The sequence below is a fragment of the Macaca mulatta genome, chromosome 9 (assembly GCF_049350105.2).
Source record: "Macaca mulatta isolate MMU2019108-1 chromosome 9, T2T-MMU8v2.0, whole genome shotgun sequence".
NCBI lineage: Eukaryota > Metazoa > Chordata > Mammalia > Primates > Cercopithecidae > Macaca > Macaca mulatta.
In genome coordinates, this window is record NC_133414.1 from 145,532,162 (window position 1) to 145,651,258 (window position 119,097).

General features: G+C 47.4%; 2 protein-coding genes across 14 annotated transcripts; both read left to right on the forward strand.

The window, feature by feature from the left end:
* Positions 1-20,286: 20,286 nt before the first annotated feature.
* Positions 20,287-35,410, forward strand: SCART1 (scavenger receptor family member expressed on T cells 1). Of its 2 annotated transcripts, XM_077947907.1 has the most exons (14): positions 20,287-20,457; positions 22,641-22,958; positions 23,637-23,933; positions 24,731-25,039; positions 25,402-25,707; positions 25,849-26,166; positions 26,240-26,554; positions 31,749-32,066; positions 32,242-32,310; positions 32,387-32,701; positions 32,961-32,999; positions 33,879-34,016; positions 34,547-34,741; positions 35,214-35,410. In XM_077947907.1, exons 1-14 carry the CDS (start codon positions 20,391-20,393, stop codon positions 35,288-35,290), a joined length of 3,081 nt encoding a protein of 1,026 aa, XP_077804033.1. In that variant the 5' UTR covers positions 20,287-20,390; the 3' UTR covers positions 35,291-35,410. The 2 variants fall into 2 exon arrangements, with proteins under 2 accessions (XP_077804033.1, XP_077804034.1); XM_077947908.1 differs by lacking the exon at positions 20,287-20,457 and having other exon boundaries at positions 23,443-23,933.
* A 2,385-nt stretch (positions 35,411-37,795) lies between these two features.
* LOC100427702 (scavenger receptor cysteine-rich domain-containing protein SCART1-like) lies at positions 37,796-95,112 on the forward strand. Of its 12 annotated transcripts, XR_013398466.1 has the most exons (15): positions 37,796-38,360; positions 38,855-39,178; positions 40,336-40,647; positions 41,300-41,614; positions 50,282-50,587; positions 50,729-51,046; positions 51,120-51,434; positions 51,512-51,826; positions 52,318-52,386; positions 52,503-52,817; positions 53,502-53,648; positions 54,769-54,924; positions 91,297-91,393; positions 93,580-93,687; positions 95,045-95,112. XR_013398466.1 is itself a non-coding variant. In XM_077947912.1 (14 exons), the coding sequence occupies exons 1-14, from the start codon at positions 38,300-38,302 to the stop codon at positions 55,530-55,532; spliced, it is 2,946 nt and encodes a 981-aa protein (XP_077804038.1). In that variant the 5' UTR covers positions 37,796-38,299; the 3' UTR covers positions 55,533-57,303. The 12 variants fall into 12 exon arrangements, 5 of the variants coding, with proteins under 5 accessions (XP_077804038.1, XP_077804037.1, XP_077804035.1 ...); XR_013398464.1 differs by lacking the exons at positions 91,297-91,393; positions 93,580-93,687; positions 95,045-95,112 and adding exons at positions 55,411-55,591; positions 56,876-57,013; XR_013398467.1 differs by lacking the exons at positions 91,297-91,393; positions 93,580-93,687; positions 95,045-95,112 and adding exons at positions 54,164-54,215; positions 55,411-56,414.
* The last annotated feature ends 23,985 nt before the right edge of the window (positions 95,113-119,097 follow it).

The following is a 119,097-nucleotide window of genomic DNA, read 5'->3' on the forward strand; positions in this document are numbered from 1 at the left end:
CTTGTTTTTTTTGAGACGGAGTCTCGCTCTGTCGCCCGGGCTGGAGTGCAGTGGCCGGATCTCAGCTCACTGCAAGCTCCGCCTCCTGGGTTTACATCATTCTCCTGCCTCAGCCTCCCGAGTAGCTGGGACTATAGGCGCCCACCACCTCACCTGGCTAGTTTTTTGTATTTTTTTTAGTAGAGACGGGGTTTCACCGTGTTAGCCAGGATGGTCTCGATCTCTTGACCTTGTGATCCGCCCATCTCGGCCTCCCAAAGTGCTGGGATTACAGGCTTGAGCCACCACGCCCGGCCTGGTCATTAGTTTTTCAAATGCCTTTGCTCTCTCTTCTTTGTTGATTCAGTTACATGTATATTAATCTGCTTGGTGTTGTCCAACAGTTGTCACTGATACTGTTTCACTTAAAACATTATTCTCTCCTCTCTCTGTTTTGTTTTTTGGTAGTTTCTATTGCTGTGCCTTTATGTTTCCTTCTGCGATCTCTAATCAGATGGTTTGTTGTTGTTGTTGCTGTTGTTTTCTTGAGATGGAGTCTTGCCCTGTCTTCCAGGCTGGAGTGCAGTGGTGCAGTCTCGGCTCACTGCCACCTCTGCCTCCCAGGTTCAAGCAATTCTCCTGCCTCAGCCTCCCAAGTAGCTGGGATTACAGGTGCCTGCCACCACAGCCAGCTCATTTTTGTATTTTTAGTAGAGATGGAGTTTCACCATGTTGGCCAGGCTGGTCTCGACCTCCTAATCTTAGGTGATCTGCCCACCTTGGCCTCCGAACGTGCTGGGATTACAGGCATGAGCCACTACACCTGGCCCCAATTTCATTGATAGTTTCCAAGAACCAGCTTTTGTTTTCATTGATTTTCTCTATTGCTATTTTTGTTTTCTATTTTATTGATTTCTGCACTGATCTTTAATATTTATTTTAATCATTTTCTGCTTAATTTGTTATTATATTTCTAGTTTCTTAGGGTGGAAACTGAGGTAACTGGTTTAAGACCTTTCTTCTTATACGTGTTTGGTGCTATACATTTTCCTCTAAGTACTACATTAGTAAACTCCAGTAATTCTTTTGATATATTGTGTTTATTTTCATTTCAAAACATTTACTAACTTCTCTTTTGATTTCTTCTTTGACTAATGGGTTATTTAGAACTGTATTTTTCCCAAATATCAAAATATTTCCCATATATCTTTTTCTTCTGTTGATTTCTATTTTTATTAATGTGGGTGGCAAGCCACCCAGGCGCCGAGGCAAGAGACTGAGGGCACAAGCTGTTCCAGTATAATAAAGAAAATACATAAAATAAGAATAGTTGTACTAGAAATAGATTATAGGTATAATGACATATGAATATTATTAATCATTAGTTTGTAGCAATTACTCTTTATTCCAGTATTATAATAATCCTTGCTCTACAATTATAACCTTGGAAAAACCTGGCCATACAGAGACGGAGCTGAAGGGGCACGTTGAGAAGTGACCAGAAGACAAGAGTGTGACCCCTCTGTTATGCCCGGGCAGGGCCACTAGAGGGCTCCTTGGTCTAGCGGTAACGCCAGCACCTGGGAAGGCACCCGTTACTTAGCTGACCTTGGTCTAGCCGTAGCGTCAGTGCCTGGGAAGGCACCTGTTACTTAGCTGACCGGGAAAGGGAGTCTCCCTTTCCCCGGGGAAGTTAGAGAAGACTCTGCTCCACCACCTCTTGTGGAAGGCTTGACTCAGGCCCGCCCACAGCCATCCAGAGGCCTGAACGTCTCCCTGTGATGCTGTGCTTCAGCAGTCACACTCCTGTTTGACTTTTCATGTTCTGCCCTGTACACCTGGCTCTGCCTTCTAGATATCATAGCAGAATTAGTGAAAGTACTAAAAGTCTTTGAAATGCATAGAAGAAATAATGGCATAAGCTGTCCTCTCTCTCTCTCCCTGCTTCAGCTGCCAAACAGGGAAGGGCCCACTGTCTGGTGGACACGTGACTCACGTGACCTTATCAACAATTGGAGATGACGCACAGTCCTTACCCTGCCCCCTTTGCCTTGTATCCAGTAAATAACAGCGCAGCCTGGCATTCGGGGCCACTACTGGTCTCCGCGTCTTGGTGGTAGTGGTCCCCTGGGCTCGGCTGCTTTTCCTTCTATCTCTTTGTCTTGTGTCTTTATTTCTATGATCTCTCGTCTCTGCACACGAGGAGAAAAGCCCACAGACCCTGTAGGGCTGGTCCCTACAAATTAGTATGTATTACTTTCAATTCTTTTAAGTTTGAGACAATTTCTTGGCCTAGAATATGGGTTTATTGGGTAAATGTTCTGTGTGTGCTTGAAAAGAATGCGCACCCTGCTGTTTTTGGATGGAGTGTTCTGTAAACATCAGTTAGGCCAAGGTGGCCGCGCCGTTCACGCCTTCCATACCCTTCCGACTTGTTGCTTGTCCTGCCTCCTTGGATCTTGTAAGTGCAGCGGTTTTGAGTCTGTCTGTGGTGTCCGATGCCTGCGCTTCCCTGTCTCTAGGCCTGATTATGTTCCGCTGTGTGCTGAGCACTGTGATTAGAGACTGATTAGAGCTTGCTTTGATGCAGCCTTCCTTGAGTATCTTTGCTTGTTTTTACTTCTTCCAGACACATGGTGGGGGTGGTTGTCCAGAACCATGTGGCTCAATTCAGTCTACACTTGATGTTCCAACTGAAGGTTCAGGGTTGTCATGGTCACAGGGGCTGGGGCTTGTCGGGTTCATCCTCGTTCCTCGGGGGCATAGATGTGGGTTTCCAGGGCCACTGTGTTGGGAGGACCTGGGCTGGAGGGGCTGGCACGGGGCCCGAGTGCTGGGCTTGCCTCATTGGTGCCCGTGGGTTCCTGCCTGCAGCCCGGCAGCTCCTCGCTCACGTCTACCCCTGGCTGCTTTTGAGAAGATTAGGCTCATCCTGTTGTCCTCCTGGAAAGGGAGGCTCTGAATTACTAAGTTGTTTTCTCTGGACGTGTGGAACTCTCTCCTGCTTAGATATTGGATCTACTGGGCTAATTGTAAAACATACTTAGTCTCCATTTTCCATACCACATTTTGTTTAACTTGTTGAGTGATTTCTTCCAGTCCTTCTTGAGTTTATTTCTGGCATCCTGTTTCCAATGTGTGAGTTATCTGTCTTTTCTTTCTCTGACTGTCTTTCTTTTCTTTTCTTGTAGTGTTCTATCGTTTCAAGGGTGCAAACTGCATGTTCTGCTGTCCGTGAGGATATTCACGGATTTCACTGCCCTCTGTCTCCGTGTCCTGCAGCCTCTTCTCAGTCTCTCAGCCTCTGTCTGTCTCCCCTGTTAGGGGCTCTCGTCTGATGTCCGGTGACCCTTGGCTCTCAGCCCACACTGGAGAGATCCAAAATGCTGACCAGGCCCCGGCAGAGTCATCTCGCTGGGGAAGCCCCGCCCTCGCCTGCCAACATCACGCAGATTCCTTAGAGGAATGTCGTCTGGGGTCCTGCCTGGAGGAGACGGTGGCTGTTGTCCACCATCTAGGGACCTGGTGGGGCTGGGGTCTCTCTGTTCAGTGCAGGGGCCTTCAGGCAATTCCCTGATATCTGTCCGTCTGCTCTCAGAGGTCTGGGTGTGTCCAAGCCCAGGACCACCACAGCTTCCCCTGAGCTCTCAGAGGTCTGGGTGAGTCCAAATCCAGGACCCCCTGGCTTCCCCTGAGCTCTCAGAGGTCTGGGTGAGTCCAAATCCAGGACCCCCTGGCTTCCCCTGAGCTCTCAGAGGTCTGGGTGAGTCCAAATCCAGGACCCCCTGGCTTCCCCGAGCTCTCAGAGGTCAGGGTGTGTCCAAGCCCAGGACCCCTTGGCTTCCCCTGAGCTCTCAGAGGTCAGGGTGTGTCCAAGCCCAGGACCCCCTGGCTTCCCCTGAGCTCTCAGAGGTCTGGGTGTGTCCAAGTCTGGGACCCCCAAAGCCGCCCCTGGTTCACAGAGGAGGTCTGGGTGTGTCCAAGTCCAGGCCCCCCTGGCTTTCCCTGGTTCACTGTCTTCAGAGTTCTACTGGGGTCATGGCTGGCTTTGCCACCTTCTGAAAATCCCTACCTTCACCCCACCGGCATCTTGCTTTCAGAGCACCTGGCTGTTTCCTCCCTCTGCTCCTGCTCTGTGTCTCCTGTAGACAAAGGCATCCCAGACACCCCCAGGCCATGCACCACCCCGGGGCAGCCGGGCCACCCTGGGCTTGGACGGCCCTGGCATCTGTCCCTGTACCCGTGTGTCTGTGTGTCTATGCCTGTGAGCCCTGCGTGCAGGGGCCCCATGGCCTGCAGGCTTTCAGTCAGCACGAGGCCCCTCCAGACGTCCGGGCCAATACCTGAGTGTGGAACGGCGCCTCAGCCTCAGCCTCTGTGTGTTTCTACTTCGGTCCCGAGAGTGAAGCTCAGGACTCCCGAGCGTCCACTGCACAGGATGAACGTCCTCGGTTTTTACCACCTTGCCAGCAGGACCGACAGTCATTACTGAAGCAGTTGTTGCAGATCCACGTGGTTCTGACCTACACGCAGGCTGCGTCTGCGGCTCCCAGCTGTGGGTCCCTGTGACACTTGAAGGTCACCATAGACACACGGCATCACACAGCTCCGCCAGCCCGGAGCCACTGCCTTCAACGGGGAACTGGAGGCTCCTGCACCTGGTCTGCCGCCCTCCCTGTCCTCACAGCCTCTTAGGAGGAGCAGAGGACAGATTCCTCCGGGAGGCCAAGGCTGTCGCTCCCGTCGGCCCTGCAAGCTGAGCTGTGTTCAGCATGGCAGCCTCGTCCCGTCTCCGAGCCTGGCTGTCCACAGAGGCCCGCCCTGCAGTGGGATTGAAGGATATTTGCCTGGAGAGTGGCTCAGCCTCTCCAGGGGCTCCTTGTGCTACGGTCTGGGGGCCGGTTAGGGAGGGATGCAGGGAGGGGCCTAAGGGTGGGGCACCAGGTGTGAATCCCTGTGGGGACCCCCAGTGCCTGGGACGGGGTTCGTGAGTGCCTGGGTCAGCGTCCATCAGGGTCTAGGTCAGCGTCCATCGGGGCCCGGGTCAGCATCCGTCGGGGCCTGGGTCAGGGTTCATCGGGGTCTGGGTCAGCGTCTGTCGGGGCCTGGGTCAGGGTTCATCGGGGTCTGGGTCAGCGTCTGTCGGGGCCTGGGTCAGCGGTCTGGGTCAGCATCTGTCGAGGTCTGGGTCGGGGTCTATAGGTGTCTGGGTCAGTGTCTTTTGGGGTCTGGGTCAGTGTCTGTTGGGGTCTGGGTCAGCATCCATTGGGGTCTTAGGTCTGGGTCCTTTGGGGTCTTGGTTGGCATCCATCGAGGTCTAGGTCAGCGTCCATCGAGGTCTGGGTCGGGGTTTATAGGTGTCTGGGTCAGCGTCTGTCGGGGCTTGGGTCAGTGTCTATCGGGATCTGGGTCAGCGTCCATCACGGTCTGGGTCAGGGCCCATCGGGGTCTAGGTCAGAGTCCATCGGGGTCCAGGTTGGGGTCCATCGGGGCCTGGGTCAGCATCCGTCAGTGTCTGGGTCAGCATTTGCCAGGGTCTGGGTCAGCGTCCATCGGGGTCTGGGTCAGGGCCCATCGGCGTCTGGGTCAGCGTCCATCGAGGTCTGGGTCGGGGTCTATAGGTGTCTGCGTCAGCGTCTGTCGGGGTCTGGGTCAGGGTCTGTTGGGGCTGTGAGCTCAGGTTCCAGCCTCCCTTACCCACTGGCTCCCAACAGAGCCGGGGACCAGCCGTCCATGGAGACTGGGTCATGGGTGGGCAGTGGGTGACCCAGCAGCTTGGTTTTTGTTTGGTAACATTCTTGGCCACCTGAGTCCTATATCCTGTTTTCCTGTTTCTCCTCTCTCCCCACCCCGTTTTAAAGTAAATCTGTTTGTGTGTAGTGTGGTTGGGCTTTTCCTGCTTATCTGCACCGTATGTGCCTCTGGTAAGCCCTCCATGCATCCTCCACTTAACCTCAAGGTGAAGCTCAGCCAGTTTGATAAACAAGCTGCGTAATTTTGTGAACGCATTTGGGCCAGGAATGGCTGACGACGAAGCGCCACAGAGCTGAGCTTGCGGCATGGCGGGTGGTGTGTGTGGAGGGCTCCTCCAGCCCTGGGCCATGGCAGCCTCTGAGGCTGGCCAGCTAGTAGATGCTATGAGGGGAAGCAGCTCTGCCCACCCTGCCACTCCCCAAGGAGGTCCCTGGACCAAGAACCCTGCAGGATGGACTTGGGAGGGCAGCCCCCAGCCTCGGCCCCCACCCTCACCCTGCACTGCTCGTCCACTGCGTCTCCTGCCTCTGCGCCTGGGCTGCCCAGACCCTCTGTGCCTTTCCCTCCCCAGCCGGCTCAGTGCCTATGTGAGGCCAGCAGAAATGTGCACTTTTGTCCTGAAAAGACTATGGGAGGCAGCAGAGCTCTTCAGAGTGTGGGCTCTGGGACAGGGGCTGGAATTCAAATTCCAGACCCACCCTTGCTTTGTGACCTTGGACCTGTGGATTGGGAGGGGTCAGGAGTCTCTGCGGTGCAGCCCCTGTGCTGGTCCCCCATGGACGAGCTCGCTCTGGGGCTTCGGGTGTCCGTCGGGGGTGGCGTGAAGCTGTGCACCAGGAGGTTTTGGGTCAGGTCTTAGCGAGGTCAGACCCAGTGTGGCCAAAGCCCTCACCTTTGCACAGCCGCCATCCTTGATGCTGCCATCTCCCTGGTGATCTAGGCCTCTCACTGCCCACGGCTCCTGTGACTTGTGACCACCAGCTTCCTCTAAAAGCTGCCATTCAGCAGCCGTGGGGCTTGAGGTGCACATCTGTCTCTTCTGGTCTCAGGTTCCCTCTCGAAAGATGCAGCCAGCGTTGCCTTATCTGATAGAATCTGAGGCGGAATCTGCAGCGGAGACCTTGAGTTCTCGTCATTTAGGTATGTGGAGCACCCTGTGCTCTGCTGCCGAGTGTGGAGCCGGAGAGCTTCATGCCCTATACACAGAGGTGCCCACGGACAGCCTGGCATGCAGGCCCTGCAGAGATGCTCTCACACAGCCCATATGCACCCCACACCTGCCGTAAGTGCAGAATCGCATCCCCTACCCCACACTTGGCTTCACTCACAGGGCACCCAGGTACCTGCATCAGAACTATACCCATCCCCACCCGGACACATGTGTCCCCAGCACAGGCCCCCAGGCAGACAGAGGCTCCCAGCAGGCAGACAAAAACACGCACACAGCAGATCCAGACCCGGCACACAGACATCCATGCAGACATGCTGCCCCTGCCCAGGAGACAGGCAGGCATCACTCACCCCAGCCTCTGGGGCACCGTGCTTCCCACAGAAACAAGTGGATAAACAAGGCCATGAAACAGGGACAAATGTGAAACCACAGACATGCTGCCCCTCCTCATGGCCGCCTGCTTCAGGGAAGCTTGTTGACCAGCCCACCCCAGACAGCTCGCTGCCCGATGTAGTTACAGGCACAGGCATGTGCAGATGTGCTGTGGTGCAACTGCCAGGGCCGAGCAGGCCTCCTCCCTGTTCTTCAGAGGGTAGGAGTCAGGGTGTGGGGGAAGCCTACCTGCCTGGGCAGGTCCACGCAGGTCCTGTACCCTTGATGCAGGGAATGTGGCCATGTACTGGGCAGCCTGGGAGCTGAGGCCCGTCTGGACAAAGCCAGAGTCAACTGTCCTCCACCCTCACTGACACTTATCTCAGAAGAACTCACAGAAGAGAGAAGCTGTTCAGATGGGGCTTCTCTCAGAGGGCTGGGGATGGGCGAGGGAGCAGAGGCTCTTCCCACCTGTCCTGGGGGTGGTGCACACAGGTCCCTCTCACCTGCCCAAGGGACCTGCCTCCCCTGTGACCAGGCCCATCAGCCAGAGTGGCTGGAATCAGAACTGGAGGCCGAAGGGAAACCTGCCCACGGGCCCCGCCCCAGCTGCCTCTGTGGGACAGGGCAGGTGTGATCTGGCCTGAGCAGGATGTGGGGCACTGACGGACATACCTGCACACCCCAGCAGCAGCCAGAGGAACAGAGGGGGACCAGGAAGAACCCACCTGGGGATCCTTGCATGCCTCCCAACCCCTACATCCCAGAGCAGAGGGCGCGGGTCCCCCAGGGCCTCCCACAGGAGGGCTCCGCCTGCCCACTCAGAGCAGAGGGTGCCAGTCCCCCAGGGCCTCCCACAGGTGGACTCCGCCTGCCTGCTCAGAGCATTCGGGGCTAAGATTGGAGTTTGACTCATTGTCTGTCCCTCACCTCCTGATCTCTGGCCAGGCCAGTGTGAGGGGCACAGGGTTAATTGAGGAAACCTTTTCATGGGCTGTTAAGGCAAAGGCACCTGAACCCTCTGCCCTCGTCACCTAGACCCGTGAGGACCATGGCCCTGGGACAGAGCCCTCTCCCTGGACACCAAGGTCCTCTGACTGCTCCCCGCCTGGTTGGCTGAGCCTGGCTGATGCTCCACAGAGATGCAGTCCAGGCTGGACAGCTCAAGCTGGCAGAGGGCAGTGGGAGGTGAGGAGAAGGTGCCCAGGACCCACTGTGAGGGGTCTTTGGTCCCCGCCTTCTGTGTGTGCTTGGAGAAGGGACTTTGTTGGCCCTGGGGACAGCAGATCAGTCCATACAGCCTGGCCTGGGGTCCTGATCCACGCAGGCCACAGACCTCCAGGGCTGCTGGAGGCAGATGTATTGGTCTGTGTTCTCGTGCCCCAAAGCCACATTCATAAATGTCACATCTATTCACATTCAGCCATGTCTGCGGGTCCTTCCTGGGTCTCTGCACTGGCTCCCGACCCAGCAGTGGACGGATGAGTTTTTGCCTGGGGGATCAGGTGTTGGAGGGGGACAGACAACAGCTAATGGCGGTCAACTCTGCCACACGTGGGGGTGGAGCGTGGCATGGAGAGGCAGGCACGAAAAGGAGTGGGATCAGGGCCACTGCTTGGACAGAAGACCGAAGGCCAGGTTCCACCCTGGAGGGGTCAGAGAAAAGAGTGCTGGGAAAGGGGACGGTTCCTGCAGAGGCGAAGGTGGGCATGGGCCCTGTGTGGTGGGGGACCCAGCAGTGGGCAGGAAGGGCTGAGCTCAGCGGTGGGGGGCAGCACACAGGCCTGTGGTGGGTCCTTGACTGTCACCGACTGAGCGGCTGCGGGGTGGTGAGCAGAGTGGGGACTGATATGACTTTGTTTTCATGGATCCCCCTCGACCTGTGGACGCTGGAGGAGCATGCGTGGGGCAGGGCCCAGTTGGGGGCAGCCCTTGCAGCTGAAATAATGCAGACCCTGCCGGGGTGCAGTCCGATGGATTTGCTGATGGATCGGATGTGGGTGTGGAACAGAGAAAAGCGGAAGGCTCTGGGGTCAGCGTGGTTTTGGGGGCTGGGGGAAGTCGGAAGTAAGGTTTTGGGGTGCAAGTTCGGAGATGGAGGAACAGTTGGGCAGAGGCGTGGACACAGGCGTGTGAAGCAGGGGCCAGGGCTGGAGGTGGGCATTGGGTGCGTCGGGACCGAGCCGGGGCTCCAAAGGCCGGCGCTGTGGGCTGGGGGAGAGCGGAGGCTGGGTGTCCATCGGTGAAGGTGCCATTCTCATCTCCTCTAGTTTTGTGCCGGGGGCAGCCCGGGAGCTTCACTGGGTCTGTGTCCGCCGCGCAGCCCCGCTCCGCCCTGCTCTGCCCTGCGGTGCCCACCAGGAGGCTTTGCCGGGGCGGCCAGGACCCCTGAGGGCACGAACACCGCAGACTCGCGGCTCTGGCCCTGCCCAGTCCCGCCAGGCCTGCCCTGGCGCGGCCGCTTCTCCCGGGGCAGCTTTCGGGGCGACCACCCACCCACAGGCAGAGCCCCCCGCCTGGAGGCCCCGGGCTGAGGCCTGTGCACGCGCCGGAGGCTCTTCCTGGACGCAGCGCCACAGCGTGGCGGCGCCGCCCACCAGCCCTGCAGCCCCACCGCGCCCCCTGCCTCGGGCGGGTGCGGACTCCGGGTCCCGCCCGTTTCTCGGGGTCTCTCCCAGGGCTCCGTGTCCGCCTCACTGAGAGCCCAAGACAGGGGCGCCACCGCCTCAGCGACCCCCACCCCCTCCCCGCCCCGGGGACCCCGCCCCGCGCAGCGCCCGCATCCCCCCCCCCCCCCCCCGGGCAGCCTCCTGGCTGTGTCCGTGCGCGTTTGGGGTCCCATCCACGCGGTCCCCTCCCTCCCACGCCGGGCTGGCAGGGAGGAGCCCACGCCCACCGCGGCCCCCGGACGCCCCCACTCCTCAGCACCGCCCAGGGAGAACCCGCGGCCGCCTGGCTGGGAAACCCACGGCCTTCTCCGCCCTGCGCTGTGGGCTGGGTTTCCAGGGAAATCTTAAGTCAGTTCGTCAAGTCCTGTCTCCCTCCCAGAGTTTACTTTGGGGGAAATTTCACATCTTTGCAACAGGAAAGCTTCCAACCCAGAAACGTGGTGCGTTTCCGCGTTTGCTTAGATCTTCCTGTGACGCCTCTCAGCTTTCTGCATTAACGCCTTCCACGTCTTTCACTAGATTAATTCCTAGATCATTGGTAGTTTTGTTGCCTTTATACGTGGTAGCTATTTTTAAAAAGTCATTTTCTGTTCATTGCTTATATGTAGAAAAACAAGTGACTTTTGTCTATGTTCAGTGAACTCGCTACTTTCCCGTGTGGCTAAGTGATCTGCGGTTCCCGTGGGTCTTGGCATTCCCAGCGGCGTGTCTGTGAGTCCTGCTGGTCTTCACTTTCATTCTCCAAGCATCGTGCCTTTTCCTTTTCATCTTTCTGCACTGGGTTTGGCCCCCAGGGCAAAGTGGGCCGCGGGTGGGGCGGTGAGAGCTGGGACGGGGACGCTGCTGTGAGCTGCGTTTCTATGCTCTTGTTATCAGATTAAGGAAGTTCCCTCCTATTTCTAGTTTGCAAACACTTTATTATCAGAAATGGATCCTGAATTGTATATTAAAAATTTTACGTCTCTTCAGATGACAATATGATTGTTCTCCCTTAGCGTTTCAGTGTGGCAAATTACAGTGACTGATTTTCTAGTGTTAACTTTTTTTCTAAATGCAACTTTGCAGTCCTGGAAAAAACCAGCTTTGGCGTCAGTGGTGTGCTTTGCACGCATTGCTGATTCTGTGGGTCCTGTGTCTGGATTCAAGACAGGCAAACATTGAGAGAATTCATCATCACTAGCTCAGCCCTACAAGAAATGCTTAAGGGAGTCCTACATCTAGAAGTGAAAGGATGTTAACCACCATGATAAAAACTCACAAAAAAATAAAAATCACTAGGAAATCAGATACACAAATGAGAACAAGAAAGAAATAAAATCTTATCATTATAAAAACCCACCAAACTGCAAAGATAGACAATAAGAGAGGAAGAAAGGAAAAAAGGATATACAAAATGACGAGAAAACAATTAACAAAATCACTTGAGTAAGTTTACACCTATCGTTAACAACTTTGAATGTAAACAGTTTAAATTCCCCAATTAAAAGATCTGGAATTGCTGAATGGATTAAGAAAACAAGACTCACCTATATGCTGACTATAAGAAACTCTCAGCACCTGTGAAGACACATGTGGATGAAAATTAAAGGGATGAAAAAATATATTACATTCAAATGAAAAACAAAAATGAACAGGAGAAGCTATATTTATGACAGATAAATCAGACTTTAAGACTAAAAAAATAGGCCGGGCGCGGTGGCTCAAGCCTGTAATCCCAGCACTTTGGGAGGCCGAGACGGGCGGATCACGAGGTGAGGAGATCGAGACCATCCTGACTAACGCGGTGAAACCCTGTCTCTACTAAAAAAACACAAAAAACTAGCCGGGCGAGGTGGCGGGCGCCTGTAGTCCCAGCTACTCAGGAGGCTGAGACAGGAGAAAGGCATAAACCCGGGAGGCGGAGCTTGCAGTGAGCTGAGATCCGGCCACTGCACTCCAGCCTGGGCAATAGAGAGAGACTCAGTCTCAAAAAAAAAAAAAAAAAAAAAAAAAAAAAAAAAAAAAAAGACTAAAAAAATAAAAAGAGACAAGGTGATTAAATAATGGCAAAGGGCTCAACTCAGGAAGAGGATATAGCAGTTGTAAATATAGATGATCCCAACACCAGAGAACCCAGATATATAAAGCTAATATTGTTTGAGCTAACAGGAGAGATAGATCCCAATATAATAATTGTTGGGACTTCAGGACCCCACTTTCAGCATTGGACAGATAATGTAGACAGAAATTCAATAAATAAACATTGGATTTAAATTGTACTATAGACCAAATGGACCTAACAAACATTTACAGAACATTTTATCCAGCAGCTGCAGAACACACATTGTTCTCATCAGCACATAAAACATTCTCTAGGATAGGTCATATGTTGTGTCACAAAACAAGTCTCAACAGATTTTAAAAAATAAAAATCACATCAAGTATCTTCTCAGACCACAGTGAAATAAACCAGAAATCAACACCAAGAATAACTTTGGAAGCTATATGAACACCTAGAAGTTAAACAACTTGCTCCTGAATGACCGTGGAGTCAATGAAGAAATTAAGGAGAAAATAAAAAATTTCTTGAAACAGGCCAGGCGCGGTGGCTCAAGCCTGTAATCCCAGCACTTTGGGAGGCCGAGACGGGCGGATCACGAGGTCAGGAATCGAGACCATCCTGGCTAACCCGGTGAAACCCCATCTCTACTAAAAAAAAAAAATACAAAAAACTAGCCGGGCATGGTGGCGGGCGCCTGTAGTCCCAGCTACTCGGGAGGCTGAGCCAGGAGAATGGCGTAAACCTGGGAGGTGGAGCTTGCAGTGAGCTGAGATCCGGCCACTGCACTCCAGCCTGGGTGACAGAGCGAGACTCTGTCTCAAAAAAAAAAAAAAAAAAAATTTCTTGAAACAAATAAAAAAAGAAACACAACATACCAAAACCTATGGAATACAGCAAAAGCTGTACTCAGAAGGAAGTTTATGGCAACATGCAGGGTCCAGCCCCACAGGGTCGGTGGGTTGTTCTCCCCGTGTGCAGAGATGAGAGGTTGTAGAAATAAAGACAGAAGACAAAGAGATAAAAGAAAGGACAGCTGGGCCCAGGGGACCACTACCACCAAGATGCAGAGACTGGTAGTGGCCCTGAATGCCAGGCTGCATTGGTATTTATTGGATATAAGACAAAGGGGCAGGGTAAGGAGTATGAGCCATCTCCAATGATAGTAAGGTCATGTGGGTCATGTGTCCACTGGACAGGAGCCCTTCCCTGCCTGGCAGCTGAGGCAGAGAGAAAGAGCAGAGAGAGACAGCTTACGCCATTATTTCTGCATATCAGTGACTTTTAGTACTTTCACTAATTTGCTACTGTTATCTAAAAGGCAGAGCCAGGTGTACAGGATGGAACATGAAGGTGGACTAGGAGTGTGACCACTGAAGCACAGCATCACAGGGAGACGGTTAGGCCTCCGGATAACTGTGGGCAGGCCTGACTGATGTCAGGCCTTCCACAAGTGGTGGAGGAGTAGAGTCTTCTCTAAACTCCCCTGGGGAAAGGGAGACTCCCTTTCCCGGTCTGCTAAGTAGCAGGTGTTTTTCCTTGACACTGACGCTATCTCTAGACCACGGTCCGCTTGGCAACGGGCATCTTCCCAGATGCTAGCATTACCGCTAGATCCAGGAGCCCTCTGGTGGCCCTGCCCCGGCATAACAGAAGGCTCACACTTATCTTTTGGTTACTTCTCACTATGTCCCCTCAGCTCCTGTCTCTGTATGACCTGGTTTTTCCTAGGTTATGATTGTAGAGCAAGGATTATTTTAATATTGGAGTAAAGAGCAATTGCTACAAACTAATGATTAATGATATTCATATATAATCATATCTATTGTCTATATCTAGTATAACTATTCTTATTTTATATATTTTATTATACTGGAACAGCTCGTGCCCTTGATCTCTTGCCTCGGCACCTGGGTGGCTTGCCGCCCACAGCAACAAATATCTACAACAAAAAAGATAAGTATTTCAAATAAATAATCTAACATTGAACTTCGAGGGACATAGGAAAGCAAGAGCAAAACAAACCCAAGATTAGTAGCAGGAAAGAAATAATAAAGATGACAGCAGAACTAAATGAAATAGAGACTAAAAAAGAATACAAAAGATCAACAAAACAAAGTCAGGCTTTTGAAAAGATTATCAAAATTAACACATCATTAGCTAGACTAAGAAAAATAAAGATAACTCCAAATAAAATTAGAAACAAAAAAGGAGACATTATAACTCATACCACAGAAATACAAAAAAACATAAGAGATCATTAAGAACAGCTATATGCCAACAAGTTTGAAAATCTAGAGAAAATGGATAAACTCCTGGACACATATAACTTACCAAGACTGAACCAAGAAGAAATACAAAACATGAACAGACCATCAATGAGTAATGAGATTGCATCAGTAATAAAAAGTCCCCCAACAAAGAAAAGACCAGGACTGCATGGCTTCACAGCTGAATTCTACCAATCTTTAAAAAGAAAAAATAGTAACTCTTCTCAAAATATTCCAGAAACTTGAAGGTGGGGGATGGAGGAGGGAATTTGTCCAGACTCATTCTATGAGGCCAGAATTGCCCTGACACCAAAACTAGGCAAGGACACAACCAAAAGAGAAAACTATAGGACAATATCCCTAGTGAAAATAGATGTAAAAATTCTCAACAAAATACTAACAAACCAAATCCAACAGCATATCAAAAAGATTATACAGCATGATTGAGTGGGATTTGTTTCAGGAATGCAAGGATGGTTCAATATATGAAAATCAATAAATGTGGTATATCACAACAGCAGAATGGACAAAAGTCATATGATCATCTTAAGAGATGCAGAAAAAGCATTTAATCAAATCAACAATCCCTTCATGATAAAAATTCTTAACAAATTAGGTATAGAAGGAATGTATCTCAATACAAAAAAAGGCCATATATGACAAACCCACAGCCAAAATCATACTGATTGGGGGAAAAGTAGAAAGCTTTTTCTTTAAGAACTGGAACAAGACAAGAATGTCTACTTTCAACACTCTTATTCAACCTAGTACTGAAGGTTCCAGCCAGAACAATTAGAGAAAAGAAATAAAAGGCATCCAAATTGGAAATGAGGAAGTTGAGTTGTCCCTGTTTACAGATGACATGATTTTATATATAGAAAAATCTTAAGACTCCACCCAAAACTTTTCATACTGATAAATACATTCAGTAAATTTGCAGCATACAAAATCAACACACACAAATCAATACCATTTCTATGCAACAGTAACACACTACCTAAAAAAGAAATTAAGAAAGCATTCCCATTCACAATAGCTACAAACCCCCACCGCCAGGAATACATTTAACCAAGGAGGTTGAAGATCTCTACAATGAAAACTACAAAACCCTGATGTAAGAAATTGAACATGACACAAAAAAAAGAAAAAACATCCTATGTTCATGAATTGGAAGAATTAATATTGTCCAAATAACCATATTATCCACACAATCTGCAGATTCAATGCAATTCCTATCAAAATATAAATTACATTCTTCACTGAAATAGAAAAAAGACTCTTAAAATTCCTATGAAACCACAAAGACCCTGAATAGCTAAACAATCCTGACCAAAAAGGGCAAAGTTGGAGGAATCACACTACCTGACTTCAAAACATACTACAAAGCTATAGTAACCAAAACAGCATGGTACTGGTATGAAAACAGACACACAGGGCAATTGAACAAAATGCAGAACCCATAAACAAATCCACATAATTACAGCCCTAACTGACTTTTGACAAAGGTGCCAAGAACACATTTGCGGAAAGTATACCTTCTACAATAAATGGTGCTGGGAAAACTGGATATTCATATGCAGAAAATAAAACTAGGCCTCTATCTTTCACCATGTAAAAATCAGCTCATGATGGATTAAAGACTTAAATGTAAGATCCAAACTATAATACTACCAGAAGAAAATATAGGGGAAATGAGTCAGGACATTGGTCTGGGCAAAGATTTTATGAACAAAACTTCAGAAGCACTGGTAATGAAAGCAAAAATGTACAAATGGGCATATACCAATCTAAAATCCCTCTGCACAGCACAGGAAACAAATGACAAGGTGACAACCAACAGAATGGGAGAAAATATTTGCAAATTATACATCTGACCAGGAGTGAATAATTAGATTATATAAGGAATTCAAACAACTCAAGAGCAAAAAAAAATTAAGTTGATTAAAAAATGGGTGAAAGTTTCTGAATAGGCATTTCTCAATAGAAAACATATAAAGAGCCAAAACATATGGAAAAAACCTCAACATCACTAATTACCAGAGAAATGCAAATTGAAACCACAATAAGATATAATCTCAACCAAGTTTGAAGGGCTTTTATCTAAAAGACAAACAGTTAACAAATGCTGGTGAGAATGCAGAGAAATGGTAAAACTTACACACTGTTGGTGGGAATGTAAATCAGTACAGCCATTATGGAAAACAGTATGGGGTTTCCTCAAAAAAATAAACATAGAATGACCATATAATCCAGCAATCCCACTACTGGGTATTTATTCAAAGGAAGGGAAATCAGTGTATTGAAGAGATGTCTGTACCCCCGTGTTCAGTGCAGCACTATTCACAAAAGACAAGACATGGAATCAGCCTAAGTGTTCATTAATAGGTAACTATATAAAGGAAATGTAATATACATACACAATGGAATACTATTAAGCCATAAAAAAGAATGAAATAGGCCCGGCATGGTGGCTAATACCTGTAATCCCAGCACTTTGGGAGGCCAAGACGGGTGGATTGCTTGAGTCCTGGAATTTGAGACCAGCCTGGGCAACATGGTGAAACCCCATCTCTGCAAAAAATGCAAACAAATTAGCTGGGTGTGGTGGCATGCACCTGTGGTCCCAGCTACTAGGGAGGCTGAGATGGGAGGATTGCTTGAGTCCAGGAGGCAGAGGTTGCAGTGAGCCAAGATCATGCCACTGTACTCCAACCTGGGCCACACAATAAGACCCTGGGAGTGTCTCAAGAAAAAAAATAAAATAAAGAAACCTGTAATGTCAGCACTTTGGGAGGCCAAGGCAGGTGGATCACCTGAGGTCTCTGGTCTGAGGTCAGGAGTTCAAGAATAGCCTGGCCAACATGGCAAAACCCCGTCTCTACTAAAAATACAAAAATTAGCTGGGTGTAGTGCCATGTGCCTGTAATCTCAGCTACTCGGGAGGCTAAGGCAGAAGAATCGCTTAAACCTGGGAGGTGGAAGTTGCAGTGAGTCGAGACTGTGCCATTGCACTCTAGCCTGGGCAACAAAAGTGAAACTCCATCTCAAAAACAAAAACAAAAACAAAAACAAAAAAAACTTGCCATTTGTAGCAGTGTGTGCATGTAGGACATTATATTAAGTGCAATAAATCAGGTAGAAAAAGTTCAATACTGCAATACTGCTAGTTGTTACTCATATGTCAGCACTAAGAAATTGACTTCATATTAGAAGAGTAAAATTAGAGTTACTGGAGACTGGGAAGGGTTAGGGGAGAAGCAGATAGGGAGAAGTTGTTTAATAAATACAAAGTTGCAGAGGAATAAGTTCCAGTGTTCTGTAGCTCTGTGGGGTGACTGTAATTCACAGTAACTTGTGTATTTTCAAACAGCTAGAAGATAGGATTTTGAATGTTCCCAACAGATGAATGATAAATGTTTGATGGGCTTGGTAATTACCCTGATTTGATCATTATGCATTGCATACATGTATCAAAATATCACTCTGTATCCCATAAATATGTAAAATTCTTACATGTCAATTAAAATTAAGGCACTTCCTACTTGCTTCCATTTCAGATGAGAAATTAGCTGTAATTCACATGACTATTTTTTATAGTCAATGCATCCTTTCTGTCTGGCTGTTTTTAGGATTTTTTTTTCCTTTAGTTTCCAAAAATTTAATTATGTGTCTTGGTGTGAATGTCTTTGAATTCATCTTATTTGGGATTTCTCAGCTTCTTGAATCTGTAGTTTTGTGCCTTTAACCACATTTGGAGAGTTTTCAGTAATTGTTACTTTAAATACATTTTCAGCCCCACACTCTCTTAACTTTCCCGGATTTCCCATGATACAAAGATTAAGTCTTGTTATTACTGTCCCACAGATCCCTGAGGCTCTATAAATTTTTCTATTTTCTCTCTGTTGTTTGCATTGAGTAAATTCTATTGATGTATCTTCAAGTTCACTGGTGCCATCCTCTGTCATTTCCATTCTACAAGTCCGTTCATTGAGTTTTTAACATTTCGGTTATTATATTTTCAGTTCTATAATATTCATTTATTTTAAAAACAACTTGATTGAGGTTCATATATCATTAAAGTGTGTGGTGCAGAGGATTTTAGTATATTCAGGATTATGCAACCATCACCACTAGCTAATTTCAGAACATTTTTATCACCTTATGAAGACATCCTGTAGCTGGCTGCAGTGGCTCACACCTGTAATCTCTACACTTTGGGAGGCCAAGGTGGGAGGGTCATATGAGGCCAGGAGTTTGAGACCGGCCTGGGTACATAGCAAGACTTTCCAGCTCTACAAAAATTTTTAAAAATCAGCCAGACATGGTGGCATGCACCTATAGTCCCAGCTACTCAGGAGGCTAACGTAGGAAGATCACTTGAGGCCAGGAAGTTGAGGCTGCAGTGAGCTATGATCATGCCACTGCACTCCAGCCTGGACAAGAAAGTGAGACTCTGTCTCCCAATAAAAAATTACATAAATAAATAAAAATAAAAAATAAAAACACTATACTATTTTCAGTCCTTTTCTCTTTCCTCCTCCTTTAGCCCCTGGAAACCACTAATCTAATTTGCATGTCTATTGATTTGCCTATTCTGGAAACCTCATATGAATGGAATTGTACCCAGTATGTGGTCTTTTAAGTGTGGCTTCTCTCACTGAGCATGTTTTCAAGGTTGATGCACATCTAGTCGGTGTGGGTGCCTCGTTCCCTTTCTACAGCTCAGTGACGTTCTGTAATATGGACATACTGCATTTTCTTTATCCATTTATCAGTTGATGCACACGTGAGCTGTTTTCATCTTTATTATGAATAATGCTGTGTGAACATTCATGTAGAGATTTTTGTTTGCACATAAGTTTACATTCCTCTTAGATATGTACCCTGCAGTGGAACTGCCCTTCCTGGGCTCAAGTGGTATCTTCCTGGAATATCTCTATTTAACATGTGGACAAACTGCCAAATTTTCTCAAAGCAGTTGCACCATTTTGCAGTCTACCAGTAAAATCTGAGAGTTCCCATTTCTGCACATCCTTACCACTGTTTCATTTTTTTTTAAGACAGATTCTTACTCTGTCACCCAGGCTAGAGTGCAGTGGTGCAATCTCAGCTCACTGTAACCTCCGCCTCCTGGGTTCAGGCGATTCTCCTGTCTCAGCCTCCCAAGTAGCTGGGACTACAGGTGCACGTCACCATGCCCGGCTAATTTTTGTATTTTTAGTAGTGACAGGGTTTCACTATGTTGGCCAGGGTGGTCTCGAACTCCTGACCTCAGGTGATCCACCTGCCTCAGCCTCCCAAAATGCTGGGATTACAGGTGTGAGCCACCGCGCCTAGACTGTTTCATTTTTATAACTTCTATTTCTTTGCTGAGATTTCTATTTTTCCATTTGTTTCAAGGGGATTTGCATTTTTTTATGGAAACAGTTTTTATGATGCCTGTTTTAAAATCCTTGCCAGATAATTCTGACACCCGAGTCTTCCTGGTGCTGGCCTCAGTTGATTGTCTCTTATTGAAATGGTCGTGTCCCTGGGTCTTCATATCATGAGTGATTCTTAGCTGTATCTTCTCTCAAGAGTTTTGGTTCCAACGACAGTTCAGTTCTCAGAGTTCTTGCATAGTTCTTCCGTGTCATTCTTCTGGTGCTGCTGGGACTCCCACTCAAACCCTCACCCTACCCCTACCCCTAATTCTACTAGTGCCATCTGGCAGCACGGAGGGCGCCTCCCTGGCTGTCTGGCGTCACTGCCTTCTGTGGTGGTGGCATGGCTGAAGCCGACGGGCCCAGGTGGAGGGCGGAGATGCAGGGCTTCACTGATGCTGTGCTGTGGGCAGGTTGGACCACCTGCCTGGTGGTTGCATCTAGTCCCATCAGCAGCTATCAGTGTGGGAGGAAACCCACAGCCTGCACCCTCCTCTTATCTGGTGATGCTCAGGCCAGCAAGGCATTGGCTGCTCTGCTCACGGCTGAGAGGCAGAGCTGCTGATTCGCTCTGGAAAGGCTGTGGCTGTCCCCATTGGCCCCAGGACGTCCTTGGCAGCTCCCACCTCTGTGTATGTGACTCTGGGCTGTGACCTCCACTGTTGCCCCAGCTAAGCAGTGAGGACTTGCCAAAGCCCAGAGGGCTGTGGGACCATGAACGCAGCTCTCTGGATCCTGGGACTCGGGCCCCTTCTTCTCAAACTCTGGGCAGTCCCCACTGGTAAGTTTCTCCTTCCTTCATCCATGGAACTTTCTGGAGGCAGCAGCTCTGTCGATGCCCAGGCCCCGGGGCATGAGGGTCCCTGCAGTGACCTGCTGTCTGTCTGGGTCTCACTCAGCCCAGAGTGCGTCGGACATGCTGGGGCAGGAGGGAGGTGGCTCCACATGGCTGGATCCCTGTGACCTCAGGGCCCCCAGCCCCTAACCCCACTGCTCAGAACCCAGGGCACAGGGCTGGGTCAGGCCCTGGACAAAATGAGGGACACGGCCCAGTGTCTGGTCCCAATGACCCCGATCAGCAGAGTCCTGAGGGGTCCTGTGGGGGCTGCTCCATCCATGTCCCCTGGAGCAGGGCTGAGGTCCTGGGAAGGAGGTGGGAGGGTTGGCTGCATCTGGCAGTGAGGTTGAGCATGGGGTCCCACAGAGATGCTGCGGCCAGGTGGGGACACTGTGGTGTGGGGCCATGTGGAAGGGCTGCTGGGTCAGAGCAGGCAGCTGTAGAGAGGGAGGTCCGGCCAGAAGGAAGAGCAGGAGAGGCTGGAGGTGAGGGAGCCCTGGGGACCTGCGTACATGGGCACGGAGCCATGACATGAGTGTGGGGCTGGGCGGGAGGCACGGGAGGGTGCCCTCGAGGCTGAGGAACACTTCACTGGCAGGGCTGGTCCAGGTGCCCAGCAGGGCGGTGACCTGGTGCCGGATGGAGCCGCACCCCCAGTGGTGGGGTGGGAGTCTGTGAGCAGCTGCAGAGAGGGCAGAGGGGGTTGGGATTTGAAGGAAAGGCAGCAGTGTGGCCACAGATGGATGGATACCTGGGGTTGAAGGGATTTGCTTTTGTGTTAAGGATTGCAAGCACAAGGGCCGGAATTCTCTACTACAACAAGAAATAAGCTTTAGAAAATACAGTATAAAAAGCCATTCGTAGCGGGCATAGTGGCTCATGCCTGTAATCCCAGCACTTTGGGAGGCCAAGGCAGGCAGTTTACCTGAGGTCAGGAGTTCGAGATCAGCCTGGCCAACATGGTGAAACCCCATCTCTGCTAAAAATACAAATATTAGCCAGTCGTGGTGGCGTGCGCCTGTAATCCCTGCTACATGGGAGGCTGAGGCAGGAGAATTGCTTAAACCCTGGAGGTGGAGGTTACGGTGAACTGAGATCGTGCCATTGCACCCCAGCCTGGGTGACAGAGCGAGATTCTGTCTCTAAGTAAATCAATCAGTCAATCGCAGACACCAGCACACATCCATGTCCTGAGGAGAACCAGGTGGGAGGGTGATGAGGAGGCTGGGGGGTGTGGAGGGATGGAGGAAGACTGACAGGGAGGGGATTCGAGGCTCCCCACGAGGTGGGAGGGAAAGGTCTTCATCTTGGACCAGGCAGGGTCGCCCCTCTGCTCCTGACTGCCATCTGGGAGGCTCTCTTCTGGGTGTGGAAAGTCCTCCAGGGGCCCTGGAGGCTGCTCTGGGACCACAGCGCCACCCACATGGAGTTCCTCCTAGTGGTGCTTCCTCTCGGGGTGGCTGTGTTGATGTGGGGGTGCAGAGGCCTGGAGAGGGTGGTTGGGGTGCCTCCGTGGGGGGTGGGAGAGAAGGTGCTGGGGCATCTGAGATGCTCGGAAACCATGGAGACTGAGATCCTGGCTGGAAGGCTGGTGTGGGTGGGGTAGTGGGGCTGGGTTTGGTGTAGTGGCAGGGCAGGCAGGGGGTGTTTTCCTGGACGCTCAGGGTTGCAGAGGACAGGAGCGAGGGGTGAGCAGAGCACTCCAAGGGGTGTGGACAGTCACGTGGGCGGGGCAGGGGTGACAGTGGTGGGCTGGAGACCACAGGGCCTCCAGTGGAAGCGGCGGAATGATGCTTGGGAGGCAGAGAGTGGGTGGGAGGACCCGCCCAGCTGCAGACCCAGGAGGACAGGGGACTTCCTTGCCTGGGGGTGGGGTCCTCCATGATGTTGGGGCTTCAGAGGGCCGGGGAGGGGAGCAGCCCCGGGGGAGACACATGGGGTGAGGGTTTCTGTGTGAGCCGCGCCCATCACCTCTCTGGGACTGCTTCATGGGATGAGAGGAACCCGACTTGCCGCTGAGGCCTCGCAGGCCGTTCCCTGCTGCCGCCAGAGCTGCCATTGCTGCCAGCTTCCTCCTGAGCCTCTGGTTGGTTCTGGCCCCTCTAACTGGACCTGTCTGTCTGAAGGTGGACCAGGCGCTCTGAGGCTGGCGTACAGACACAGCACGTGCGACGGAGTGGTGCTGGTCCGACACCACGGGACGTGGGGATACGTGTGCAACCAGGAGTGGACGCTGGCAGAGGCCTCTGTGGTGTGCAGGCAGCTGGGCTGCGGTCCTGCCGTGGGCGCCCCCAAGTATGTCCCGCTGCCTGGAGAGATGGCCCAGCCCTGGCTCCACAACGTGTCCTGCCGGGGCAACGAGTCCTCCCTCTGGGAGTGCAGCCTTGGCTCATGGAGCCAGAGCCCGTGCCCCCACACGTGGGTGGTGGTCGCGCTGTGCTCCAGTAAGTAGGGAGGAGTGAAGGGGGCGGGCTGGGGAGGAGGAGTGGGAGGACAGGGAGGGTCTCCGAGGTGGGCGGGGAGGCCGTGGGTCTGGAGCTCTCTCTGGGAGGGGCTCCTCGCTGGGCACCGGAACCATCCTGACTGTAAGATTCAGCTGTGGAAAAACCACTGCCAGGGACAGTCAGAGAGTGCACGAAGGAAGCAGAGTGAGGCCCAGGCATGGGGAGGTAGCAGCCGAGAGGGGGCGGGGTCTGTGGACGCCTGAGGCCCACACAGGTAGCTGATGGTAGTTTCTTACACAAATGACAGAAAGGTACACGCTTTGCCTTTGAGATCTGGCCTGAGGGTCCTCAGCTGTCCCTCAGACTTTGTGTGGCTGTAAGGACCCCTCATAGCGTCCTGCCTCTGAAGCGGAACCACCTGGCCAGGACCTCCTATCATCTGGGGGCCCAGTGTGAAGGGACCCTGTGGGGACCCTTGTTTCAGGAGACCGGCAGCAGAGCATGAAGCTGGGCACAGGGGGCCTCTCTGAGCCCCGGGCCCTGTGTGACTGCCCGGTCACCTGCCCCTGAAGCTGGCCCTCCGCAGCGCAGCACCGTCCTCCCTGAAAAAGGAGCTGCCAAGTGACCATGTGGGCAGCTGGGTCCATACCTCACAGAAGACGGGCCTGTGCTCCACAGACGGCACATTCCGGGAGCTCCGGCTGGTGCAGGGCCGCAGTCCCTGCGCGGGGCTCCCCGAGATCAGAAACGTGAACGGGGTGGACCGCCTCTGTGGCCTGCACATGGAGGAGGCGATGGTGTTCTGCCGGGAGCTGGGGTGCGGCCCTGTGCTCCAGGCCCCCCGCCGGGACGTGGGCGTCGTCAGGAAGTACCTTGCCTGCAGGGGCACCGAGCCCACCATCCGCAGCTGCAGACTGGACAACAACTTTCGTGGCAGCTGCGACCTGCGGCTGGATGCAGAGGTGGTCTGCTCAGGTGAGGCTGCCACGCGATGTTCCCAGTGACCCTTGGGATGATGCTGGGCCTGGACCTGGGGAGAGCAGGGAGAAGGGGTGGGCGTCCCCACGGATGGGGCTCCTGTCCCACATGAGACATTGGGCGCAGACGTGGTGCATGTGCAGCCGGAGGGAACGGGACTCAGCTCTCACACTGGTTCTCAGCTGAGCGGAGCTGAGTTTCTGGTGGCCCCACAGAGGTGTCCTGGCTCAGAACCCACCGGCCATCTAGGGGTCCTGGCTGCTGGTGTAAGTCGGAGCTGCCTCAGCTGTGATCTCTGCATGTCTAAGGGTTGGGGTTGGGGAGAGGTCACGTCCTCCCAGCCCTGCCTCAAGTGTGTGTGAGCTGCACTGGCCTCACAGCTCCTGGCCTTGTATGAGGAGCAGCTGAAATGAGGTGGATAGTCTGCTTGCTGCAGTACCCCAGAGAGGGTGGTGCTCAGTGGACCAAGGGGTGCCCTGACGCCTCCCAATCGCCTCTGGGATTGCAGAGAGTGTTGCTGTCATGGCCCCGGACAGGCAGAGGCTGTGAAATACGTGGGCACCTGCAGCAGGTGACCCTGACCCTGACCTTGGCGATGCGGCCAAAGACGCCTGCTCTTCTCTGGGTGCAGGGGGGAAGGGCCTCTGGCTGCAGGTTCCTGCCTGTGCTTGGCAGACCCTCTGCCTAGATACAGATGATGGCTCCTGGCTGAAGCCTTCTGCAGTCTAAGGCTCAGGGCCAGGCAGTTGACCTGAGAACACCTGTCTCGTGCCTGAGAGGACGTCTGCCCCCAGGACACACCGAGGCCCGGCTGGTGGGCGGCGAGCACCCCTGCGCCGGGCGCCTGGAGGTGAGGCGGGGCCTGACCTGGGGCACCATGTGTGACACAGACCTGGACCTGGCCACGGCCCATGTGGTGTGCCGGGAGCTGCAGTGCGGGGTGGCGGCGTCCACACCCAAGGGTTCCCGCTTCGGCCGGGGCTCGGGGCCGGTGTGGACGGAGACCTTCCGCTGTGCAGGCGACGAGTCGCTGCTGTTCCACTGCCCGCGGGGAAATGGGAGCCAGTGTGGGCCCGGCCGTGACGCGGGGCTCAGGTGCTCAGGTGAGGTCCTGTGTGTGGGCTCTGAAGGCTCATCCCTGCCTTGTTCTCTGCCAAATCCCTTCATGCCCTAAAGGTGCCTCTGGCCGGTAGGTGTGTGTGCTTTGGATGTTTGCTTCAGTTGGTTGAAAGAAGCAGGGAAGAGACTGGGTGTAGAGTGATGTGCCCCAAGGCTGCAGCTAAGATCAGATTCTTCTGGAGAGCTGTGTGAGCTGCATGCTGAGGCAGAGGAGGGCAGAGGAGCTGGTGAGAGCAGAGCTGGGCTCTGTGCCCACCCCTCTGGGTGTGAAGGAAGGAAATGACCACAGCCAGCCATGTGCTGGGTCTGCCATGTGCGAGCCACGCTGACTCTTCCTCTCCCCCAGAGTTCAGGCTGGTCAATGGCAGCAGCAGCTGTGAGGGCCGTGTGGAGCTCCAGGTGCAGGGGTCCTGGGCGCCCCTCTGTGCCACCCACTGGGACATAGCAGATGCCACCGTCCTCTGCCACCAGCTCAATTGTGGCAGTGCGGTGGCCACACCTCGAGGAGGCCATTTTGGGGACGGGGACGCTGCCATCTGGCCTGACGCGTTTCACTGTGGGGGGACAGAACCCTACTTGTGGAATTGCCCAGTAAGCACCCTGGGCGTCCCGGCCTGTGCCCCGGGAAACTCAGCCTCCGCGGTCTGCTCAGGTGGGTGCAGCCAGGACGGTGGAGGAGGAGGGTGGGTGAGAGGCATGGACAGAGGGGGCGGAGAGGGAGGGGCCCTGCTGTGGGGTGGTTCCGGGTCCCTCCCGCTGACACCCTGGGTCCCCTGTGCGTCCCCATCCCCAGGTCTGCCCCACGCCGTGCGGCTGAGGGAAGGACAGAGCCGCTGTGATGGCCGCGTGGAGGTCTCCCTGGAGGGCGTGTGGGGCCGCGTCCTGGACGATGCCTGGGACCTGCGCGGCGCGGACGTGGTGTGCCGGCAGCTCGGGTGCGGAGCGGCCGAACAAGCCTATGACGCACCTGCCCCCAGCCGCGGGTCCGTCCAGGTGTCTCTGAGCCGCGCGCGCTGTCTGGGCACCGAGACCCGCCTGACTCAGTGCAACGTGTCCGCGACCCTGCAGGAGCCCGCGGGAACCTCGCGGGACGCCGGCGTGGTGTGCTCTGGTGAGGGCAGAACCGCATCCCCGATGGCCCGTCGCCGCGGGGTCCTGGGCGCCCTGACTCTGTCTCTCCACAGGGAGCCTCGGGGTGCGGCTGGCCGCGGGGCCGGGGCGCTGTGCGGGGCGCGTGGAGGTGCTGCACGGGGGCGCGTGGGGCACCGTGTGTGACGACGCCTGGGACCTGCAGGACGCGCACGTGGTCTGCAGGCAGCTGGGCTGTGGCCGGGCCCTGAGCGCCCTGGGGGCCGCACACTTCGGAGCCGGGGCAGGGCGCATCTGGCTGGATGAGCTGGGCTGCCAGGGCCACGAATCTGCGCTGTGGCAGTGCCCGTCGGCGGGCTGGGGCCAGCACGACTGCAGCCACAAGGAGGACGCTGGCGTCCTCTGCTCAGGTGAGTGGCGGTTGGGTATCAAATGATCATGCTGTTTTATTACGTACAATCATGCCTACTTGCTTTCCAGAATTACATTAAAGTATCAGGAGCTGTTGTCTTCCTTCACAATGTATTGGGTGAGGTTCCTCTTGGTGTAGTAAATGGCACCGGACAAAGCGCTTTGGTTTCCTGCACCTGGAGCTTCCTGGAGCAGCCCCGCCTGGGCTCATTTTCCACCATCACCAGCTCAAGTGAGCTTGAAGTTTCCATCCGGAATTCACGTATATATACATTTATTTTGAGATGGTCTCACTGTGTTGCCCAGGCTGGAGTGCAGCGGCCCAATCACATGTCACTGCAGTCTTGACCTCCTGTAGTCCAGGGATCCCTCAGCCTCAGCCTCCCAAGCTGCTGGGACTACAGAAGTGAGCGCTGCCACTGGCTTCAGAGTCTTAATTTTGATCCATATTTTGGGGGACTGGAGAACTTTTTGCAAACTGTTTTTTTTTTTTTTTTTTTTTTTTTTTAATACAAAGTCTTGCTCAGGCTAGAGTGTAATGATGCAATCTTGACTCACTGCAACCTCTGCTTCCCGGGCTCAAACGATCCTCCTGCCTCAGCTTCCAAAGTAGCTGGGACTACAGGCATGTGCCACCATGTCTGACTAATGTTTATTTTTGTAGAGATGGAGTTTCACCGTGTTGCCCAGGCTGGTCTCAAACTCCTAGACTCAAGCAGTCTGTAGGGTCCAGCCCCACAGGGTCAGTGGGTTTTTCTCCCTGTGTGCAGAGATAAGAGATTGTAGAAATAAAGACACAAGACAAAGAGATAAAAGAAAGGACAGCTGGGCCCAGGGAACCACAACCACCAAGACTCGGAGACCAGTAGTGGCCCCGAATGCCTGGCTGCGCTGTTATTTTTTGGATACAAGGCAAAAGAGGGCAGGGTAAAGAGTGTGAGCCATCTCCAATGATTGATAAGGTTATGTGAGTCACATGTCCACCGGACGGGGGCCCTTTCCTTTTAGGTAGCTGAGGCAGAGAGAGAGAGGACAGCTTACGTCCTTATTTCTTCTATGCTCTTTTCAGAAATATCAAAGACTTTAATACTTTCACTAATTTTACTACTGCTATCTAAAAGGCAGAGCCAGGTGCACAGGATGGAACATGAAGGTGGACTAGGAGTGTGACCACTGAAGCACAGCATCACAGGGAGACGGTTAGGCCTCCGGATAACTGCGGGCAGGCCTGACTGATGTCAGACCCTCCACAAGTGGTGGAGGAGTAGAGTCTTCTCTGAACTGCCCCGGGGACAGGGAGACTCCCTTTCCCGGTCTGCTAAGTAGCGGGTGTTTTTCCTTGGCACCGACGTACCGCTAGACCCCAGTCCGCTTGGCAACGGGCGTCTTCCCAGATGCTGGCGTTACCACGAGACCAAGGAGCCCTCTGTTGGCCCTGCCCAGGCATCACAGAAGGCTCACACTTGTCTTCTGGTCACTTCTCACTATGTCCCCTCAGCTCCCATCTCTGTATGGCCTGGTTTTTCCTAGGTTATGATTGTAGAGCGAGGATTATTATAATATTGGAGTAAAGAGTAATTGCTACCAACTAATGATTAATGATATTCATACATAATCATATCTATGATCTAGATCTAGTATAACGCTTGTTATTTTATATATTTTATTACACTGGAACAGCTCGTGCCCTCGGTCTGTTGCCTTGTTGCCTCAGTGGCTTGCCGCCCACAGCAGTCCACCTGCTTCAGCCTCCCAAAGTGTTGGGATTACAGGTGTGAGCCACCGTACCTGGCCATTTTGCAGACTATTTTTGAGGTGGTGGATGAGATTTTTTATTGTTATTATTATTCACGCATACCCGAGATCCTTTGTGTTCTCATCTTGTCCAGGTGTGGTCATTCTTGGGTGATGGAACTTTGTCATTTGGGGGGATGGGTTCTCCAGAGAAGCCTGTGAGCGAGCAGGTCATGGGCTCCCCACCTGACCTGCGGTCTTTCCAGGCAATCCCGGGGGGAGAAGCTGGATGCCGGCAGAGTCTCCGGCAGCTCATCCAAGTGTGGGCTCTTCTCATTGATTTTGGTTTATATTGTACTTTAGAAACGTTTTCTTCAGTGGATCTTGGATTATTACATTTATTTCAATTATTGCGTTCTTCGTATGCAATGCTGGAGTCTCGTGAGTTTGGGTCTTCTCTATGTTTCTGAAATTAATTTTGGCGTGGCTCCTTCCCCAGGCATTCTTGGGGCATTTCTCCAGGTGGCACATCACAATCTGCGTTTCTGTCGGTTCTGCTCTTCGGTCCTTTGGTGTATTATTTCGCCCTCCTCACCTCGTCTGTCACCTCATTTTTGTGTCTTTATTCTCAGCAGCTTGTTTTCTCCTAATGACATTATGCTCCACTCTCATAAGAGGTCCATCTTTTTCTGGCATCTCAGTGAGAATGGCAGGTCATTTTCTAGAACATTCTGCTGGTTTCTGTGGAAAGCGGCTGATGTTAGCCCTTCCTCCGCATCTTCCATGTGGTCGTTGGTCTCTGGTTTGCAGCATTTTCCTCTGGTGGCTACTTTATCTGTTTGTCTGTGAAGCTTCATCCTGGGGACCCCACCTGAGCCGGCATGTGCAGGCATCTGGCCGTCAGACCGTCTGCTGGAGCCAGCACGTTGGACATGGCCAGTTCAATTCCCGGGGCTGCCTCTTTTCCACCTGGGTCTCAGCTATGCCTCGGTCACTTCTGGCCCCTCCAGGCTCTTCAGGGTCCCTGCCTGACAGGACTGCATCCTCAGGGTGGGGTGGGGCGCTCATGGCTCCTGCTGTCCCACTGGTGGGCAGGTGGACAGGCAGGCCACGGAGCCCTGCTCAGCTCTGGGCTGCCCACATGGCCTGTGTCTCCTGCCTGTGCTGCTGCTTTGCCCAAAGTCCTGTCCATATGTCCAGGGTGCAAACTTTAATTGTTTTGGGAAAGCAGATGGGACTTTTCATATCTGAGGGACAGGAGCCATTTTAAAGAATTAGAACACTAATTTCTAGACATAGGTAGAGGATATCTCTTGATAGACTTTACAAAAATACTATATTGCTAATATTTTTGAGAGAATGAAATATAAAGTTTTACATGGTGTTAAAATTTGAGCCCAAAACATTTGAAAGAAAAAACCATCTGTAATCGCAACAGCCGGAGATAAAGCCACCATGAATATGTAACGTACGTGAAATTGATGCTGAGTAACCAGCCCCACCACAGGCAGCAGGGATGTGTGTGGCTCCAACTTCTGTGGTCACTGCCTTTGGCTGTGCTCAGCCTGGTGGTTCTCTGTCCCAGCCGGGCTCCCTCAGTGCCTTCGGTCACTTGATGGTTAGGTGGAGCCCTGCTTCTGGGCCCTGGCTGAAGGCAGGAGTGGTGGAGGCTCTGTTTCTGTCATGATCCAGCCTTGGTTCTAAAAATGATAGCAGTGTCAGCCTAGGAACAGGCACAGAGTCTCAGACCTTATTCCTTGGCCCAAGTCCCGAGGCAGCCAGGACTCAAGGACTGGGGCACGGACTCAGTGAGAGGGTGTGGATCAGGCAGGGGATACTTGTGGACACTTTTGTATTCTATTACCATGAATTTCTTTCCAGTACTTTTTCTAAGCTTATTTTAATTAGATATGATCCTTTCAGTTGCAATTTATACCCAATGTTCTCCAATTATCCTGGTACAGGTATTTTTAAAATGTTATTACAGTGCTTCATGGCATAGCTTTAAAGAATTGTCTAACATGCCATTAGGTGACCATATTAGTCTGTTGGACTCTACACTGCTCCAAGGGTAACACTGAACATATTTGGGCACTGATCAGTCAGGACCGAAGCTATCTCTGAACATGGGGCTGAGGTACACACACACACACACACACACACACACACACACACACACACACACACAGAGTTAAATAATTACTACAGTCAAGCCAATGAGCATTCCACCATCTCGCAAAGTTACGCTTGGTTTTGTGGTAAGAGCACCTAAAATCTACTTTCCTAGCAAATTTCCAGTGTACAATCCAATATTATTAACTACATTCCTCCTGCTGTATGTTGGGTTTCTAGATTTATTCATCCTGCACAGTTGTGTACCCTTTGACCTACTTCTCCCCATTCCCCCACCAGCTGCCCCGATAACCACATTCTATTGTTTTTATGCAGTTGACTTTTTTTTTTTTTTTTTGCTCCCATATGTAAGTGGGATCATGCAGAATTTGTCTTTCCATTCCTGGTTTATTTCATTTAACATAACGTCCTCCAGGTTCATCCATGTTGTCACGGATCACAGAATTTCCTTCTTATTTGAAGCTGAACAGTATTCCATAGCATCCATGTACCACATTTCTGTTTTACTTTTTTAAATCGACAATCTTCGTACATCTGTATGGGGTACATAGTGGTGTTTCAATCCGTATAATGTGTAGTGGTAAGATCAGGGTAATTAGCAAACAGTCATCTCAGACATGTTTCATTTCTTTGTGTTGGGAACATTCAATATCCTCCTCCCAGCGATTTGAAACCAAATAATAGACTGTTAATTACGGTCACCTACAGTGCTATAGAATGCTAGATTTATTCCTCTTATCCAGCTGTGATTTTGTATCTCCACAGATCTCCTCCTATCCCTCCCTCCCCCACCTCCCAACCTCTAGTGTCCTCTATTCTGCTTTTTACTTCTAGGAGATCAACTTTTTTAAAGCTTCCATTTATGAGTGAGAACATGGGGTGTTTAACTTCTGTTCCTAGCTTGTTTCACTTAACACAGTGTCCTCCAGTTCAATCCGCATTGCTGCAAATGATGGGATTTTATTGTTTTTTGTTTTGTTTTGTTTTGTTTTTAAATGGCTGAGTAACTGCCGTATTTTCTGTGTCCGTGTATCTGTTGTTGGACATTTACACGGATTCCACATCTTGGCTATTGTCAGTAGTGCTGCAGTGAACCTGGGCGTGCAGATGTCGCTGCTGTGCTGATTTCATTTCCTCTGGGTCTATACCCAGCAGTGGGATTGCTGGATTGTGTTGTAGCTCTGCTTTAAATTTTTCAGAGAAGCTCCACACTCTTTCTATAACTGATCTCAGCGCTGGGACCCCCTGAGTCTAGCCCCCTCCTTCTGAGACTGCCCGTGGTGTCCAGGCAGGGCACTCCTTGGCCTGACTGTGCTTGCCTTGCAGAGTCGGTGGCTCTGAGGCTGCGAGGCGGGACCTGCTGCTGTGCTGGGTGGCTGGACGTGTTCTACAATGGGACCTGGGGCGCCGTGTGCAGCAATGCCCTGAAGGACCTCTCCTTGTCCATCATCTGCAAGCAGCTAGGGTGTGGGGAGTGGGGCTGGCTGGAGAACAGGCCCTTCCCCTCTGCCGGCACCGGGACCGCCTGGGTGGACAACATCGAGTGCCGTCCGCTGCGCAACTCCACCCTGTGGCAATGCCCCTCCCATCCGTGGCACCCGCATTCCTGTGACCTTCGGGAGCAGGTCTGGATTACCTGTGCAGGTGGGCATTAGAGGTCTCCGGGGGTGCCCGGGAAGAGAGTCATCTGTCCTGACAGGTCACTAGCAGGGGATGCCATCGAATCAGAGCTTGGGCCTGGGGGTCACTGGGATCCACAGCCTTCCTTCTGAAGCTTCTCCGGGCACTGATGCTCTCAGAGCTGCTGTTTAACCTGCAGGATTGTCAGAGGACAGGCCACAGGCTGCTGGGGAGCCCCTCAACTGCTCCTCCTCGCTCGGCTGCCCAGGTACCCCTCTGTCCTTGTCCCTGTCCTCCTTCCCATCCCGGTCCAGCCCCCGCAGTGACGGCAGCCCCCATTCCAGAGGAGGGCGCGCTGCGCGTGCGCGGGGGCGAGGATCGCTGCTCCGGGCGCGTGGAGCTCTGGCACGCGGGCTCCTGGGGCACCGTGTGTGACGACGGCTGGGACCTGGCGGACGCGGAGGTCGTGTGCCGCCAGCTGGGCTGTGGTGAGGCCGTCGCCGCCCTGGGGTCCGCCGCCTTTGGCCCTGGCTCCGGACCCGTGTGGCTGGACGAGGTGGGGTGCCGGGGCAGCGAGGCGTCCCTGCGGGGCTGCCCTGCGGAGCGGTGGGGACGCGGAGACTGCGCGCACAAGGAGGACGCGGGCGTGCGCTGCTTGGGTGAGTGGGGCCGGGGGAGGGCTGGGAAGAGGGGCGCTGGTTGAGTCCTGTGGTGGTCTCCGGCCCCTTTCCCCTCAAGCGGATCCCCAGCACCCAGCCCTGAGGCTGCCCAAGGCGTGGTCCCTTGTGGGTGCTCCTGGCCGGGCTGCCGGGGACCAGTCCTGTCCGCTCAGGCTGCGTGGGCTGGGTGAGGGTCTGTGCGGCTCAGGGCTGTAGCGGCCTCCCCATCCCGGTCCTCACCTGCCACCGTTTACTGCAGGTTCCCCGGAGACCACTGTGCTGCCCCTGCCGCCGCTGGGTAGGTGGCTCTTTCTCATGCTCACCCCCCTCCTGTATGTCAGACCCCGCAGGGACCTGCACTGGGGCTCAGGGCTGACCATCACGACCAGGACACCCCCGCTCTCTCCCTGTGCCCACCTGAGTGAATATATGGGGATCCCCCCTCTCCCTGTGCCCACCTGAGTGAATATATGGGGATCCCCCTCCCTCCCTGTGCCCACCTGAGTGAATATATGGGGATCCCCCCCTCTCCCTGTGCCCACCTGAGTGAATATATGGGGATCTGGGGATGTGGAGGACAGAGACCCCAGGCCTCACACAGCCACTTCTCTGGGGTCTTTGCCTTTGTGGCTGCGGGGGGCTTGGCCCTCGAAAGCTGTGGCCCCTTGGACCCTAGGTCTGTGTTCAAGGCAGAGCTGAGGGCAGTGGGCAGTCAGGATGCTAAGCGCATTCCACAGGCCTCACCGCCTCCCAGATCATCCTCTGATGCTCCTATCTGGGCCCACATACCTGCATTTTCCCACCTGTGCCTTCCGCCTCAGCCCTGCACTCATGCCTCCCCACCTGTGCCCTCCCAACTGTAACCGCTCTCTGGGCCTACACAGCTGGATTTGTCCACCTGTGCCCTCCCACGTGGGCCTTCCTCCCTGGTACCCACTATCTGGGCCTACAGGCCTCCTGGATTCTCCCACCTGGGCCCTCCACCTGGGCCTCTCGTGTGGTGGCCTCGACCTCCACAGTGTCTCTCCATGGGAGGAGCGCCGTTCAGGCAGCACAAAGGCCCACCTCTCCTGGGGTGGCCCCATCCCTGTGAGGCTGAGGTCCCCCAGGGCCAGGGTCACAATGGCCCAGGCAGCCCAGGTGCACAGCAGGCCCCGCCTCTCACTGTGCCCCACAGCCCCTCCCTTGGCCCCTCCACCTGCCCACAAGGCCTGGGCCCTGCCTGAGATCACCTGCCTGGTCCTTGGCTCCCTCCTGGGCATCATCTCCCTGTTCCTGGGCACGCAGTGGTGCCGCCGCAGAGCAGCCTGCAGGGGTAGGTGGGCGTGCCCAGGTGTGGTGAGCAGGGGCCTGGGGTGGGGAGGCTGGGGGGCATGCTCTGTGGGCCCTGTCATTGCAGACCCTTTCTGTCCTGGTCACTGCCCTACATGCTAAGTGGCCTTCCCCATGGTGACTGCTCAGTGACTCTCTGTCTGGGCCTCAGGGACCCTGAGTCTGAGTCTTGCTTTGCCCCCGCGATGTGCTGGATCAAGGAAATCCACACTCCCAGGGCTGCCTGGAGTGAGAACGGGCTTCAGGATTCTGCTGACCCTTAAGACTTATGTCCAATGGGGGCTTTCCTGGGTGTGTTCAGAGGCGGAGGCCACCGGTCCCACCCTAGGACCGCATTCCTGGGGGCCCTGAGTAGAAAGTGGCCTCTGGCTGGGGGTCTTTGCCGTCTGTGGGGGCTGCTGACAGAGGAGCCAGGGGTGCTCCTGGTGTGCATGAGAGACCGCAGGGGCCAGGCAGGGTGGGCTTGGACTGCAGGAGCATTTCTTCTAGAACATTCTGGTGGGGCCTTTGCAGGTTGGGACATGTCAGGCCATCTGTCCTCAGAGGGTGTCTATGAGGACATCGGAGCCTTCCCCATGGAGGAGAAAGACGAGGGACCTGCAGGATCCGGGGACCTGGGCCTGGAGGAGGACTATGACGATGTGGGAGAGCCTGAGGATGGCGCTGGGGAGGAGGCGGAGGAGGCCAGGGTGCTGCTGAGCCCCGCAGGTGTGCACCTCTGTGTCCTGGCATCCATGGTGCTCTTGCTGCCGTACTGCTCCTATGCAGAGGGCTCTGCTCTGGCCAGCGCCTACATTTAAAGAACCTGAGAGCTGCTTCTCACGTGTCCGTGACTTTCTCTCCTGTCTCGGGCCTGGGGCATTAGGACTTCTGGCTGTCCTTTTGAAGCTGCATCTCCCAGGGGTAGATGTGGACTTAGGGAGGTCATAGGTCTATATTTGGGTTGCTTTTGCAGCTGAGCAGTGTCCTTCCAGCACCTTGTCCCGGTCGGCTGCAGGAGGGGCGCTGGGCAGCCCAGGTCACTGTGAGAAGCCATATCACTGTCTCCCGACCCACTGTGTCCCATCCTTGTCCCTTTGAGGCTTTGCTTCCCAGCAAGAAACCGGGAGATGGGAACTCCTGGGCTTTGAGAAATCGCTCAGCACCCCAATGGACCCTGTGTCTGTCTCCCTAAACACAGGTGGGGCTCCTTTCAGCCTGGGCCCCGAAGCTGAGGCTGGGATGGAAGACCATGGTGGCCTCTGCCCCAGGACGTGATGACCTGGAGCTGACAGTGGGGATGTCAGTGTGTGGAGAGAGTGGGATACACCAGGGAAGGCTGGGGTCTTCCTTGTCCTCACTCTCAAAACAGATGTTATTAAACTCTCTTTGAATTCACTCATCCGTCATTAATTCGATCCAGAAATGTTCAACAGACACCATGATGGTCCAGGTTCTGTTCTGGGCCCCGCTGTCTGGTCCTTTGTCTTCTTGTCTGAGGGCGACTGTGTGTGTCTCCAGTCCACATTGTTTTCACTGTTTTACTGAGTCGGGATGTGGGCTACTCCTGTAACTCAGGCAGGAGGGTCAGGGGTCTCCCAGTCAGGCAACCTCTTGGATCGTTTCTTGTCTCTGCTGCCACCTGACTTCCAAGGTTAGGGGCCCAACCTTCAGTGTGGCTCCCTGATGAACCACCCCTGGGTTCCTGCCTTTCATCTGCACACACAGTGCTGAGGGGGATGGCGAGGGCTCCGCTGGGCGCTTGGGGTCAGAATCTCCATTTCTTACAGCTGCATTGCTCTGATGGGCCCCGAAGCTTTCCCTGACCAACCTCATTGCTGACCACACCCTCCCAGGACCTAACCCACCAACAATCCCACCCACCCAGGATTCCACCACGCAGGACCCCGTCAGGCATGTTTAGATCTTTTCTGACTTCTTCATCTCAGGTTTCAGCATACTGGGAACACCCAGGTCTAAACATCCAGTGAGTCGTCACCTGTAGGGTCTTTCGGCCTCTGTCTGGCCTCTGTTTGCCCTGGCGTGTGGGCAGCGTGCTGTTGGCCTCGCTGACACTGGCTCCGTAAGCAGTGAGGACCCCAGCTGCACCCTTGGGGTCTCTCTGCACGCTGCCTGCCATCCCCCAAACCCCTTCTCTGTTCCAACTTCCTGGGATTGTGAGGGGGGCCCCTGCTTGGGTCCAAGGACCACCTTGGGCGGAGAAGATAAACCAGAAGCCCCTTCCTCAGACAGGAAGCCCAATGAGGGTGCTGAGGGGACGTCCAGAGAGCGTGGGCAGGGCCTCCGGGCAGAAGTGTGGTGCTGAGGACGTGTGGCCAGCTTCTTGGGGTGCAGCTGGAGCAGCTCCTGATGGAGCTGGGGGCAGAGGCTTACCTACCGTCTGAGCACACCTTACCCTCCGAGAACCGGCAGGGCCTGCTCTCAGGCAACAACCCCTAATCGAGGGTTGGCCAACCTGGCTTGACTCTGTGCGAGGCGTGTCCTTAGGGCAAGGTGGGGGGTAGGGGATGTGGGTGGTCCCTGGGGAGGGTGAGGGTAGGGAGGCATGAGGTGTGTGGAGGGGCCGTGGGGGAGAGAGCAGCGAGGTGGCAGGAAATGGGATGAGGTGTGAGCATGAGACACGGACCTGGAGGACACTTGGGGAGCAGAGTGAAGCTGTCAGTGCCACGGGGAGGACCCTGGTGTTGCTGCCCACTCCAGCCTTGCCGTGTGTGCCGGCCTCGCTCCTCCCAGACTTGCCATGTGTGCCTGCCTCGCCCCTCCCGTTTCTTCCCCCCGGTCTCCCAGCAGCAGTGTTTTATGAGTTTTTTTTTTTTTTTTAACAGCGATTGGCACAGACACGGGGACCTAGAGCTACAGACCCTCCCCCAAGGCCTCCCCAGGGCTTTCACCTTCCTGACTCCATGTGCAGGGCACTAAAGAGGCCCTTTGCAAGTCAGAGTTCGGGGAAGCACCTGAGGCAGCGGCAGGTCCCAGGCACGGGGCTCCAGCACACACAGCCTGGCGGACGGGCCTGTGACCTTCTCTGGAAATCTGGTTCCCTCTCACTCTCCTGGTCTCCACATAGAGGTCTAGAAACCGGAGTCACCCTGTTCTGAACTGGTTCTCTGGCAAATCTACTGGAAATTGACCTTTATTGATATTATGCTGCTTATAAAATAATACCATGCTTAATTATTGTACATGTAAAAACAGGCCAGACGGGGTGTGCTGATGCCTGTAATCTCAGCACTTTAAGAGGCCAGGGCGGCCAGGCGCGGTGGCTCACGCCTGTAATCCCAGCTCTTTGGGAGGCCGAGACAGGCGGATCACAAGGTCAGGAGATCGAGACCATCCTGGCTAACACGGTGAAACCCCGTCTCTACTAAAAAATACAAAAAACTAGCTGGGCGAGGTGGCGGGTGCCTGTAGTCCCAGCTACTCGGGAGGCTGAGGCAGGAGAATGGCGTGAGCCCGGGAGGCGGAGCTTGCAGTGAGCTGAGGTCCGGCCACTGTACTCCAGCCTGGGCCACAGAGCGAGACTCCGTCTCAAAAAAAAAAAAAAAAAAAAAAGGCCAGGGCAGGCGGGTCACTTGAGTCCAAAAGTTCGAGACCAGCCTGGGCAGCATGGTGAAACCCTGTCTCTAAAAGCACGTAGCTGGCGTATTGACTTGCCCAAATGCGAGTGTTTATCCAGCCCTGCATACACGCTGCCCCTTTCTGGCCTTGCCTCAGACGCCGCATCATTGATTTAATCCTCTGTTGGATTTGGCGGCTTCCCAAGGACACAGCCTCACAGGGAGGCCGTGCATCCCTTACGAATTCGGGTCGCAGGCACGCACGTTTTTCAGAATTTTGCTCCCATTGCTAGGTCTGTGTGTTCACAGCACATGAGCTTAGCACGACCCTAGGTCTTCAGCCGCACCTTTTGTGAGAGGCAGAGAAGGTCCATCCCTCCGCTGCCAGGCCCTGGTGTCAGCACCCGTGGCCACCAGGGCCTTGCTGAGAATGGGCCCTCACTGGTCCATCTCACACCTGGGGCTGCATTGGGCACCAGCTGCAGGAAGCCCAGCCTGGCCTCACCACACGCTGCTGGCACCGTTTGGGCTGAGGCACGGGTGACAGATGACAGCTCTGATATGGGGGGAGGAGGCGAGGGCGTGCACGGGCTTCCTTCTCAGAAAGGTGTCACACTGAGTCGGCGTCCACCTTCCGTCCGGGGGCGGAACACACGTCCCTGCCACGAGAGCATCAGCCTGGGGCACGGCAGCAGCAGAGTGGCCAGGCATGGCATTGTTCCCTCTGGGACTGTGGCCCCTGCTCCTGGCCTGCGGGACCCGCCCTCCCGGTGAGTGTGTGCCCCTGCCTGCAGGGCGCTGGGGGTCAGAGCCCCGGTGTGCAGGACATTCCATGGGGGCGGGGGCCATGACACCACAGTGGTCCCGTCTGCTCCTTGCTGTGAATCCTGGGAGCCTCAGCTGGCGACCACAGAGGGCTGGGGTGTCCGCTGCAGGGCTCATGAGTGGGCAGAGTGATCACAGTCTTGTTTTCTGGGCCTTCCAAATGCATGTGAAAGGCTGGGACCTTCACTTCATTGAATTTCCTCAGAAAATGGTCCTTAGGCTGTTTTTGTTAACATTTTGTTCATTTTTGTTGATATTTAAGTTTGTTCATGTTATTGGTGACATCCAAATAATGCGTGAGAAAACTTGGGAAAATCAAGAGTAAGGTGCAAACTGGGCTGGAAGGTGACAGTTAGATTTCTAACTTCGGAAGTTCTGGGCATAAAGTACTCAAGGGTACCTTTGCCATGACGCCTTTCCTATGTTCTTGTCCCCGAAGCTCCCGCTGCAGAGTCCCTGGCCCTGGTGAGGGGTGGAAACCGCTGCGAGGGCCTCCTGCAGGTGCAGTCCCTGGGGCAGCAGGGCCTGGTGTGTGGGGACCACTGGGGCCTGCGGGAGGCGTCTGTGATTTGCAGGCAGCTGGGCTGCGGTCGCGCCCTCTATGTCCCCACGTATGTGGTGTGGCCGCAGGAGGCTCAGCAGTCCTTGCTGCAGGGCGTGCAGTGCCAGGGTGTGGAGGCCTCACTCTGGGACTGCTCCCTGGGGAAGTGGGGGTCACTGAACGGCTGTGAGTGTGAGTGCATCGGTGCAGTCCACTGCTCAGGTAGGACGGGTGCCCCGGGAGCCACTTCTGCCAGTCTGTGGCCCTGTCCCCACCCACGACCTTCACTTTGGGGAGGAGGGGTGTTGCCTGAGTCTCCCCGGGTGGAAGACAAGACCCTTCTTCCTGGGGTGACTGTGACTCCAGTGCTGTGACCTTCAGACCCTCATGGCACTGTATGACTCCATGTGTGTCCCCTCCAAAGGCCCAGACGGCACAGCACAATTGAGGAACATATTACACACCGAGGCCATCCCTGGCCGGGACCCCAGCCCGAGTTCAGTCCTTTTGGGTTCAATTGACTCATGGCAACCATCAAACATTGGGGGCCAGTGGTGACCACGGGACCTTGTGGGGTGAAGGGTCCCTCTCTTCCTCCCCTGAGTGGCTGGCACGAGTGAAGGCACCGGCCTAGGGGCTCAGGCAGGTGCAGAGGCTGGTGCTGAGTGAGGTGCTCCCTCCTGGCCCTCATCTCGGCTTTCTGCTCCTGTGCTCTCCCTTGTCAGGGCCCACTCAGGAGGCTCTGAGCTCCTGGATCTGCCCCAGATTTCAGCAGCCCTGTCCTGCTCAGGCTCTGGCGGGGACCCTGCCCTTTCCCCTCTGCTGGATTGTTGGTGGGAAGCAGAGGCTCAAAGTGGCATGTGTGAGGAGAGAGAAATGAGGGGCATTGACACAGGCAAGGAGAGGCCACTGGCACCAGAGGGCCTTGGCCTGCAAACTCCAAGGCATGAGCTCCAGAACCAGAGACAGCTGGCCCTGTGTGGAGAGCACTGTGGGGGTATGACCAGGCCTGGGATACTGGCCTGCAGGGCCTCTCAGAGAGGAGCAGATGGGCCGATCTCCTATGTGCTGTCCTCCCCACTTGATGGGCCCTCACTGTGGGCAAGGCCCCAGAAGCCAGAGGGCATGGAGCTTGTCCTGCCATCTGTGCAGGTGGCCTCTTGGGCACAGGGTGGTGGGGAGAGGGGACCTAAAGTGGGCAGGTATAGTCTCTGGCTGCCCCCTCTGGGGTCCTGGGCCCGAAAGAAAGGCCTCTGCTGCAGACCCCCACACACCTCATCCTTCAACAAAGGCCACTGCCTCAGTCCACACGTTAGGGGTGGGAGGACCAAGCCCCAGCAGAACTGAAGTGGAACCAGAGTGGGCACCTGTGTGTGCAGGAGGAAAGCTGGCCTCCCTGGGGCTGCGTGGTGGAGGCAGCCCCTGTGCGGGGACCCCTGTGATCCGGATAACGGAAGGCCCTGTGATAAGCTGTGGCTTGCACCAGAAGGAGGCCAGCGTCTTCTGTGGAAGGCTGGGGTGCGGCCCAGCCCTCCAGGCATCCAGGCCCCACCTCACAGGGCACCCAGGCTGGCTGGGCTCGAAAGTCATTTCCTGCCAGGGAACAGAGTCCAGCATCTTCAACTGCAGGTTCAACCTGAACTTCCTAGACCACTGTGACCTCCCAACAGACTCTGAGGTGGTGTGTGCAGGTACGGACGCCCTTTCCTGAGAATCTCTGAGACGGGAGGTGTCCACTCAGAGCAGTGTGCGGGGACTGAGGGGATGGCCCTGGCCTACAGGGTGTGGGGGTCTTGTCTCCTGGGGCTTCAGCACCTGCCCAGCGAGGCCCCTATGCTGCTGCCCTCCTGTACCCCTGTCCGGGGGAGGGAGAGGGGCTGGTGGCCCAGGGGTCACCTGGGGAGATGGCTGACACGGATGGCAGCTCCTCCCTCGGGGCTCTGGCCAGGGTGTGGCTGGGCACTGGGCTTAAAACTGACCAGGTGGTTACAGTGGCCTGCCAGGGTCCAGGTCCCAGCCTGGGAGTGGGCTCCATGACACAGATGTGGGGGCCCCAGGCCCCGGGATGGACATCCTTGTTTTGGGGTGGGGACTGTTGCTGTCCGAATTCTGCTGGACCCAGGACCCCAGGGAGATGGGAGGGTGGCAGAGGCCTCCGCCTGCCCACCCCAGGACCTCTCCTGCCGCTTCAGAGCCCCAGGGGCCGGACCAGCCCCGGTGGTCCTGAGTCCTCCTGCATCGGTCCTTTCCGTGGGACCCGAGGGCAGCGGTCAGGTCGCTTCATCCCAGAGGCCTACACCGAGCCGGTCCTGCCCTGTGCTCCAGCCCTGCGTCTGCCCCCAGGACACACCGAGGCCCGGCTGGTGGGCGGCGAGCACCCCTGCGCCGGGCGCCTGGAGGTGAGGCGGGGCCTGACCTGGGGCACCGTCTGCCACGCGGACCTGGACCTGGCCACGGCCCACGTAGTGTGCCGGGAGCTGCAGTGCGGGGCGGCGGCGTCCACGCCCGAGGGCGCCCGCTTCGGCCGGGGCTCGGGGCCGGTGTGGACGGAGGCCTTCCGCTGTGCGGGCAACGAGTCGCTGCTGTTCCACTGCCCGCGGGCGCGCGGGAGCCAGTGTGGGCCCGGCCGTGACGCGGGGCTCAGGTGCACGGGAGAAAGTAAGTCACCCGGGTCCGGGCAGGGAGGCTGGGTCGGGGCAGGGAGGCCGAGGCTGTGGGGCGGGGGCGGCGCTCAGTGCCCTGTGGGGCGCGGGCACGGCCACTCCCTGGACACCGAACCCGGCGCTCGCGCCCTGGGCCTGGGGCTGCTGGGACCCCAGCTTCCTTCCTCCCTCCCTCCCTCCTTCCCTCCTTCCTTCCTTCCTTCCTCCTTCCTCCCTCCCTCCTCCCTCCCTCCTTCCTTCCTCCTTCCTTCCTCCTTCCTTTCTCCCTCCCTCCTTTCCTCCCTTCCTCTCTCCCTCCCTTCCTTCCTTCCTCCCTCCCTCCTTCCTTCCTCCCTCCCTCCCTTCCTTCCTTCCTCCCTCCCTCCCTCCTTCCTTCCTCCCTCCCTCCCTCCTTCCTTCCTCCTTCCTTTCTCCCTCCTCCCTCCCTCCTTCCTTCCTCCTTCCTTTCTCCCTCCCTTCTTTCCTCCCTTCCTCTCTCCCTCCCTTCCTTACTTCCTCCCTCCCTCCCTCCTTCCTTCTTCCCTCCCTCCCTCCCTCTCTCCCTCCCTCCCTCCTTCCTCCCTCCCTCCCTCCTTCCTTCCTCCTTCCTTTCTCCTTCCTTCCTCCCTCCCTCCCTCCTTTCCTCCCTTCCTCTCTCCCTCCCTTCCTTACTTCCTCCCTCCCTCCTTCCTTCCTCCCTCCCTCCCTCCATTCCCTCCCTCCCTTCCTCCCTCTCTCCTTCCTTCCTCCCTCCCTCTCTTCCTTCCTCCCTCCATTCCCTCCCTCCCTTCCTCCCTCCCTCCTTCCTTCCTCCCTCCCTCTCTTCCTTCCTCCCTCCCTCTCCTCCTTCCTCCCTCCATTCCCTTCCTCCCTCCCTCCCTCCCTCCTTCCTTCCTCCCTCCCTCTCTTCCTTCCTCCCTCCATTCCCTTCCTCCCTCCCTCCCTCCTTCCTTCCTTCCTCCCTCCCTCCCTTCCTTCCTCCCTCCCTCCCTTCCTCCCTCCCTCCCTTCCTCCCTCCATTCCCTCCCTCCCTTCCTTCCTCCCTCCCTCCCTTCCTCCCTCCATTCCCTCCCTCCCTTCCTTCCTCCCTCTCTCCCTCCATTCCCTCCCTCCCTCCCTTCCTCCCTCCCTCCTTCCTTCCTCCCTCTCTTCATTCCTCGCTCCCTCCCTCCCTCCCTTCCTCTCGCAGGTGTTTGTTGACTTTGAGTTGCTCATCTTTGGAGGAATGTTTATTCAGGACCCTTCTCCATGCGGACCCTACATCCCTTTCAATATATCATTGGCAAATATTTCCCCCCGTTCTGTGGGGTGTTTTTCACTTCCGATAATGCCCCTTCAGGCACGAGCTTCTAGTTTTGAGGAAGTCCTGTTTACCTATTTATTCCCCTTTTGTTTCTTGAACTTTTAGTGTCATATCTAAGAATCCAGTCTCTAATCCAAGGTCATGAAGACTACTCCTGTGGTTTTTTCTCAGTTGTATAGTTTCAGCTGTTATTTGGTCTTTGATTGACTTTGACTTACATTTTGTATATGGTATAAGGAAAGGGTTCCATTCATTCCTTTGTGTGTGGCGCCCAGTTGTCCATTTGTTGAAGACATTCTTTCCTTATGTTTTGAACGTATGTATTTATTATTCTAAAATGACACATAATAATTGTACAGTGTGATGTCTCAGTACATATATACTTTTGTAATGATTAGGTGATCTTTCCTATTGAATTTTCTTCACACCATGTGAAAATCCTTTGCCCCACATGGATACACTTATTTTGGGACATTCAATCTGTTCTGTTGACTTATATGTGTATTTTCATGCCAGTGGCATGCTGTGTTGATTACCATAGCTCTGTAGTAGTTTTGAAATAGGGAAATGAGTCCTGTAAGTTTTTCTTTTTCAGTATTGTTTTGGTTATTTAAGGTCCCTTGAAATTGCATCTGAATTTTAGAATCAGTTCTATCTCTGAACAAAAAATAGTTGTTGGGATTTTGATAGGGATTTCATAGAATCTGTGGATTGGTTTGGGAGTATTGCCGTCTTAACAATATTAAATCTTTCCATCTATGAACATAGAATGTCTTTGCATTTGTTTAGGTTTTCACTGATTGTTTTCAAAAATGTTTTGTATTTTTCAGTGTATAAGTCTGTCTTGGGCCTCCTTGGTAAACATTATTATTATTATTTCATTCTTTTTTAAATTGACACATTTTGGATACATACTAATTGTACACATTTATGGGGTATAGTGCAGGGTTCCAGTGCATGTATATATTGTGTAATAATCAAATCAGGGCATTCAGCATATCCATCACCTCAACATGATTGTATCTTTGTGGTGAGGACATTCAAAATTCTCTCTTCTAGCTATTTTGAAATATATAGTACAATACTGTTAATTGTATCCAACCGCCTGTGCTGTAGAACACCGAAACTTCTCTCTCTGTCTCTACCGTTTTACCAGTTGACCAGTCACCCCCATATCTCCTCCTCACTACACTCCCTAACTCTGGTAGCCCCATTCTACTGTCTACTTCTATGAGATCAACTTTTCAAGATTCCATGTGCAAGTGGGATCCTCTGGTGTTTGTCTTTCTCTGACTTATTTCACCTAACATAATGTCTGCCAGGCCATCCACATTGCTGCAAATGACAGGATTCCATTCTGTTTTTAAGACTGAATAAGATTTCATTTTGTGTAATATATAGACCACATTTTCTCTATTTACCCATTGATGAACACAGGTTCAAGTCCATAGTTTGGCTATTGTGATTAGTGTTGCCATAAACATGGGGGTACAGATATCTCTTCAACTTACTGATTTTCTCTCATGTTGTCAATTGTTTCCTTTGCTGTATGGAAGGTTGTTAGTTTTCTGTAAACCCATTTGTCTATTTTTGCTTTTGTTGCCTGTGCTTTTCAGGTATTATCTGAAAAATCCTTGCTAGACCAATGTCCTGAGCACTTCCCCTGTTCTCTTCTAGTTGTCTCTATCGTTGTGGGTCTTTCATTTAGGTCTGTAATAAACCTTGAATTGATTTTTGTATATAGTGAGAGGCAGGGGTCTAGTTTCATTCTGCATGTGGATATCCAGTGTTCTCAGCACCATTTGTTGATGAGACTGTCCTTTTCCCAATGTGTATTCTTGGCACCTTTGTTAAAAATCAGGTGACTGTAAGTACATGGATTTATTTATCTTCTCTCTCTGTTTCACTGGCCTATGTGTCTATTTTCATATCAAGTACCATGCTGTTTTGGTTACTATAGTTTTGTAGTATACTTTGAAATCCAGTAATGTGATGCCTTCAGCTTTGATCTTTGCTCAGGATTGCTTTGAGTATTCTTGGGGTCTTCTTTTATTATTATTCATAGTTAGAATATAGAAATGCAACTATTTTTTTATGCCCTCTTTTTTCCTGAAATTTCTTATGGCTTTAAATAGTTTTTTGGTGGATTCTGTAGGATTTTCTATATGTAAGATCATGTACCTGTGAATACAGATAGTTTTTCCTCTTCCTTTCCAATACAGATGCTTTTTATTTCTTTTTTCTTGCCTAATTTCTCTGGCTAGAACTTGCAGTAGAATGTTGAGTAGAAATGGTGAAAAAGTGTATATTTGTCTTGTTCCTTATCTCAAGGGATAAGCTTTCAGTTTTTCTTCATTGAGTGTGATGCTAGTTGTGGGTTTTTAATAAATGTTCTTCACCACATTGAGGAAGTTCCCTTCTATTCTGGTTTGTTGAATGCTTTATCATGACAGTCTGTTGGATTTTGTCAAATGCTTGTTCTGCATCAATTGAAATTATCATGTTTTATTTTGTTTTATTTTTTTTCCTTCATTCTAGTGAAGTGAAGATACCTGGTGCTTGGCTTTTCTTTGTTCAGAGGTTTTTGTTTACTGATTTATTTCCTTTACTTTTTATAGCTCTGTTCAGATTTTCTGTTCATTATTGGGTCAGTTTTGATAATTTGTGTATTTCTAGAAATCTGTTCATTTCATCTAAATTATCTAACTGGGGGGTGAATACTATGAAATTAGTCAAGGTGTTCATTTACACTTCTCTTTTATTTGTATAGATTTCATACCAAGTACCCCCCACATTCATTTCTGATTTTGGTAATTTGAATGTTCTCTCTTTTTTTTTTTTTTTTTTTTTTTGAGATGGAGTCTCACTCTGTCACCCAGGCTGGAGTGCAGTGGCGCGATCTCAGCTCACTGCAAGCTCTGCCTCCCGGGTTCACACCATTCTCCTGCCTCAGCCTCCCGAGTCATTGGGAGTATAGGCACCCGCCACCACGCCTGGCTAATTTTTTTTTTTTTTTTTTTTGTATTTGTAGTAGAGATGGGGTTTCACCATGTTAGCCAGGTTGGTCTCAATCTCCTGACCTCGTGATCCACCCGCCTTGACCTCCCACAGTGCTGGGATTCCAGGCATGAGCCACCACGCCCAGCTGGGTGTTCTCTTTTTTTATTGGTCAGTCTAGCTAAATGTTGTCACTTTTGTTGATCTCTTCACAGACTTAGCTTTTATTTTTGTTATTATCTCTATTGTTTTTCATTCTATATTTCATTTAGTATCTCCTTCCTTCTGCTAGCTTCAGGTTTAGTTTATTCTTCCTTTTCTAGTTTTTTAAGGTGTAAATGCCATTATTAATTTGAGATATTTATTTGCTCCTAATATAGATGTTCGTTACTATAAATTTTTCTCTAAGCATTGCTTTCATTTCAATCCATAAATTTTGTTATGTTGTGTTTTCACTTTCATTCATCCAAAAGTATTTTCTAATTTTCCTTGTGATTTCTTCCTTGACTTATTGGTTGCTTATGGGTGTGTTCTATTTGATAATTTCCCAGTTTCCCCTTTTAAATTTATTTCTAACTTCATTCCTTTATGGTCAGAGAAGATGCTTTTTATGATTTCAGTTCTTTAAAATTTATTCGGACTTGATTTATGCCTCAACATAGTGTCTACCCTGATGAACATTTCATGGACACGAGAGAAAAATGTGTATTTTGCTGAGTTGAGCACAGTGTTTCGCATATGTCTGTGAGGTCTAGTTGGTTTATAGTGTTCTTCCAGTGATTTCTTTCCTTATTAGCTATATGCATAGATGGTCTATCCATTATTAAAAGTGAGATGTTTTTGGTTCTAGTTATTATTTACAGTCATCTATTTCTGCCTTCAATTTGGTCAATTTTTTTCTTTATTACTTTTGGCTCTGTTATTAGCTGCACGTATGCTTATATTTGTTGTATATTCTTTTGATGGACTGACCCTTTAATAAATATATAATCCTTTTCTTATCTCTCCTCACAATTTTTAACTTAAAGTCTGTCTTAGTCCATCTAGGCTGCTATAGAAAACACTGTAGACTGGGTAATTTGTAAATGACAGAAATGTATGTCTCAGAGTTCTGGAGGCTGAGAAATCCAGGGTCAGGGAACCAGCAGATTCAGTGTCTGGAGGGACCTGTTCCTCACAGACGGGGCCTTCTTTGTGTCCTCACGTAACAGAGGAGCAAAAGAGGAAAAGGGATGAAGTTGCTCCCTTGAGCCCTTTATGAGGGCTAATGTCCTTCATGAGGATGGAGCCCTCATGGCTTAACCACCTCCAAAAAGCTTCACCTCTTAATACTGTTGCTTTTCGGATTCTATCTCAGCATGAATTTTGGAGGAACATGAACATTCAAACTGTGACTAGGTCTATTTTGTCTGATATTTGTATAGCTACTTCAACTCTCTTTTGGTGACTATGTGTATCTTTTCCAAACTTTCACTTTTAACCTAATGGTCTTTTGATCTGAAGTGAATTTATGAAGAGAGCACATTTTAAAACAAGTTTTTAAAAAAATCCATTTTGTCCCTTCCTGCCTTTTATTTAGATGGTTTAATCCCTTTACATTTAAAGTAATTACCAATAAGGAGTATTCACTTCTGCTATTTTTCTATTTGTTTCCTACATGTCTTATTTTTTTTGTTCCTCAATTCCTCCATTACTGCCTTCTTTTGCATTTAATTGACATTTACAGTGTACCATTTTCACTCCCTTCCCATTCTGTTTTTTTATTTTTTGGTATATTTCTTAGTTTTCTATCTAGTGGTTCCCCTGGAGATCATAAGAAATATTTTAAATTTACAAACCTCTGGTTTGCACTAAAACCAACTTAGTTTCAATAGTATACAAAATCTCTGCTCTTATATTGTTATTGTCACTAATTCATCTTTACACATTGTCCATTAACATAAATGTATAATTTTGTTTCATGCCTATTTTTTTAAAGCATGTATGAACAAACAAAGGTATAACAAACCCCAAATACAATACTGTTGGCCTTTATATTTTCCTATGTAATTATCCTTATCAGTGTTATTAGATTAATCATTAGGCTTTGATTTACTGTTTAGTGCCTTTATTTCAGCCTGAATTAAACCCTTTAGCATTTCTTGTAGGACAAGTCTACTAGCAATGAGTTTCCTCAGCTTTTGTTTAAAGTTCTTCATTTTTAAGGATAGTTTTGCTAGATACAGAATTTTGGAGTGACCAGGTTTTCCTCTCAGCACTTTAAATATACTACTCCACTGCTTTCTGGCTTCCGTGGTTCCTGCTGAGAAATCAACTGTTGGTCTTATGGAGGATCCCTTGTACATGACGAGTCGCTTCTCTCTTGCTACTTTCAAGATTCTCTTTACATTTGTCTTTTGAGAGTTTGATTTTAACGTGTCTCAGTGCAGATATTTTTAAGTATAACCTACTTGAAGTTCGTTGAGCTTCTTGGATGCAGACTTATATCTTTCATCAAACTTGGAATTTTTTTACCATTATTTCTTCAAATATTTTTTCTTTCACTTTCTCCTCTCTCTCTTAAAATTTTTTTTTTTTTTTGTTATTCTGTGGAAGAGCCAGTGTTCTCTCTTTCTGTGACTCTGATTATGCATCTCTTAGTATCCTTAATGGTGTCCCACAGGTCTTTTGGGATCTATTGATTTTTTAAATTCTTTTTTCTTTCTGCTCCTCAGACTAGATAATCTGAATTGACTTATATTCAAGTTCATAGATTCTATCTTTTGCTCACTCAAGGGATCTGCTGTTGAACCTTTTAGTGAATTTTTCATTTGTTATTGAACTTTTTTAAGCTACAGAAAAATCTACTCAATTCCTTTTTATAATTTATATATTTTTATCAATATTCCTTATTTGGTAAGATATCATTATCCTGGTTTCCTATAGCTTTTTGAGCATATCTAAGACAGTGTATTTAAAGTATTTGTCTAGTGAGTCTGATAACTTAGCATCCTCAAGGACAATTTCTATTTCCCTTTTCCCCCTATAAATGTGTTATAATTTATGGTTACTTTGCATGTCTCATCTTTTTTGTTGGAAACTGGACATTTTGAATTATTATACTGTGGCAACTCTAGAAATCACATTTTTCTCTATCACCAGGGTTGGTTGTTGCTGATTTTTTTTTTTTTTCTTTGAGATGGAGTCTCGCTGTTTCATCTAGGCTGGAGTGTAGTAGTGTGATCTTGGCTCACTGCAACCTCCACCCCCTGTGTTCAAGCAGTTCTGCCTCTGCCTCCCGAGTAGCTGGAATTACAGGCATCCACCACTAATTTTTGTATTAGTAATTAGTAATAATTTTGTGCCTGGCTAATTTTTGTATTTTTAGTAGAGACAGGGTTTCACCATCTTGGCCAGGCTGGTATTGAACTCCTGACCTCATGATCCACCCGTCTTGGCCTCCCAAAGGGCTGGGATGACAGGCATGAGCTACCGTGCCTGGCCCTGTTTAATGACTTTTCTAAACTCCTTTTGTAAAGACTCTTTGTTGCATGTGACCACTAGGGTCTCTTTTCTGTTGGTTAGTGGGGTTAGTGATTAGACATGTTTCCTTAAATGCCCATAGTAAAAAACAGACAAACAAGCACTCCCGACTCTTCCAGTCTTTGCATGTTAGCTCTTTGTTGGGGCACACCTTCAATACTAAGGCATTATTCTTCACTCGTTCCTTATGCAGAATCAAATTTGCCACTTCTTTCTTCCTTAAGTGGTTTCAAGTTGTTCCCAGATACTAGAATTTCAAAAAAGTTGGTTATGAGTTTTACCACCTAGTCATTACATTAGAGGGAGATGGAGCTTTGGGGTTCCTTACTCTGCCACGTATACTGTTGTTGCTACTTACCCTCAGGCATTTCCTCTGAAGTGCAGGGTGTGGGGTATGTTTGACTAGGCTCACACCAAGAACCAGGTGCAGCAGCATGTGTGGGGCCTGGGGACTGGGGCCAGGGGTGCTGCCCCGTTTCCCAGAGCTTTGGCTGGCAATGAGAAGCAGGATCTGAGAGGGTGTGTGGAGCTCTGTCTTGGTGCTCACTGCCTGCTTATTGGAGACAACATTCAGCAGCTTCACCTTTATTAGCGTTCCCCTGTGTTGGGTGCATTCCAGAGCACTGACAAAGTGTATTTCCATAGTTTTCCCAACTTAATCACTGCCTAAGTGAAGGGATGATGCCCTTCACTTTTTGATTTCCCAGGCAATTGTGGTGACGTCACTCGCCAAAGCTGTTTTCATGCCCTCAGTCTGGTCCCCCAAGTACTGGACTGTGTAACCAGGCTCAGGCTCACATGAAGGAAAGTGCAGACAGTGTCTGCCATGTGCGAGCCACGCTGACTCTTCCTCTCCCCCAGAGTTCAGGCTGGTCAATGGCAGCAGCAGCTGTGAGGGCCGCGTGGAGCTCCAGGTGCAGGGGTCCTGGGCGCCCCTCTGTGCCACCCACTGGGACATAGCAGATGCCACCGTCCTCTGCCATCAGCTCAATTGTGGCAGTGCGGTGGCCACACCTCGAGGAGGCCATTTTGGGGACGGGGACGCTGCCATCTGGCCTGACGCGTTTCACTGTGGGGGGACAGAACCCTACTTGTGGAATTGCCCAGTAAGCACCCTGGGCGTCCCGGCCTGTGCCCCGGGAAACTCAGCCTCCGCGGTCTGCTCAGGTGGGTGCAGCCAGGACGGTGGAGGAGGAGGGTGGGTGAGAGGCATGGACAGAGGGGGCGGAGAGGGAGGGGCCCTGCTGTGGGGTGGTTCCGGGTCCCTCCCGCTGACACCCTGGGTCCCCTGTGCGTCCCCATCCCCAGGTCTGCCCCACGCCGTGCGGCTGAGGGAAGGACAGAGCCGCTGTGATGGCCGCGTGGAGGTCTCCCTGGAGGGCGTGTGGGGCCGCGTCCTGGACGATGCCTGGGACCTGCGCGGCGCGGACGTGGTGTGCCGGCAGCTCGGGTGCGGAGCGGCCGAACAAGCCTATGACGCACCTGCCCCCAGCCGCGGGTCCGTCCAGGTGTCGCTGAGCCGTGCGCGCTGTCTGGGCACCGAGACCCGCCTGACTCAGTGCAACGTGTCCGCGACCCTGCAGGAGCCCGCGGGAACCTCGCGGGACGCCGGCGTGGTGTGCTCTGGTGAGGGCAGAACCGCATCCCCCATGGCCCGTCGCCGCGGGGTCCTGGGCGCCCTGACTCTGTCTCTCCACAGGGAGCCTCGGGGTGCGGCTGGCCGCGGGGCCGGGGCGCTGTGCGGGGCGCGTGGAGGTGCTGCACGGGGGTGCGTGGGGCACCGTGTGTGACGACGCCTGGGACCTGCAGGACGCGCACGTGGTCTGCAGGCAGCTGGGCTGTGGCCGCGCCCTGAGCGCCCTGGGGGCCGCACACTTCGGAGCCGGGGCAGGGCGCATCTGGCTGGATGAGCTGGGCTGCCAGGGCCACGAGTCTGCGCTGTGGCAGTGCCCGTCGGCGGGCTGGGGCCAGCACGACTGCAGCCACAAGGAGGACGCCAGTGTCTTCTGCTCAGGTCCTGCAGCGCTTCCACCTTGTCGCCCCCACCCGCACTCCGAGCTGGGCCTTGTTGACTGGCCTCTCTCTCTGCAGAGTTCACGGATCTGAGGCTTCAGGACCACAGGCAGCCATGCGCAGGGCGGCTGGAAATTTTCTACAATGGGACCTGGGGTGGCGTCTGCCGGACCCTGAGTGCGGCCTCCCTTGAGGTCCTGTGTAGGCAGCTGGGCTGTGGGTCCCACGGGCAGCTGCAGGCCAGGAGAGGAAGCTGGTCTGCTCCTGAGTTTCTCTGGGTGGGTTCCATCCAGTGCAGGGACAGGCATGACCGGTCCCTGTGGCAGTGCCCATCAGCCCCCTGGGACCAGCATTCATGCTCCAGTGGAGAGGAAGCGTGGGTCCTGTGCACAGGTGAGTGGGTGGGCCTGTGTGGGGGGGGAGTGGTGGTGGAGAGGGGCCTCTGAGGGGCCCCACACTGTGTCTGCCTGGGCCCTTTCCTGGGAGATGAAATGTCAGTTTCCCTTTTCCTTATTCTGGATGAGTCTGCCCTGTGCTGGTCCAGTCAAAGGTGGGGGTCCCTGCGCTGAGGCTCTGGGCTGGGTGGGGAACATCTGGAGTCTTCCCAGACCCGGTGATCTCCTCAGTGAGGGAAGCAGGACCCCTGCACTTCCCGGTATGGTCTGAGGACGTCCCACAGGGAGACGTCCCCCTTGGAAAAGACTCCAGCACAGTTTGTGGAATCTGTAATCCCATGTGGAGATCTCTTGCTTAAACAGAGGGTTCTCTCTTTAGCAGAAATTGGTGTGTTGGGGAGACAGAGGGAAAAAGGAAACGAAAAATATTTTACATAATTTAGCTGCTGAGCTTGCAAATACAGAAACGGGTCCCCATTTCCTGTGCAGAAAAGGCAGGAGAAGTTCCTGAGGACCCTGGGGAGCCCCTCAACTGCTCCTCCTCGCTCGGCTGCCCAGGTACCCCCCTGTCCTTGTCCCTCCTCGCTCGGCTGCCCAGGTACCCCTCTGTCCTTGTCCCTGTCCTCCTTCCCATCCCGGTCCAGCCCCCGCAGTGACCGCAGCCCCCGTTCCAGAGGAGGGCGCGCTGCGCGTGCGCGGGGGCGAGGACCGCTGCTCCGGGCGCGTGGAGCTCTGGCACGCGGGCTCCTGGGGCACCGTGTGTGACGACGGCTGGGACCTGGCGGACGCGGAGGTCGTCTGCCGCCAGCTGGGCTGTGGTGGGGCCGTCGCCGCCCTGGGGGCCGCCGCCTTTGGCCCTGGCTCCGGACCCGTGTGGCTGGACGAGGTGGGGTGCCGGGGCAGCGAGGCGTCCCTGCGGGGCTGCCCTGCGGAGCGGTGGGGACGCGGAGACTGCGCGCACAAGGAGGACGCGGGCGTGCGCTGCTTGGGTGAGTGGGGGGCGTTGGGAAACGGGTCATGAGGCCGGCAGAGGCCGCTGGGATGGGGTCGGTCTTGAGTGTTGCTTCCGTCGCTTCGGTGGGCAGGAGAGCACGCCCAGGCTTTAGCGGGCTGGTTTCCACCCTGGGATTTTTCTGGGATAAGCTGATTTGCTGTGGAGGCCTGTTTGGGACATGCACCCCCTGGGGTTTCCCCCAATCTTTTTTGGGAAGTCCCTTTTGTTTATTCCAATCCTTGTCCATTTCGGGTATGTGTCACCTGGGTGTTGGCAGGTTCAGTTGTTCCCAAAGCCTGCACCTCATTCTCTTTGCAGCAAACAAACAGTTAACCACAGCGATGACCTTAGCACAAATAGCAGCAGTGGGTAACTTTCCCTGAGCCGCCCCCATTCTCTGTGCTCTGGTCACCTCTTGTGACTTGCCCTGGCATCTGCTTGGGGGCCATGTTTTACCAAGGAAGGGGGCTGTCCCTGGAAAGCAGACCCCCCCAGTGGACACTAGTCATTCTGGGGTGCTCTGCGCAGCTGAAAGCAGCAGATGCCCCCCCAGCACTTCCAACTCGCAGGTCCCCCATGAGGGAGGGGTGTGGCTGGGCCCTTGGAGCCACCCTGTCCTGCGGAGGGTGTGCAGGTCCCCGCTGGCCACTCTGCTGGCTCAAGACCTCTCCTTCCTCAGAGCCTGGCCCAGGCTCCCCACTGCCTGCAGCGCCCTTCCGGACACTCTGGGTGGTCAGTGTCATCCTGGGAGCCCTTCTTGGTCTTCTCCTTCTGGGCCTCATGGCCTTTCTGATTCTGCCTCGAGTCACACAAGCCATGCAGAGGGGTAAGCGTGACCCCACCCTGATCCCATCAGCTGGTGTGTGTGTGGGAGCAGGAGCAGCTCACAGCTCCAACCTGGCGTTGGGGTCCGGGCAGGTGGGATGCTCCATAGGTCAGGCCTGTGCAGAGCTACCCCCACAGTCCAGGGAAGCTGAAGAAAGAGAGACAAATCCAGTTTCTTAGGAAGAAACGCTTAAAAGGGACTTATGAGGACAAGCGATGTCCGTGCCTTGGACGGCCTTTAGCTGAGACGGTGGATGCCCATATGATCATCCCTCACAACTAGAAGTTTTATACCCCAGGGGAAGGGGACGTGCAGGACAATTGCTTAAGGGCAGGATTTACGGTAAATGCATGCTCTTATGCAAGGAACAGTAGATAAAATAGAAATCTTAGAGGCCTTCCCGGAACTCGAGTTGGTCAGAAGTCAACATGGTGGGTCCGCATCTAAGGCAGTTGTTTCAGCCTGCAGGCTGGTCTCACTTAGGGCTTTTTTTTCTTTTTTTGTTTTTGAGACAGAGTCTCGCTCTGCCGCCCAGGCTGGAGTGCAGTGGCCGGATCTCCGCTCACTGTAAGCTCCGCCTCCCAGGTTCACGCCATTCTCCGGCCTCAGCCTCCCGAGTAGCTGGGACTACAGGCGCCCGCCACCGCGCCCGGCTAGTTTTTTGTATTTTTTAGTAGAAACGGGGTTTCACCGTGTTGGCCAGGATGGTCTCGATCTCCTGACCTCGTGATCCGCCCGTCTCGGCCTCCCAAAGTGCTAGGATTACAGGCTTGAGCCACCGTGCCTGGCCACTTAGGGCTCATTTTATTGGCCAGAGAGAGTGGCAGACATCTGCCTCAGCCTCCAGCCCTCAAGACTGAGCTGAACCCTAGAAGGTTCCCCCAGGCAGCACACTGGGGCTCACCGGGAAGCATCATGTGGTTGACTGACAAGGGACAGTGGCCAGGGATGGGAGGGCACTGGGGGTCTGGCTGTGTTCCTGTGGCCCCCCCATCCTAGCCAACAGCGTCCTGCCTTTCTGCTGCCTGGGTGGGGTTCCCGCCTGGAGTCGCTGCCCTCCCTTGCCTGTGGCCACGTCCACACTGAGGGCCTGCGTGTGACCATGTTCACCTTGCTTCAGGTCTGGGAAGATCTGAGGCATCTCCTGAAGAAGCGATCTATGATGTCATTGGGGAAATGCCGCTAGCAGGACTGTACGAGGAAATCATGGAGGCCGAGGCCATGCCCCAGGATGAGGAGGACGCAGGTGTGGTGAAGGGGGACACAGAAACAGCAGGTGGGTTTGTGCTCCAGCTCAGGGGTGAGCTCTGGGGCGGGCTATGGATGCTGACCGCAGGATGCAGTGGAAAGGGACTCTGACCACAGGAGCCTGGCTTCAGAAGGGCTGTCCACAGGGTTCATGGATGCGAGGGGACCCGTGGGCAGGGGAGAGCAGGGCCACACTAATGAGGGCAGAGTCAGTGGCTGGAGTCCCCATCGGAGAGGCCTGCCCTGGGGTGGGAGAAGAGGGCTGTTGGGTGCGCCGGGAGCCGTGGGTCTGGCAGGGGCCTATGCTGCAGCTTGCTCAGCCTGTTTCCTCACCTGTGGGAACTGCGCTGCTGTTGCAGGTGCTTGAGGTGCTTCAGTGTCAAGATGCCTTGAACGTTGCCAGGTGCTTTCCGGTTGACATGTTTGTGCGTCCCTATCTTATGGGCTTGCCAAATGTGCTTTGGGGACAACTTGTACATGTGCCGATTTGGTCATGCGGTGTCTCCTGCGCCAGTTTCAGGGGAGGCGTCTAACCTCCTGGAGGGACAGTCTACACGTGTGGAGGGAGGAACCAACAGACCCGTTTCTCAGGGATATGACGAGGCTGCATTTCCGCTGGAGGGGATGACATTGTAAAGCACCCTGAGGAGGAGATCCACCAGCTGGCTGTCGAAATCACAGCTCTTCATTCTCTTGTACAGTTGTAGTGGATTTCGTGAGAACGTCTTGGATGCCTTTCTCTTGCAATGTCCTCCACATCCGTATAAAATCCAGTCTTTCCAGGCCCTGCCTGGCTCTAACCCCCATCCCCTTCGAGGGCCATCTGCTGTGGACGGTTGTGCTGGGTAACCTTCAGATTTCTCACACATTACAGCAAATGCAAATATGTATAGAAATCAGTGGTTACGTTTGTGGTTTAGAGACACGTGGTGCCGTCTTCATCTTCTGCACCCAGCAGTGCGTTGCAGAGCTCCTCACGCCAGAACATTCCTCTTTTTTTCTTAAAATCTCTTCTTAATTGAATCCAAAGTATCTTTTAGATGTCTACTTGTGTAATCATGTCATCCGTGAATATTCAGATTTATCTTCTCCTTCCAATCCATGTACCTTTAATCTCTTTTTCTGTGCTTTGTTTTGTGGACTGGGACCCTTCAGTCCAGTGTTGAATAGAGGTGGCCAATGGGGGTCTTATCTCATTCATGGACTCAGAGCAAACGTGTTCCACATTTAATTTCACTATTAAATATAATATTTGATGTTCGGTTTTGTAGATGCTATTTATCAGATCAAGGAAAGCCCAGTCTATCCCTAATTTGTTAAGGGTTTTGCTTTTTATCATAAATAAGTGTTGACTTTTATGAAATTCTTTTTGGTATCTATTAAGATGATAGATGATTTGATTTTCATATGTTACATTAACCATGGGTTAAACAAACTTACCTTTATCATGATATATTATTTTTGTATTTCACAGGAATTAGTTTGGTAATACATTGGGTCAATGTTTAAAAAAGAAAATGATGTGTGATTTTTTTCTTTTGTTGTAGTATTTCTGTTTAATTTTTGCTACGAGGATTATTCAGGTACCGTAAGAGTTAGGAGTATATTCTCTTTAAAAAAATATTTGCTAATTTAGGCTCCCACCAACAATGTAAAAGTGTTCCTATTTATCCACATCCTCTCCAGCATCTGTTGTTTGCTGACTTTTTAATAATCACCATTCTAACCGGCACGAGATAATATCTCATTGTGGTTTTGATTTGCATTTCTCTAATGACCAGTGATGATGAACTTTTTTTTCATATGTTTGTTGGCTGCATAAACATCTTCTTTTGAGAAGTGTCTGTTCATATCCTTCACCCACTTTTTGATGGGGTTGTTTGCTTTTATCTTGTAAATTTGTTTAAGTTTCTTGTAGATTCTGGACATTAGCCCTTTGTCAGATGGATAGATTGCAAAAATTTTCTCCCATTCTGTAGGTTGCCTGTTCATTCTGATGACCCATCAATGATAGACAGGATAAAGAAAATGTGGCACATATACACCATGGAATACTATGCAGCCATAAAAAAGTATGAGTTCATGTCCTTTGCAGGGACATGGATGAAGCTGGAAACCATCATTCTCAGCAAACTAACACAGGAACAGAAAACCAAACACTGCATGTTCTCACTCATAAGTGGGAACTGAACAATGAGAACACATGGACACAGGGAGGGGAATATCACACACTGGGGCCTGTCAGGGGGTGGGGGGCTAGGGGAGGGATAGCATTAGGAGAAATACTTAATGGGTTGATGGGTGCAGCAAACCACCATGGCACCTCTAGACCTGTGTAACAAACCTGCACATTCTGCACATGTATCCCAGAACTTAAAGTATAATAAAAAAAATTTGCAAGAGTTTATTTATGTAGCATTGGTTTTATTTCTTCTTAAACATTTGGAAGAATTCACCAGTAAAGCTCTCTATCTAGGCTTGGAGTTTCCTTTTTAGGAAGGTTTTTTTTCCCCAGATTTAATTTTTAAAAATAAATAATTGAAGTATTCAGATTCTGTATTTCCTATTAGATCTGCTTTGTTCAGTTCTTTTTAAAATGAATTGGTACATTTAATCTAAATTTTCAAGTTTGTCGGTATAAATTTGTTAGTAGTGTCTTTCTACTAGCCTTACATGTCTACAAAATCTGTAGTCATATGCATTTTTCAATCCTGATAGTGGCAATTTGTCTCTTCTCTCCCCCCACCCCCTTGTTTTTTTGAGACCAGGGTCTCACCGTGTTGCCCAGACCAGACTCAAACTCCTGGGCTCTAGCGATCCTCCCTCACAGCCCCCCGCACAGCTGGGACTCTGGGCGCTCTGCTGTTCTTGACCGGTGCTGCTGGTGGCTTATTCATCTCATTAGTCTTTTCAAGGCATGTGGAGCTTGTGCCTTTGGTTGTCTTGATTTTTCTTAGTGAACATCTGCCTTCTAATTCATTTCTTTCTGGTCTCATCTTTGTGATTTACTTCTGCTTATTCTAGCTTTTTTATATGGACATTCAGATTGTTTATGTTCAGCATTTTTTCTTTTTTAATGCATATATTTTAGGTTATAACTTTCCCTTTAGCATGGCTTTAGCTGCATTCCAAGAGTTTTGATATGTTGTGATTTTGTTTTAATAGGTTTATTGGGGTATAATTAGCATACAATAAACTTCACATATTTAAAGAATATATTGCAATAAGTTTTGACATGTGCATACACCCCTGAAAGGATCTCAGCGTCTATGAGAATGGACGCATCCATCACCCCCAACGTTTTTCATCTATGTTTGAATGTCTGCCCTGTCCCTTCCTGTGCCCTGTTCGTACTATTTGAATTTTGTGTAAATGGATTATATAGCACGTACTCTGTTTTGGGGGATGAGAGTCTAGCTTTTTTCGCTCAGCACAATTACTTGCGATTCATCCATGTGGTGAGAAACCATAGTTCATTTCTTCCTCTTGGTAAATAGCGCTCCATTGTGCTGTTCACCTGTTCACTTGTTGATGGACATTTGCATTGCTTAAAGTATCGGGCCATTGCAAAAAAATCTGCCACAAATATTCATGTACGAGTCATTACAGGGACATGTGCTTTCATTTCTCTCGGCTGCCTAGGAATGGAACGACTGTGCGGTAGGTGCAAGTTTAACATTCCACCCTTTCTGGAGTGGCTGCATCATGTCAGATCCCCTGGTAATCTCTGAGTGTTCTGCTTCCTCCACAAGGTTCCAGCACTCGGTTGATAATGTTTGACATTCTAGCAGATATACGGTGCTGTGTCCTCGTGGTTTTAATTTGCATTTACCTAAGGACTAACGATGCTGAACACCTTCTCACGTGCTTACTTGCCATCTGTTGAAGTGTCTGTTCACAATGTTTGCTCAGGCTCTCTTGGGTTGTTTGAGTTTTGAGTGTTCTCATGAGGTCCTCTGGGGTGGTCCTTTCCCAGCTGTGGCCCTGGTACTGAGGGGTCCTCCCCACAACAGGAACACAGGAAGCGAGTGTTCAATCAAGTCCTGCAGGGTGGCCTCAGCCAGGCCCGGATGTGGGCATGGGAGCCAGGCCACACTAAGCACCCAGAGCCCCTCTGTACCCCGTTCCTGATGGCACCAGCCCCCAGGTTGAAACAATGGGCAGAGCTTGTCTGTTTGGTCGTTTGCTGCCTTAACAGCCCACTGAGCACGGCTCAGTGCCAGCTCCCTGACAGTCTGTAAACAAGGTGGGAAAGGCAGGGCTCAGGGAGCTCCTCACGGAGGTCGAAGACAATTAATGAACACACCAGAAAAGGGACAGACAATGATGCAAATAGTACATGCTGTACGGAGATTTACAGTGGGGAGATGAGGAGAGAGCCCCGGCGACCACTTTCAGTTGGGCCCTGTCTCAGTCCTCTTGTGACCTTTAGACCAAGGCTTTATCGATGAGGTGGGACCAGACATGCAGAGCCTGGAGCCGGAAGGAGCTGGGTGCCCACAGAGGCAGGAGGATGGTACGAGGCAGGCCAGAGAGCGCAGCAGGCCCCGAGGACACACACGACCTGCCCCCTCTCACCTTCCCTACAAGGTGTGGGGTCTCCGCGGACTAAGACAATATCCTTGCCTCTCCAAGGGTTAACATTCTTTTTAAATATCCATAGGATATTTGAAAAACCTGATCATGCTTCAATTATCATGTTTAACTGAAAAAGAATGAGATGACACGTGCAGCACGCATGTCACGTTCAGCTCACACAGACCGGTCAGCGTGGGCCCCGGCGTTTGTTGATGGATGTGCACTGGGTCACAGGAAAGTCTCAGCCAGGTTTCAAAAGTAGACCCAATCTACTTATGCCCTTTGACTGCAAGTCCACACAGTTAGAATTGACAACACAAGGATGACTTCTACAATGAACAGTCTTGATACTTAAAAACATTCATTCAAGTAATTTGGGTCAAAGAGAAAGTCAATATTGATATTACAGACCATGTAGAAATCCACAGTCACAAGGTCACTGCCCTCAGTTTCTGGGGTCTGCGTAGTTGGAAGCATTTCACTGTCTCCTCTGTGTGACGTTTATCCTGGTGTCCGGCCTGAGGGTGAGTTTCTGCCTGAGTGCCTTGCAGGGGGCTCGGCTGAGGAGGCCAGGAAGCGGATCCTGGGCTGAGGGCAGCTGGAGGCTGGGTCTCCCTGCCAGGCCACAGGCCAGCGAGTGGTGCAGATTTGTGGCCACCCCTCCTCAAAAGCGAGAAACTAATTATAGTCGCAAAATACGCAGGAATAGCTGATCGTGCTAAACTGGATGAGAGCCTGTGTTCAGGGCTGCAACTTTATATTGCACACATTCATTACTGTGACTTCTGTTAATATTTTCAGTATTTTTTAAAAAATGAATTAAAGGGCCGGGCGCGGTGGCTCAAGCCTGTAATCCCAGCACTTTGGGAGGCCGAGATGGGCGAATCACGAGGTCAGGAGATCGAGACCATCCTGGCTAACACGGTGAAACCCCGTCTCTACTAAAAAATACAAAAACTAGCCGGGCGAGGTGGCGGGCGCCTGTAGTCCCAGCTACTCGGGAGGCTGAGGCAGGAGAATGGCGTAAACCCGGGAGGCGGAGCTTGCAGTGAGCTGAGATCCGGCCACTGCACTCCAGCCTGGACGACAGAGCCAGACTCCGTCTCAAAAAAAAAAAAAAAAAAAAAAAAAGAATTAAAATGTATTACTATTTTGAGCTCATGACCAGAAACACAAGAGTCCCAGCAGGAGGCAGGTGGCAGGCCCAGAGAGGGGTTGAAGAGAGTTTGGTGAAGGGCCTGTCAGGAGGGTGGGGCAGGGTGTAAGGAGACTACCCTGGCATCCCCTGAAGTGTGGAGTGAGGACTGCAGCCAGGGTGGTGGGAGGCCGACTGGCCTCCGAGGAGAAAACTAGCACTGCCCAGAAAGGGGCCCAGCAGGAAGGGAGCCCGTGGCCACTGCCTTGTTTTTTGGCCTCCTGGCAGTGCTGGGCGAAGGGCAGAGCCAGTGTCCGAGGGCAAGACAGATGTGTCCCAGGGCAGGACCCCGAGCTCCTCAAACCCGGGGAGGACGGGGGATACAGGAGAGGTCCGTGAAGGCGCCTGAGTGACTGATTCCCGCCTACCGGAGCTATGGAGTGAGCCTACTGGATGTGTCTGGATTTATGATGGTGTCAAATGTGTTGAAACTATTACCGCATTTTGATTTGTACAAGAAAGAATTCCAGCCACAACCGTCCACTTTTATCTCATTTCATTCTCTAGTTCTGAATTCCGTTTTTCTCTGGCGATCATGACTAAATGGAATCCCAGGGATTTTTAACATAGCGACTGTTAGATGGGAAATGTTTTACAGGGAACATATCGGTCCCCAAGGACTGAAACTTGGCTCAGTCACGTGAACACAATTAACACCCAGAGCCCCACCCCGGGCAGCCCCAGGACCCCAGCTGGGGTGGACCCGCCTCTTACCTCACAGGTAGAAGAAAGCATAAAGCCTGATTATTTATTCAACTGAGTAAAAAAAGTTCAGCCTTTTTCTGGCTGTGGCTCTAGGGCCCCCAGCCCCTCCTGGCCCCGAAGGAGAAGGGCGGGTGGGATGACAGCAGCTGCTCACCTCAGCGGGGAAGGGCCCTGCCTTAAGAAGTGGGCTCTGGGGCCTTCCCTTCATGCCTGTTAGTGGTGGGACCTTGGACATCTTTCCTGACCTCCCTCTGCCTCAGTTTGCACACCTATAAATGGGGTTATTAGTAGGATGAAGGTTGCTGTTGGGTTTAAAGGGATTCGAAGAACGTTCTGCACATTGTGAGCTCCATAGGAGTGGGCTCACCTCCTTCTCCTTACTGTCATCACCGTTGTTCATAGATGATTATTTTATTCTCCTTACTGTCATCACCGTTGTTCATAGATGATTATTTTATTCTCCTTACTGTCATCACTGTTGTTCATAGATGATTATTTTATTCTCCTTACTGACATCACTGTTGTTCATAGATTATTATTTTATTCTCCTTACTGTCATTACTGTTAATAGATTATTTTATATTATTTTATTTTCCTTACTGTCATCACTGTTGTTCATAGATTATTTTATATTATTTTATTCTCCCTACTGTCATTACTGTTGTTCATAGATTATTATTTTATATTATTTTATTCTCCTTACTGTCATCACTGTTGTTCATAGATTATTATTTTATATTATTTTATTCTCCTTACTGTCATCACTGTTGTTCATAGATTATTATTTTATATTATTTTATTCTCCTTACTGTCATCACTGTTGTTCATAGATTATTATTTTATTCTTCTTACTGGCATTACTGTTGTTCATAGATGATGATGATGATTTTTTTTATTATTATACTTTAAGTTCTAGGGTACATGTGCACAACATGCGGATTTGTTACATAGGTATACATGTGCCATGTTGGTGTGCTGCACCCATTAACTCATCATTTATATTAGGTATATCTCCTAATGCTATCCCTCCCCCCTCCCGTTCCCCACAATAGGCCCCAGTGTGTGATGTTCCCCTTCCTGTGTCCAGGTGATCTCATTGTTCAGTTCCCACCTATGAGTGAGAACATGCAGTATTTGTTTTTCTGTTCTTGCTGAGAATGATGGTTTCCAGCTGCATCCATGTCCCTACAAAGGACATGAACTCATCCCTTTTTATGGCTGCATAGTACTCCATGGTGTATATTTGCCACATTTTCTTAATCCAGTCTGTCACTGATGGACATTTGGGTTGATTCCAAGTCTTTGCTATTGTGAATAGTGCCACAATAAACATACATGTGCATGTGTCTTTATAGCAGCATGATTTATAATACTTTGGATATATACCCAGTAATGGGATGGCTGGGTCAAATGGTATTTCTAGTTCTAGATCCTTGAGGAATTGCCACGCTATTTTCCACAATGGTTGAACTAGTTTACAGTCCCACCAACAGTGTAAAAGTATTCGTATTTCTCCACATCCTCTCCAGCACCTGTTGTTTCCTGACTTTTTAATGATTGCCATTCTAACTGGTGTGAGATGGTATCTCATTGTGGTTTTGATTTGCATTTCTCTGATGGCCAGTGATGATGAGCATATTTTCATGTGTCTGTTGGCTGTATAAATGCCTTCTTTTGAGAAGTATCTGTTCATATCCTTTGCCCACTTTTTGATGGGGTTGTTTGTTTTTTTCTTGTAAATTTGTTTGAGTTCTTTGTAGGTTCTGGATATTAGCCCTTTGTCAGATAAGTAGATTGCAAAATTTTTCTCCCGTTCTGTAGGTTGCCTGTTCACTCTGATGGTAGTTTCTTTCACTGTGCAGAAGCTCTTTAGTTTAATTAGATCCCATTTGTCAATTTTGGCTTTTGTTGCCGTTGCTTTTGGTGTTTTAGACATGAAGTCCTTGCCCATGCCTATGTCCTGAATGGTATTCCCTAGGTTTTCTTCTAGGGTTTTTATGGTTTTAGGTCTAACATTTAAGTCTCTAATCCGTCTCGGATTAATTTTTGTATAAGGAGTAAGGAAAGGATCCAGTTTCAGCTTTCTACTTATGGCTAGCCAATTTTCCCAGCACCATTTATTAAATAGGGAATCCTTTCCCCATTTCTTGTTTTTGTCAGTTTTGTCAGAGATCAGATGGCTGTAGGTGTGTGGTATTATTTCTGAGGGCTCTGTTCTGTTCCATTGGTCTATATCTCTGTTTTGGTACCAGTACCATGCTGTTTTGGTTACTGTAGCCTTGTAGTATAGTTTGAAGTCAGGTAGCATGATGCCTCCAGCTTTATTCTTTCGGCTTAGGATTGTCTTGGCAATGCAGGGTCTTTTTTGGTTCCATATGAACTTTAAAGCAATTTTTTCCAATTCTGTGAAGGAAGTCATTGGTAGCTTAATGGGGATGGCATTGAATCTATAAATTACCTTGGGCAGTATGGCCATTTTCATGATATTGATTATTCCTATCCATGAGCATGGTATGTTCTTCCATGTTTGTGTCCTCTTTTATTTCACTGAGCAGTGGTTTGTAGTTCTCCTTGAAGAGGTCCTTCACATCCCTTGTACGTTGGATTCCTAGGTATTTTATTGTCTTTGAAGCAATTGTGAATGGGAGTTCATTCATGATTTGGCTCTGTTTGTCTGTTACTGGTGTATAAGAATGATTGTAATTTTTGCACATTGATTTTGTATCCTGAGACTTTGCTGAAGTTGCTTATCAGTTTAAGGAGATGTTGGGCTGAGACAATGGGGTTTTCTAAATATATAATCATGTCATCTGCAAACAGGGACAATTTGACTTCTTCTTTTCCTAACTGAATATGCTTTATTTCTTTCTCTTGCCTGATTGCCTTAGCCAGAACTTCCAACACTATGTTGAACAGAAGTGGTGAGAGAGGGTATCCCTGTCTTGTGCCAGTTTTCAAAGGGAATGCTTCCAGTTTTTGCCCATTCAGTATGATATTGGCTGTGGGTTTGTCATAAATAGCTCTTATTATTTTGAGATACGTTCCATCAATACCGAATTTATTGAGAGTTTTTAGCTTGAAGGGCTGTTGAATTTTTTCAAAGGCCTTTTCTGCATCTATTGAGATAATCATGTGGTTTTTGTCTTTGGTTCTGTTTATATGCTGGATTACGTTTATTGATTTGCATATGTTGAACCAGCCTTGAATCCCAGGGATGAAGCCCACTTGATCATGGTGGGTAAGCTTTTTGATGTGCTGCTGGATTCGGTTTGCCAGTATTTTATTGAGGATTTTTGCATCGATGTTCATCAGGGATATTGGTCTAAAATTCTCTTTTTTTGTTGTATTTCTGCCAGGCTTTGGTATCAGGATGATGTTGGCCTCATAAAATGAGTCAGGGAGGATTCCCTCTTTTTCTACTGATTGGAATAGTTTCAGAAGGAATGATACCAGCTCCTCCTTGTACCTCTGGTAGAATTTGGCTTTGAATCCGTCTGGTCCTGGACTTTTTTTGGTTGGTAGGATATTAATTATTGCCTCAATTTCAGAGCCTGCTATTGGTCTATTCAGGGATTCAACTTCTTCCTGGTTTAGTCTTGGGAGAGTGTATGTGTCCAGGAATTTATCCATTTCTTCTAGGTTTTCTAGTTTATTTGCACAGAGGTGTTTATAGTATTTGCTGATGGTAGTTTGTATTTCTGTGGGGTCGGTGGTGATATCCCCTTTATCATTTTTTATTGCATCTATTTGATTCTTCTCTCTTTTCTTCTTTATTAGTCTTGCTAGCAGTCTGTCAATTTTGTTGATCTTTTCAAAAAACCAGCTCCTGGATTCATTGATTTTTTGAAGAGTTTTTTTGTGTCTCTATCTCCTTCAGTTCTGCTCTGATCTTAGTTATTTATTGCCTTCTGCTAGCTTTTGAATGTGTTTGCTCTAGCTGCTCTAGTTCTTTTAACTGTGATGTTAGGGTGTCAATTTTAGATCTTTCATGCTTTCTCTTGTGGGCATTTAGTGCTATAAATTTCCCTCTGCACACTGCTTTTAATGTGTCCCAGAGATTCTGGTATGTTGTATCTTTGTTCTCATTGGTTTCAAAGAACATCTTTATTTCTGCCTTCATTTTGCTATGTACCCAGTAGTCATTCAGGAGCAGGTTGTTCAGTTTCCATGTAGTTGAGTGATTTTGATTGAGTTTCTCAGTCCTGAGTTCTAGTTTGATTGCACTGTGGTCTAAGAGACAGTTTGTTATAATTTCTGTACTTTTATATTTGCTGAGGAGTGCCTTACTTCCAACCATGTGGTCAATTTTGGAATAAGTGTGATGTGGTGCTGAGAAGAATGTATATTCTGTTGATTTGGGGCGGAGAGTTCTGTAGATGTCTATTAGGTACGCTTGGTGCAGAGTTGAGTTCAGTTCCTGGATATCCTTGTTAACTTTCTGTCTCGTTTATCTGTCTAATGTTGACAGTGGGGTGTTAAAGTCTCCCATTATTATTGTATGGGAGTCTAAGTCTCTTTGTAAGTCTCTAAGGACTTGCTTTATGAATCTGGGTGCTCCTGTATTGGGTGCATATATATTTAGGATAGTTAGCTCTTCTTGTTGAATTGTTCCCTTTACCAGTATGTAATGGCCTAGTCTCTTTTGATCTTTGTTGGTTTAAAGTCTGTTTTATCAGAGACGAGGATTGCAACCCCTGCCTTTTTTTGTTTTCCATTTGCTTGGTAGATCTTCCTCCATCCCTTTATTTTGAGCCAGTATGTGTCTCTGCATGTGAGATGGGTCTCCTGAATACAGCAAACTGATGGGTCTTGACTCTTTATCCAATTTGCCAGTCTGGAGGTCTTTTAATTGGACCATTTAGTCCATTTACATTTAAGGTTAATATTGTTATATGTGAACTTGATCCTGTCATTATGACATTAGTTGGCTATTTTGCTCGCTAGTTGATGCAGTTTCTTCCTAGCATGGATGGTCTTTACATTTTGGCATGTTTTTGCCATGGCTGGTACCAGTTGTTCCTTTCCGTGTTTAGTGCTTCCTTCAGGATGTCTTGTAGGGCAGGCCTGCTGGTGACAAAATCTCACAGCATTTGTTTGTCTGTAAAGGATTTTATTTCTCCTTTACTTGTGAAAGTTAGTTTGGCTGGATATGAAATTCTGGGTTGAAAATTCTTTCCTTTAAGAATGTTGAATATTGGCCTCCACTCTCTTCTGGCTTGTAGAGTTTCTGCCGAGAGATCTGCTGTTAGTCTGATGGGCTTCCCTTTGTGGGTAACCCGACCTTTCTCTCTGGCTGCCCTTAACATTTTTTCCTTCATTTCAACTTTGGTGAATCTGACAATTATGTGTCTTGGAGTTGCGCTTCTCGAGGAGTATCTTTGTGGCATTCTCTGTGTTTCCTGAATTTGAATGTTGGCCTGCCTTGCTAGGTTGGGGAAGTTCCCCTGGATAATATCCTGCAGAGTGTTTTCCAACTTGGTTCCATTCTCCCTGTCACTTTCAGGCACACCAATCAGACGTAGATTTGGTCTTTTCACATAATTCCATATTTCTTGGAGGCTTCGTTCACTTCTTTTTGCTCTTTTTTCTCTAAACTTCACTTCTTGCTTCATTTCATTCATTTGATCTTCAATCACTGATACTCTTTCTTCCAGTTGATCGAGTCGGTTACTGAAGCTTGTGCATTTGTCACGTAGTTCTCGTGTTGTGGTTTTCATCTCTATCAGTTCATTTATGGACTTTTCTGCATTGATTATTCTAGTTATCCATTCTTCCATTCTTTTTTCAAGGTTTTTAGTTTCTTTGTGTTGGGTACGTAGTTCCTCCTCTAGCTCTGAGAAGTTTGATGGACTGAAGCCTTCTTCTCCCAACTCGTCAAAGTCATTCTCCGTCCAGCTTTGTTCCTTTGCCAGTGATGAGCTGCATTCCTTTGGAGGGGGAGATGTGCTCTGATTTTTTGAATTTCCAGCTTTTCTGCACTGCTTTTTCCCCATCTTTGTGGTTTTATCTGCCTTTGGTCTTTGATGATGGTGATGTACTGATGGGGTTTTGGTGTGGGTGTCCTTTCTGTTTGTTATTTTTCCTTCTAATAGTCAGGACCCTCAGCTGCATGTCTGTTGGAGTTTGCTTGAGGTTCACTCCAGACCCTGGTTGCCTGGGTATCAACCATGGAGGCTGCAGAAGATAGAATATTGCTTAACAGCAAGTGTTGCTGTCTGATTCTTTCTCTGGAACCTTCATCTCAGAGGTGTACCCAGCTGTGTGAGGTGTGTGGTGTCAGTCTGCACCTGAGTTGCAAATGCAGAAATCTCCTGTCTTCTGTGTTGCTCACACTGGAAGCTGGAGGCTGGCGCTGTTCCTATTCGGCCATCTTGGGTGCCCGCTTGTAGGGCACAGGCACCCTGCTCCAAAGCCTGGGGCTTTGCGGCCCACCCAGGATAGTTTTGGGAGCTTCTGGGATGGGAGAGGCCTTTTAGGAAGGCTCCCAGCATTCCATGTGGTCTTGCTGCTTCTTTCCTCTGCCAGCCTCAAAGTCTCCCTGAGTCCCTGTGGCCTGCATAGGTCACACTGCCTATAGATGATTATTTTATTACTCGCTGATGATCCTGAGTGAGGTCTGTAGCTGCACTGAGGTGCCTCTGGAGGGTTTCCCCCTGGGCACTGTGCATGGGCCCTGGGCAGATGTGGGACCCCAGGCCCTCAAGGACGAGGAGCACCAGCACTGTTTCTAACATCAGTCTAGCACTTGTCCAGTATACAATGAGGGTGACCTGAAATAAAAATTCACTGAATTTTGTTTTTTGGTAACAGCTTTTTTGAGAATTAATTAATATACCATACAATTCATCCATTTAAAGTATAAAATTTGATAGTTTTTAGTATATTCACAGACTGTCGCAACCATAACTACCATGAATTTTAGATCATTTTTATCAATATAAAGGAGCTTGTACCCATTAGCCATCACCGATCCAACTCTCCATCCTCTCTAGCCCAAAGCAACCACTGATCCACCTTTTGTCTCTATACACTTGTCTATTCCTGAACATTCCATATAAATGGAATCATATAATATTTAGTATTTTGTAACTGCTTTTTTCACTTAGCATATTATTTTCAAGGTTCATTCATGTTGTAGCATGTATCTGAGCTTCATTCTTTTTTTTTTGAGATGGAGTCTCACTCTGTCGCCCAGGCTGGAGTGCAGTGGCCAGATCTCAGCTCACTGCAAGCTCAGCCTCCCAGGTTTATGCCATTCTCCTGCCTCAGCCTCCCAGGTAGCTGGAACTACAGGCACCCACCACCTCACCTGGCTAGTTTTTTGTATTTTTTAGTAGACAGGGTTTCACCATGTTAGCCAGGATGGTCTCGATCTCCTGACCTCGTGATCCACCCGTCTTGGCCTCCCAAAGTGCTGGGATTACAGGCTTGAGCCACTGCGCCTGGCAGCTTCATTCTTTTTTATGATGAAATGATGTTTCATTGTGTGGCTAAGCTACATTTTGTCTGTTTATTAGTTTATGGCAATTCAGGTTGTTTCCAGATTTTGGTTATTATGAATAATGGTTCTATGAATGTTCATGCACAATTTGCTGTGTACAAATGTTTTCATTTCTCTTGGGTATGTGCCTAGAAGTGGAATTGTTAGATCAAATGGTATCTCTATGTTTGACATGTTGGGGAGCTGCCAACCTCTTTTCCAAAGTGGTTTCACCATTTTACCCTCCCATCAGCAGAGTCTGATTTCTCTCCATCCTCATCAAAACTTGTTGTTGCCTATTGTTTTTTATTATATCTGTGCTAGTGGGTGTGAAGTGGTAGCTCATGTGGTTTCGGTATGAATTTCCCTGATGACTAATTATGTTGAGTATCTTTTCAGGTTCTTAGTGGCTATTCATAGGTCTTATTTGGAGAAACTTCTATTCAGGTTCTTTTCCCATTTTTAATTGGGTTATCTATATTTTAAGAGTTAAAAAAATTCTAGATGCAAGTCTCAATCAGATTGCAATTTGCAGATATTTTCTCCCATTCTGTAAGTTGTCTTTTCAATGTCTTGGTAGTGTCCTTTGACACATAAGGTTTTCAATTTTGAAATTCAATTTATCTATTTTTCTTTGCTTGCTTATACTTTTGGTGCCATATCTGAGATAACAGCACCAGACCCAAGGTGATGATGATTCACGTCCATGTTTTTACTAAGTGTTTACAATTTTAGCTTTTATAGCTGGGTCTGTGACCATTTAAAATGAATTCTTGTATATGGTGTGAGATAGGGGTCCAACTTCATTCTTTTGCATGTGGCTATGCAGTTGTCCTAGCACCAGTTGTTGAGAAGATTATTCCTCTCATTGAATGGTCTTGGCACCCTTCAATTGCCAAAAATCAATTTGCCATAATTATATGGATTTATTGTTGTACTTTCAATTCTATTTTACTGATCTATATGTCTAGCTTATGCCAATGTCACACAGTTTTTGTTTTCATAGCTTTGTAGTAAGTTTTGAAATTTTGAAGTGTGAGCCCTTCCACTTTGTTCTATTTTAAAGACTGTTTTTGTGTATTCCTGGTCTCTTGAGTTTCCATATACATTTTATAGTCAGTTTGTCAATTTCAACAAAGCCAGCAGGGTTTCAGATAGGGAGTGTGATCAATTTTTTTTTTTTTTTTTTAATGGAGTCTTGCTCTGTCATCCAGGCTGAAGTGCAATGGCGCGATCTCAGCTTGCTGCAACCTTCGCCTCCTGGGTTCAAGCGACTCTCCCTGCTTAGCCTCTTGACTAGCTGGGACTACAGGTGCACACCACCATGCCCGGCTAGTTTTAGTAGATGGGGTTTCACCATGTTGGCCAGGCTGGTCTCGAACTCCTGACCTCAGGTGATCCACCCACCTCGGCCTTCCAAAGTGCTGAGATTTCAGGCATGAGCCACAGCACCCGGCCAGAGTGTGATCAATCTTTAGATCAACTTAGAGAGTGTTGCCACATTAACAATATTAAATCTTCATTTTTGTTGTTGTTGTTGTTGATTTTGAGGCAGAAGTCTTGCTCTGTTGCCCAGGCTGGAGTGCAGTGGTGCAATCTCGGCTCACTGCAACCTCTGCTTCCTGGGTTCAAGCAATTCTCCTGCCTCAGCCTCCCATATAGTTGGGATTACAGGCATGTGTCACCCAGCCAGGCTAATTTTTGTATTTTTAGTAGAGATAGGATTTCACCATGTTGGTCAGGCTTGTCTCGAACTCCTGACCTCAAGTGATCCACCTGCCTCAGCCTCCCAAAGTGTTGGGGTTACCGGCATGAACTGCCATGCCCGGCCAACAATATTAAATCTTCTAATCCATGTTCATGGAAAGATATCTTAGGTCTTCTTTAATTTTTCAATGATATTTTGTAGTTTTTAGTATACATAGCTTATACCTCCTTGGTTACATTTATTCCTAAGTATTCTTAGTCTTTTTCATGCTATTATAAAGGAAATTTTTTTACACTTTATTTTTGGGTTGTTTGTTGTAAGTGTATAAAAACTCAATTAATATAATAAGTCCTTACTTAATGTTGTCAGTAGGTTCTTGGAAACTGACTCTAAGTGAAATGACATATAACAAAATTTCTCATTAATGATGTAATGAAATGATGTTGAATGAAATGGTATTTGAGAACCTGCTGTACATCATTTATCTTAAAGTTGAGCTTCCAATAACCTATTGCTGATGTTAAGTGAGCACTTACTGTATACATATATTGATCTTATATCTTGCAAACTTGCTATAAGGTTTTAATAGTTTTTTAGTGGTTTCCTTATGATTTCCTACATACAAGAATCTTTCATGTGAGACTAGAGATAATTTTACCCCTTTATTTCCATTCTGGATGTCTTCTATTTCATTTTAATACTGATCAAAACTTCCTCAACCTGATCATGGGTATCTATGAAAAATTCACAACTAACATCATACCTAATGTTGAAAGACTGAATTCTTCCCCCAAGATTAGGAACAAGGGAAGGATTTTCATTCTTGCCATTTCTGTTTCATGTTGTACAGTTTTGGAAATTAACACACTTCTAAATAAACAATGAATTTAAAATAAATTAAAAGGAAAATGAGAAAATATCTTGCGAATAATGAAAATGAAGGTGAAACCTACCAAAATGTAGAAGCTGCAGCTAAGCAATGTTCAGAGGGAAATTTGTATCTGTGAATATAAATATTGGGGAAAAAGAAATAAGTTAAAAAATCTGACTTTCCACCTTAAGACATTGAAAAACGAAGAGCAAACTAACCCTAAAGCAAATAAAAAGGAGGAAATAATTAAAGTTATAGCAGTAGAGAACAGAAAAACAATAGAGAAAATCAGTAAAATCAAAACTTGGTCTTTAAAAATATCAGCAAAACTGATAAACCTTTAGCTATATTGACAGAGAGAAGACTCAAATTACTAAAATCAGAAATGAAAGAGGGAGCATAACTACCAACTTTATAGACATAGAAAGGATTATAAAGGAATACTATGAGCATTTGTATGTCAATAAATCAGAGAACTTAGATGAAGTGGACAAATTTCTAGAAAGACACAAACTCCAAGATCGACTTCAGAAGAAAAAGAAACAAGTATATACAACAAGTGAAAAGATTGAATTAGTGAGTTCTCCTGAAACCTGTTCAGTTAAAAGTGTGGCATCTCCCTTCTGAGATCTGGTTGATGGAAAGTGTGGCATCTCCCTCCTGAGATCTGGTCGATGGAAAGTGTGGTGTCTCGCTCCTGAGATCTGGTCAGTTGAAAGTGTAGCGTCTGCTTCCTAAGATCTGGTTAGTTCAAAGTGTGGCATCTCCCTTCTGAGATGTGGTCATTGGCTGTGGCTTCTCCCTCCTGAGATCTGGTTGGTTGAGTGTGGTGTCTCCCTCCTGACATGTGGTTGTTTGAATGTGGCGTCTTCCTCCTGATATCTGGTCGGTTGAAAGTGTGGCGTCTCCCTCCTTAGATCTGGTCGGTTGAAAGTGTGGTGTCTCACTCCTGAGATCTGGTCATTGAGTTTGGTGTCTCCCTCCTGAGATCTGGTCAGTTGAAAGTGTGGCATCTCCCTCCTGAGATCTGGTCGTTGAGGATGGTGTCTTCCTCCTGAGATCTGGTCATTGAATGTGGCTTCTCCCTCCTGAGATCTGGTCAGTGGGAAGTGTGGCGTCTTCCTCCTGAGATCTTGTTGGTTGAAAGTGTGACATCTCCCTCCTGAGATGTGGTTGGTTGAGTGTGTTGTCTCCCTCCTGAGATGTGGTCATTGAGTGTGGCATCTCCCTCTTTAGATCTGGTCAGTTGAAAGTGTGGTGTCTCCCTCCTGAGATCTGGTCGATGGAAAGTGTGGCATCTCCCTCCTGAGATATGGTCAGTTGAGTGTGTCATCTCCCTCCTGAGATGTGGTCATTGAGTGTGGCGTCTCCCTCCTGAGATCTGGTCAATTGAAAGTGTGGCATCTCCCTCCTGAGATCTGGTTGATGGAAAGTGTGGTGTCTCCCTCCTGAGATCTGGTTGGTTGAGTGTGGCGTCTCTCTCCTGAGATGTGGTTGTTGAGTGTGGTGTCTCCCTCCTGAGATGTGGTTGGTTGAAAGTGTGGTGTCTCCCTCCTGAGATCTGGTCATTGAGTGTGGCATCTCCCTCCTGAGATCTGGTCAGTTGAAAGTGTGATGTCTCCCTCCTGAGATCTGGTCATTGAGTGTGGCATCTCCCTCCTGAGATCTGGTCAGTTGAAAGTGTGATGTCTCCCTCCTGAGATCTGGTCATTGAGTGTGGCATCTCCCTCCTGAGATCTGGTCATTGAGTGTGGCATCTCCCTCCTGAGATCTGGTCAGTTGAAAGTGTGATGTCTCCCTCCTGAGATCTGGTCATTGAGTGTGGTGTCTCCCTTCTGAGATCTGGTAATTGAATGTGGAGTCTCCCTCCTGAGATGTGGTCAGTTGAAAGTGTGGCGTCTCCCTCCTGAGATGTAAGTTGTTGAGTGTGGCATCTCCCTCCTGAGATCTGGTTGTTGAGTGTGGCGTCTCCCTCCTGAGATGTAAGTTATTGAGTGTGGCGTCTCCCTCCTGAGATCTGGTCGTTGAGTGTGGCGTCTCCCTCCTGAGATCTGGTCAGTTGAAAGTGTGGTGTCTCCCTCCTGAGATCTGGTCATTGAGTGTGGCATCTCCCTCCTGAGATCTGGTCGTTGGGTGTGGTGTCTCCCTCCTGAGATATGGTTGGTTGAAAGTGTGGCGTCTCCCTCCTGAGATGTAAGTTGTCGAGTGCGGCGTCTCCCTCCTGAGATCTGGTTGTTGAGTGTGGTGTCTCCCTCCTGAGATGTAAGTTGTTGAGTGTGGTGTCTCTCTCCTGAGATGTGGTTGTTGAGTGTGGCGTCTCCCTCCTGAGATGTGGTTGGTATCTCCCTCCTGAGATCTGGTCATTGAGTGTGGCATCTCCCTCCTGAGATCTGGTCATTGAGTATGGCGTCTCCCTCCTGATATCTGGTCAGTTGAAAGTGTGGTGTCTCCCTCCTGAGATCTGGTCATTGAGTGTGGCATCTCCCTCCTGAGATCTGGTCGTTGGGTGTGGTGTCTCCCTCCTGAGATCTGGTCGTTGAGTGTGGCATCTTTCCCTCTTTCTTGTTCCTGTTTTGCCATGTGAAGCACCTGCTCCCCCTTGACCTTCCACCATGACCGGAAGCTTCCTGAGGCCTCCCCAGAAGCAGACGCCACTGTCCTTTCTGTGCAGCCTGCAGAACCATGAGCCAATGAAACCTCTTTTCTTATAAATTACAGAGTCTCGGGCATTTTTTTATAGCAGTGTAAGAACAGATGAGTACAGAGACTGCTCCCAAGGGAACATCCTGCGCTTAATTGTTGGTGGGTGTCTCACTGACCCCAGAGTTGAAGAAGCCTCTTTGCTTAGCTTGTTTCCCATAGGCTGAGCACAGGGTCCCCCAGGGAGTGCCCGGTTGAAAGTGGTCAGGTGACTCAGACCTGCTGAGCCTTGCTGGAGTTGGCCCTGCTGCCTGAGGATCCCAAAACGTTGGAAGATGAGGGACTCTCACCGGGCTGCGAGGGTCCCTGTAGCCCTGGGACAGTTCCAGGTGTGTAGCAGGTGCTCCCCACATCTTACCACTGAGCTTGGATTTTGAGGTTTAAATGCTACAAATATGGTTGCTTATTGTGGGCCATGAAATAACCTTAAATCAGTGTTGCAGTGACCTTTGATACTGAATGTTTTTATAAATCAACATTATTTTTAAAGAAATATGGTGTGTTTGATTAGGAACATCTGGCATAGCTGAAGGTTATATCACATTTGAATAAATTAGAGGAAGTGTTCAAATCTTGGGTTGCTGAAATGCTATTACATACACTGTCATGGAAAATAGATAATCATTGGCCAGAGATTAAAAATATGTGCTGACCGATTGAGATGAAGGACGTTAGGAGGTTTGGAAAATTAAAGGGGCCAGTCGTCTTCCTTTTGTGAAATTAAGAACCACTTTAAATCAGCCATGGCCACGTCTCTGGTTCTTTTGCAATGGCTGTTTTCTGCATGTCTTATTTTCTGCACTTGGTCACTAAGATAAATTGCCAGGTTTCTCCTGAGCACGATTATCATCTCAGTTCTACCTATGGGCACTTTCTGTGACCACCTACACATGCTTTACCAATCAGCTGTGGGCCTTTGGCCCAAACAAGGAAGTCAGTCAATCCCCCGTGGGTTCACCATGCCTCATCGACATGGCCAGGCCTGCTGGGTACAGAGTAGGGTCTGGGTTCCAGCCTACCAGAAGACTCTTAGTCTCCTCAGACCCTTTGGATGCTCCATCGTTGAAGGCAGGACTGTCTCCCTGGACACTGCAGGCTACCTCAGTGTCTGGATGGGCACATAAGAAATGTGATGAAAATACTGACCTTCTCAAGTTCACATCAACAGCAAGACATGCTGACAGCGTGCACCCCGGTGTGGTGTGATGAGAATGTCACGTGCCTCTGTGTCCTTCCTCTCCAAAACCCATAACTTTAATCACGAGTAAAAAAAATAATCAGGCAAATCCCAGTCAAGGGAATACCTGGCAAATACAAAATACCTGGCCAATATTCTCCAAAACTACCAAGTTCATCAAAAGCAAGGAAAGTCTGAGAAAATGTCGCAGTCCAGAGAAGCCTAAGGAAACTCCTGACTGTGATGTGGACAGAAGGCGGTTAGGTGAACACGGAGGAAATGGGAAACAGCCATGGATTGCAGTGGATAGTACAGGATCGATACTGGCACATTAATGTAACATATGCTAATGGAATATGTCAGTAACGGGGGAAACTGGGTGGGGCCAAATTTAAAACTATCCTAAAAGATTAAGTCTATTTAAATAAAATTCCATCCTCCGGCAGGGAGGGTTGCACACGGTCCTTGTGTGCGCAGGGCAGAGGTGCTGGGGAGAAGCCACCAGCTCTGGCTTTGTTCTCCTCAGGTCCATCATCTAGAAGCCCCGCAGGTGCCCTGGCCTGTGTCTGCTCAAGCCTGGGGGCGGTTCCCACGGGGACCCCTTTCTACCTCCACGTGGGGTAAGTGCTCCCTGAGAGCTGCTCCTGGGGGCACATGGGCCTCTAGCAACCTCAGCGTCCACCCCCAGGGGACAGACTTCACTCAAAGTTCAGCATCAAGCACAGGAAACACTGACTGGGAGGAGACAGGCGTTAGCCTTGAGGCACCTTCGTGTCCATGGAGATGTGGACGCTCCGTTTAGACAGGAGCTGGCCCAGCCACACTCCTCACTCAGTGAGTGGCTGTGACCCTCCATGCCTGCCTTCCGCATGGATGACCCACCTAATTTTCCTTTCAACGTTTTTGAAAAGTCAGGTCTGATTGTACCCTGCCCTGACCTACTTTAACGTGGAAAAAAGGTGACTGAAATTGCTTTGCTGTTGTGTTGAGGGTTTCTGTTTGAAACTGTGTCTGGGAACCTCTGTGGGCTGCTCTGTGCCTTATCTGTGCCCTCAATCAGGTGAGCAAGAAGCTGGAGCCCTGTGGTTTGGCCTCTAAGGCAGATCAGGATCTGTAAGAGGGGCCTGGAAGCTTCCTGTGAATCTGGTGCAAGGCTCCGGGGAAGAGTCAGCCCTGCCCTCGGCTCCGCAGGCAAATGGGCTCCTGTGAAGGAGGGTGGATTTTGGGCCTCAGACTGGGCAGCCAGGGGGTCTTTGGGACTGCCTGGGCTGAGGGCTGTCTGGACTGAGGGCTGCCTGGACTGAGGGCTGCCTGGGCTGGGGGCTGCCTGGACTGAGGGCTGCCTGGGCTGGGGGCTGCCTGGGCTGGGGGCTGCCTGGGCTGGGGGCTGCCTGGGCTGGGGGCTGCCTGGACTGAGGGCTGCCTGGGCTGAGGGCTGCCTGGGCTGGGGGCTGCCTGGGCTGGGGGCTGCCTGGGCTGGGGGCTGGCCTGGGCTGAGGGTTGCCTGGGCTGGGGGCTGCCTGGGCTGGGGGCTGGCCTGGGCTGAGGGTTGCCTGGGCTGGGGGCTCCCTGGCTGAGGGCTGGCCTGGGCTGAGGGCTCCCTGGGCTGGGGGCTGCCTGGGCTGGGGGCTGGCCTGGGCTGAGGGTTGCCTGGGCTGGGGGCTCCCTGGCTGAGGGCTGGCCTGGGCTGAGGGCTGCCTGGGCTGGGGGCTCCCTGGCTGAGGGCTGCCTGGGCTGAGGGCTGCCTGGGCTGGGGGCTGCCTGGACTGAGGGCTGCCTGGACTGAGGGCTGCCTGGGCTGGGGGCTGTCTGGACTGAGGGCTGCCTGGGCTGGGGGCTGCCTGGGCTGGGGGCTGGCCTGGGCTGAGGGTTGCCTGGGCTGGGGGCTGCCTGGGCTGGGGGCTGGCCTGGGCTGAGGGTTGCCTGGGCTGGGGGCTCCCTGGCTGAGGGCTGGCCTGGGCTGAGGGCTGCCTGGGCTGGGGGCTCCCTGGCTGAGGGCTGCCTGGGCTGAGGGCTGCCTGGGCTGGGGGCTGGCCTGGGCTGGGGGCTCCCTGGCTGAGGGCTGCCTGGGCTGAGGGCTGCCTGGGCTGGGGGCTGGCCTGGGCTGAGGGCTGCCTGGGCTGGGGGCTGCCTGGGCTGGGGGCTGGCCTGGGCTGAGGGTTGCCTGGGCTGGGGGCTCCCTGGCTGAGGGCTGGCCTGGACTGAGGGCTGCCTGGGCTGGGGGCTCCCTGGCTGAGGGCTGCCTGGGCTGAGGGCTGCCTGGGCTGGGGGCTGCCTGGACTGAGGGCTGGCCTGGGCTGAGGGCTGCCTGGGCTGGGGGCTCCCTGGCTGAGGGCTGGCCTGGGCTGAGGGCTGCCTGGACTGAGGGCTGCCTGGGCTGAGGGCTGCCTGGGCTGGGGGCTGCCTGGGCTGGGGGCTGCCTGGGCTGGGGGCTGCCTGGACTGGGGGCTGCCTGGGCTGGGGGCTCCCTGGCTGGGGGCTGTCTGGGCTGAGGGGCTGGCCTGGGCTAGGGGCTGGCCTGGGCTGAGGGTGGCCTGGGCTGAGGGGCTGCCTGGGCTGGGGGCTCCCTGGCTAGGGGCTGCCTGGCCTGGGGCCTGGCCTGGGCTGAGGGTTGCCTGGGCTGAGGGGCTGCCCTGGGCTGGGGGCTGGCCTGGGCTGAGGGCTGGCCTGGGCTGGGAAGGAAGTGGGCTTGGCCTTGTTTCCTCTGATGTTGACTAAGTCGCGTCTCCTTGCCCTGGGCTGGGCCTGTCCTGCCCGAGGAGGCTAGGTGGTCAGAGATGGGTGGTGGGAGAGGTATGTGAGGTTGGTTGGGTGGAGACACTGGATTGGGGGCTGGGCCGAGGCTGGGTCTGTGCCTTTCTTTGATGGATCTAGTCTCGGACACAGCCTGACACCCCCTGAGGGAAAAAACCTCCCACCCAGACCAGGAACAGGGATGGCCAGTCTGTGCCCGCGTCTGCATGGAGTCTGCCCTCCCGAGGGAGCGGTCTGGGGTGGCCGAGGTAGGGCCGCAGTCGTGGTTTCCACTAAAGAAATGTGGCGAGGTCAACCCACAGCCAAAATCTGACAGCTGAGGTCACCTGGCCAAAAGAGCTGGAGTCTGGCCTGGCGGTAGTTGGAGCCACTCACTGCCCTGATGTCCCCACATCCCTCCCTTTGGAGATGCCCCTCCCCAGCCTCTGCAGGTGCTGTCCTGAGGCTAATTCTCTGTAGGGTCCAGCCCTACGAAGCTCAGCAGGTGTTCTCCACATGTGTGAAGACAGAGATCGTAAGAAATAAAGACTTAAGACAAAGAGATAAAGAGAAAACAGCTGGGCCCGGGGGACCACTACCACCAAGACGTGGACACCGGTAGTGGCCCTGAGCGGCTGGGCACGCTGATATTTACTGCATACAAGACAAGGGGGCAGGGTAAGGAGGGTGGATCTTCTAAGTGATTGACAAGGTGAAGCAAGTCACGTGATCATGGGACACAGGGCCCTTCCCTCTTAGGTAGCCTAAGCAGAGAGAGAGGGCAGCATACGTCAGCGTTTTCTTCTCTGCACTTATAAGAAAGATCAAAGACTTTCAGACTTTCACTGTTTCTTCTACCGCTGTCTTCTACAAACTTTAAGAGGAACCAGGAGTACAGGAGGAGCATGAAGGTGGACAAGGAGCGTGACCGTTGAAGCACAACACCACAGGGAGGGGTTTAGGCCTCCGGATGACTGCGGGCAGGCCTGGATAATATCCAGCCTCCCACAAGAAGCTGGTGGAGCAGAGTGTTCCCTGACTCCTCCAAGGAAAGGAGACTCCCTTTCGCGGTCTGCTAAGTAACGGGTGCCTTCCCAGACACTGGCGTTACCGCTTGACCAAGGAGCCCTCAAGCGGCCCTTATGCGGGCGTGACAGAGGGCTCACCTCTTGTCTTCTTCGTCACTTCTCACAATGTCCCTTCAGCACCTGACCCTATGCCCGCCAGTTATTCCTTGGTTATATTAGTAATGCAACGAAGAGTAATATTAAAAGCCAATGATTAATAATGTTTATAATAATGATTGATAATTGTCCATGATCATGTCTATATCTAATTTGTGTTATGACTATTCTTATTCTAACTATTGTCTTTATTACACTGAAACAGTTTGTGCCTTCAGTCTCTTGCCTTGGCACCTAGGTACTGCTCTGCCCACAATTCTCCGTAAAGCCTGGCCCACTCCTGCTGGGTGGTTTTTCTTCTCTGGGACCCACAGTCCTGCGCCCAGGTCACTGACTTGGTCTCCGCCTGCCTCGGGGGCCAGGCACACTTGCACACCACAAGCTTCTGTGTGTTGGGATAACGGAGGAAATGTTTAAAGTCAAAGCAATGAGAGGCTCTTGCTGCACTTTTGTTATTTACTGTGATGCGGGCCCCACTGCAGGCAGGCAGGGAGCACTGTCCTTGGGGGTGAGCGAGGCTGGGCTTGCTGACTCCCCGCAGAGTGGAGGGTTAATGCTGACTTCTCCCTGGGCGCAGGGAGCCATGTTAACATCTGAATTATGTGCTTTCTGCAGCAAAGTTGCCAACAGCAAACTTTCCCAGAGTCTCAGCGGGACAGCGAGCAGGGGGACAGGTCGCCTAGCCACCCAGTTCCTGTGCTGGTGGCACTAGCTGTGCCCAGTGACCTGTAAGGGCCTCGCACTCCTAATGGCAGCAAACAGCCACACAGCTGTCCAGAAGTTTGTCCTGCGGGGTTGCTCTGAAGACCGTCGGCTCCAGGGCTGCTTCTTTGCTTTTTTCCTCCTCTTTTACCCGAATGCACTTGCAGGAAACATCCTCATGGTCGTGGCCGTCAGCCTGAATCCAGGCCTCCACACTCCAGTGCACTTCCTTCTCCCCCACCTGGCCCTTTTAGACATCGTCTGCACATCCATTGTCCTCCCCAAATTGCCGGAGGGGCTGGTGGCCACAGCCAGCTCTTCCTGACGTGATTTCTGGGGGCCGAGCTGTTGCTGCTCACCGCCATGGCCTACGACGGCTACGTGGCCGTCTGCTTAGGCACGCTGGTGAGTGGTCAGTGTGGTCAGCACGTCAGTGCACACGGGCCTGAGGTCAGCTTCTGTGGCTCTGGTCAGAACCAGAACTTTTTGTGTGAGGTCCCCACCCTGCTACTGCTGTCCTGCAGTCCAATAGCCCCGAACAACATCATGATCACGGTCATAGACGTTTATTTTGGCGTGGTCAACTTCCTGCTAACCATGGTGTCTCACCCGCTGCATCATCGCCAGCCCCTGCAGCATCCTGCGCATCCGCACTGCGGAGGGCAAAGCCGCAGGCCTTCTCCACGTGCTCCTCCCGCCTGCTGCTGGTCCGCATGTACTACTCCACCGTCGCCCACACCTGGTCCGCGTGTACTACTCCGCCGCCGCCCACACCTGGTCTGCGTGTACTACTCCACCGTCGCCTACACCTGGTCTGCGTGTACTACTCCACCGTCGTCTACACCTACATCCTCCTGGGCTCCAGCTCCTCCATGGACAACAACACATGGTGGCTGTGCTGTACACAGTGGCCAGCCCCACCCTGAACCCCTCACCTACTCCCTGCAGAACAAGGACGAAACGGTGGCGCTGAGGAGAGTGTGTTCTTGCATCGGGTAAAAGGAAAGGAAGTGGCCAGTGTGAAATGTTCCAGGTGTTAACAAACTAATTTCAACATATGACTTTGAGAATCTCATGCAAGCAGCAAGGAACAAGAAGGTAATTAACGCATAGATTTAGAAATAATGTGCTCCCCCACGTGACTGCCATCATTCAATGTGGAACTTCCAACATCTCAAGGCCCTATGGGTAGGTGCAGTCAGGGCTACAGGGCAGCAGGGAGCTAAGGGAGAGCCAGCGGCTAGCTGAGCAGGAACCCAAAAAGGCCACTTGCCACCCTCCGACACCCCATGCACCTGCTTGACTCCCTTTCACTGGCAACTGGGCCCTGGGAGCAATGCAGGAGCATTTATCTGGGGGGTGCCACTGGCCATGTCTTCTTTTAGTCATGGGTTCTCGTTCGGGGATGAGTCAAGAGCCAGATATGCCCACTGTGCGTACTGCCTGGTCTGTGTTGATGGGGTGGGGTGGGGGTTTCTTCATATCCTGCTTTGGAGAAAATCACCCAAACCCCGACTCTCCAAACCAACTCCTCTTGGTGTGAAGTCGAGGAATACACGGGAAATGCTCTCCTCCCGTGTGAAGTTTTGTGGTCCTGGCACCACGAAGCGTGAGAGATGGGGTTATCCAGCCTTTCTTTCTAATGACCTGCAGGAAATACATGGGCCTTTATTGATTTAGTTCCTTTCAGAGAAGGGCATTCTTATTCTTTAATTTATGCATCAATCACCTACATTCTGTCATTAACTTGTTATCTTTAATTGGTTATCCTATGTCCATCACCAATCTGTCTTATTTTATGCATTTCAAAGCCAGTTGCAAACATCAGTTCACTTCTTAAATACTTCTGTGTGCATATCATTAAACATTTGTTTATCGTTATTTTTCCTTTTAAGGTAACATTTTCAAACAATAAAATGCGTACATAAGGGTGTACATTTGCTGAGTAATGTAATTATCAAATCAGGTGCCTGTGTGTGATGATGAAGTCAGTTACCTATGTGTGATGATCAGACCAGGCACCCGTGTGTGACGATCAGATCAGGTACCGTGTGTGATGATCAAATCAGGTACCGTGTGTGATGATCAGATCCTTCTCTCTAATTGTATGTTTTTACCCCTTAACAACCTCTCTTCATCTGCTTCCCCCACACCCTTCCTAGCCTCTGGTAACTGTCATTTTACTTCTATCTCCATGAGATCAACTTTTTAAGCTCCCACATGTGAGTGAGAACAGGCCATATTTGTCTTTCTATGGCTGGCTTATTTCACTTGTCATAATGGCCTCCAGTTCCATCCATGTTGCTGCACATGATAAGATTTCATTCTTTTTATGGTGGAATAGCATTCCATTGTGTATATATACCACATTTTCTTTATCCCTTCATTCGTTGATGGACACTCAGGTTGATTCCATATCTTGGCTATTGTGAATAGTGCTGCAATAAACATGGGGTGCAGGTATCCCTTTGATACACTGATTTCTTTTCCTTTGGATACATACGCAGTGGGATTGCTGGATCATATGGTAGTTCTATTTTTAGTTTTTGAGAAACCTCCATACTGTTTGCCATGATGGCTGTACTAATTTACATATCCACTAACAGTGCACGAGAGTTCCCTTTTATCTGCACTCTTGCTGCCATTTGTTATTTTTTGTCTTTTTGATAATAACCATCCTAACTAGGGTGAGATGATATCTCATTGTGGTTTTGGTTTGTGTCTCCTTGATGATTCGAGATGTTGAGCATTTTTTCACATACCTGTTGTCTATTCGCATGTCTTCTTTTGAGAAATGTGTATTCAGATGATTTACCTATTTTTAAATCTTTTTTTACTGTCGAGATGTTGCAGCTTATTTTATATCCTAGATTTTAATCACTTCTTGGATGATTGGTTTGCAGATATTTTCTCCCATTCTATAGGTTGTCTTACCACTCTTTTGATTGTTTTCTTCACCATGTAAAAATCTTTTAGTTTGATATAACACTGTTCGTTATTTTTTGCCTTTGTTGCTTGTGATTTCAAGGTCTTATTCATAAAATCTTTTTTTTCAGACCAATGTTCTGAAGCATTTACCCTATGTTTTCTTCTAGCAGTTTTATAGTTTTGGGTTTTACATTTAGATCTTTGTTTCATTTTGAGTTGATTTTTGTATAGAGTAGAAAGGGGTCTAGTTTCATTCTTCTGCATGTGAATATCTACTTTTCCCAGTACCATTTATTAAAGAAACTGTCCTTTCCTCAGTGAATATTCTTGGCACTTTTGTCAAAAATCAGTTGGCTGTAGATATATGGATTAGTTTCTGGGTTCTCCATTCTGTTCCATTGGTCTATGTGTCTGTTTTTATGCCAGTACCGTGCCGTAGATGTTTTGGTTACTGCAACTTTGTAGTATAATTTGAGGTCTGCTAATGTGATGATAGTTCCAGCTTTGTTCCTTTTGCTCAGGATTACTTTGGCTATTTGGGTTTTTTTGTGATTCCATACAAATTTTATGATTTTTTTTTCTATTTCTGTAGGAGTGTCGTTGGTATTTTGATAGAGATAGCACTGAATCTGTAGATTGCCTTGGGTAGTATTGTCATTCTCCTATCCATGAGCATGAGATATCTATCTGTATCCTCTTCAGTTTTTTTTTAATCAATATTTTGTAGTTTTCCTTGTAGAGATCTTTTACTTCCTTGGCTAAGTTTGTTCCTAGGCACTTTTTTTTTTTTTTTTTTTGGATCTATTGTAAATGGGATTGCCTTTCTTTTTCAGCTAGTTCATTGTTCATGTGCCTTAATCCATGTGTGTTCCTATAAAGGAATACCTGAGGCTGGATAATTTATGAGGAAATTAAGTTTATTTGGCTCACAGTTCTGCAGGCTGTAACAGAAGCATGGCACCAGCATATGCTTCTGGTGAGGGCCTCAAACCTTCCACTCATGGAAGAAGGCAAGAGGAAGCTGCCTTACATAGTGAGGTGAAGGGAGAGAGAAAGATGGAAGGAAGGTGCCAGGCTTTTAAAATACAATCAGTTCTGGTTCATTACCATGAAGATGGCACCAAGACATTCATTAGAGATCTGCTTCCGTGCTCCAAATACCTGCCATTAGGCCCCACCTCCAACATTGGGGAACAAATTTCAACATGAGATTTGGAGGGGACAAATATCTAAACTGTGTCATCATATATAGTAATGCTACTGATTTTTGTATATTAGAATACTGCAGCTGTACTAAATTATCAGTTCTAAGAGTTAGAGCTTTCTTTTCCTCTAAGCACTGAAACAAGGATGCCCTCCCCCCTGCTGCTTTTCTTCATTCAGTAAGATGTTAACTGTGGGTTTGTCATATATGATATTTATTATGTTGAGTTACTTTGATTATATATTTAATTTATTAAAAGTTTTTGTCATGGAGATGTTGAATTTTATCAAAACATTTTTCTGCATGTATTGAGATGATCACTTTTTTCCCTTCATTCTACTGATGTATGTATGATGTTTGTTGATTCGTGTAGGTTGAACTATCCTTGCATTCCTGGGATAAAAGCCCACTTGATCACGGTTATTATTTTTTGATGTGTTGTTTAACTTAGTTTACTAGTATTTTGTGGAGGATTTTTGCATCTGTGTACTCAAGAGATAATGGACTGTAGTTTTCTTTTTGCTGCTGTTGTGTCCTTGTCTGGTTTTGGTATCAAAGTTATTCTGGTCTTGAAGAATGAGTTAGAAAGAATTTCCTCTGCTTTAATATTTTGGAATAGTTTAAGAGGAAGCAGTATTAATTCTTCTTTAAAAGTTCTGTAGGATTCAGCAGTGAAGTCATCCAGACCTGGACTTTTCTTTGTTGAAAGACTTGTTATTACTGATTCAATCTTGTTACTTGTCTTGGTCTGTTCAGGTTTTCTATTTCTTCTTGGTTCAATCTTGTTAAGTTGTATATGTCCAGAAATTTATCAGTTTCTACAGTTGTTCATGGCAGTCTCTAATGATCCTTGGTAGTTCTGTGATATCCATTGTGATTTCTCTTTTTCCATTGCTGATGTTATTTATTTGAGCCTTCTCTTTTTTTAAAGTTAGTCTAGTTAATGGTTTATCAACGTTTTCTTTTCAAAAAACCAACTTTTCATTTTTTGTTATTTTATATTGTGTTTTTATTTAAGTTTGTTTACTTCTGCTCTGATCTTTACTATTTCTTTTCTTCTACTAATTTGGGGTTTGGTTTGTTCTTGCTTTCTAGTTCCTTGAGGTGCATCCTTAAGTCCTTTGTTTTCTTTCTAGGTTTTTTTTTTTTTTTTTTTTGATGTAGGCATTTATTGCTGTAAACTTCCCTCTTAATACTGCTTTTCCATTGTGTTTCTATTTTCACTTGTTTCAACAAGTATTAATATTTCATTCTTAATTTCTTCCTTCACCCATTGTTTGTTCAGGATTATGCTGCTTAATTTCCATAGATTTTTATAGTTTTGAATGTTTTTCTTGCTATTGATATCATTTTATTCCACTGTGATCAGATAAGATATTTGATATAATTTTCATTTAAAACATTTGTTGAGACCTGCTTTGTATCCTAGCATATGACCAATCCTGGAGAATGCTCCATGTACTGAAGAAAATAATGTGTATTATGTAGCTGTTTCATGAACTGTTCTGTAAATGTTTATTAGATCCATTTGTTCTATGGTGCAATTTAGAACCAATGTTTCTTTGTTGATTTTCTGTCTAGATGATCTGTCCAGTGCAGAGAGTAGGGTGTTGAAGTCCCCAACTATTATTGTAGTAGGGTCTACCTCTCCCTTTAGATCTAATGACATTAGCTCTATATGTCTGGGCGCTCTAGTGTTGGATGCATATATATTTAAAATTGTTATGTTCTCTTGATGAGCTGATCCATTTATTATTATATAATGTTCTTCTTTGCCTCTTTTTATAGTTTTTAGCTTGAAATCTGTACTTTCTGATATAAATACAGGTACTTCTGCTTCTTTTTTGTTTTGTTTTTTGTTTCTTTGTTTTGACGGAGTCTCACTCTGTTGCCCAGGCTGGAGTGCAGTGGTGCTATCTCGGCTCACTACAACCTCTGTCTCCCAGGTTCAAATGATTCGTCTGCCTCAGCCTCCTGAGTAGCTGGGATTACAGGTGTGTGCCACCATGCCCAGCTAATTTTTTTTTTTTTTTTTGTATTTTTAGTAGAGATGGGGTTTCACCCTATTGGCGAGGCTGGTCTCGAACTCCTGACCTTATGATCCACCTGCCTCAGCCTCCCAGAGTGCTGGGATTATGGATGTAAGCCACTGTGTCTGGTGCTTTTGGTTTTCATTTGCATGAAATATCTTTTTCCATTCCTTCCTTCACTTTCAGTCTTTGTGTGTCTTTATAGGTAAGGCAGCATATAGTTGGGTCTTGTTTTTTTTTGTTTTGTTTTTTTGTTTTTTTTAATCCTTCAGCCAGTCTCTAGCTTTTAAATGGGCAGTTTAATCTATTTACATTCAAAGTTATGACTGATAGGTGGCAACTTACTCCTGTTATTTTATTGATTGTTTTCTGGTTGCTTTGTATATTCTTTGGTCCTTCCTTCATCTGTTATTATTTATTTTTGCAGTTGGGTGGTTTTCTGTAGTGATAACGCTTGATTCCTTTGTCTTTCTCCTTTGTTATATCAGTTAGTTTTATAGTTTTGCATGTTTTCATGAAGGGTTGTTGTCTTTTCACTTCCAAATGTAAGGCTCCCTTGAGCATTTCCTGTAAGACTGATCTAGTGGTGATGAATTCCCTCAGTTTTTCCTTCTCAAGAAAAATTATTTCTCTTCCATTCTTGAAGGATAGATTTGCTGGGTATAATATTCTTGGTTGACAGGTTTTTTAAAAATTTCTTTCAGTACTTTGACTATATCATCTCATTCTATTCTGACATGTAAGGTTTCTGCTGAGAAATCTGCTGTTAATCAAATTAGGATTCCCTTATATCTGAATTGATGCTTTTCTCTTGCTACTTAAAAAATTATTTATGTTTGACTTTTGACAGTTTGACTATAACGTGCCTTGGAGAGGACCTGTTTGGGTTGAATCTATTTGGGGTTCTTTGAGCTTCCTGGGCATGGACATTCATCCCTCTCACAAGACTTGGGATTTTTCTGCTGTTATTTCATTAAATGTGTTTTCCATTTCCCTTCTTTTCTCCTCCTTGGATGCCCATAATATTTGTTTGCTTAATGGTGTCCCATAAATTCTGCAAGCTTTCTTTATTCTTTTAAATTATTTTTTGTCTGCCTGTATTATTTCAAAAGACCTATCTTCAAGTCCAGAAATTCTTTCTTCTCCTTTGTTTAATCTGTTGTTGAAGTGCTTGATTGTATATTTTAATTTCATTCATTGAATTCATCAGCTGTAGGATTTCCATTTGGTTCTTTTTAATGATATATACCATTTTGTTAAATTTCTTATTCAAATCATAAATTATTTTCTAATTTCATTGAATGTTGTATCTGTATTCTCTTGTAACTCACTGAGTTTCCTTAAGATTATTATTTTGAATTCTTTTTCTGGCATTTTATATATTTCCTTATGATTTGGATCTTTTTTTTTTTTGAGACAGAGTCTCACTCTGTCGCCCAGGCTGGAGTGCAGTGGCTGGATCTCAGCTCACTGCAAGCTCTGCCTCTCGGGTTCACGCCATTCTCCTGCCTCAGCCTCCCGAGTAGCTGGGACTACAGGTGCCCGCCACCACACCCAGCTAATTTTTTGTATTTTTTAGTAGAGATGGGGTTTCACCGTGTTAGCCAGGATGGTCTCGATCTCCTGACCTTGTGATCCGCCCATCTCGGCCTCCCAAAGTGCTGGGATTACAGGCTTGAGCCACCGTGCCCGGCCGATTGGGATCTGTTATAGGATAATTATTATTTTTCTTTGGAGGTGACATGTTTCCTTTCTTTTTCATGGTTAATGTGTTAAGGTATCTCTATGTTGATTTCTATACATCTGGTGGGAAGAAACATCACCTCTTTTGCTTGTATGGAGTAAGTTTTGAAGGGAAAGACTCATTCATAAGACTGGGCCTCGGCCGGGCGCGGTGGCTCAAGCCTGTAATCCCAGCACTTTGGGAGGCCGAGGCGGGTGGATCACAAGGTCAGGAGATCGAGACCACAGTGAAACCCCGTCTCTACTAAAAATACAAAAAATTAGCCGGGCGCGGTGGCGGGTGCCTGTAGTCCCAGCTACTCAGGAGGCTGAGGCAGGAGAATGGCGGGAACCCGGGAGGCGGAGCTTTCAGTGAGCCGAGATCGCGCCACTGCACTCCAGCCTGGGCAACAGCGTGAGACTCCGTCTCAAAAAAAAAAAAAAAAAAAAAAAAAAAAAAAAAAAAAAAAAAAAAAAGACTGCGCCTTAAGGCGTCAGTTCAGTGGGGTGTGTTGCCCTGGGTTCTCGATGGATGCAGTAATGTAGTCTCTGTGTAGTTTCTTTGGCTGTAATCTACATTGGTGGTGTTTCAAGTTTCTCAGTGGCCTAGTCTGAGAGTGTCTTTGGCACTGGTGGTACAGCTTTGCCTTTCCTTTTTAAAGAGCTTGTGCACTTAGGTCAGGCTTACAAGGCTGTTTCTCAGGATGGGATGTGTGTGCATATACACAATGGGCTGGTCAACTTGAGGTCTGACTCCCTGGGGTTGAGGCCACTGGGCTGTTACTCTGGCCAGGAACATAAGCATAGATACTTGGTCAGCTTGTGGGCATGCTCACCATGGGTGGCTGACAGGGCTGTTTCTCAGGTCTGGTATGCAGGCACAGGGCTGCTTGGCTGGCCTGGGGGTGTGTCTGCTGCAGGCCATGGGACTATTTCTCAGGCCCAGGACACAGCTGCATGACTGATCAGCTGGCCCGAGTATGTGTCTGCTGGGGGTGGGCCACCAGTCTGTTTCTTGGATCTGGGATGTGGGTGTGCATCTGCTCAGCTGGACTGGGGATTAGTCCACCAGGGGTGGTCAGCTGAGCTGTTTCTCAGTCCCAGGGCACACAACTGCTTGGTTATTCTGGGGGTGTTTTGCAATTGCAGCCCCTAGAGCTGTTTCTCAGCCACTGATTGTGGACATAGGGCCATTGTACAAGGCAGGGCTTTGTCTGCAGGGGATAGGGCACCTCAAAACTGTTACTCAGGCCCTGAATACAGGTACATAGCCACTCCACTGGCCTGGAAGTGTGTCAGCTACTCAGAGTCTCGAGGGACTCTCCCACTTGGAGGAGGGCATGCAGCAGTTTGGCTGGCTCAAGGGCAATTTTGCCCTGGGTGGGACTGCCAGACATTTCCCCTGTGTGGAAGTGAGGGGGGTAGGAGTTGATTTTTCTGCTGTCTGGAGTCACAGCCAATCCTGGGCCCAGGTTTCATGCTGCCAGTGTTGCGGTGTTCAGCCACCAGGGTGGGCTTGGTGGAATAAAGACAGAGCTCCAGTGCTGGAGAGGTGCAGTGGATACTGGCCTCCAGAATAGGGTGCACTCCAGACATGGCTCTGGTCTCAAGCTGGTGCCCTGCTGCAGCAGACTGGCTCACAGAGGATAGTTGGGGAATGGGGAGTGCACACTTTATGCTCCTAATCTAGGGCAATGGAGCTGTGGGAACGCCCTGCAGCTCTCCAAACTGGGTGACTGTGGGATTCTCCTGTTGTAAGGACTTTAGGTGTTTGCAGTGGCAATCAGGGATAGTGGGGATCTTTTGTTTACCTGCAATAAGTAACTCCTGACCTTAGGCAGTTCTGATTTGGATGAGGGACAAGGGGTTGCAGAGGCCAAGTGCTTCCACACTGCCCTCCTGGACTTCTAATCACCACTGGTGCATTTCCACTCCTCTTCTGCATACCAGCACTCTTCCTTCAACACTCCAGTTAACTCTAAGCTGTTTATTTATTGCTTTGGTTCCTTCTTGTCTGAGGTGGGGGGTGGGGAGATGAATACCAGACATCTCTAGTCAGCTATCTTGTTCCCAAGCTTAGAGGCTCTCTAATGCTAGGTCACCTAGGCCTCCTTTATGACTCTAGGTGGTACCTTAAAAACAAGCTCCCCTTGGCTCTAGTAAAGCGTTAGAGCACTGCTGTTCTCGAGTTGGAGGTGGGGAAGTCCCAAAGGGATATCCCAGTCGTGTGGGAAGGCTGGCTAGGGGTTTGTACCCAGGGGACCTGTGGAATGAACCTCCTACAGCGTGGTGCTGCTGAACATCCACTCTGATTGGCATCTCCTGTGGCTGAGTTTCTGAGCAGAGTTTCCAGGTCTGGAGAAGGTAGTCCCTCCTCCCCATTTTGTCTCTGCTTGTCTTCAGGATACTTCTTGATGGGCTAAGGTAGGGACAGTTCTCCTGCCAGGGAACCCAAGATGGTGGGGAAGCTGTTTGTCTCCTCCATTTTGCTTTTCTCAGCGTAGAAACAATGAATTGGGGAAATTTTTCAATATATGTGGTGCCAGGCAGAATGGGGGAGGGGGTATTGCAAATGTGGATGTCTAATTCTCTTACCAACTACTCAGAGTGCTCTCACTTCTCTGTGGGCCTGGAAGTGGTCTCATCTTTATTTTGAGTTGGGATATTTCTGGTGATAATTTTGGTTTTCTGTGGGAGAGAGTGAAACCAGCTTGCTTCTATTCTACATTGCCTTTTGAAACTGGGGGAAAAAACTCCCCTTTTTAAACAGCTCTTGTGTTTAGGTCAGGCTTACCAGGAAAATCTCACTATCTTAAGGTTAACTATGCCACGTAATGTAACATAATCACATGTATGTTAAAAATGCTACTTGAATTAATAAGTGAGTTTATCAAGGGCACATAAAGTAAAACATACAAAAATAAATTGTGTTTTCATGTACTAATAACAAGGATTGGAAATTGTAATCAAATAACACCATTGGCAATTGCATCAAAAGCATGAAATACTAAAGGATAAAGTTAGCAAAATGTATTTAAGACTTAAGTACTAAGATCACAGCTTTGTTGATAAAACTCAAGGAAGATAAAATAAGTGGAGATACAGACTATGATTGCAGAGTCAATATTGATAATATTTCAGTTCTTCTAAAATTGAACTAGTAGCTAGAAACTGACATTTGATTTTAAATTTTATATGGTTATGCAAATGTCAGGAAGTATTTTACACAATTTTGAAGAACAATAAAGAACAGAATTAGGGAAATAAAATCACTTGATTTGAACATTTACTTTAAAGCTATTTTGGTAAAGACAGTCCGCTATTGATGTAAGCATAAATATGGGATAAATATTCAGAAATGAATAAACCTACACCTAAATGGTAAATTGATATTTAATGAAGGATCAATACAATTTAATCAGGGAAGAGATAGACTTTTTTTTTGTTGTTTTGTTTTTAATGGAGTCTTGCTCTGTCACCTAGGCTGAAGTACAGTGGTGTGATCTCGGCTCACTGCAACCTCTGCCTCCCAGTTTCAACAATTCTCATGCCTCAGCCTCCAGAGTAGCTGGGATTACAGGTATGTATCATCATGCCTAGCTAATTTTTGTATTTTTAGTAGAGACAGGGTTTCACCATGTTGGCCAGGCTGGTCTTCGGCTCCTGATCTCATGTGATCTGCCCACCTCAGCCTCCCAAAGTGTGGGTTTACAGGCATGAGCCACCATGCCCAGCCAAAAGACAAATTTTTCAAAAATGGTTGAAACAACGGGTTATTTACATGTAGAAAATAAATAACTGGTTATATATATAGAAAAGAATGAACCATAATCCCTACCTCAAACCATATATAAATATCAATCAGATCATATACCAAAACAGTAAAGCTAAACTAAAAGCTACTAGCAAAAAAATGCAACTTTTGGGTATACCAATTTTTGTAGGTAGTACACACACAAAAACACAAACCACCAAAGAACATAATTTACAAAGTAGGCTTGGCTTTATAAAAATTAGAAACATCTGGTTTTTGAAAGACATAAATAGGAAAGTGAAAAGGCAAACCACAAACTGGGAGAAAATATTCATAACATATATATTAGACAAAAGTTGTATTTCCGTATTATATAAATAATTCTAAAAATTCAATAAAAGGGAGACAATCAACCCAATTGTTTTTTAAGATGGTCAGTTGATACAAACAGACCCTACACAAAAGAAATTATATGCATAGCCAATCAGCATGTGGAAAGATGTTCAACTTCATTAGTCATCAAGGAAATAGAAATTATAAGCAAAATGGGATACCATTAGAGATTCATTAGAAAAATTAACATTAAAGAAACTGACAATTTCAAGTGTTGGAAACAATGTAGAACAACTGGAACAACCATAAATTTATGGTGGAAATATAAGATGGCAAACTACTTTGGGGAAAAAAATGACTGTTCTTTAGAAAGTTGAATATGTACTCATAGGGATTTATGTAAGAGCTTGAAAAACATATATCAACACAAAGGCCTATGTATTTATGCTTATCCCAACTTTATCCAAATTAATCCATGCACCAACATGGATGAATCTGAAAAGTGTTTAGATTAGCAAAAGAAGACAGATACAAAATAAGTTCATACTGTATAATTTCATTTATATAAAACTGCACAATAAGAGAACTAATGTAGAGTGAGAGAAAGAATAGTGATTGCTTGGGGCTGAGATGAAGGATTTGTATCAAAAGGGCAGAGAAGAGCTCGTTAGGGTAATTGAAATGTTCTGTATCATGACGTGGAGGTGTTTACATGGATGTATAAATTTTTGAGAACTTTTCAAATTATACAGAAATGTGTACATTTTATTATATGGAAATTATACCTCATTAAAATTGATAGAAAACAGGAATCCAGAAATCTATTTTGACATCTGGTGGACATCACTCCAATCATGATTCCATGTCTCTCTGCTTATACAGAAAGAAAGCTAAATTGTGTATAGCTAGAGAACTGCTTAGATTAGGTTGAAAGATAAAATTTTATGAAACTATCATATATGCTTTAAAAGCAAGTTTTAGCTATATTTACTAATAAAAAGAAAGGAAACTGATGAAGCTAAAGAACTTTGAGAAAACATTTCTCATAATGATTAGTTTCCAATAAACTACATTACTACATAGCTTCACTCTGTGAGGGTGCAAAACACCCTGACAAACCTTACTTCAGTTTTTCCTTCTCAGAGACTAGTCTGTTATTCTTAAATCGGGGGCTTATCGGGGTCTCTGTGTTTCTTCCCAGGGAAAGAGTGGGCATCTAGAATGTGGGAGGTAATATAAAATACTTCCAAATCTCCAGGGCATATTTATTTCTTCAGACATCATGCTTACTGCCCCCCTTTTTTTTAGAAAGAGAGAAAGAGCGAATAGAAGAGAAGGAGAGTAAATTCTTGTTTCCAAGTTAGGTAAGAGAGTTATGATTAAATGCCACCTTGGCCCACAAGTCTTTCCTAAGAAAAACAATGAAAGGATTTCTGGATGATTCTATTATGACACCACAACTTGCAGCAGAGGCAGATGTAATGAGGTAACACTTGACATTGTTTTCAGGACATTTGGTAGGTTCAATGGGAAACAAAACTCTTAAAACCCATATCTGCTGGCTGGTGCTTAAAGTTTCTATCTCAATTGTCTTAGTCCATTTAGTGTTGGTATAAAGGAATAGCTGGGGCTGGGTAATTTGTAAAGAAAAGAGGTTTATTTGGCTCATGGTTCTGCAGGCTGCACAGGAATGATGGTGCCAGCATTTGCATCCGATGATGGCACAGGGTGCTTTCATACATGGTGGAGGGTGAAGTGGAGCTGGCATGCAGGGATCATATGGCAAGGTAAGAGGGGAAGGGAATGAGTGAGTGAGCAAGAGAGAGAGAGGGGAAGTGTATTAGTCCATTTTTACGCTGCTGATAAAGACATACCTGAGACTGGGCAATTTACAAAAGAAAGATGTCCAACTGGACTTACAGTTCCACGTGGCTGGGGGAGGTCTCACAATCATGGTGGAGGGTGAAAGGCACTTCTTACCTGGCAGTGACAAGAGAGAATGGGGAGGAAGCAAAAGCAGAAATCCCTGATAAACCCATCAGATCTCGTGAGACTTATTCACTACCACGAGAATAGCACAGGAAAGACCAGCCCCCATGATTCAATTACCTCCCACTGGGTCCCTCCCACAACACATGGGAATTCTGGGAGATACAATTCAAGTTGAGATTTGGGTGGGGGCACAGCCAAACTGTATCATTCTACTCCTGGCCCCTCCCAAATCTCGTGTTCTCACATTTCAAAATCAATCATGCCTTCCCAACAGTCCCCCAAAGCCTTAACTCATTTCAGCATTAACTCAAAAGTCCATAGTCCAATGTCTCATCTGAGACGAGACAAGTCCCTTCTGCCTATGGCCCTGTAAAATCAAAAGCAAGTTAGTTGCTTCCTAGATACAATGTGGGTACAGGCATTGGGTAAACACAGCCATTCCAAATGGGAGAAATTGGCCAAAAACAAAGGGGCTACAGGCCCCATGCAAGTCCAAAATCCAGCAGGGCAGTCAAATCTCAAAGGTTCCAAACTTATTTCCTTTGACTCCACGTCTCGCATCTGGGTCACACTGATGCAAGAAGTGGGTTCCCATGGTCTTGGGCAGCTCTGCCCCTTGGCTTTGCAGGGTACAACCTCCCTCCTGGCTGTTTTTATGGGCTGGTATTGAGTGTTGGTAGTTTTTCCAGGCACACAGTGCAAGCTGTCAGTGGATCTACCATTCTGGGGTCTGGAGGATAGTGGTTCTCTTTTCACTGCTCCAATAGGTGGTGCCCCAGTAGGAATTCTGTGTGGGGGCTCTGACCACACATTTCCCTTCTGCACCGCCCTAGCAGATGTTCTCCATGAGGGCCTCGCCCTTGCAGCAAACTTTTGCCTGGGTACCCAGGCATTTCCATACATCTTCTGAAATCTAGGTGGAGGTGCCCAAACCTCAATTCTTGAATTCTGTGTGCCTACAGGCTCAACACCATGTGGAAGCTGCCAAGGCTTAGGGCTTGCACCATCTGAAGCCACAGCTGGAGCTTCATGCTTGGTCCCTTTTAGTCATGGCTAGGGGCAGCTGGGACACAGGACAAGTCCCTTGGCTGCACACAGCCTGGGGACCCTGGGCCTAGCCCAGGAAACCATGTTTTCCTTGTACACCTCCAGGCCTGTGATGAGAAGGGCTGCCATGAAGACCTCTGACATGCTGTGGAGACATTTTCCCCATTGTCTTGTGAGTTAACATTCGGCTCCTCATTACTTATGCAAATTTCTGCAACTGGCTTAAATTTCTCCTCAGAAAATGGGATTTTCTTTTCTATTGCATTGTCAGGCTGCAAAGTTTCCAAACTTCTATGCTCTGCTTTCCTTATAAAATGGGATGCCTTTAACAGCACCCAAATCACCTCTTGAATGTTTACTGCTTAGAAATTTCTTCCACCTGATACCCTAAATCATCTCTCTCTGGTTCAAAGTTCCACATATCTCTAGGGTAGGGGCAAAATGCTGCCAGTCTCTTTGCTAAAACATAACAAGAGTCACCTTAGCTCCACTTCCCAACAAGTTCCTCACATCTATTTGAGACCACCTCAGCCTGGACTTTATTGTCCATATTGCTATTGCATTTTGGGCAAAGCCATTCAACAAGTCTCTAGGAAGTTCCAAACTTTTCCACATTTTCTTGTCTTCTTCTGAGCCCTCCAAACTGTTCCAACATTGGCCTGTTACCCAATTCCAAAGTCACTTCCACATTTTTGGGTATCTTTTCAGCAACACAACACCCCACTCCTGGTACCAAAATCTGTATTAGTCAGGGTTCTCTAGAGGGACAGAACTAATAGGATAAATTTCATACACACACACACACACACACACACACACACACACATATATATGTAAAGGGGAGTTTATTAAATATTAACTTACATGATCACATGGTCCCACAATAGGCTGTCTGCAAGCTGAGGAGCAAGGAGAGCCAGTCCAAGTACCAAAACTGAGTTTTGGTCTGATGTTTGAGGGCAGGAAGCATCCAGCATGGGAGAAAGATGTAGGCTGGAAGGTTAAGCTAGTCTCGCCTTTTCATGTTTTTCTGCCTGCTTTATATTTGCTGGAAGCTCATTAGATGGTGCCCACCTGATTAAGGGTGGGTCTGCCTTCCCCAGCCCACTGACTCAAACGTGAATCTCATTTGGCAACACCCTCACAGGCACACCTAGGATTTAATACTTTTTACAGTCCTTATTTCTGCAGCTGGTCACGTGGTCATAGCTGGTATCGATGACTACCTTCTTCTACTGCCCATTCTGTATTCCCTTTGCCTTCAGCAAGCACCTCAGCAGGTCGAGGTTTTCTTTTTTCCAGGTGGAGTGACTCAAACCTTCATTCCTGAAGGGTCTGGACCATTTGTAGCCCTGCCTGGCTTGGGCTGTTGAAGTTTCTCATTGACCTTAATCACAGGGCATGGTAATACTAAGTGACGCCCTAATGGATCTCCTGTGTTCCATGCATACTGTTCCTTACCTCTGTTATGGAGTAGTAGACTGATTTCATCTTGATAGTCTGGGTCAATCAACCCAGCCAACACTGTAACTCCCTTCTTAGCCGGTTTACTTAAAGATAGGAGGAGCCCAAAGTATCCAGCTGACAATCTTAACTTTCAGTTTAATGGAATCGTTGTTGTGTCTCCTGGTGGCAGCATTACTCCCTCTGGAACTAAGACCTCTAGGCCAGCAGAACATAATGTCGTGGGAATAGCAAGCAAACATTTTGCTAGTGGATCACTAGGGGTGATGGTGAGTGGCACCACTTCTGCTTCCATCCCTTGATTCCTGGACCCATGAAACCTGGCTATGGGAGAAACGGTACCATATATCAGATGCTGATTCAGTGCATACACAACCTTCTAGAGTACTTTTCCCCAACCCTGCAAAGTATTGTCACATAATTGATATGGTAATTGTGACTTTGAAAGGCCATTCCACCGTTCTGTCAATCCAGCTGCTTCAGGATGATGGGCAATGTGGTAAGACCAGTGAATTCCATGAGTATGAGCCCACTGCTGCAGTTCTTTAGCCATAAAGTGAGTACCTTGGTCAGAGGCAATGCTGTGTGGGATACCATGATGGTGGATAAGGCATTCTGTGAGTCCACAGATGGTAGTCTTGGTAGAAGTATTGCATGCAGGATGGGCAAACCCGTATCCAGAGTAAGTATCTATTCCACTGAGGACAAATCTCTGCCGTTTCCATGATGGAAGAGGTTCAATATAATCAACCTGCCACCAGGTAGCTGGCTGATCACCCCGGGAAATGGTGCCATATTGAGGGTCAGTGTTGGTGTCTGCTGCTGGTAAATTGGGCACTCAGAAGTGGCCATAACCAGATCAGCCTTGATGAGTAGAAGTCCATGTTGCTGAGCCCATTCATAACCTGCATCCCTGCCACCATGGCCACTTTGTTCATGGGCCTATTGGACAATGACAGAGGTGCTTGGGAAAGAGGCTGAATGGTGTCCACAGAAGGGGTCATCCTATCCACTTGATAGTTTAAATGCTCCTCTGCTGAGGTCACCCATTGGTGAGCACTCACATGGGATACAAATATCTTCATAGTTTTTGACCACTCAGAGTGTTCCATCCACATACCTCTTCCCCAGATTTCTTTGTTGCCAATTTCCAATCATTTTTCTTTCAAGGTCCTGACCATCCAACCAAACCACTGACTACAGCCCATGAATCACTATATAATTGCATATCTGGCCATTTCTCCTTCTATGCAAAGTGCACAACCACGTGCACTACTCTTAGTTCTGCCCACTGGAAAGATTTTCCTTTCCTACTGTCCTTCAGGGATGTCCTAGAAAGGGACTGTAGCTGTCCACTTTTGGGTGGTGCCTGCATATCGTGCAGAGCCATCCGTGAACCAGGCCCTAGTCTTCTCTTCCTCTGTCAACTGATTATAGGGAACTTCCCACGAAGCCATCGGTGCAGGCTGGGGGAGAGAAGGCAGGGTGGCAGGAGAGGAGTCATGTGCATTTGAGTCACTTCCTCATGTAACTTACTTGTGCCTTTAGGACCTGCTGGAGCCTGATCATGTATATACCACTTCCATTTGATGATGGAATGCTGCCGTGCATGACCCGCTTTATGGCTAGATGGGTCAGAAAGCACCCGGTTCATGATAGGCAGTTCAGGTTGCATGACTTGGTGACCTATAGTCAAACATTCAGTTTCCACCAAAGCCCAGTAACAGGCCAAGAGCTGTCTCTCAAAAGGAGAGTAGTTATCTGCAGAAGATGGCAGGGCCTCGCTTCAAAATCCTAGAGGTCTCCACTGTGATTCACCTATGGCGGCCTGCCAAAGGCTCCAAACAGCGTGCCTAGCTGCCACTGACACCTGAAACACGATTGGATCCACTGGGTCATATGGCCCAAGTGGCAGAGCAACTTGCACAGCAACCTGGACCTGTTGCAGAGCCTTCTCTTGTTCTGGACCCCACTCAAAACTGATAGCTTTTCAGGTCACTCAATAAATGGGCTGGAGTAACACTCAAATGAGGAATGTGTTGCCTCTGAAATCCAAATAGGCCCACTAGACATTGTGCCTCTTTCTTGGTTGTAGGAGGAGCCAAATGCAGCAACTTATCCTTCAACTTAGGAGGAATATCTCTACACACCCCATACCACTGGACCCCTAGAAATTTTACTGAGGTAGAAGGTCCCTGAATTTTAGGCAGATTTACTTCCCATCCTCTGGCACACAAATGTCTCACCAATAAGTCCAGTGTTTTTGCTACTTCTTGCTCACTGGATCCAATCAGCATAATGTCATCAATGTAATAGACCAGTGTGATATCTTGTGGAAGCAAAAAGTGATCAAAGTCTCTCCAAATAAGATTATGACACAAAGCCAGAGAATTCATATACCCCTGAGGTACAACAGTAAAGGTATATTGCTGGCCTTGCCAGCTGAAGGCAAATTGCTTCTGGAGGGCCTTATGGATAGGAATGGAGAAAAAGGCATTTGCCAAGTCTATGGTTGAATACAAAGTCCCAGGAGATTGTTAATTTGCCCAAATTATAAAACCACATCTGGTGCAGCAGCTCTGGAGTCATCACTTGGTTAAGCTTATGACAATCCACTGTCATTCTCCAAGATCTGTCTGTCTTCTGCACAGGCCAAATGGGAGAGTTGAATGGGAATGTGGTGGGAATCACCACCCCTGAGTCTTTCAAGTCCTTGATTGTGGCACTAATCTCTGCATTTCCTCCAGTGGCAAAATATTGTTTTGGTTTACTAGTTTTCTAGGTAGAGGCAGCTCTAATGGCTTCCATTTGGCCTTTCTCACCATAATAGCCCTCACCCTACCAGTCAGGGAGCCAATGTGAAGGTTCTGCCAGCTGCTAAGTATGTCTATGCCAATTATGCTTTCTGGCAGTAGGGAACAGACCACAGGACGAGTCCGGAGACCCACTGGACCCACTGTAATTCAGACCTGAGCTAAAACTCCATTAATTACTTGACTTCCATAAGCCCCTACTTTAACTGGAGGACCACAATGACGTTTTGGGTCCACTGGAATTAATGTCAGCTCAGAGCCAGTGTCCAGTAGTCCCTGAAATGTCTGACCATTTCCCTTTCTCCAGTGCACAGTTATCTTGGTGAAAGGTCAGAGGCCTCCTTGGGGAAGAGTAGGAGAACGATTCACTGCACAAATTGATGGTAATGTAGTTGGGTCATACCTCAAGGGAACTTGGCTTCCCCTTCATTCAAGTTGTTTTGGATCTGTAAACAGGCTCAAGTCTGGAAATTGAGGGGCCATGATTCCCTGTTTTTATAATTCAAATTAGTCTTTTATCCATTTGACCTAGAAGTTTTCCGCTTGTATAAATTAAGTAGGAATGCAGTAGGCTTTCTATCAATTTCATTTCTAGGAACACCATGATTAATTAGCCAATGCCAGAGCTCTACATGAATCAGACTATTCTGATTGTCGCTTTGCCTCTGCTGTCCATTATGATAGCTATGCCCACCATGCTCCTGACAGCTGAGTGCCACCACTTGGCCCCTGCCACCTCGGGATCCAATTATTACCATTGTCTTTAAATTTTGTAGTTGAGTGACTGTGGCTCCCACCATAAGATTTGACATACAGAGAAAAGCAATTGCAGGGGACTTCAAAGATGCAGGTGCTGCCCTCACAAATCTATTTTTGTGGTCAAGAGAATATCTTCTGGACCCTCCCAGCTGGGATGAGTAGGTCTAAGGTGACTAATCCACCCCACCATGCCAATCTCCCTAAGCCTTTGGATCCCTTCCTCTACATTAAACCAAGGGAGATCAGGCATTTCCACTTCACTCACAATGAGCCATCTTTTAATCTGTATTTTAGCTAACCGATCAAATAAACTATTAGAACCATTTTTAACTCCCCAAGCTGCAACATTAAAAGCAGAGTTCCTACTTAGTGGGCCCAAATCAATAAATTCAGCCTGATCCAACTCTATATTCCTTCCCCATTATCCTATACCCTTAATATCCATTTCTATGCCTGTTCTCCAGATTGCTGTTTATATAAATTAGAGAACTCAAGCAGATCTTTTTGGGTGTAGTGCACCTCGTCATGGGTCACACTCTCAATCTCACCTCTAGGGGCCCACCGGGTCTTTAGTCTAGTCACAGGTCTAGAAGCAAACAGCGGTGTTGGAGGGTAGCTCCTGAGGACAATCAACATTATCTTGCCTGGCAACTGCCTCAGGGGAGGCCATCACTGTTGTCTCAGGCAGCGCAGGGTTTATTGCTTCAGACAAAGGTGGAAAGGCTGATGGCAGCATGGGTTGGGGAGGGGATGTTGCCACTATGGGGGATGGGGAAGCAGTTTCTTCTGGCCAAAAAAGTTCTTCAGCGTTTACGAACTCAAGTGTCCCCAGCTTCATCAGGGTTCTCCAACATGTCCCCATTCCAAGTTTCAGGGTCCCATTTTTTTTTTTTCCAATCAATGCACTCATTTTAACAGTAGACACCTGGAGAGGCTGTGCATGCATCTTTCACTGCAGGTTAGCCACGAGAATGATAAAAGCTTGTGTCCGTTTTTCCACAATTTCAGCTCTTTCTCTGAAAGAGATGAGACTCTCAGGGCAATCTTAGCAGATTTGAGGCTCAGTATCTTCTTCTGAAGCCAGGAGATGGAATACCTGTGTTCATCATTTGCTTTCGTCACCTTGTCCACTGAACTTAGCAACAACCAACCAGTTTCATTATGTTCCTTGGTTCTCCACATATGGTCACACATATTATGTATAGTGTCACTAAACTCCTTGCCCCTCACAAGCTGTGAATCAGGAGTGTCAGATGCATTTATTTTGTATAACTTTCTAAACAGTTTATGCCAAGGACTATCATTGTTCATACTATTAGAAGTAGAGTTCTTAGCATTTTTGCATCTAATCATATTAAGCAGCCAACTCCAGAAACCCGAAAACCAATGAAAAAACTCCATCCTTAATATTCTGTTCCTCTAGAACCACTCCTGGTACCAAAATCTGTATTACTCAGGGCTCTCTAGAGGGTCAGAACTTATATATAGAGAGTGTATATATATTTATATATTTAAATATATAGTATATATACACAGTATATACTATATATAGTATATATACACAGTATATACATATGTAATATATACTATATAGTATATACACTTATATACACACTATATATACTATATATACACTATACTATATATACACAATATATACTATATATGGTATATATATTTATATATATTTATATATATATTTATATTCATATATACCATATATGGTATAAATATATATAAATATATATAACTATATATGCACCATATATAGTATATATAAATATATATGAACTATATATATAAAGGAGAGTTTATTAGGATTAACTTACATGATCACAAAGTCCCACAATAGGCTATCTGCAGGCTGAGGAGCAAGCAGCACCAGTCTGAGTCCCAAAACTGAAGAACTTGGAGTCTGATGTTCCAGGGCAGGAAGCATCCAGCATGGGAGGAAGATGTAGACTGGAAGCTAGGCCAGTCTCACCTCTTCACGGTTTTCTGCCTGCTTTATATTTTCTGGAAGCTGATTAGATGGTACCTACCAGATTAAGGGTGGCTCTGCCTTCCCAGCCCACTGACTCAAATGTGAATCTCCTTTGGCAACACCCTCACAGACACAACCAGGATTAATGCTTTGAACCCTTCAATCCAATCAAGTTGACACTCAGTATTAACCATCATGGGAAGGCTCTTTTCAACAGCCATCTCTTGGGTGACCTAATAAAGTGAGAAGTCACAACACCAGGGCATTAATCTATTCATGAGTGTTCTGCCTCCATGACCCAAACGCCTCCCATGACGCTCCACTTCCAACATAGGGGATCACAGTTCAACATGAGGTCTGGAAGGTCTAATATCTAAACTATAGCATAAATATATCTCAAAAGAAATAAAATATGGCCATTCACTTAGGCAAGGAGCTCCCTGAATGTTGCTGTGTCCTAGAACATACACTGAAGTTTATCAAAACATTGAAGAGTAGTTGTTTCTAAACAAATTTTAATTTTAGACAATATGAATGCCCTCCTTGCCATGAAAAATGAGGAGATCGCTGCCTATGTTATCTTGTCAGAATTCATATCATTTACATTCTATGCCATAATTGTTTACTCTTATATATTATAAATATAGTGGCTACTAGTATTTATAAAACCTCTGATCATAGCTTCTTTATTTCTAAATTTTATTTTGATTCACTTCTTGTTGTTCTGGGCTTTATGGTCAAGTAATTTGTTTTAGAAAACTTTACTGGGTGGTGACATCAGCAACATAGTGGCATAGGAGACTTCCAACTCTCCCTCCACCCAGAGACAACTCGAATAAACACCTACACACGGATCCATTTTCTCTGAGGGAAAGTCAGAAAAAGTTGAGAGTTTCTTACACAGCAGACAACTGAGAAAATATTCACATCAAGCAGGTAGGAAAAGCTGAGGCACATGTAGGCACAAATATCACTCTGGGTACTGCACCATAAATCAGGAAAATCTCCCAACATATAACTTCTCCCTGAGGAGAGAAGGGTATGGACCACGTGTATATGACCCTAGCTCCAAGGTTCCCGCGGTTTGACTTTTAATTCAGCTAGCTCTGGTAGTGGAAGGGACTAGGCATACACAAGTCCCCCTAGACCACAGAACAAAGTAGCAAAACCCTAAAAGGAGTTTGCCAGTATACTCCTCCACCTTCTGCTAACGGCTGAGCTTCTAACTAGCCTCAATTAGGGAGTTAACCGGGCTGAGAAACTGCAATAATCCTCTGTTATTGACGGTTTTACTTTCCAAAGTTTCAGTTAACTATGGCCAACTGCAGTCTGAAAATATTAAATGGAAAATTCCAGAAATAGTTTGTAAGCTTTAAATAACTTATCACCATATGTTGTTATAATTGTTCTATTTTATAATGAATTATGTTTTCTTCATTATTGTGCCTAATTTATAAATTAAACTTCATCATAGGTCTGTATAGGAAACAAAGCATAGTATATACGGGGTTTGGTGCTATACACAGCTGCAGGAATCTGCAGAATGTCTTGGATTGTATCATCCACGGATAAGGGGGACTAGTGTATAGCCCGACGGGAGGCGGAGCAGTAGCTCAGCACATCTTAAGCCTTCTCCTCTCCTGTGGTTTGCCTGTGATATATCCAGATCTACCAATTCTTTCTGGAAGAAGTTTGTCTGCACACTGACTGCACCAATTTTACAGCTCCCACCCAAAAGACTGCATCCTAAACTTCGTAACTCTGAGAATGAAAGCAACTTGGCATTTGCTAGTCTCCCTAGATCACGGTACAAAGAGGTAGTTTTAAATGGGCATGCAAGGTTGGGCGTGGTGGCTCATGCCTGTAATCCCAACACTTTGGGAGGCCAAGGCAGGTGGATCACCTGAGGTCAGGAATTCGAGACCAGTTTTGCCAACATGGTGAAACTCTGTCTCTACTAAATATACAAAAATTAGCTGTGTGCGATGGCGGGCACCTGTAATCCCAGCTACTTGGGAGGCTGAGGCAGGAGAATCAGTTGAACCCGGGAGGTGGAGGTTGCAGTGAGCTGAGATCGCACCACTACACTGCAGCCTAGGTGGCACAGCAAGATTCCATCAGAAAAAAACAAAAAACAAAACAAAACAAAACAAAACAAAAAACAAAAAACAAAACAAACAAGAAAAAGAAAAAGAAAAAAAATGGGCATGCAAGCACTTATAGGAGCTACACCCTCAAGGACCAATGCAGAGAAGAGGTTAAAATACACGGCTTCCAGTTTCTCCCTGGAAGGGATTAGTCTGCAGAATTTTCCAGTTACTGCTTAAGGATCAGGCTCCTATCTAGCCTGCATCTGGGAGCCAACAGGGCAGACAAACAAATAGACCTCCAGGATTCTGAATGAGACTTCAGGCACTTCCCAAGCCTTTCCCTCCACTTCACCCCAGTGATAAAACTAGCTCTGTAGATTCCTTTTAGAAGCAGTTTGTGCACCAAGTACCACAACTTCTACAGCTCCCACCCAGAGGAGTGCCTCCTTAACCACCTAACTTTGGGAATTGGTGGGTCTCTGCATTTCTGAGTCTCCCTGGACCACAGAAAATAAAGAAGTGGACATTCAGCAATCCAACTTCTAGTGACTATCAGAGGGTGCTGTCTGAATGAAAATGCAGACACTTGTCACAGATCCTTCTTCTGACATAGTGCATAGAGAGTGGGAGATAAACTCTTGCTCTCAGCTTTACCCTGAGCAAAGAAGAAACTGGAACATATATTTAACACTCCAATCTTTCCAACTGCATCTAGTTTCTATCTTACCTATCTCAAGGCACTGATGGGACTTGGCACATTGTAATATCCTGCAGTGGTCAGTGGTCGGGGGGCACTAAAATCAGAGACAGTAGTTTGGATAAACAAGGATTTAAGAGGCACCTCAGAATATCTGGACTGATTGGTGAGGCCCTTCTCCTACATTGACAGACCTGGGAGTCTCACAGTCTGACAGAACTGGGAGAGGCTGTTGTCTTATCTAACGCACGGACACGAATACAGAGAATCAAAGGAGATGGAAAAACAGGGAAATGGGTTCCAAATAAAAGATCAAGATAAATCTGCAGAAACCAACCCTAGTGAAGTGGAGATGTGTGATCTACCCAATGAGGAATTCAAAATAATGGTCATAAAGATGTTCACGAAGGTCAGAAGAAAAATGCATAAACAAATAATTTCAACAAAGAGATAGAAAGTATTTCAAAAGCACCCAATAGAAATTATAAAACTGAAGAATATAATAACTGAACTGAAAAATTCAACAGAGGTGTTCAACAGAGACCAGATTAAGTGAAAGAGAGGACCAGTGAGATTAAAGACATGTCATTGGAAATAATCCAATCCTAGAAGCAAAAAGAAATGAAAAAGATACCTTACAGGACTTCATCAAGCTGAACAATATATTCATTATTGGTGGACCAGGAGGAAGACAGGGAGAAAGGGGCCCAAAACATATTCAAAGAAATCATGGGGAAAAAACCTCCCAAGCCTAGGGAAATAAATTGAAATCAAGATTCAGGAAGCTCAGATGATGCCAAATAGGAAAAATCCAGAGACACACATTGAGACACATTATAATCAAATTGTTAAAAATTTAGACAAAGAGAGAATTTTGAAAGCAACAAGGGACAGCAACTAGTTACACAAAAGGGATGACCACTGTGTAAGATATCCATGGATTTCCTTTTTCCAGAAACCTTATAGCCCAGAAAGGAACTGGATAATATATTCAAAATCCTAAAAGAAAAAAAAAAATACTGCCCAAGAATATCATACCCAGCAATACTATCTTTCAAAACTGAAGGCAAGAATAAGACTTTCTCAGACAAACAAAAGTTGAGGAAGGATATCACCATTAGATGTGCCTTACAAGAAATTCTAGGAGTTTGTCAAGCTGGAGAAAAAGGATACTAATTGATAAGATAAAAATACAAAAATAAAAAACTTACTGGTAAAAGTAAGTACATTGTCAAATTCAAAATACTAATCAGGCAATGGTACTGTGTAATACAATTCTATCTCTAGTATGAAGGCTAAAAGGTAAAACTATTAAAAACAACTATAACTACAATAATTTGTTGAGGGATACAAATGATGAAATGATACAAATTGTGACATCAAAAGCATAAAATATGAGGTGGGGGAGTAGAAATATAGAGTTTATTTATGCAATCAAAATTAAGCTTTTATCAGCTGAAAAATAGCTGGTTTTAAACATAAGATGTTTTCTGCAAGCCTCAAGTAACCACAAAGCAAAAATCTATAGTAGATACACAAAAGATAAGAAGAAAATAGTCAAAGCATATCAGTATAGAAAAGCGTCAAACCATCTAAGATCAAGAACAAGACGAGGATGCCCACTCTCACCACTCCTATTCAACATAGTACTACTGTAAGTCTTGGCGAGAGTAATTAGGCAAGAGCAAGAAGTAAAAGGCATCCAGATTGGAAAAGAGGAAATAAAATTGTCCCTGTTTGCAGATGACATGATATTACATACAGAAAACCATAAAGACTACATCAAAAAACTGCTAGAACTGATAAATAATTGCATTGAGGGAATTGTTTTTTACCTGATTATGGTGGGAGTTACACAAAATATAATATATACTATAATATACTATAATATATATTATGATAAATATATAATACATATAAAAGCATCATATTTCATAGATCTATATACCAAAGGAAAATAAATCTATTTTACACATGATGATTTTGAAAAATAAAAGAACAGAAAGTAGTATGGAGACTTCTGTTTAATGATGGTAGATGCGTGTCATTTTTACTATACTCTCCTCTTTTGAAACTAGCCAAGAATAGCAATGGAACAAAATAGAAAAAATTCCAAAGTTAGTGCCCCAGGGAAATTGTCATGAGCACCATCACATCCTGAATTTTAGCTTTGAACAACTTGTCCGCAACAAACGAAGAGAATGCAGAGACCCCAGATATGCCTTTTGAGGCCTTTGGTAGGTCACAGATTTCTCCAAATTCATGTCAGATCCAACAGTGCATGATTAAAACAGTGAGCAACCAATGCAAGGAGGTGTCTGAGAAGGTGCTCCTGCCACGGGTATGAGGACACATGTGTCAGCTCCTCAACTGTTCCAAAAAGCGTGACAGATGTGAAGCAGAGCCACACAAGACCTGCAGGAAGGCAGGACCACTCCACCCAGCCCGCCTGCAACAGGCCACTCATCCCAGCCCAGCCTGGATTAGGAGAGGGTCCTGGAGTTTCCTTGCACAGAAACAACTGATACCATGTTTATGAATTAGAGCAGTCAATGTTGCAATATATCCGTTCTCCACAAATCGATCTATAGATTCAGTGCGATTCCGGTCATGTCAGCAGTTTTTGGTAGAAACAGATAAGACGACTGTAAAATGTAGGTAGAAATGCAAGGGGCCAAGAATATCCCCTCGGAGAGGAACAAAGTTGGAAGAGTTACACTATCAGATATCAAGGGTAATTTTTAAATTGTTCTAAATAAGACAGTGTGGGATTGGTGCGAGGAAGGACAAACAAACCAGCGGAGCCACACAAAGTCCAGATTCACACATGCACAGAACCTTGGCTTAGGACTTGTGCTTACCTTCTGTTACAGCAATTTCACTTTCAGATATATAAACAACGGAAGTAAGCAACACATGTGCATTAAAAGGCAGGCACTGAAATGTTCATGACAGCATTATTTGCATAGCAGAAAAGTAGAAAAAACAGTATCGTTTGGGGTATGATTGATGCATCATGCTATACTCACGAAGTGGAATAATATATAGCAGTGAAAAAGAATGAACTGCTTCTACAAGTAACAACATGAGTGAGTCATGCAAACATGAAGTCAAGTAAAAGAATTAAGACACAAAGAATGCACACTGTGTGATTCAGCAAATGGTACATAAAGTCTAAAAGCAGCCAGGACTATTCTGTGGTATTAAAAGTTAGGATAAACTCCCCTAGGACTAAGGGAGGAGTTGGTGACAGAAGGTGATGTTTTTCTGAGGGTGGGTGTTGTTTTATTTCTACTCTGAAAGCCCTTCAGCATGGCCACACTCATGTTGTGATAACCCATCAGGCTATTCACTTAGCATGCTTTTCCTTATGCATTTGATAGTATTCAGATTACAACAGCTGCAATATTTATAGTTAAATGCACTAAACAGGACACAGAGAGGTAGCAGGCAATTATAAAGGGCATAATTTATGAAGAAGATGTAACGGCCACACAGCCACAAATCTGTGTTTACCAAACAACTAAATATTTGAACTGAGATCTACTAGAAATAAAAAAAGAATTAGACTATAGTTCTATGACAGTGGCAACCTTCAAAACACAATTTCAGAATTGGAGAAATTTAGTATAAAAAGCAAATACGGAAAAAACTGAATAATGTAATCATTAAACTTACTTTTTAAACAGAAGATAACGTTTTGTTTGTGTGTTCATGTCCCAATTACAAAAATCAATTTTGTACTTGGGAACAAAGTAAACCTTATCGAATTATACAAAGTAAACACTTTAGAGTCCACATTCTTTGATCTTAAGTCAACAAAGTTAGAAATACTTAAAAGGTAACTCCCCCAATCTTACTAGAAATTGAAATCAGATTACTAAAAAAAAAAACAGCTTTTGAAACTGATATACACTAGTGATGTCCTCATACCTACTATCAGAAGTGCCTTATCGCCAGCTTTTCGCATTATGCTGTCTTCATCATTTAACGGACTGTTTTGCAAATTGATCTAACTCTTGCAACACACTATCATTCAATTTCATACAAAGGTTATTCCCTGGCATGCATTGAGGAATCTGGGCTTTGTAGGAGTTGTTTCTGGGCATATATTAACCTACAAAATATATGAACCAGAAGGTTGTCCTTTAAACAGAGTTTTAGGTTTAGAAAAACAAACTGTGGCATGTTAGATAGGACTCTATTTCCTAGGCTATGAATACAACTGACATATCTTCTGCACATGAAACTTCCAAACGAGATAAATATTTTAAAAGCACCACAACTTCCACATGATTTAAATCCAGAAAATAATTCCCCAGGTTTCTGAAATGCTTCTCACAATCTTGGCAACTTCAAGATGTCACTGGATTATTATAGGATTTCTCCATGTCATGATTGTCCTTAAAATCTCAGAAATAGATGCTAGAAAATTACTTTAGAAGATGCTGCATAAGTGGAAGTTACTGATTCTCTCCTTACCTAGTGCTCTGTGGAGGGGACGCAATCAAGGAGGAACTTGTACCTCTGGAAATTACAGGCGATCCCACAACATTCCTGGAGCTTGGAAGGGCTGGAAAGACAGGGCCTGCCGAAGACTGAGGCTACATTAGAATCTCAGGGAATGCTGCCCTCCTGCACACTCCATAATCTCCCTGACTAGCATCACATAAAAATACCAGTGGAACAGAGCTGGAGGAGCTGCAAGAGAGAGCCTCTCTCCAGGAGCAAAGAGAGAGCCAAAGCCATGCATGCGGACAAACGTGAGGTATGTCTAGGGGAATCAGGAGCTCACGGTACATGTTCACGCAGAAACAACAAACTTGAAACTCAGCCTAACCCCCATTAAGATTAGCACAAGCCCCCACACTTAAAGAACTAGCAAAATAAAATGTGTGCTCTTCTCAAAGCATAAAACACTTTTGACCTTAGTATCTACCGTCTTACACAACATGTCCAGTATGCAAAAAGGCAAGGAAAAACAGAAGACATAAAATAATCGTTAGAACTAGGCTCGATGTGACACAGGTGGTGGAACTATCCGAAAGGAATTTAAAACAACTCAGCAATGTGCTAATGGTCCTAATGAAAAAGACAGACCGTATGCAAGATCAGACAGGTCACTGTAGCGGAGAGCTGGAAACTGTAGACACAAACGTGATGGGAACAATAGAAATTTTAAACCACAGCACTAGAGAAGAAAAATGCCTTCAAAAGGCTCACTAGTACTCGCACAGCTCAGGAAAGACTAAATTAACTTCAAGACAGAGCAATAGAAACTGTGTGACTCCATTTACATGAAATAGCCAGAACAGGTCAATTCCTAAAGACAGAACACAGACTGGTGATTGCCAGGGACTAGGGAGAAATGGAGAGAAGCTGCTTCATGGGTATGAGGTTTTATTTTGGAATGATGAAAATGTTTTGGAAGTAGAGATGGTGGTTGCACAATATTGTGTATGTACTAAGTGCCACTGAGTTGTTCACTTTAAAATGGTCCATTTTATGTTAATGAATTTCACCTCAATACATTTTAAAAAATAATAAATGGGAAAATGAATGTAACTTTCTGTATTAACAGACTGAATAAGAAAAACTATATTGTCATATCAAAAAGTACTGTAAAAATACAATAAAATTCATCCTCCATTCCCAATAAAAATTCACAGCACTCTAGGAATAGAAAAGAATGTCCCTACCTTAACAAAGGGCAACTACACAAACTTACGGCTAACGTCAGACTTAAAGATAAGTGGGTAAATGCTTTCCCTCAACATTGGAAAAAAAGTCAACAGTTTCCTCTCTCACCACTTGTATGAGTGTGCTCTCACACTGCTAATAAAGACACCTGACACTGGCTAATTTATAAAGGAAAGAGGTTAATCGACTCACAGTTTCATATGGCTGCGGAAGCCTCATGATCATGGTGGAAGGCGATGGAGGAGCAAAGTCACATCTCACGTGGCGGTAGGTAAGAGAGCTTGTGCAGGAGAACTCCCATCTACAAAATCATCAGATCTCGTGAGATTTATTCACCACCACGAGAACAGTCTGGGGGAAACTGCCCCGTGATTCAGGGATCTCCACCTGGCCCTGCCCTTGACAGGTGGGGACTATTACAGTTCAAGGAGAGATTTGGGTGGGGACACAGTCAAACCCTATCACCACTCCCATTCAACACTGTGCAGTAAGTCAAGAAAAAGAAATAAAACGCAGGCAGATTGGAGAAGAAGAAACAAATCTGTTCTCATTCATAGATTATATAATTATCTGTATAGAAATCCCTACATATTTACCCCCCAAAAGCTACTGGAACTAGTAAATGGGTTGATCAAGACTAGAATACAAAGTCAATGTACAAAAGGCAATTGTATTCCTACGTACCAGCAATGAACAACTAGATAGGAAACTAAAATTTTTAAGTAAAATTAAATGTTTAAAAAATATTTACAATAGCATCAACACGTGAAGCACTTAGATATTAATTTAATAAAATATATGCAGGATATGCCATGTTCATGGGTTAGAAAAGACTCTCATTAGTGTATCAATTGTCCCCAGTTTTATCTATAAATTCAATGCTATTCTAATCAATATCTTAGCAATCAGATATTGATCAAATAATTCTAAAATTTATGCAGAAGACAAAGGAATTAGAATGGTCAAAACAATTATGAAAAAGAACAAAGTTGTGGGACTCTCATTACCTAATTTATTCCCTCTACCCAATTTAAAGATGTAAATTGGCTAGGGAGAGCCCTCCTACTTAAGGTACAGTGAAAAAGAGTGTGATTTTGGCGAAAGACAAAGACAAGTTAATGGGTCAGGATAGATAGCCCAGAAATAGACCCAGACAAATATATCTAACTGAGTTTTTACATAGGTGCAGTAGCAACTTGATGGACAAAGAGTAGTCTTTTCAACAAACAGTGCTGCAACAATCAAGTGTCCATATGCAAAACAAATAAACCTTGACATGTACATCATACTTCATTAAAAATTAAACTTTCCCAGTGCTTTGGGAGACCAAGGCAGGAATATCACTTGAGGCCAGGAGTTCAAGACCAGCCTGGGCTGCATAGTGAGACCCTGTCTCTAAAAAAAAAAAAAATTAGCCAGGCTTGGTGGCATGCACCTGTAGTCCCAGCTACTTGGGAGGCTGAGGTGGGAGGATTGCTTGAGCCTAGGAGGTTGAGGCTGCAGTGAGCCAAGATCTCACCTTTGCATTCCAGCTTGGGTGATAGAGCGAGACTGTGTCTCAAAAAACAACAACAACAACAAAAACCAAAAAAACCCAAAAACACACACATGCACAAAACAACTGGTTTTTCTTTCTTTCTTTCCTTTTTTTTTTAAAGAAAATTAACAAGATAAAAGTAGGGAAGGCAGGAGACCTTTGAGCCCGAGAGTTACTATCCTGAACTTTGATTGAAAGGATGTTTTAAATCGGGTGATATTTGGACATACATGTGCAACTTTAACACTGAATTATGCCAACATTCATGACTTTTCTTTAAATTCTCTTAAGCTGTTTAATATCCTATCACTTTTTTACACACAGTAGTTGAACTATGTCTGACTTTTTTGCACTTTCATTTTACATCAATGGTTTTAATCCACATTAGTTTCTCCATTTAAATTATCCAATGAAGATTTGATTTCTTAGTTTTTTTGCAGGGGGGGTTCATATTCATTATTTTTAACTATTGTGACTTCTGCCAATGTGAATTTTCCTTTGTGGCCAATATTTCTCCCAATCCTATATTTAAAGAAAAAACTTTATTAGACAAATTAAATTTAACAGAGTTTAATTGGGCCAGAATAGGCTCAGAGAGACGCCAGTGGAGCCATGTGGTGGAAGATTTATGGACAGAAAAAGAAATGTAGAGAAACGAAAATGAGGTCTAGAAACAGCTGGGTTGTTTACAGCTCTGCGTTTGCCGTATTTGAACACAGTTTGAACAGATGCCTGCTCTCAATTTCTGTACAGCCTCGTCACCAATGGTCTGCGTACCACACTCTAGGGAGCACTGTGCTAGGCCATATAGTAAGTTCAGAAAACTGTACAAAATTTATATACACACCATATTCTCTGACAACAATAGAATTAAATTAGACATCAGTGAAAGTATAAACAAAATCTTCATAAAATTATTTTATTTTTAGTTGTGATATTGGCATTGTAAGTAGTTTGAGAGAGATTAGAGAGAGTAAGGTCTTAACTATAAAGATGCAACAAAATTAACTGCATTTTGACCATTGTTGAATTTGAGTGTTAGCCATGTGGGGGTGCTTTATATTTCTCTCACTGTTTTTCCACATTTGAAATTTTCTCTAATTAAAAAATAATTTCTATATAGTTTGAAAAATACCCCATTTCCACATGAATCATGAATCAAGGGATGGAAATTAAGAAAGCACATAGAGCTCAACAAATAATGGAAGTGTTAAATATCAACACTTGGGGAAGCAGTAACAGAAGGTCTTGAGGTAAATATATAATCATAAGCCCTTGTACTAAGAAAGAAAGGACTGAAAATTAATAAACCAAATGTCCAGCTGAAACTAAGCAGCATACTGGACCCCAAGAAGGGCAAGGGGAAAGATAACAAAGGCAGAAATAATGAAATACAAAATAATGAGGAAATAAGAGAGGAACACAACCAAGGCTTGCTCTTTGAAAAAGATTAATAAAGTAGAAAAACTGCTTCTGAGACTACTTAAGCACAAAAAGCACAAATACACAATGTTTGGGATGTAAAAGGAACATAATGATATACAGAACAATGATTGTAAAGATAAGACAATACTAAAACAAACTTATGTCAATAAATTTGACAGCTTACAAGAAATCACAAATTCCTAGAAAAAAATGTAGTCTTCACAATGAATTCAAGAAATATAAGGCTTGATCAGTTATGCTGCTCTTCAATACATTGAATTATTAATTCTAAATGTTTTCACAAAAATACCATATGGTTTCAAAAGTGAGTTCTTCTAAACCTATTAGATTATATCAATCTTATATAAACTATTCGAAAGAATCAAATATGAATGAATGGTCATCAAATCATTCTATGGAGCCTGGATAATTTTGACATTCAATGCAGAGAAAGACAGAAGAGAAAACTATGGGCCAGCCTCATACTGAACATAGAAGCAAAAATCAAAACAACCTGTGAGCAAACCTAATGCAGCTGCCAGCCAGCCCTTCCTCTGGGGGCAAATCTGTCAATACATTAAAAAGACAAAGCATCAGGACCACATTGTGTTTATTCCAGGGTCCCAACAGTGGTTCAACAGTAGAGAATATATAAATTTATTCACCACTTTAACAAATTAAAGGGGAAAATCATCTGAACATTTCAAAAGAAGCATTTAGTACAATTCAACATCTATTATTAACTTAAACATTCTTAGTAGACTAGAAATGAAAGGGAATTTCCTTAAACTCAAAAAGGATACCTATCAAAACCCCACAGCAAACATCATTCCTAACGGGGCAATGGCTACTGAGTGTCCTCTTAGAGAACTGAGATATTTTCCATTAAAATAAAAATCAAGGCAATAGTGTACTCAGGATTTATTTGTGCAATAAGACAAGAAAAAGAAATTACAGGAAAAAGGATTGACAGATATAAAGCAAAACTCTCATTGGTCACAGATGACAGGATGGTCTACTGAGAAACCACAAAAGAATCGGCACAGAAATTATTGGAAATAAGAGAGTTTAGCAAGGGGGCTGCCTCTAGGATCAATAAACAAAAATCATTTGTGTTGCTATACACTAGCAATAAATAGTGGGAAAATGTAATTTATCAAGAACTCTGCTGAAAAAACTCAAAGTTACCTAAGAGTGAGTCTAACAAAAATGTGTATGATTTATATGCAGAAAATTATAAAATTTATTGAAAACATTTAAAAATGGCCTAAATAATCAGAAACAGATTCCACATCATGGATAGGAAAAATCAGTACTTTAAAGAAATTTAATTCACAGAGTTTATGTGATTCCGTTCAAAATCCCAAAAGAGTTTTTGAGGAAATTTAACTAACTGAGTCTTAAAATTTGTATGGAAGAACAAAGACCCAAGGCACTCTTGAAATAAAAAATGGTGGTGGGACTTGAGGTATTGCTCCTCACAAGAGGGCATTAGCTGAGGGGTCGGCCCGCAGACCCTGACCCAAACGACGAATGAATAAAACGTACACTGACACACAGATATTCAGCTTTGCCAGTCCAGCTGAGTGTCCGACAGCCTACACACCAAGAGAGGTTTGTCACTGCGCCTGGCTCTGAGCAGCTTGCACTTCAGACATTTATTTAGTATACAATTAACACCAGAAGCTCTGAGTCAACACACTTGTGGATAATTAACATGGTTAAGAGAGTAGTTCTATGAATGATTAAAGCTCAGGTACCATGGTTTAAATACCACCAGTGGGCAATTTTCCTGGTCGACCTCCCCCCCAAGTGGGCCATCTGGCTCAGAGGTTAGTTAATGGAGGTGGGGTAAACAGACTTAACTGGGGAAGCCTCTATTGTCCCTAGTATTTACCCTATGACCTAATGCTCTGAGGTAAGAACCAGCTGCCTTCAGCCTGTTCAATTATTACAAACTATGTAACCTTTCAGCCTTCCAAAAAGGTTTGTGACTATTCCCTATAACTTTCCCTAATATTTCCCTTTAATGTTTCTGCCACCATCCTGAGTGAATCCCATCAGGACTTGCACTATTTGATATCAATACTACTTTAAAGGTATAAGAATTAAAATGCTGTGGCATTGGATCAGGGAGACACAGGCCTCTGATGCATCCCCTGTGTAAGAACTTTGTCTTGTGCTGGAAGAAGATTTGGGGATCAGAGACAGGATCCTGGGACAATTCATATCTATATGGGAAACAAACTTCCTTAGTCCTTACTATGTACAAAAATAAATTCTGCATAGATTTAGGGCATAAATGTGAACAGTAAAACCTTATAAATAAGCAGTTATCTTATCATCTTTCTGGCTAAGAAAGGATTTTTATTTTTGAGACATGGTCTCACTCCAACACCCAGGCTGGAAGAAGGAATTTTTTAAACTCAAAAAGTGCTAATCCAAAAATACAAGACTATAACTTGAGAACATCTGTTCATAAAAAAGCAATGCCATAAATAGTGTAGAAACATAACCTAAAGGATGGAAAAAATTATTGCAACACATAGAACTGAAGATGGAATAAAGCATTGCTACAAACAATGAGAGACCAAGACCCCAGGGGAAGAGGAGAGCAAAATACATAAAATACATGGGTAGGCATTTCAGGGAAGGTATGTATAATTCTGACGAGAGAGAGAAAGAGAGGGAGAGAAAGCTTCTCTACTTTATAATCAAGGAAATGCAAGATGGGACCACAATTAAATATCATTTTATATCCATTAGATGGGAAAATATTAAGAAATATATTAGTACCTACTGTTGGGAATAACAGGAACACTTAGACACCACTGGAAGCATGTAAATGGTTCAAATACTTGGAAAACAATCTGGTTCCATGTATTTTAGGTTGCCCAGGTACACACTTGGCCTAGAGATATTCTTACACAGTGCTCCAGGCATCATGTGGATAAATGTTCCTAGTCTGCAGTAGCAAAACCTTGGGAATAATCTGACAGGTCAGTGGTTAAACAAAGTGCGACATATTCTTATCTGTGGAGTCACAAAGTTGAGGAACTGCAGCAACACCTCTCGACGTGGTAACGACAAATGATGAGCAAAAAATTCAAGCCTCAGGGAATATAAATGTTACGAAATCCCTTTAAAAATCCAAAAATAAAATTAAACAATATAAAAAATAAAATCACATTCAAAGCAAAATTCAGGACAGCGGCCACCTCTGGAGGGAGGCAGTTGGATGTGAGAGCTTCTGGCAGACGGGGCTTGAATGAGACGTTGTTTGGGGTTGGGAGTGCGCTGCCTGGTGTTCAGACGTCACCACACTTGATAATTTACAGAAGCCATTCACACGTTTTGTCCTGTGTCTCAAACGGGGCACCAGGAGCCTCAGGGAAACAGCCGAGGCGCCTCCCCTGCGGCTTCTCTCTGGCGGCCTCTGGTGGGCGGGGCCCAGGCGAGCGGGGTCCCCTCGGGGCCTCAGGGAGCTGCAGCCCCAGCGGGACCGGAGGGCTCCCTCCTCCACCCAGCCGGGCTGCCACTTCCGTGTTGTTTGCTCCCGGAACCTTAACCGCGGCTCAGCGCGCGGGCAGAGCCGGCTGACTGGAGACAGGACACAGCGCAGGGCCGCGCGCCCTCGGACTGGGAGGCTTCGTTCCTGCACCAGCGTGGCTTGGCCTTTGGACGCGGCGAGGTTGTGTGTTCTCTGCTTTTGTTTTACTTGGAACAGACGTTTGGCTTTTGTCAAGGTCATTATTTCCAATGACCTTGTGTGGCATTGAACATTAGATACTTGCCCACACGAATGTCTGTTTTAGGGTTCTCACCCTTTTGACAACACAAAACAAGAGGAAGTTTCCCGGGAGAGCCCTCAAATCAGCCATTCTGAGCATGTTTTCAGCCTCATCCGTGCTCCCCTCCCTTCTTCTCCAGAGCCTTTTGGGTGCCCAGAAAAGTAACATTCTTCTGCCTCTTAGCTCTGTGGTGCAAGGATTTATGGCACTGATTGTCCTCCTAGAGCACTTCTGAGATGTTTGATGCTTCCTACTTGTGAGTGTGAAGGGAGGGGAGGGAAGTTGGCTGTCAGTCTGACAACATAATTTTGCCACGTGATTTGCCACTGAGAAGTTGGCTGTGGAGGGAGGTCAAGTAGTCCAGGGAGGTGGGCATTCCTCCAAGTGTACCCCCTCGTGTAGCCCACCCTCTCCCCACAAAATTGGGTCCTGATTTTATGTGGAAGATATGTGTCTAGGAGCAGGAATCCACGGAAGACAAGATATGATATAGAAGTAACAGGCAAAGGGATTGGTACAGCATATATTCGAGTGCAAATAATCACTCGATAGGTGGCTGAAAATGTGAATGCCCTCCATATAAATTAATTTATAAAATAGAAGAAAGTATATTTGAACAAATTTAAAACTAATATTCTAAAACTAAAATTCCCGAGATTTGGGGCAGAGTGTATATTGCAAGAGAAGTAGAGAAGAAAAGCATGCTAAGTTCCCTTCTTGTTCAGATAAGAAGATATTGACAAATTATTCAAGTTAATAAAAAACTATAAGTCTATATGTACTTTCAGATTCAAGGGTAACCACTGGTAGAATAACAACAGGATTCCAAATCATCAAGCGAAAAGAAGAACAAACAGAAAATGATCAATCCAAACACAGCGAAAGGAAACACACGTACACACATGCACACACACATGCACACACATACACACGCACACACACAAACATACACATCATAACAGCCAAATTTAGTGATCATGATAAATATGACTGTTTAATTCTCCTATAAAAAGGAAAAACTTTCTGTTTATGTCAAAGCTATAGAATGTTTACAGGACACCTATCAAGAACAAAAATGACATAAAGATACTTTAAATATTGTGATGAGCAAAGATAGACCAGGGAAATACTATGAAAAGCAAACACATGTAGTAACAGTTATCAGAGGGGACAAAAAGATGTTTATACAACGGAAAAGGTACAATTAGAAGATTAATTGCTAATTTTTAATACGTATTGAATAAATCTGAGTAGATTTTAAAAATAAAGGATAATTTAATAAAACATGATTCTAGTCGGAGAAATCAAAGCACCTTACCTAGAAATGACCAGATCACATAGATCTTTTCTAAAGGTGACTTTTTTTTTTTTGAGATGGAGTCTGGCTCTGTCGCCAGGCTGGAGTGAGTGGTGCGATCTCGGCTACTGCAAGCTCCGCCTCCAGGGTTCATGCCATTCTCCTGCCTCAGCCTCCAGAGTAGCTGGGACTACAGGCGCCGCCACCACGCCCGGCTAATTTTTTGTACTTTTAGTAGAGACGGGTTTCACCGTGTTAGCCAGGATGGTCTCGATCTCCTGACCTCATGATCTGCCCGCCTCGGCCTCCCAAAGTGCTGGGATTACAGGTGTGAGCCTCCCCGCCCGGCCATAAAGGTGACTTTTAAATTAAAAATAATCGATGGGGAAGGTCTTTTAGAAAACATTGTCTAAATTCCAAAGGCCGTAAAGGAAAAGTCTGAACATTTTAACTGTATAAAAATCTAACTTACACATGGAAATCAAACAAGAGACTGGAAGGAACTTCCAAACCATAAAACGTAAAAACAACTACTACTTATTTGATAGACAAAGAGTCCTGAAAATCTGAGAGGAAATATGTAAAACCCCAATATGAAAAG

Excerpts from the sequence above, each read along its gene's own strand:
- SCART1 (XM_077947907.1), top strand. The coding sequence starts at position 20,391 with ATGAACGCAGCTCTCTGGATCCTGGGACTCGGGCCCCTTCTTCTCAAA. Across the intron at positions 20,458-22,640 it reads ACTCTGGGCAGTCCCCACTG|GTGGACCAGGCGCTCTGAGG; the intron begins GTAAGTTTCTCC and ends GTCTGTCTGAAG. Across the intron at positions 32,067-32,241 it reads GGTCTGGATTACCTGTGCAG|GATTGTCAGAGGACAGGCCA; the intron begins GTGGGCATTAGA and ends TTTAACCTGCAG.
- LOC100427702 (XM_077947909.1), top strand. The coding sequence starts at position 38,300 with ATGGCATTGTTCCCTCTGGGACTGTGGCCCCTGCTCCTGGCCTGCGGG. Across the intron at positions 39,179-40,335 it reads CGGTGCAGTCCACTGCTCAG|GAGGAAAGCTGGCCTCCCTG; the intron begins GTAGGACGGGTG and ends CTGTGTGTGCAG. Across the intron at positions 52,387-52,502 it reads CTCCTCGCTCGGCTGCCCAG|AGGAGGGCGCGCTGCGCGTG; the intron begins GTACCCCCCTGT and ends CCCCCGTTCCAG.